The sequence below is a fragment of the Periophthalmus magnuspinnatus genome, chromosome 15 (assembly GCF_009829125.3).
Source record: "Periophthalmus magnuspinnatus isolate fPerMag1 chromosome 15, fPerMag1.2.pri, whole genome shotgun sequence".
NCBI lineage: Eukaryota > Metazoa > Chordata > Actinopteri > Gobiiformes > Gobiidae > Periophthalmus > Periophthalmus magnuspinnatus.
Genome location: NC_047140.1, coordinates 20627820 through 20749715, shown reverse-complemented (window position 1 = coordinate 20749715; position 121896 = coordinate 20627820). Strand labels below are relative to the sequence as shown.

The 121896-nt window shown below is 38.5% G+C and overlaps 4 protein-coding genes across 6 annotated transcripts; 3 read left to right on the top strand and 1 right to left on the bottom strand.

Annotated features, from left to right (window-relative positions):
* The first annotated feature begins 213 nt into the window (after positions 1–213).
* Positions 214–6443, top strand: LOC117382196 (hyaluronan-binding protein 2-like). The gene is made up of 13 exons (XM_033979290.2): positions 214–320; positions 592–697; positions 783–878; positions 1298–1414; positions 1495–1611; positions 1772–1882; positions 2333–2504; positions 2898–2995; positions 3187–3613; positions 3809–3951; positions 4061–4195; positions 4662–4804; positions 5110–6443. The coding sequence occupies exons 1-13, from the start codon at positions 261–263 to the stop codon at positions 5275–5277; spliced, it is 1893 nt and encodes a 630-aa protein (XP_033835181.1). The 5' UTR covers positions 214–260; the 3' UTR covers positions 5278–6443.
* Positions 6444–6714: 271 nt separating this feature from the next.
* On the bottom strand, positions 6715–12142 carry LOC117382195 (E3 ubiquitin-protein ligase Midline-1-like). Its single transcript, XM_055227490.1, has 7 exons — positions 12102–12142; positions 9758–10379; positions 9314–9453; positions 8346–8598; positions 7628–7650; positions 7421–7554; positions 6715–7340 (listed from the first exon to the last, which is right to left on the bottom strand). Exons 1-7 carry the CDS (start codon positions 12140–12142, stop codon positions 6715–6717), a joined length of 1839 nt encoding a protein of 612 aa, XP_055083465.1.
* LOC117382808 (delta-1-pyrroline-5-carboxylate synthase-like) lies at positions 11237–19218 on the top strand. Of its 2 annotated transcripts, none has more exons than XM_033980041.2 (17): positions 11237–11362; positions 12130–12234; positions 12299–12450; positions 12869–13018; positions 13107–13211; positions 13647–13805; positions 14682–14772; positions 15019–15143; positions 15339–15557; positions 16035–16134; positions 16222–16442; positions 16759–16896; positions 16977–17172; positions 17252–17373; positions 17855–18041; positions 18108–18203; positions 18549–19218. In XM_033980041.2, the coding sequence occupies exons 2-17, from the start codon at positions 12141–12143 to the stop codon at positions 18728–18730; spliced, it is 2337 nt and encodes a 778-aa protein (XP_033835932.1). In that variant the 5' UTR covers positions 11237–11362; positions 12130–12140; the 3' UTR covers positions 18731–19218. The 2 variants fall into 2 exon arrangements, with proteins under 2 accessions (XP_033835932.1, XP_055083476.1); XM_055227501.1 differs by having other exon boundaries at positions 11248–11362; positions 13647–13799.
* Positions 19219–19631: 413 nt separating this feature from the next.
* On the top strand, positions 19632–100781 carry LOC117382687 (arginyl-tRNA--protein transferase 1). 2 transcript variants are annotated; one of them, XM_055227502.1, is made up of 12 exons: positions 19632–19799; positions 22360–22423; positions 22515–22577; positions 22668–22774; positions 23049–23258; positions 28102–28321; positions 31417–31540; positions 44951–44983; positions 54296–54477; positions 60311–60410; positions 85633–85753; positions 98876–100781. In XM_055227502.1, the coding sequence occupies exons 1-12, from the start codon at positions 19700–19702 to the stop codon at positions 99052–99054; spliced, it is 1503 nt and encodes a 500-aa protein (XP_055083477.1). In that variant the 5' UTR covers positions 19632–19699; the 3' UTR covers positions 99055–100781. The 2 variants fall into 2 exon arrangements, with proteins under 2 accessions (XP_055083477.1, XP_055083478.1); XM_055227503.1 differs by lacking the exon at positions 31417–31540 and adding an exon at positions 35618–35735 and having other exon boundaries at positions 19638–19799; positions 98876–99703.
* The last annotated feature ends 21115 nt before the right edge of the window (positions 100782–121896 follow it).

Genomic DNA, 121896 nt, shown 5'->3' with positions numbered 1-121896 from the left:
ACTAAAAAAACTTATTTTTTGTTCCTAAATGTGAATTATTAAACTTGTAATGCTTTTAATAATGTTGTACATTAATAAAATATATTTACTAGTAATAAAAAACATTATACATAAAACATTAAAAACATTAGGATCAATAGTGCAGAGTCAGCCCACAGACAGAGAGGGGCAAAGGTCAGTGTACTCAGGTCTCTGTTAAAGAGTGTATCTCTGCGCGGGATGTCCCAGTCGTGGCTCTGGGCTGCTCCTGTCCCATCATCATGAAGCTGAGACTCCTGCTGCTGTGTGTACTACTGGCGTTGCTCTTTGTCTCATGTGAGGTGAGGGAATACATTAACATTTAGCATAAACCAGTGCATTGTAGATTTGACAGTTTGTTTTTTGTTACATGCTTTACTCTTGAGTTTACAAAAGCAGGCCAACAGATTTTCCAAAAAAAGAATAAAAAATATTGTAGTGTGCTGCTGAGTGAATTATGCCACAATGCAAATCAGGGCAATACCAATGTTTTCCCTATACAGTGCTGGTATTTGTCATAGTTGAGTAGCAGATTTTGTTGCTGTTTAATCCCGTGAATCTTTTTTCTAACAGATGAAGAAGAAAAAAAAAGACAAAAAGAACGGTCACGGTCACGCTCATGGGCATCATCATCATCGTGGAAGACACGGCAAAGGACGGTTTGAGGCGATCACAAATGGTAATAAAGGGCTGACATGCATTTGTACTTACTGTAATATACACAGAGAGAGGTCATGTGATCTAACTGAAATGTGCTGTCCCAGATGAATTCTTCAAGGTAACAGGTGACGCTGAAGGCGATGATGACGATGATGAAGACCACAGCAGCGACTGGCTTTATGACCTCCAGGAACCAGAAGGTAAAACAACAAAAAAACCCCAATGCATCAGCTACATAGAATCATGGGTAGGCATAGATGATAAATTATAAAATTTATCATCTATGCCTGCAATTTCTTTACATAAAACTCTTTACCACATCTGCATAAAACAATTGGTCCCAACAGGTGTTAATGGCCTTGCATCAACTGGCAGTGTCTTGCCCAATTACATTATAATCTTCTGTTTGTGTAGCTGTAATTTAACTGCCAACTTTCTCTACAATGAATTGAAAATGATAAAGTGATAAATATTTTTAGCACCAAGTTTAGATAATGACTGTATGTTATAATGAGGATTTGAGTGAATGGTGCGTGTTCAAATTTTCACAAAGATAAAACTGAAAATGTGGTGGAAGGTTTCACGAAAATTCTTCATAGAGATTGTGTTTTTGTCCCAGGTCTCTGCGACTCCAACCCTTGTCGTAACAATGGAGTTTGTGAAGAAAAAGAGAAAGGCAAGAGGAAGTTCAAATGTACCTGCCCAAAACCGTTTAAGGGCAAGATATGTGAAAGAGGTTGGACATAAATACCATTATCAAAACAAAGTGGTTGGTGTTTTAGCAGCATTGGATACATTGGTTTTACTTGTTTCCAGGTCCAAAACGCTGTAAAAAAGGCAGATGTGGCCGTGGAGAGTGTGTGGTGACCTCTACACCTCCATATTTTGAGTGCAAATGCAAAGAGCCTTTCAAGCCTCCAAACTGTGTCCAGTGTAAGACAACATTTTATTATATTCATAGATTTTTTTTTTTTTGGTTTTGGTTTTTTAACGTGCTATTAAAAAAAAAAAAAAAAAATCACATTTACATACACTTACACATTTTACACATTGCATTCCTGTTTTTTTTGTTTGAGAGATGGTCTGTTTTCAGATTCTGTTTGCGACCCTAACCCGTGCAAAAATGAAGGGAAGTGTGTCAGAGATGGCAATGACTTCGAGTGCATCTGTGCCAAAGGGTTCCGTGGACAATACTGCGAAGTCGGTAAATATTACAGCAATCCTCAGTCACTCAGGTCAAACTTTAGCCTGTTGTCAAGCTCTAAATCTGGATTATACTAGATCTAAACTATGTCTGGAATAAGACTAAATCGCTGCTACAGGAAACCAGGAAAAAGTTTATAAAATTGACTATAAATTAAGCAACTCCATCATATAGCATTAAACTGATCTATCTATTACAGTTGCTTATTAAAAATACCTTGAAAAACATACATTCTTACTGTGAGTGGACTCACCTCTTCATAGATCTGACCTGTAACTTGCCTTAACTTGAAATGACTTGCTTGTCTCCATGGAGCTGTAACAGTTTAATACCATACTGTCACTCATGGCAAACAAATAACACCAGAAAAGTTACATAGAGTGCCTTTAAGGACCACAGTTATAGACTAATGTAAAATCCTGTAAATAATTCACTGTCATCTCCCCCCAGGTCCAGATGACTGCTACACTGGGGATGGGGAGTCCTACAGGGGGAATGTGAGTGAGACGGACGACGGTCACGAGTGTCTATACTGGAACTCTCACTTCCTCCTGGACTCTGGCACCGACCCCTTCAACTCCAATGAGGACGAGAATGGACTGGGCCCCCACAATTTCTGCAGGTCAAAGCCAATTTGACATATGCAAAAAGATACAAGACACATTTTCTATCCATAGGTTTCAGAATGATGAGAAATTAGGACTGTTGCAGAGTGATTAAGAACTTAAAAACAGCTATTATGCATTCTGTGCCTTACAAAGTCTGTGTTTGAGCAGACAGCTAAAATCTACTGACAAGCATTGGATCACAATATGACCATATCGCTAAAAACAGTATGTTGTCACAGTTGTTGTCAGTCATCATATTGCCCTGTCCTAATAGCCAATATTTTTATCCAGCTGGCCTCACTCACGATATCTCTTTGTTTTATTATTGTCTATATCTAATATGAAACATAAAAACAGATTCTGTTCTAATTTTGAAATAAAATGTATTTTATTAATAATTTTTACAGAAATCCAGATGGTTCTCAGATGCCATGGTGCTTCTACCGGAAAGGTCACAAACTGTTGTGGGACTACTGTGACGTGAGACACTGTGACGACCCAACAGGTTATACTCCAAACAACTGTTTCATTTTCTCACTTTATGCCATAGTTGAACTTGTTAGTTGTTTTGTTAAAGTGTAAGATAAGATATCACTTTATTAATCTCAAAGGAAATTCTTGTGCCAAAGAAGCTATCAAAAGTCATCAAAATATATGTATTGCATAACATAACAATAATCTTGTTTGTTTTATTAGACGAACCACCTACGTCTAAACCCACAGACCAGCCTGATCCGACCCAGCCCGCCCCTCCCTCCCCTAAGCCAACAGAACCAGTGCCCCCCCCTCCAGGTCCCACTGAGCCTGGGCCACCTGCCCTCACCACCACCCCCGATGACGACCTTACTGTGGCCCCTGCCACTACCCCTGCCACTGCCCCTGCCACTACCCCTGCCCCCACTAATGCCACCAACACCACTGACGCACAGTTCAAGACATGCGGACAGGCACAGCCCAAAAAACCCATCACTCGTATTTATGCGGGTCTTAAAGTTGCTCCTGGTGCCCTGCCCTGGCAAGTGTCGATACAAGTAAGGCCACAGAACTCCAACTTGTCCTTCAGACACCTCTGCGGAGGAATCCTCATCGATAGCTGCTGGGTGCTGACCGCTGGACACTGTATGTAAGTGAAGACTAGAACACTGGATTCATACAAAGTTATTTGGACTTAACAGGACCATTGTACATAATTGTATGTTTTGGCTACTTTACAATTTTGCTATAATTTAAAATAAGAATTTACAAATGTACTTATTTAAGTTTTATTTTTTTAAATGAATTCTACTAAAATACTTTAAAACTGTGTGTGTTACAACAGTCACCAAAATCGGGATATGCAGGTGGTTTTGGGAACCCAGGATCTTGCCTCAGAAGAACCCAATGAACAGGTGATAGCTGTGGAGGAGGCCATTCGGCATGAAAACTACAATGAGAAACCATATGCTGTTTACAATGACATAGGCAAGCAATTTACTAAGTATTTTAAAACAAACTGCAGCATAATATGACTGATTTTAATACACACAAGGCATATTAATCATTATTATTAAAAGTACTTATGTTTTGATAGGTCTGCTGCGCCTGAGAGGTCAAAATGGACACTGTGCTAAAGAGTCTCAGTTTGTGAGGACGGCCTGTATCCCAGACGCCCCACTGCCTGATGGGACAGAGTGCACAATTTCAGGATGGGGGGCCACTGAGAACTGTAAGGACACTGGACAAATTCAATATTCCAATACAACTACAAGCAAGAACCTTCATCACAAGACATTTGCATCACAAATTTCATAATATTTTTGCTCAGGCTACATGAAATTGATTGGTAATTTGGAAAAGACATCCGTTTCAATTGATAGTGGTAAAATCGGTGTCAAGTATAGTGACGGAAAACCAGGAGGTAGTTTAAAATGTTCAATAGTGGAGTCATGCAGTGGAGCCATACACTGTTTTAATAATATTTTTCCACACAACAATTCACTTTGATTTAGCAGTATTTTACATAGCTACACAATTCTCACCACCTGTTTAGGTGCTGTTAATAAGTCTACATGGACGTGATGCCAGCAATTTGTATAATGCATACTTTAGCATTTGAGACCGCCTTGTGCATTGTTAAGCATATCAAACAGCTGTACTGATATAAACATGCCTATGCCTGTTTCTATTTATAGCCACAGGCTCAGAGCACCTGCTCGAGGCCCAAGTGCTGCTGATCAACCAAGAAAAATGCTCCAAACCTACCGTCTATGGCAACGTCCTGGACGAGGGCATGCTGTGTGCGGGACACCTGCAGGGAGGGGTGGACTCTTGCCAGGTCAGTGAGGCATCTGTGGTTTTAGGTCCATACTGTGGTCTGTACTGTGTATAGCACGTCTTGTCAATGGTCCAGAATGATGTAAATTTAGGACTGTTGGCATTGTGATTGACAAAATAATATATTGTTTGAATGGGAGCACTCAAAATGTTGTATATAACAGGAAGCTGAAACCCTTGAATAGACAGAAGTATACAAAATTTATATTTTTATTCAAATTTAACTTTTGTAAATGAAGTAGTAGAGAAAACTGTTAACACATTTTTATTGGTTCCTGCTATTACCTTGTTTATTGTGTATTTCAGGGTGACTCTGGTGGTCCTTTGACCTGTGTAGAGAACAACGCTCATGTGGTTTATGGGGTGGTCTCCTGGGGCGACCAATGTGGCAAGAAGAACAAGCCTGGGGTCTACACTCGTGTCTCACACTATAAGGACTGGATAAATTCTAAGATTTCTCCTCCACCAAAATAAGTCTAATAGGGTCAAGTTTAAGCCGAGGTATCAACGTGAGCTGTTAATATGAATGTGTGAGCCTTTTGAATCAAGATCATTTGGATTCAGTGCATCTCAACCTGCCATTTTGTTTTTCACTGGGCCTTTCCAATAAATTCCTATAAAACCAGACTGTTTTCTAATTCCATTTCACAAAAAACACTAGCTATATTTACATTCACCAAAACATCTGAGTATTACTAGATTTCTGGTGTTGTAAATCACAAAATCCATGATCCAAATCCAAAACCATGATCAGAAATAAATCAGATTATTCTCATCAGAATGTGTTGTTTAAATGTCATTTTAATAATCGGACAACTCCAGCAGTAACCTGATAATAATCAGATTTTGAGTGCACATGTAATGGCACACACTGATAGTTCTAAATAACTTTCTAATGAGCCAGAATATAAAACTGCATTATGAGCCAGTAGCAAAAGGATCTGGTATGAACGCAAACAACAATGGATGAAAATAATTCTTGTCAGAGATATATATTCAAAGAAAATCAGACTGAAATAGTACATTTAAAAAAAAATAATATATGGATTTCTCTTAATGAAAATATGAATGTAGCACTAGCTTAGGCTCTGAAGATCCGCTTTAGTAGGTGGACCTAGCGTGGACCTAGAAGTAAAGGCACCAATGTCCTCTTTGGTCAACTGAGCAGAGCCAAACAGTTCACTCATGGGTCATTTATTTTCTGATTCAAATCATGTCAGTCATGCAGAACACGGCCATAAATACAGTAAAAACAATATTATCTTCCAACTCCAGACCACAGCATAGGTAAGGTGTGTCTAGTCTTTCATGTATTTTTATAATGTCCTAAAACAATTAAAATGGTTGATTCATTCAGTGTCTATGAATATTTTTGAATGAAATGGAAAAAAACACTGGACGAGTGTCTGGGGTGAGGGAAGCCTGTGTATGTTCAGTTATACTACTACCGTCTTGAACAGGCATTGATTTTTGGATGGACTCATGCAAAGCCTAATATCCAACAGTGTCAGATTCAACAAAACACACTATTTACTTTTCTGATGTAGAGCCCACCACCTGCTTATCTCCATGGATACATTTCTGCTTTCCCTTGTATGTTCCATAGTATGGCATTAAACAAATCTCTCTGGCATTTGTTCAATTACATGTGTTTTTATTGCTTAGAATTCTCTTTAAAACATGCGTTTTACTGTGAGCAGGTTACTCCAGTCTCCAGAATTGACCTGTAACTTGAACTAGTGGTGTCCCTTGCTTCTTTCCACTGGATGGATAAGTTTAATCCCATACTGTGGAACATTCCAGACATAACAATACCTTTTCTGTAGGACAGATGACGGACCCTTCACTAGAAAAGCTGCACAGTGCACATTTAAAAGTAATGCTCATTTTCACCTTGCAAAACATAAAAAATCATTCAATAATTTCTTTGTTAATGTCATTTTCTATATTCTCCTCTGTGTTTTCATACCAGTCCCATGGCTCTTTGATCCAGAACAGTGTCAGCGGTTGCTTGTTGACCCCATTCACGTCTATGCACGGGTTAAACATGGGATACATGGGCTCTTTGCACAGCACTGTGAATGAGTGAATCAAGGACATTGTGTCTGCGTCGTAGAACAAGAGCTCCCCACTGTGGAGATTTGCAAAAATGCCCAACTTTTTCACCCTCTTCTCCACAGACAGGGGCTTCTCTTCTGTGTCATGGCAGGCTAAATATTGACCATTGGCGTGATAGATGCACCAGGATGACTTGTCCAAACCAATATTATAATTAGTTGTAAATCCATTATTTTTTGGCGTGAGCTCAGTTGTAACCCCAATCAGCCAATAAGGTTTATCTTGTACAATGACTTCCCAATAATGCCGTCCTTTAGTAAAACTTTCTTCAGCCAAAACACTATACTGAGAATCATAAGGCCTACTACTATTTATAATGACACTTGTGGGTTGCTCTCTCCAACAAACTTGCCTTTTGTCCTGAGATATTTCTAGTTTGGGATGGGCGGTTTTAAAGTCCAAAGCTGGGGAACTTAGATCTGTAAATATAAAGAAATCCACATTATTTACACAGCAGATGTTTATTTTAGATAGCAGAGTATTTGTATGATGCACTAACACGACCACGTTCTTGGAAAGTATTGGGACAGTGACACAGAGAGGTCATCCACCATTCGCTCCACTGTCCTCAGCTTCTCGGGCTCACACAAAGACTGGTCCACAGTCTGGAGAGGGGGGAGGTCCAGGGGGTCACTGTAATTAGATAAATATTTAGTAAAGGCAAACGCATAGAGTAAGACAATACACAGTAAATGAAAGAACTTACCACAGATTTTGAGAGGTAATTTGCTGTAAAAGTAAATAATTTGTAGTTAGTGCAGCAATTTATAAAGTGCATATTTTACTTAATGTGCAGTTTTGTAATGATAATTGTATGTTAAGATCTGTCAAGTGCTTTCTAAATGATCTTGCCAATACTTTGTTTATCTGTGTATTCAATATTGTACCATAAAGTCAAGTCAAAGTATTTTTATGTTCAATGACGACTTGATTAAGAGGCGACACGTCAGTCAGTTATATAAAAAATAAGGTATTTGTATGATAAGCTCTGTATTTATATTGTATGTATGGTCAGTTGTGGTCAGCTGAAGTGCTATTTGGCTTGTCAATGATCCAACAAGATAAGTCAATATATTTAAAACAACACAATACAAAGTACAGAATAAGATTTGTATTTTGTTGATTCAGGCTGATCCGCAAAAGGGAAATGAGTTGATTCCACTACTGTACCAAGAACACTTCAAACTCAGTTCAGTCTTTGTTATCTGGCCTCTATAATCAGCAGTTATACTACTCCCCACAACATAAGCACAGTGAGGCTTGAATGGACAATACCACAATGTGTTGAAGGTTCATGTCTGCGGACCCTTATTATTGGTAAATAAACATGTGCTGTGTCAAGTTACTTCAATTAATTCTACAACAGCAGTGAGCTCTAAACTGTCCATTACACGTGCATTCAAAATCCTACTTGTCTGAAATACCTGGAGGAACCTGAGGTGGTTGTCCTCATGCAGTAGTGCTTTGGTTGAAGCTCTGACTCGGTCTATGTCCTGTATCTCCAGCTCCATCATCTCCCTCTGAACGTCCAACCACTCGGTCACACAGGCCTCCTCTGCATCCACAATCTGCTTCATCAAACGCTCATCACCATCCAAAACCACGTGCAGACGGCTGTACTTGTCTGATATACACTCCCGCAGGTCTGCAGCTGACTTCTGGGAATGAGGAGATTTACTATCAGCATTTTAAAGTTGCATCCACACTTAATTCTAAATTGATCCTGGTTTGATTCTGTAGTTCAGGTTTAGTTACAGGTTTAGTCCCAGTTTTTAATGTGGTGTGTGTTAGTGTGAACTAGGTGTAGGTGAAATTGACAAAAATGAATATCTTTATTTTTTTATTTTTTGATTGATTGAGTATTCTGATAACAGTATTTAGACAATATTATGTCAATACCAACATAAATGTGTTAAAACATGTCCATAATATGTAGCTGAGTAGTAATGGAGTTGAGGTTCAAGTGTCAGACAAATGTAAAACAACTGTATAATTACCCACAAAAGTGCATAAATATCATTTTATACTCTTGTTTGGAAGTTCACAACAGTTTTTTCCATTTTCATTTTAATCTGCTCTTTTTGTGGCATTTTTCCTATAAACAATAGACTTGATTTTCAAAATTTTCTTGTCTTTAAAACAATTTTCACAATATTTTGATCATTTGCCCATTTCTAGCCAGAATATAGCTTAAATCATGCAAACAACTACCCTACGTAGCATTGTCTCTCATCAATGCAAGTGTCAAATGGACCAGTTTAGCACTTCGTAACAACATCTCACCAGGATAACACAGATCTCCACACTCATAAATGTGTGAAATTAATGTGACACAACAGCTGTAGATGTTACATTGCAGTGAAAAGTGACAATTTTTTTTTTTCATATAAACAAGATATATATAAACAATGTGTACTGCCATATGTGAAGTCCTACCACTGTTTGTCTATAGAGGGACTCCAACTCCTTGATTGTATTTTCAGCATCATTTTTCCTCTTCAGAAGCTGATTCATAGAACTCTCCAGCATAGTCTACAGACAGGCACAAAACATCAATCTTACAACTGTAAAAATATGAAATCATAATAACCATAACAGAATTACATTAACATGTTCAATAACTGGTCCTCTATTACTATATTCCCAAGTGTTTCTTCAGTCTTCCTCTGCTCTGGGACATCTTGTGTAAATGTACAAAATCTCATGGTGGATATTCATTCCTACAAGCCCATCAAACCTATCTCTCTAATGCATTAATTAATAACATTAATTAAATTAATTAATTAAAAATGCGTATTAAATATTTAAATTACCCCTTATCATAACTGCTCTTTACCTTGAAATCATCACAAGCTTCATGTAGCTGTGGTGCCTTATGGTTCTTGTGCGTTCCCACCAGTACACACAAGCAGCAGACCGGCACTCTATCCTGTGAACAGAATAACTTCAGCTCGTCCCTGTGCTCCCGACATTTCAGAGACAGGGGGTCCCGGGTCACCTCCACCAACGTGTGCTGCTTTAAGGCTGACCTCTGCTCATGGAGGAGAGAATGAGCCTGGCAAAGCGATGCATCACAGGTCAGACATGTCCTGACTGCCACAGATGGAGACTCGATACAGTGGTCGCAGTAAATCGCTGGAGAACCAGTCCTTCTTTCCTCTGAATTTGAATTTGCGAAATCCTTAACTTTGTCTCGAAGATTGGCGTTGATTTCCAAATTAGGTTTTGAAGGAAGTAGGATCTGGCATTCAGGACAAAAATAAGGTCCTGCCTCTGAACCTTCATTCTCCCAAACAGTGTTGATACAGCTAAGACAGAAGTTATGCCCACAATCTAGAGAAACCGGGTCAGTAAACAAATCTTGGCAGACGGGACACTTAAAAATCTCCTCCATGGCTTCTCTAGCAGCTGGTGTAGAGGCGTTTAGTGAGAGCGAGTTTGGATGTAGGGTTCTCCTTCTTCATGAAAGTTTGATGGGGCACTGGCCTAAACATGAGTGTCCCACAGAGTCAAGTTACTAAAGATGAGTAGATATCCCGCTCCAAAACACAAGCACCTGCAATAGGAGAGTGAACATACAACAATCAGGTTCAGGGGGATTGAGTTTCTAATTTGCTTTAATAAATGCAACCCAATAATGACATGCAAGCAGCTTCAGTAAGAGATATAAATAAGCTACACATGAAAAGATGTCACAGGACTAAGTGTGCTGTGGCCTAGATAACAAAAAGCATCATTGTAATATGAAACTGTGGAAAAGTACATTTTGTGTTGATATAAAATGTAATTTCCAACAACACAAGGCAAGGACTATTACTGTATGGGGTTTTAATTTTAGATTAAAACCCCATACAGTAACTAAAACATAACTGTTTTACTAGGTCAGACATTTAGCAAAATCATATACATAAAAATATTGGAAATTAAATCATTCTTTACATGGTGTTACTTATTTTGCAATTGTTAAAAGAAACATTGCGGGTCTGTGGAGCTGGAGAAGTTAATACAATCTGTGTCAAAATATTTGTAGAAGTCAAATATCTAGCAAAACTGGTTTCCTGTTTTTTTTTTTTTTGTTTTTTTTTTGTTTTTTTTTTTAAGGGAGCGGTATACTCTTTCTCACTTTTATAACACAGGCACATTATTATTATATTTTGCAACTTCAAGCCTTACGTGTCAGGTGAAACCGCAAGAATCAAGCAAAATTTATCAACAAAACCCACCCAGTAATGAGACATGGTTTATCTGTATTTTGTCTCTACACCTCCGCGTCTACAGGGGGCAGTATCGTGTATTAAAACAGCCGCACATCTTTCGTCAGAAACAGGACCCAACGTGGGCTGTGGATGTGGCAGCCCTCCTGTCCTGCCTGTCCTGAAGACGTGTCCCTGCTCTCCTCCCGAACGTTTGTTAGCGGATTCCTCCCTCCTCAAAACCACAGGTAAGAGATATATATGTTTTGATGCCTGCAAACTCAAAACACTGTAAGTATGGCTCTATATTTAGCGCAATGTAGCACATGAGCTAATGCTAACTAGCACCACCTGTATGTTTTGGTTTGTGTGGCCATGACTTTAACCCAGCTTTGATATAAACTAGCAATTTTGGACTAGACAGATATATTTCAGTATTATGCTTACTGTGCACAGAGACTATCTGCAGATTACATTTAAAAACATTACTCATGCAATTGTGGACGTGAATGAGAACACAATGTATCTTAAAGTGGGTGCAGTAACACTTATAAGACAAGATTAAATGAATCGGATCTAATTAAATTACTATAATTAAATTGTAGTGTGTTATTGAATGATACAAAGAAAGGCCTAAGAACGCAGAATATCTCCAGAAAACAAGAATCAAGCATTTCTTATGCACACCTGGGATACTGTTTGTGGTTTGTATAAATTATTCTGTTTAGCTAAAACGCCAAATATTACATTCAGACTCATTCCCTCAATTTGCCTCACTCAATTTTGATGACCATTTTTAATACTATTTTTGGTTCAAAATCCATTGTTGTTGTAAGGATAATAATCAATAATATTGTTATCTAGGTCAGTGGGTCAAGTTTATCAGCTTAGATTAATGTGGATAGAAAAGGCAAATGAAAAAAAAAGCATCATCTTAAGGGTGATCACATCAAGTTTTTGACTCTGCTTACTACATTCTTACAATACCTCACATGTTGTTTATTATTGTCCACAGATCTTGGTGCCATGTTTGCTCGACTAGGCTTGTGCTCCCAGCTGCCATCCAGAGCTCGGAAACATGTGTGTCCAGTACCAATCAGAGCGTTTTCCCAAACTAAATGTAAGTAACACATGAATTACATTATTATTTGTCCTTTTTAAAAAATGTTCTTCTGTTTCTTTAGTTCCCCTCCCTCGCCCTCATGGGAAGTCCTTTGCCCACCGCAGTGAGCTGAAGCAGGCTAAGCGTATTGTGGTGAAGCTGGGCAGCGCTGTGGTCACTCGAGGAGATGAGTGTGGGCTGGCGTTGGGAAGACTGGCCTCTATTGTAGAACAGGTAAAATAAATTATTATAACATATATTATATTACAACACTGTGAGTGATTTGCTTATTGTAAATGTAAACAACACATAAGCTGGAATAAAATGTATTTTTGTGTACTACTATTAAGTACCATAGTCATGTAGAAGTAGTGATATGCCTTTATCCTTAAAATGCATTATAATACCAAGCTGGTGGTTGGTTGTAGGCATCGTCGTTATTTTTGATACGAGTATTTGTTCATCTATTAATTAAGTAATGATGTCAGTATAAGATTTGTTGTGACTTGGGGTGCATTCTCCCTTGTTCTGATTTGGCCCTGGTTTAGTCCTAGTATTGTCCAGTTGTATTTCCATGTTTAGTCCTAGTTGGTCCCATTTTTGGTGTGCTTAAGTCTGCAAATGTAATACAGTCATCTTGTGTTACATTTAGGTGGCCATGCTGCAGAATCAGGGCAGGGAGATGATGATCGTCACAAGTGGAGCTGTGGCTTTTGGAAGACAGAGACTGAGGCATGAAATTCTGTTGTCTCAAAGTGTCAGACAAGCCTTACATTCAGGGCAGAATCAACTCAAAGAAATGGTAAGTTTTAACCACTTTTAGTTTTATTAGTCAATAATCATGCTATTATCATTTGTATTTGATCAGTTTTGGGTTTGTCTTGTTCCAGTCACTGCCAGTGCTGGAGGCAAGGGCGTGTGCAGCTGCCGGACAGAGCGGTTTGATGGCTTTATATGAAGCCATGTTCACACAGTACAGCATCTGCACTGCACAAGTAAGTAATGATCTTAATTACTAACACAAATACTATAACAGACATAAATAGTAAATTGTTTTTGTGCTATTATTCTTACCCAAAAATACCCTGGTAATTAATTAAATAAAATGACTAATAATAAAATAAAAATAACTGATCATTACTATCTTAAATATTTTTGTTCAAATGTAAGATAAACCGCTGGTTGGACGTTATCTATGTTGTACTAAACTGTATCATATTGGGCTCATAAAATGGTCCAAATCCAAAAGGCACATCCTAATAGTTATTATAAATACAACAAATAAGAATCTATTGGAAAATGTTTAGCAATGACTCAGCATTTGCTAATAATTCTATAAAAACATTAGCTTAAAAAAATAAAAAGAAATTATATTTTAGATTTGTAGCCTCTCAAATAAAAAAAAAAAATCCCGATCTATCCTTTGTCAGATTTTGGTGACAAACCTGGACTTCCACGATGAACAGAAAAGGCGCAACCTTAACAGCACCCTCCAGGAGCTGCTGCGGATGAACATTGTCCCAATCATCAACACCAATGACGCGGTGGTGCCACCCCCTGTGCCCAACAGTGACCTGCAGGGGGTAAATGTGGGTACTGTGTGAAGGGCATGGTGGGAATGCTGTATGTGCGCCACTGTGGTGTCTTGGTAACAGATTGCATGGTTTTTATGTCACACACTTTTGGTACTCTGGTTTCTGTGAAGTTTTTCTTTGTATTGAGATCAAGACACACCTCAAATTAGGGCTGCACAATATATGATAATTCAATTAAAATGCCAATTTTCAAATAGCAGGCTGTAACTATAGTCAAAATAATCACAATGCACCCCATTATTCACTGATAATTTGGCCCAGTGATTAGGTCTTTGGTTCTGTCTATCTCAGCACTTTAAATAGTTTAGGTACATTTCTCAAAAAGAGTAGTATTAAGTTGTTTTATTCCCAGTTGAAACAAATTTATTAACAAAAAATGTTTGGCATTTCATGGAAAGAGAGTATTCATTTTAACTTTACACTATTAATCTCTTTAGGTTCTGCGCTCCAATGTTTCTGGCACTGTATGTATACCTACGTGTGGAAGGGTGTCGAAGTTTTTAACGCATGTGTACTTTTTGTGCTTCAACCCTTTGTTACTTGTCTAATGTTTGTGGATTGTTCTTTTCCTTGCCAGGGGACTGCAGATGTAATTTAGCACAAGGCTAACTGGTGCAGTGAATCAAATGGCAACATTTATATTCTAATTGTACATGGTTGGGTTATTTATTTATTAATAAAATAGAATATTATTATTATTACTTTATGAGCAGCATTGTAGTTAAGTACAATATGCATGTGTTTATCTTTGTCAGTCTAACATGCAAGCGGGCTTTGTTTCCTGTGTTTTCACGTGTTGGAAATGGGTGAACATTCTCATTGGCACGAAGTAAAGAGGTCTTTTGAGTCGACTTCCTGTTTGTGTTTCAGGTCATAAGCATCAAAGATAATGACAGTCTGGCCGCACGCTTAGCTGTAGAGATGAAAGTGGACCTGCTGGTGGCTCTGTCTGATGTAGAAGGTAAAATGGAGATAAATGATTTGTTTGCAGCTAAATAACTGTTGAGTTTAATGAATTCTTTAAATATTATTTTGAAATTAACAACTGGATGAATAAATGTGGCATATTTTATACTCAGCAACAGTTTAGACTGCTTATAATTTTGTATTTACTCAGAATATTAATATACCATTCATCTTCAAGGGATATAATTTGGATTAGATTTGAATATTTGTGTAATTTAATAACCTTTTTTTTTTTCTCCAGGTTTGTATGACAGACCTCCTGGCATTGATGACGCCAAACTTCTAGATATATTTTACCCTGGAGATCAGCAGTCCATTACATATGGCAATAAGTCCAGAGTGGGGATTGGTGGCATGGAAGCAAAGGTTAGTTAAATGTTTGAAATGGCTAGACTCCTATTGTAAACTAAATGTTGTCTATTTTTCTATTAAATTATAGATCCTGCTATTTTCTTCTCTATTGCCACGTATTTTGTAAATGTAATATTTGCCAACCACTTGCATATGTACTATATAAATACATTTGGCTTGCCGTAATACCTTTGCTTTTCTGTGAGCCAGGTGAAAGCGGCTCTGTGGGCACTGCAGGGTGGTACATCAGTCGTCATTGCCAATGGGACAGATCCTAAAGTCACGGGTCATGTGATCACAGACATCGTGGAGGGAAAGAAAGTGGGCACATTCTTTTCTGAAGTGAAACCTGCAGGTCCCACTGTGGAGCAGCAGACGGAGATGGCCCGACATGCAGGGAGGGCACTGGCCTCTCTCGATCCAGAACAGGTCTGTAAACTCATTTATTTGCCTTCAGGTCAAAATGTAGAAATTGTGGTGTAATGGTTGGTTTACTTGCTAACAAATGGGATATATATGAACTGCAATTTTTTTGTAATAAAATGCTTTGGTTATTCTCAAAATAAAAGAAATAACTAAGCATCGGCATGCTTCAGATCTCTTCTTTTTTCACCTAGTAAATTTGCTCAGTCGATCTCTCAAGAGGACCTGATTTGTTTTACCTTTTTACCTAATCTAGCGAGCTTCCCTACACATATTTACATTAAAATATATTCAGTTAAAGAAACAATAATGCATTGCACTTAAAGCCTTGCTTCATAACTTTTTAGCCAAAACGTGGCGTACTTTGTTTTGTTTTATTGCACTGGAAAACATAAAAGAACATGCATCCTTACTGTGAGTAGGCTTGCCTCTCTACAAAACTGAATTTATTTCACTAATTTTACCTTTATCTGTGACTTTCAGAGAGCAGAGATAATTTGCTGTCTTGCTGAGCTGCTCACAGAAAAGAAGGAAGAAATTCTCAGTGCTAACAAGAGAGACATGGAATTAGCCATAACATCAGGTAAAATTCTAGTAAAATGTAATGTAACTGTAGTGACACGAGTGATTTTTACATTTGCTGATTGCATTAATATTTGTGTTATTCCAGGTCGTTTCTCCCAGGCCCTGATAAACCGCCTAAGTCTGTCCACAGCTAAGTTGAACAGTTTAGCAATCGGGCTGCGTCAGTTGGCGGTGTCGTCCCGGGACAGTGTGGGACGTGTGTTGAGGAGAACCAGAGTCGCCAACAATCTGGAGCTGGAGCAGATCACTGTCCCCATTGGAGTCCTGTTAGTCATCTTTGAATCACGCCCCGACTGTCTACCACAGGTCAGTATTTTTATACTCTAAAACATTAAAGGTGCCGAATTTGTATGTCTTAAAAACTTAAACAACAAACTTTCAGAGAGAAAAGTGGAGTTGCCATCATGTTGTTTTTTTTTTGTTTTGGGTTTTTTTTCCCCCTCCCAATAATGTGTCACCGATTCTCCCAACACATCACAAAAGGCCTTAATCCTGCCTGTAAATGTATTGGTTAAAGGTTCAAGTTTTGGGAAAGACTGAAGGTTTACACCGGTTAACAGTTTTAGCCATTATATTATTAACAGTATTCTTTATTGTAATAAATTATACTTGTATTTTTTAGGTATCGGCTCTTGCAATTTCCAGTGGAAACGCCTTGCTACTTAAAGGGGGTAAAGAAGCGTCCAACACAAACAAAATACTGCATCAACTTGTGCAAGAAGCATTGTCCATTCATGGAGTAACAGATGCTATACAACTGGTAAGATTTAACAATATACTACACTATTCTTTTTCATATTTGTATTTCTGGTATGTTTAAGTTATCTAATGGTCATTCAGGTAAGCACTCGTGAAGAAGTTGAAGACCTTTGCAGACTGGACAAAATGATTGATCTGATTATTCCAAGAGGCTCATCTCAACTGGTGCGTGATATCCAAAGAGCAGCGAAAGGAATTCCTGTCCTGGGCCACAGTGAGGGAGTCTGCCATGTTTATATAGACTCAGAAGCTAGCCTGGACAAAGCTATTGATGTTGGTATGTAAAACTCAATAGAAAAGTATTTATTGGACAGACTTTGGTATAATAGTTATGACAATTGTGTCTTGATTTTTAGTGCGAGACTCCAAATGTGACTACCCTGCTGCCTGCAACGCCATGGAGACACTCCTCATTCATAGAGATCTGCTTCGTACTCCAATGTTTGACCAGATTATTGATATGCTGCGAACAGAAGAGGTGAGGGAAGCTCATAAAAAAATAAACAAAAAACAAACTAGTACTGAAGTATCCTCTACAATATATATGATAAGCATCCACAATGTCAAAAGTTGGTAAATTAATCCCTTATTAGCATGTCCTTAGGCAAGACACTATGAATATTAATTTTTTTTCTTTTTTTTTTACACAACTGTTACTATTAATCCCAGTATTATATCCAATTTTAGTTCAACAATGTTATTTTGAAGCAACCCTGAGAATTTCAGAAGTGAACTTTTCTAGGTCCATTCCACCACTCCTTTTCATGTAAATAATGGTTTTTACTCTAAATATACATAACCCAATTAAATCACAAAGTCAAAAGTTGCTAATTTTATTCCTTTATTAACATGTTTTTCACCCAGACACCAATTAATACTTACCTACAGAATGAAGGTCAAAATAAACTTAAAATATATAATATTATAAAATGTTAACTGTTTTACTATTGACCCTGTAGGTGAAGATCCACGCTGGTCCCAGATTTGCTTCATATTTGACCTTTAGCCCTTCAGAGGTCAAGTCTCTCAGGACAGAGTATGGAGAACTGGAGTGCTGCATCGAGGTGGTGGACAGTATGCAAGAGGCCATAGACCACATTCACAAATATGGCAGCTCACACACAGATGTCATTGTTACTGAAAATGGTGAGTAGTAATAATGCAGATCTGTATTGATTTTCCTTTTGTTAAATTGCATTTTGTGTTTTGCAGAGGAGACAGCTGAACAGTTCTTGCAGCAGGTGGACAGTGCTTGTGTGTTCTGGAATGCAAGCTCACGTTTTGCTGATGGATACCGGTTTGGACTTGGTACGTTCAAATTAGTTTGAACAGTGATTGGTCTTTGTGGTTATCTGTACCTGTAAATACCTGTTCATCCTGAAAAGATTGCCATTATACACAAACTCTTGCATCCATTCAGAATGAGCAATTTAAAGTAACCATTAGGGACAACATGTACTAAAATGTTAAGTTATTGTCATCAACTTGATAGTTTGTAAAACTGTTTGTATGACCATTTCCTTGGTTCTGTTATATGCAATATCACTATAGCAACAGTCAAAATTCTCATTTTTCTAAAACACATGGATAGATTTTAAAAAGAGAATGACTGATTATATTTTTTTCAACAAAACATTTGTTTCTTTTATACAGGAGCAGAGGTTGGCATCAGCACAGCGAGGATACATGCCCGAGGCCCTGTGGGACTTGAGGGACTTCTCACAACCAAGTGGGTCCTGAGAGGAGAAGGTCACACTGTGGCTGATTTCTCTGAACAGGGCAGTATGAAATATCTCCATGAGAACATCCCTGTCCCACAAGGAAGCTTCAACTAGAGATCAACACCTGAAAAACTCTTTAAGTACATTTGGTTTAATGTCTGTCCAAAAGGTTTGTTTCTATAGCACTTCAACAACAGCGGCAGTAATGTTTAGATGCAAGCATTTTATTCTCACTCAAAACAAATCATTTTACAGGGCAACATTTCTGTAAAAGTTTACCTCATATGTGAAGAGAACTATATGGTTTTGTTTCCAATAGACTTCAATTCCTCTCAAACATAACTGGTACAAATGCTTTGGTATTAAAGAATAGCAGGGAAAGCCTAATATATGAAGAGAACATACGCTGACTGAAGCGCTTCTGTAAGACAAAAGTTTTTTATACCAAAAGAAAATGCATTATTGGTCAACTGGTGATTTTTAACTTATTTTTCTATTACAGTTCTCCTTTTGTCAAATGTAGCTTCGGCAGTACCTTGTCCTATCTTATTGTTCATTCTACTTTGCACAAATGGTTAAATAAATATCATGTACAGTTGAAATGGAAGTTTTCTTATTTTTTGTTAAAGATTTTTTGTAAGTGGTAATTTTTTTGGTACTTTCCTAAAAAAGAGTACCTGAATGTTTTTTTTATTTATAAACCTTTTATAAATGCATTGCACTTGTCATTTCATTGTTAGGCTCATCTTTAATTATTTTACTGTACTTTTCTCCAGTAATACATTTACGTCTAGTTCAACAATTCCACTGCTTTTGTCAATTTACCTTACGCATAATAATAATAATTATTATTATTATTATTAACAATAGCAATAATAAATAATACACATTTACAATAAACAATAAAATTAAGAACAGGAAATCCAAAACTGTTTTTGACTTTAAGTACTTTACAATCAGCTGCACAGTGCTGCCACACTCGGCGACTGACGTAGGTCTCTGGGCGGGGCTACGTGTTCAGAGCTCTTGTGTCACTGCTCAGAGGAAACACCGGGATAATTCAGCTGTCATTTCACCGAAAACATGGCCGAAAACAAGTCTTATACCATTGTAGAGTATTTCGGAGGTGACAGTGGATACCAATGTGGCTACTGCAAAAATTCTGTGGGGAACTTTTCACATGGTAAGTGTCTGTTCAAAGAAAATAAACATTGCTGGGTGCTAGCTAGCTACAAAATGCTAATGCACAGCTAGCTCTAGTTTGGGATAGTAACTGTTCCACAAAGGTTTTGTCAGATTATGTGAAGCGATCAAAATATATATTTCTGTTTGACATATATATCACTGTGTTGATTGAACATGTTTGAATGATAAATTGTCTCGATTATCTTGATAAAATAGGCAAGCAGGCTAGCTAAGTATTTGCTATTTCGCATGCTTTGTATACTGCACTTTACTCACTCCCTGCAGACTACTTTGAATGGATAGTCAGACTAAAATCATGTCCATTTACAAATCAAACAAACAATGATGCAAAATCGCTTGTTATATGCTGTTGTGGTGGGATTTCCTGTCATTGTTAATGTAGGTGAAACCGAATATTGCCTGGTTCTTCAACTGTAACTGTACGAGTGGGATATTTTGGTAAAGTGGTCGTGTGGATCTGGTGCAACTGTAGACAGGTGCTTGGATAGCATAAATATGAGATGTTTCAACATGTGTTTACTGTAAGTCAGTGCCACATGTAGCAGTGGTTGCCTTATTGTAATGTAAACAAAACAGCATGAAGATAGACTAGTTTATACAAATGTAATGAATGTAAAACAAGAACAAGACAAACAAGTATGCATTTCAATTGAATAAATGCAAGATGGAGTTAAATGCCATACGGTGGAACACCTTAAGCAAACCAATAACATTTCTGTAAGAAAAAAAGTGTGGCGGACCCACACCTGAAAATATACATGGAATACCATTAAAGGAGCGCAAACTATTGGCATGGTTAGTGATTCAGGGACTTGCATGTTAAGTTTCAAAAGGAAACATTGATAAAAGTCATATTAAAGGTAGTGTCTTAAAATAAATTTCTAATGTTTTCAACTGCCATTGTTATTGGCCAGTACATGAGATTAGAATAACAATGATGTATTTTAAGGCAGTGTTTGCCACGTTCATCCTAGGCAACCAACCTAATGGCTGTAAAAACATGGTAACTCTTTTGACATATGGTTTTATATTTTAATGAATTTTGCCTGTTGTGGATTGGTTTGGTTTGGAATTGGTAGCAATATCTTGTATGGCATACTGTCTTTAGATTGTATCTTTAATTAGGTGCCTGGCATGTTGCAGTGAAGTGGAGTAGACTAGAGTAGTTGTCTAATTCTAAGAACAGAGAGGTAAGCTGCACATGTTATGTCACCCAGAGGAGGAAGTCTGCACTTGCTCACCTGCTGCCAACTCTGATTAAGAGGTTACACTTGTCCTTATTGGATCTGGGTAAAGTAAATGTTTCCTTGCCTGGCACACTCACTAATCAATGTAAACTTGAGATGGATGCTTTCTAGTTTTTATGGAGCAGTTGTACTGATATAACTTTGTAATACATTGTTTACTAATGTATGGAGGTATTGTATTGATATACCCAAATACAACAATTCAAATTCAATGTTTATGTAAATTTTACCTTTATTACTGTCATCTTTTCTGATTTAAAATTGACAGTATATGATTATACATTTATGATTATAAAATGGATATTGTAGAGGAGACTGGGGTTCAGTGTATTGGACTAGTAAAATGAAATATAATATGGTCATTAAATAGTTCTTCTACCAACCAATTAAACAATGCTAAAGAGAAAAGGAGCCCTCCCTCATGTCCCTTAAGCTGAACACAGTGTTATTGTGGTGCCCTGTTTGATTGAAGGCCACAGAGAGAATCAGGTGAGCTGTTTTATCTGATCTGCCATTATCACTGCAGCTGCTGTGGATCTGACGTCAGCACAGTCCTCTCAACCAGCTCTATTCTAATGAGTTATCGCTACGATCTTGATTTGTTTGCCGACATACTGTCTCATATTATCCATTACAGAATATTTAGGTAACACTTATTTTTTTAAATGTGTTTTTCTAGTGCATTCATCAGTTTATTGTTAATGCATTTTCCATTGATTGAAGTACATTAGAAGCGCAGTGCTGCTGCCCTAGGCCTGGTCAAATGACGCAATGGACTGAAAGATCAAAAAGTTTAATAGAGCCTGACAGTTCAAATGTTGCTTTATCATTAATGCTGGTATAATCTTTAACATCCTAAATTCACTTTATAAAATGACAAACATATATGTTGTATGATATGTCTGCTTTTGAAATGGACATTATTGATTATAGCTTTGGTAAAACCTTCTATCTGGTTGTCTGTCATATTTTTCTATGTTCCTTTCCTATAATGTATACTCAACTCAACAATGATGGAGACCTTATCAGAGCAGATTCTGTGTGTAAAAATATTTAACTTCATGATATGAGTTAATGAGCTTTTTCAGAGTTGTGGAAAATAACGTCTAAACATAAACATTACAGTGGGATGTGTTTTCACAGAGGCCTCTAAGTGTCGTGGGAACATGATCCATAGGGTGACATATTTTAAATATTCGGGGTTGTTATATTTTTATTTGCTTGCAAAAGTCCCACAAAAATGTTAATTACTTTACAAAATGTAGAAATAAATTCTGATTTTACTTACAGGTATGTGGTCGCACACAATGACAGTGCAGGATTATCAAGACCTTATAGACCGAGGATGGAGAAGGTGACTCTTGGTTTATTCTTTGTGAAAATATCAAACAATTACTTAAAATAATCACCCTTTTTTTTTTTTTTTTTTTTTTTTTTTTTTACAGAAGTGGGAAATATGTCTACAAGCCTATATTGAACAAGACATGCTGTCCACAATATACTATTAGGTAATCTGTATTTTTAGAAAAGATTTTAAAAATACCATCTAAATTTGGTTACAGCAGTTTCTTTGCTAATGTTTCTTTTTCTATGTCCAGATGTCATGCACTTAAATTCCAGCCTTCCAAATCCCATAAGAAAATCCTTAAAAAGATGAGCAAATTTCTTTCAAAAGGAGACTTACCGAAAGGAGAAGGTGAAGAGGGTAAGAAGTTTTGATACAATTGATTTAAATGTATTCTTATTTTATACTACAAATAAATGTGTCATAATTGTTTATAATTTCTGGGTAATAATGATCCATAGAGTGAGATTTATTATAATATATATTTCCTGGTTTGGTGTATGGTTTGTTGTTCTTTCTCTTTGACTATCTCAAACTATGCCAATGGAGATTATAGTTCATATGTTTCATATCATAAAAAAGCATACATCAACAACAGAATGGGCAAAAAATAAACTTGTAACTGTGTTTTCAGGGGAGTCAATGGTGTGTGATGTAGCAGGTCCACGGGAACCAAGTATCTTATGTCCGTCTGAAGCCAAGTGCCCATCAATATCAGACGTCCAGAATGAGGACTGTCCCACTGCAGCTCAGAGACAGGAGGAGCAGGACGTGCCCGCAGCACCCACAGAGGCATCCCCGAATGATACGTCTGTGCCACCAACAACTTCTGCTCCTAAACCAGGTAAAGTGACTGGGGTTTCACAAAGCTACTCAAATGTGTATCCATAACCATACCCATACCATATTCTGTACCAACCACATTAACAATATTCTTGAAATGGCTGTTAGCTATGACATTTTAAAATGGTATGCACTTAATCTTTAGTTTGACAATCTTATCTGTTTTTATAGATCTGGTAAACAGCATTATATTCATCATAAGATATTACAAAAAGGTGGAGCAATGAATTTAGTCACAGTCTTTGGTTCTTAAAATGTAGTTTTTGTGACGTGTCCAGAAAATCACAAACTGAGAAATTAAACATTTCCAAAAAAGGTATAAAAATATATCAGTTTTGTGTGGATGGGAGACCAAGACGTTTTCAATGCTCAGGATCCAAATAAGATCAGGCCAAATAACAGAACATAAGTACTTTGTATTGTTTTAGATCACTTACGACCTGAAAATCTTAAAACAATGTTACTAATTGCCAGTAGATGTCGCTCTTTACCCTCTTTTATTAGGTTCTGCACTGCAAAGGCTGCCCTTTAACACAGGTTTTGGCTTGACTGTATTTCCCCACTTCTGTCACTATAACAACATTTTCAGCCAGTTCTCTGTTTGTCTTAATTAGACTGGTGCAAATGGATTATAATAAGTCAACCCTGCAGCACTGGTTGCCCTTTAACCCCTTTTTGAATGTGTTAAATGGGGGCAGGTGGGTGGGGAACAGTCCAAATGAGTGTCCGACACATTAAAACCTGATGTCGGACACTATTCCCAGATGCAGACATAAACATTAGGTGGAAAATGTGAGCGGTGCCAGTGGATCTGTATCACTCGCACATGTATCCACATCATATTCCCTTCTGTGCTGAAATAAGAGGCTTTTTCAGGAGACTCGAAAGAGGAAGCGGGAGGATTTACTGTGTAGAGCCGCTGGTTATCCGTTCCTCCCTTGTTCACGTCCAACACAAACCACCTGGACGAATCTTCTCTGGGTTTATGACTGCCGCGCTTTATGGCTTTGGGCGCAATCCAGAGGTAGCTTGAGAAAACACTGCTCTCCATCTGCTGCAGAGCCCACATAATGCAGAGCCAGATGTAAACATAGTCAGGAAGATGTAATATGCATTGTTTAGGTCTGAAAACAGGCTGTAACCAAATGTCAAATCAGTGTACTATAACTGTACTGGGATGTTAGCTATGGCCCCTGAACCCTGTTTTTAGTAAAATACAAGCAGAATTACTTTTCTTTGAAACCTTTCAAATGTCCTTTCTGGGTATTGTATACATCATACATATACTGTATATATACATATACTGTGTATGTATATTTGTGTGTATGTATATGTATGTGTGTGTATATGTATGTGTGTGTATATGTATGTGTGTGTATATGTATGTGTGTGTAGGGGTGTGTGTGTGTGTGTGGGTGTGTGTGTGTGTGTGTGTGTATATATATATATATATATATCTTCAGTATTTTCTCCTAAGTCCTACGCCAACCTTAATCCTTTACCCAGAGCACCTTTGTGGGAGACAGTCTAATAGTAGCACAAGGCTTGGCTGCCACAAGCACTTTCTTTTGTGTTGATCACCTGCCAGAGTCAGAGTGGAAGTCTGTCCACAACCTGTTTGTTGATAAAGCTCAGGAGACCTGTGTGTTTAGCCTCGTTTCAGTAACGTGAGCTTTGGTGAATCAGAGCCAGTGTTTTGTCTCTTCACGTGTGCGTTCTGGTGCAGTGGGCCAACATAATGCCTCTCTCCTGTACAGTTTATACCCAGGACACCGCTCAGATGTGAGTGAGAGCTCTGGGACCTGGGAGGAGAAAGTTGTCACACTTTTATGGAGTGCTAACGGCAGCAGAGGGGAACCCAACACAGGAACTATTCTGTCAGGTTTTATCTCCAGGCTGTACTTCAGAACCTGTGAGGCTGTTTATGTGAGTTGGATAGGTGGGTAGGTAGCAGAGCCAAAATGTACTTGACTAAGTTACCAGATAGAACAGATACAAAAACAAAAATAAGTAATTAGTTATTATTAATAACAACAATAATAATAATAATAATAATAATAATAATAATAATAATAATAATAATAATAATAATAATAATAATAATAATAAAATACTGTATATTATTTTTTTGACGGAACACATAGTTGTTATAGCATTACTGTAAACATAATTATGTGCAGATTTTGGTAATTCCATAATTAGAATAAACCATGGAAACTGACAAATAAATACCATACTACAAAGTATGAATAAACCAAGGTCTTCTTATAAGATGACAATTTTGGTAAAATGTTATTACTTAATTAAGGTGTAAAATTTAATTTAAAAGTATAAATAAATGTACATTACCAAACACCACATCAGAATTTGCACAAAACCAAGAGTAAACCAGAACGTAAACCAGAATGTAAACAAGGACTAAACGAGGACTAAACGAGGACTAAACGAGGACTAAACGAGGACTAAACGAGGACTAAACGAGGACTAAACGAGGACTAAACGAGGACTAAACGAGGACTAAACGAGGACTAATCGAGGACTAAACCAGGGCTAAACCAGGGCTAAACCAGGATTAAACCAAGTGTACATCAGGAGGACTAAACTGGGTTTAAACCAGGACCAAACTGGAGACGGGGAGAGAGGGAGAAAGACTGAGAGAGGAAAAGATGGAGGGAAAGGAGAGGAGGAGAAAGAGGGCGAGAGGGGTAGGGAAAGAGTGGAGGAAATGGAGAGCAAGATAGTCGTGTGTAACTGGATGCAGAGAGGCACGTGGGCGATCGAGGGTAAGGACTTGAGTTGGACACAGACCAGATGCTGGTTCCTGTTGGTGCAGTAGGAGCAGTTCTGCCTTGACCCTGTGCTGTTTATTCAAACTGAAGAAAACTTTTTAGAGGGTCATTAGGAACGTTCTGGGGTTAGATTTAGTTGTATGTTAACAAATACCAATTCCAATAATGCAGATTTCGGTGTTAAAAAATATCTTTCAGTCACTATAATTGTGGTAAATATTTGCTGCTTTTCCTTTCAAGTATTTCTCATGGAAATCCTGTGCCATGTCCACTCCTCAATACAAAAACTTATTGTATATTGTACTGTGAAATACTAACATTTTAATAATGCATTCCTGCAAGCCAATGTGCTCTTTCTGCTGGTCCCAAGCACAGGAAAATTGAACAGGTTGAAGTCACATATCAAGTGTACAAGTGACTCATGAGGTGTCTAGATTCAATTGACTTTTTACTGTCACATTACTCAGCCTTAGTTTGTGTTTTTTCCTCATTAGTTCTCTCACTCTCTATTATGAGGGCATCCCTCCTTGTGACGTGGATGAAAGGGGAGTTTGTGAGTGTGTTGTGAATGGTGGTGGTTGGCAATTGGACAGGAAATCGCTGTAGTTTCCTTATTGCTCCAAACAGGATGTGGGCGTATAAACTGTTGATAGGAGATGCCTGAGAGCCAGAGAGGGCCCTGGCACTGTCCCAGGAGGAGGATGTGGAGCGGGACGATGAAGAAAGAAAAATGTTTAGGGAATTTAAGCCTTTTTGAATGGGACAAATATAAACAGTGTATTTCCTCTCAGTAGCAACAGTAACAGAGACCCCACATTATCTTCATCAGTGTCTCGCGGCTCGCCATCTGCTTTGATTTGAGCTTAACCACACAATGCTGTTACAATACGCATCACTTAAGCCAACATTGACTGCATCATTTTATAGCATCCTGAGGAATCATGTTTGCAGTATTTGTTCTGTTGGCATTTGAACCAGTAGTAAGATCTAAATTGGAATTAATCACAGATATTGATAAATTAAATTATGAACAGTGGTGACTTTGTATTTTTTTTGTTGCTGCGAATTTAATCACTAGCCAAGTTTTAATAATAATTTAAATTTAATTTAATAATAGTAATAATAATAATAATAATAATAATAATAATAATAATAATAATAATAATAATAATAATAATAATAATAATAATAATAATAATAATAATAATAATAATAAAAAATAATGCATTAGTCCTATATAGCACTTTTCATTTTGTGCCTTATTCATTTATTCCACACTTCAGCTTACAACAAGAGGCAGACTAATGAAAGCAAGGTTGCCAATCTGTGCCATCGGCCCATCTGACTCCCACCAACACTCTCACACACACACCACTTTCAAAGTGTTTTACAACATAAAAAGTACATTTTTATTATTATGAAAAAAAAAAACATATTCATGTTCATAGGTCTTGGCTTATTTGGCTAAACTTGATATGTTCAATTTGTACAAAAGAACAAAAATTTCTCCCCCTGAAAAAAAACCCCTAAAAACAAATACATTTCGGAAATTAAAGGATTTAAGGTTAAAGTACACTATATTGTCCCCTTAGTGAAATTTGTCATCTGCATTTGGCCCATCCTTCAATGCCTCAGGACCAGTGGGCACACAGTCCTGCATCCGGGGACCCATCGGCATGATCTTGTTTCTAGGCTTGGTCAGGATTATTTTAGCTGGAGGATTGTATCTAGGGTGCATGTTTTCCCAGTTGTAGCTACATTGTCATAATGTTTAATCTGTGTCCCGACCTCCAGTTTCTATTCTTTAGCGTTGGCTGATTTTAATTGCTTCTGTACTTAGCACTGGCCACATAAAGGTGACGTTATTCACCATTTCCAAAAGCCATAATTGAGTTATTACTGCGTCTCTTGCTTGTGTTTTCTCATCTGGAAATGCTTTACTCTGTCCTTCGCAGCTTCAGACTAAACACTGCCGTTTTTATTAAATCTAAAACCCAGATTCCTTTGAAAAGCTGCTTTGTTTTTGTAAATGTGCGTGTGTTTGTGTGTGCACAGGAACGGGAGCGGATCCCAACAAGCCGCCGTGTCGTAAGGCCAAAGACATCCGGAACGAACGGCGACTTCAGAAGGAGCAGAAGAGGCAGAACTCAGACGGAATTGCACCCACAACCAAGCCTCCCCCCTCGGGTCCCAGCCAAAGTAACCATCCCAAAAGCCTGGAGGACTTCATAGAGGAGTCCCTGTCCGACAGCACCGCTCATGGCCTTGAGGTGAGGTCGACCCCACAGCACAATACAGTCATCTGCAGGTCACTAACAGTCGATAAGCATTAGCCTGTTGCAAAAATTAAATGAGCAAATACAATTTTAGCCTGGTCAGCAACTGATTATTATTATTAAAGGTGCACTATGCCACTTTTCTGATTGGGGTCAGCCGCCTACTTGTCTCTGTGGAGATGGCATTGTATGAAATATTCTGCAGGTTGGCATTAAACTTATCTCTCTTGCATTTATTCAATTAGAGGTATTTTTGCTTTAAAAACACTTTATGCTTACAGTAAGATACTCACTGCACCAATGTGAGTCCCACCTTACATTCTAGCATATTTTTCATCTGTTGTAGTGGCACATTATGCCTGTCTCCAGACTTCAAACAAAGAAATGTACAAGTTTTTGTATAGGAAAATCAGATTGTTATAGCTTGGCTGACCAGGCCTCAGTATTGGATTCTGCTAAGCCTCAAATGTGCCCTTTACAATTTTGAGTGCTTTGCCCCAGTGACTTCACCATGTGTTTATAGAAGTGGAGAGAGGAGATCCGTCCAAAGCCCAATGGAAAAACCACTACATCCCGTTTTCAGTTCTACCAAAAGACCCGCGCACCACACAGTTCGACTCGAGTTTCCCCCAATGATGACATTCTAACCACAGCTAACCACCCAGTCGGAGTCGGAGCAGTGCTTGGCAAATTCTCTGGCAAAATAGAAAGATCTTTGGCAAAAAACACATGTTGAGGTCAGAGAAGTAACGTCAATGTTGCTCTGAACTAAGATTTGAACCAGATACACTGTAATCCAGGCACTTGGGATCTTGTTTGTGCTCCCATTCAAAATAAGCGACTGTCTTAAAGCTTATAGATGTACCAATTTCATTAACTGGGTAAATTATAGGTTAGGTACTTACATTTTTGCCTAAAAAGTTTAATGATATGTTTTATAAATGCAGTTTTCATCTAGTGGTTCAGAAAGCACAACTAACTAGACCACATTGTAGTTGTGGCTCTATTAAACTTTACTTTGGAGGAAATTGCTTTACCAGATCCTTTGTATTGGAATCTTACACAATTGTCTTAAATTAACATATTAATTAAGTAACCACCAAAAATTATATAGCAGTAATGTGTAAGATAATTGCATATTTTGCTCCCCTAATTAGTTATGAGGCCTGTGACACTGAATTATTTGTAAATGTCCTTAGGCCTGTAACTTCCCCCTTGGAGCAGTTATTAAAACTGAGGATATGTAGTTTCCTGAGTCACCACCAGAGGTCAGTGTGAGAACGTGAATGGGAGCTCTTGGGCACCCCAGGGACTTGTGGCACTGCGCACAACTGTCCTATTATTAAAGTTTGAAGCCACACCTGTATTTAATATATCTTATTAAGTATGTTTAAAATAAAGTATTTTTAATTTTTATTCGGGTTAGCTTGATTCAAACATTCATTTATTTTCTCAAAAGTTCAGAGCAGAGCCACAAGTATTGTATGTCTTTCAAGGAACATTCTTGGGTTGAAAATTTGACATATTATCCGAATTTCCATAAAATAGTTTTGACATTTTGGCATATTTCTGCTTCATTTGAACCCTCAGTCATTGATAAAAATGCATTTTTTACAAACCATGTCTCAGTACAGTGAATTAAATGCAGTTATTTTCAGACATTATTAGTATATCAGCTTTCTAGTTTTCTAAAGAATCTACATCCACAGAGCACATAGAGTGAGACTGTGCACATCCAAGTCAAATAAACACCAAGCTAAGTTCTCGACAGTTCAAGGCAATTTTATATCACAAGCTGGTGGCCAACACAAGCTCCCAAACGCTGAGGTAGTAATTAAATTTGGGCCGTAGGAAGTTAAAATTGAGTTCAATTTCAGTGACAACAACAACACAGCTACTTCTCATTCCAGTAGTGTGTCTGTCATGGGCTTTGGTAGATATTGAAATGGGAATGAGTGGGCTGCTTGGCTGAACATAGACTACTGTTCACCCTGTTTGACACCTCCTGTGGAAAACGAGTCATTAAAACTTCCAAATGAAAATTAAAAGCACATTGTTTCACATCATTTTTTAACAGTGAGGGAAAAAAGATCAAATTTCATAATTTATGGACCTGATCAGATTTATATCAGTCTTTAGCTTACACTGTATTTCATGTAGTACACAATTGAAATGTGATTATTTTGCTAGTCGAGTCAATAATTATAGTAAAAATGATAAAATGCTGTTATAAAAAACTTAAATTAAAACTATTTATTTCAAAGCATGGTGAAGTCACTAGTGGCAATGGGCTCATGCATAAAACAGGCAATCAATAGGCTAATGATTATTGTGCCCCTGAGACGAGGACTCTGCTACAAAACCTTCCTCCACAAACAACTGATCTTAACAGAGGGATAAAACACACTTTGAGAGACCTAAATAATTTGAATTAGAAAAAATTTAAATGTCTTGAGAAAATCCAGCGTTGTACCAATTTTGTGCAATTTTTCTATTGGATTTCCACTTAAAGATGCACTTTGTAACCTTTGGAGAGGATGGTACATGCAACCTGTTTATCTCCATGGAGATGATATTGCTTTATCTAAAATGTTCCACGATATGGCATTAAACTTATGCATTTTGCATTTATTCAACATGTCATTTATTGCTCAAAAATACCTTGCTTCCTATTGTGTATTGTCTCCATAGATCTAATCTGTAACTTGGTCTGGTGGCACTGCCTCCTTCTACATTGAACATCATACTAATTCAACCATTCCAGACTCTGGCAATGTTCACAAGTTGGTAGCACACCCACTTCTAGAAAAGTTACGTAGTGCACCTTTAATGCAGAGCCCAAAATAGGTCATACCTGTGAGAGAATTTGTATTTTTTTAAGTTTGTATTCTAAATAAAGAAAAACTATGAATAATAAAAAATTTAGTTGAATTATATTGAAACGTACAAAATATGTGTATCTGTGTATCTGTTCCCTTTGAGTGTGTTGTGTCCCTCTTTTTCTGTCTCCTTTCTTTTTATACTCTCCCTTATCTCACTATTTGCACTTGTTTCGTCTTAACCCTTTTGTGACCATGTTCTTTTTGAAGGTGAGGCTAGTGCGCTCCAATCCCCCCAGCCCGCAGTTCAAAGCCTCTTTCGACGCCTCCTACCAGGTGTACAAACTCTACCAGATGGCCATTCACAAGGACCCTCCCGAAAAACCGTCCGAGAGCCAGGTCAGATGGCAAGGGTCATAGGTCAACCTGCTCCAGCCACAGCTACAGGGAGGGAGGTTCAGAGACACCTTAAGTAGTGCTGAAAGGGTTATGATCGACTTTCAAATTAATGGAGATTAGTGTGTTAAGCTGTGGGGAATTGGGGCTTTTTGAGAATTATATTTTTCTTAAACGTTTTATACTAGGCACATCTCAAATAATAGGTATTAATCGTTATGTTATTTGAACTCCCAAGACTCTAGTAGTAGCAAGAATTGAAATAATGCAAATATATGACTAGTTAGAACAAACTGTTTGTGTAAAGGTAAAGTCTTGAATTGAGAAATACATGGACTATGCACTGGTGATTATTTGAAGTCACAGTATTGTTTTAAAGAACCAGCAATACTGATTTTAAAAGTTTTATATTGAGTATATAATATAGTACACAAAAAGTACTTTCTGTGTAACTGTGGTCTAGTGTAATCTACTTTATATTGAAATAATCATTAGCATCAGTGCTTAAGTTTCTATGAAATAGATGGTAATGACTAAATACTTTCCGAAAATGTCAAGCAAGATAAGTTTGTTTATAGAATGCAACTGGTTCACAAAGAAATTCAAAGTGCTTTATAGAACAAGACATAATTTAAACAAATATGTCAATAAAAATATAAAAAAATATATTTTCAAGTACATTTCAACAGTTTTTAGCCTAGAGGTGCAACACTTCTTAAAGCTGGTCAAGTGAATATTTATCCATGCAGTGGATCAGATCTAGACTCCCATAAACATAGCTTGAGCGTTTGAGAAACTAGACACCTCACTTCTCCATTTTGAAACCTACAGTAGACATTTTGTGCAGTTATGGGGGGAAAGAGGCCAAAATGTCTGTCTGAATTAAAAGCTGTGAATGGGGCGTCACATCGTGGGGCTGCACATGTAAAGGAGCCGGCCTCAAAGGCTGCGGAAATGGACTGAAATGTTTCCATACGCCAGTGTTTCTCCAGGTGTGTGAGTGGCCAGAGGCGACGCAGTGATGATGAGGTTCTTTTACACTTTTGTGGGGGGCACTTTGTCAGCTGACCTTCACGCCTTCTCCCCAGTCCCCTGTCTGCCCCCCGTCACACTACACCGTAATGTCTGAAAGGAAAACTAGGACGGCTTTAAATGAGTTTATATGTCATTGTCCCATTCTGTTTGATGGTGGTAATTGTTTTTGAGTTGGTTGGATGTTGTTTTATGGCAAACAAGGGTCAAATAGCTTGAATAGATGGCCTGTACAATTTTTGCAAAATATTAAATTGCAATTGTGATGACAGATATTGATTACACTTTCTTTTCAAGTTTGGATGGCATTGTCCCATTCAGTTTGATGTTTTTGAGTTGGTTGGATGTTATTTTATGGCAACCCAGCTGTGCCATGTGATGTCAAATAGACTGGATAGTTTGTTTAAACAATTTGGGCAAAATGTCAACTTGCGATTACATTTGCAATTTATGTTTTAATATTAAAGGTTTGGAGGTCATTGTCTATGAATTCAGTTTGGTGGTGGTAATTGTTTTTGAGTTGGTTGGATGTTGTTTAATGGCAAACCTCTGTGTCAAGAAGAGTCACATAGATAGATAGTTTGGCTGTAAAAAGTAAGCAAAATATCAAACCGCGCTTTGCAATTTAGGTGTAATTGTTGATTTCTTTTCAAATTCACATTATTTTAAACTTGTAAAAACATTAAGATAAAAGAGAGCACTGCATATGAACAGCTAAACAAATACAAGGTTTAGAACATGTTTGTAGAGGTCTAAACAACAGGTTGGCAGGTTAGATATTTTGTGTTTGCAGAGGAAACTATATTACTCATCCATACTGCACCGTAATGTCTGCAAGAAAACTGGAAGTCTAGGGTGACTTCAAAGGAGTTTAGTTGTCATTGTGTCATATAATTTAATGGTGGTAATTGTTTTTGAGTTGGTTAGATGTTGTAATAGATTGGATAGTTGGACTGAAAGATTTTAGCAAAGCATTGAATTGCGATTACATTTGCAGTTTATGTTTAGTTGTGGAATTCTTTCTTTTCAAGTTTGGATGGCATTGTCTCATTCTATTTAACGGCAGTAACTACTTTTGAGTTGGTTTGATGAAGGTTTCACATAGATTTGGACAGTTGGCAAAATATAATGAATGGTGATTACAATTGATATTTAATAGTAGAATTCTACGCTTGTCATGATTACTATATTGACTTATTGTTCAATATATGAAAGCTGGAACAATATATTTTGGGGCTGAATATTTATCGTGTGTACAGTTTCTTTGTAAAAATGGGGAGATTTGAGGTCTTTTGTTGCAATACGGTAATAAGATTTGAGCTGTAGAAGATTGAATAAATAACTTCTATGTCTCATTATTAGTTAATATTGGAGCTCAAGACTTTTGAATGATACTGTGTATTTAAAAATGGTTTACTGGGATTATCTTGCGTTGTTATTGTTGTGTCATTGGCATAAAGTAGTTTCAGTATTGTTAATCTGCTTCAAAATTTGTTATCATAACAGGCCTACTTGCAGCCATATTGAACTTGATTTAAGAATAGCAACTTAACCACTCATTAAAACAGCAGTAATAATATAACATGCAATATCAATATCATCATGTTGTTATAGTAGAGAAATGGAAGTATTTCATTTTGGATGTATGTTGATGCCAAGTTGCTAAGCTCCTAAAAAGCTGTGTTTTGGTATTAAGAAATGATTCAAATGTAATATTGTTTGGCTTTATAATATACTCATTAACAAAAACACAACACAAAAACACTCAAAAATACTTATTTATCTTACTAGAAATTGCTTGTATACATATATTGCCATTATTGGTCATTGGGGATCATCAGCAGTATTCTCTGGTAAAGGCTGGGCAGTGCACTAGCCTCATCTTCTAAAAACTTCTTCCTGCATTCTGGTCTGTCTCCTCAGTCTCCTTGAACTCCATGTTTATGTTTTGGGAATGATTAAGTCAATGTTTCCTTTCTGAGCAACAATCTGATACAATTATGGGATCAGGTGTGTCAAATTCAAACCAGGCCTTTCGTGCAGCCTCTTGCCTTGAGCATGGGGAGACTGAGGTGAACCCAGAGAAGCCAGAATCACTTGTATAACACTGTTCTGCCCTTGCTACCAAATCTTCCCCTGTCTTTCCCTGCCTCTCTCCTGCTTTAAATCAAACAAGGGCTGCACAAGTGTAGAAATATTGTACACTGCAATATTTCAAGAAGAAATTGGGCAGTATAGAGAGTTAACATTTTCTTTCAAAACAAAATAATAATTTAGACTATAGCTACAGCAATTAATGGTACAATGAAGTTCATTTGTTCTAAGCTTTAATGACATTCTGGTATCCAAGGCCCTTATATATTCTGATATCTACATTCTGTATTTAAAGGTACACTCTGTAACTTTTCTGGTGGAGGGTTTGCTCCCTGCTGGTCCCCATGGAGACGTTATTGCTCTGCTTTAAATGATCCATGGTATGGCATTAAACTTGTCTATTTGCCATTCAGTTCATAGACTGTATAAAGAAGTGGACTAAGTGAGTGTGACGTCACCCATAGCGTTTGGCTCCAGCGAAATGAAGCTCATCGAGGCTAGAGCAGTTACAGGGGCAAATTTGAAGCAGAGTTCCGAGAGTGAGTATCATAGCAACCAAAGTACCAATCCGGAGCCAGGCTGTTGAAGGTAATGCCCCTTCCCTCTCGCACCACTGGTTTAGCAGGGAGCAGGTGATTAGCAACTACTTGGCCTGGTGGCATCCCTTTCTTGCCTCCATTAGGATACATTTCATGCCATACTGTTTAACATTCAAGACAAAGCATCAAAGGATTTTTTTCAGACAGCTTGAAGCAACATTTAGACAATATTTTGACATGGACTAAATCAGTCATTTTAGAATGATAAAAAAAAATATCGCAACAAAAATAAATGTATTGAGCCCTATGCTATTGTGCAGCCCTAGTTCCCACCATTTGTACATTCAAGTGTTGTATGAATTGACCAGCCTGCTCCACCTGTTTGCCCCCCTCCCTCCCTCATGCTGAAGGTGAGGCTAGTGCCGGTGAACTTTGATGACCCCCAGTTCAGTGCATCGTATGAGCGGTCTGCGGCTCTGTATGCGCGATACCAGACCACCATTCACAACGATGAGGAGTGTAATGAGAGCGAGGTACTGCATGTTTTTTATTCTACACTTAATAGGCCTGACACAGTAATACATTTTAAGAGTGGTAAAAATATTTCAATAAAAGCTAACACTGAGACTATTTTGTGCTACTGATATAATAACAGCATCACTAAACTCTTTGTGGACCTTACTGTAAATAAGACGTGAAGTGCTTTTACAAATATAGCACAGTGAAACACTTTACAGAATAGTTGTCCTCAATGAGTCATAACTATGTTAAATATGTAACTCTCCTCAGCACAAATCTTAAACTACTACTACTACTACTACTACTACTACTACTACTACTACTACTACTACTACTACTACTACTACTACTACTACTACTACTACTACTACTACTACTACTACTACTACTACAAAAAGTGTTTTGAGAGGCTTGTCAATCTTGTACAGTGCAATTCATAAGACATTCTTATTGAAAAGTTCCCCAACAGTGAAAATTAAATATGGTATAAATATGAAATATGAGCAAAATGATTTTAGTTACATATCTTTAATGCTAAATTATAGTATTAATTATTGTGACAGACTATGCACTTAGTTATCTGAAGCCTGGCGCCACTTCACAGCCAACTGACTTCTGCTTTTTGCTGTTTAATAGTGTTCAAATATTTTTATTCAAGACTTTAATTTAAATTTTACCCTTCAGTTAATTGAAAACGGGGGCTTCAAACCCATTTAAGCAAAACATATTAATATGTCAGAAATACCAAGCCAGGTAAAATGTAATTACGGATGCTTATAAGAAACGCAGCATGGGTGCTGTGACAGAAGACAAGCCAATATATGGCTTACTATATAAATTATTTAGTATTTTCACAAGTAGCATCACACATGCCCACTTTTTCCATTTATTTCAATGAAAGACCTAATTAAAAACATTAAATTAGCTTGGCCCCAATAGAAATCAGCATCAGTTTGTTGGCTGCTGTGTTGATCATAAACAGATGTGGCAGGAATGCTAAAAAGCTAAAGCCCTCAAGCTATACATGTTACCTAATGTGTGCAATGTCTGTAATGTATACAATGTACATGTAACTTTACTGGTGGAAGGTCCGTCATCTGCTTGTCTCCGTGGAGATGTTACTGTTTTGCCTAGAATGTTCCACAGTACAGAATTAAAGTTATCCATCTATGGGAGACTGACTTAAAACATGTATAGAGGGGGGACAGTGAACAGAAGGATGTTTAGAGGTTAAAGCTGTCACATAGGAGGCCTAGAGGAAGAGCTAAGAGGAGATGGATGGATGCAGTAAAAGTGGACACGATGCTAGTTGTTGAGAAGAGGATGCAGAGGATAGGGGGAGTGGAGGCAAAAGATTTAGTCCTTGGTTTTTGGGGTTTTTTTGCTCCCTGAATGGAAAGAATCTGGCATATCCAACAGTGGTCTTGGTACGTTACTTGAAATTGATACCCCAGTTTTGAGTATTAAGCCTTTTCTGCTGTATCAAAATTGACTTCAATTGAATTGAAATTAGACTGAACACATTCATCTTTGTATACACCCCAGTGTTGTTGGTAAACAGTTAAACATCCATGTACACCTTGAACTTACCTAAAAATAAATCCATGTGGACAGAGTCTAGTCAGGAAGGATGCAGAGCTCCAGAGCTGCACTAACCTGAGAGAGCCTTTTGTCCCTCAGGGGTGGAAAAACAACCTCCTGCTCCCTCCTTCTGCCAAGCAAGCCTTGCTAAATTACTCAATCCTCCAGCTTGTAAAAAGTAAGGTAATTAATAAATAATAAAAACTGTCAGATTGGGCAGACTGTAGCAGATTCTTTCCTACTGCCATAACACAACCCCTGTTAATGGGCAAGGAGCGTTTGTGAGCTTACGGGCTTTTACTACCTTAAGATCGAATGGGTTCACCGGCAAGAAAAATAACATCTCCATATCATTTATATATACAGTCGAGCCCCGGTTGGGTTGCCAGATTGAGTTGGGAATTTCCACATTTTTGATTGGCATGCTTTGATTTACAGTTATGCTAATTGCGTCGAGCATTTAGCTCTTTTATTGTTCACATTATTGTTCGTTATATATAGGTTTGGCAATTGAAAACGCTTTACAGTTTTAACAGTTTTAGCTGTGGTATACGCCTCATATGCATTTATATAACATTTAGTTGGCATATACAAGTGTTTTTTTCATTGCTTCACTTTAGTCAATGTCTTTAAAATCAGCTTTTATTGTTCCACCTCAAACTAATTGGGCTGTATTGTTGTCCCTTTACCTTGACTCATTTTGACAACTCATGAGGCTGCAAGGAAGCACAATTTATTTTAAGTATTCCCAGAAATATGCCTCCACTGTTTGGCACCAACTATATTTACTACTGGTTGGGTGTTTAGGTGTAATTTAGTTGATGTAAGTATGCATGCAATTAAGCAATCACATATATTTAAAGCTAAGGATTCAGTTGTCCTAAATGAGTCCTCAAATGAGCTCAAATTTTAGGTGTATAATAATTCCTGCTTTTGCTAATTACTGCTATGTTAAGAATAGGACAGAGTTTTGCTTGTCAGGCTATATAAAATAAAGTATACGTTGAAAATGCATAGTTTGGTACCGATGTCCTTAACCACATTTTTAAAGGTTTACATACTAGTTGATGATTCCAACTTCAAGTATGCTGTCTCTTTTTTTACTTAATATGGAAAAATGTTTGGCTGCTAAACTATAAACCACAACAAGCCAGTCTTGTTTTCGCCCAGAGATGCTTTTTTTCTTTCTCCAAACATCATTTAGAACAATAGCAGCAATAACAAACTGGGTTGCAAGTTCAACAGTTTTTTAAATGTATTAAAATGCAGTTGAACTGGATTCAGTCTGCCTGGCCCCTAGTCAACCACCAATAGACTTGCCTGAACTGCTCTATCACCAGACTGTATGTTGTCCCCAGTGGAATAGCTTTGTTTGTTTTAAGAATGTATGCACTTCCTATTCAGACCATTACTGGACCTCTGCCAGCCATTATTACCTTCATTTCCACTCTGTAGTATGCACTGAGGGGGCCCATATACTACATACATGCAGTTATTTAGACACACACACATGCATTCACTCACACTTAGCAGGCTTAACTGTTGTGCCGAGCCATGACGCAGAGAGTTCCTGCACATGTGGCATTCATTTTGGGGAAAACAAATTCTACTCAATTGTTATTTACTCTTCCCGATGGCCACAATTTCAACAAAGACACACGGGGGAATAGGGTTAGGTAGATTGAGGAGGTCAAAGTTCACGATCAAGATACACCAGTCATTTCTTGCTATGTAATTTTTCTGCTGAAGAGTCTGCCATTTGCTTGTCTCCATGGATATGTTATTGCTTTGCCCGGATTGGTTCGGCAGCAAGGCATTAAACTTGTATATCTTCATGGAGACAAGCAAGGGACACCACTAAGACAAGTTACAGGTCTGATCTGTGGAGAGGTGGCATTGTCCTCAGAGAGAATGCATGTTTTTTAAGGCATTTTGGAGCAATGTAAGACACATGCAGTTGAATAAATGCAAGATAGATTAGGTAAATGCCATACGATCAAACATTAAAGGCAAAGCTGTATTATCTCCATGGACACAAGCTGGTGACTCACACCTGCCAGAAAAGTTATGTAATGCACCTTTAAAGGGCCCATATTACAGTATTTTCTGATAATGTTGTTTCCTTATCAAAAACATACCTGGAGTTGTGTTTTATTCCACTCACCCATATTTAACACACTAATCCTGAGTTCTTCTCTCAAACAGAAAAGACTCTGTTCCACCTTCAATTCAATTTATTTTTGAACCCAAAATCACAACAGCAGTTGCCTCTGAGGGCTGAACATGAGAATTGATTTAACCAACAGAAAGTTAGAAAATCAACAATGAAAGAGAAACAGTCAAGCAATTTAATCAACAGAAAACAAGCAAATCGATATCTGTCCCAGAACATCCCCTGTCCTTAAACCCTCCTTCTTGGCAAGGAAAAACTAAAAGAAAAAACACCTTGTGATGTCAGGTGGTGATACAGAAAGTGCACCACTGTGTTTTTAACCTCCATACACCTTCACTAGAATAATTTAGATAAGTCCAGCCCTGGAATTGCCAATCTCTACTAAACTAAAGGTAAAAGTAGCTGTAAACTCGAAAACTACCACTACATGGCATTACAAGGTGGAACAGAACATTTTGAGCTTTGGAGACATAGACAGATTAATAAACTAGGATTACTTAAACATGTGTGAATGAAACAAACCACAACTCTAGGTATGTTTCAATGTTAACATACTTGTATTGATATTGAGTATCTAGATTTCTTTTAGGTCTATTTCTTTAAATAGAACTGTTAAGCTACCTTATAGGGACAGTGAGCACAATGTGGGGTCTGGGGGGAAAATGGCTGACTGAGTTTTATTGTTTTTTAATGTAGGGGACTAAATAGACACCTCGTCCCTCAAATAAATAGCACAATTTCTGCTAGTAAAAAGTCAATGGCTGAACGTCTAAGTAGCAATTAGGCAGATGTGCGTAAGTGTTTTGTATGTGAGGCTGCTCCTAATTGTGCACAGATGACTGTTTACCAGAGAAAGAGAGAGTTACTGAGATGGACTCCATGTGTAGGACTCTGTCTGTAGGAGATGGCGCTTAGCTGGGTCACTTAGGGTTTGATACATTGGCTTCCTGTTCCTGAAGAGCTTGTATTTTACATTAGTGTTGTCTATCTCTTGGAGTGTCTTTGACCGATTGTATAGTTTCTGCTTGTGTCAGCTCGACCGCGGCTGTTGTTTGTCAGCTTGTGGAGATGGAACAGCGCTGCCAGACCCCAAGAGAAGAAGTCCAGCAAACTTGACACAGAGTTTGAGAGCAGTTTTACACTATATGCATTTCTCAAGCATCTGGTATACAAGAAAGATATAAGAAGACAATGGAGGCTGTTATGTTAAATATAGACACATTTAAGTAGTGATGACCACCTTGACTTGAGTTAGAAACTGTAAATGTAATTCTATTGTTATTTGTTTTTGACATAAATATCATCTTTCTGTACATAATTATAGGACCTGCCCACTATTGTATGCACACAAGTGTTGGATTGACTGGTGAGTTAAACCAGAGAAATGCAATGCCCATTCTGGGTTCAAAAATGGAAATTGTTGTCCGAGGATACAAAAATGATTTTAAAGTGGTACATTAATCTATCTCATGTGCTCATCTATAAACCAGACAGAGTGGAATCATTCTCTACCAAATTCATTGCTCCAAACAAATCCTGCTTCCAAAAAGAAAGGTGGGGCTGCCTTCAGTGACCCCAGAAAATGATTTATAGCTTCATAGCCTAACGCAGTATGTTAATAAAAAAAAAAAATCTAATATGATATTAACTATATCTATTACCTCCATTGTGGCTTTTTACAAATTTATTATCACATCTTACAAATTCAGATGTTTCTCGACTTTCAAACCATCTAGTTTTCTGTGAATAAAACATAAAAGTTTTATTCGAGCCCCTAAGCGCTGTATTGGCCATTATGAGTTTTTGCTGTTGGTAATTTGGGCTCTCACAAAGCAGTAGTCACTGTGGAGCTAGCAGTGGAAAATTACACTTTACTGGCTCGGTTTCACAGGTGGGGAACCTGATAAGCATTTTTTCGCATGAGCAAAGATCATTGTCGGCGAAACAGATGTAGCAGCAACTGTGATGCAATGGAAACTTTTTCAATAATCCAAATGAAAGCAACAAAGAGCTGCTTCTTGTTTTCTACCTCGAAGTGTTAAGTGATCTTTTCTGGAAGCTGGGACATGTTTGCTGGTTATGCGGGTCTTATAGTTCTCTAGAGTTTTACAACTTAGGTTCCCATTTTGATACATTTAGAGCAGTGGGTCTCAAACTTTTCACATGAAGTACCACCTCATAAAATGTTCGGATTTACAATACCACCAGGAAAAGACCAAGGCTTAAATCCAAACTGAACAAGGTCTATAACAGGACTAAGACTGACTTAAATCCAAAACTAAAATTCTGACTTAATTAGGTGTTAACCAGAAACACTTAGATTTTATGGACAAATCATACATACATTCACATCTAATCAAAGGTGCACTTTGTAAATTTTCTGGTCCATGTATTTTCATTTTCATTTATTAGATTACAGTTGTTTTTATTTTTCAAAAACTGAGTCGGTTCGCCTCACCACAGATCTGACCTGTGGAGTCTGCTGCTTGTTTCCATTAATTTGTATAGTTCAGGGTACCATTTTATTTCTTTTGTCATTGTGAAGTTCTTTTTCACTTAGGATTTCTACAGCTTAACTTTTTGATATGTCCTGGGTAGGAACTGTGGTGCTGGTTCAGTCCTGGTTCATTCCTGATTCAGTCTTGGTTTAGTCCTGGTTTTGCCCTAGTTTTTCCCTGGTTTGGTTGTGCTTATTTTGCCTGTATTACTGCTGTGTCATTGAGGTTGAATTGAGTGTTTCTGTACACCGCAGGGAGCACCAGTTGAGTGGGTTTATAGCTCAGAATGCAGCAGGTCTGAGAAAAAACACTATGCTTCGGTGTATGCCATGCATTTCTTATGGGTCAGTCTATGTGTACTCATTTCTAATTCCATCTCCAGTGCAGTAGAAATATAATCTGTATACTTACTTTGCTCATTAAGTGATGATAGTACGCCATTATTACAGTAGTAGATAGAGGAAAGTATGTAAGTCAGTCTATTTTATTATTTAACATTTCAGGTGGAGTGTCTGCCACCTCTTGCAATTACTCAGTTCAGCTCAGAAATACATTGAAACATGCATTACCACTGGACTTGTCTCCGCAGGGAAAGATAGGTTTAATGCCATACAGTGGAACATCTCCATGGATACATTTTTTTGTTTGTTATTATTTACATTTTTTAATTGCAGTATACTTTTTGCTGTTTTGATAACAGACTAAAAACAGCAGCCATTAAATGCAAGCAAAATTCTGTGTTGTGCTTAATGATACCTCACAGAGCACTGATACACATAGACTCCTCTTTGTCAAAATTTCCCCAGTATATAAACCATTGCTTTTATGTTAGCAGTTGCTGTTACTACCGGTTTCTCATTGAACACACACACAGTCAAATAATCTGTGGTGCTCATAGCAATTTCCAGCAACCATTAGATCATCTTGTTAATAATAAGCAGAGGGAAGACAGATGTTACTCCCTTAGAGAAAGACTGCACTGCTGCGTCAACAGTAAAAACAGGGATTCCTCACTTTGAGACAATGGCTGCATGTGGGATTCGCTCAGAGGCAGATGTAGTTAGTAACCATTAACAATGTACACCAATTTGTAGGTAGAATTTGCAGATTTAAAAGCACTAAACTGAAAAAACATTGCATTTGTGGGAAGTCATTGTCTTTTTTTTTTAGTTATTCAGTCTAAATACATTGTACAGAATGTATTTTGTGCATGTATTGTAGTCTAAATACCATGTAAATATGTTATTTAGTTGTCAAATGAGTTTTGATTGTATTTTTTTTTTTTTTTTTCAATTTTCTGTTTATGTTTCTACCAAAGCTTGCATTGTTATTTGTTTCAAATTTTAAAAACGCCCCTACAGCCCCAAGTGACATCTGCAAACATTACGTTATAAAAATATTAACCTTGTATTGAAATTATATATAAAATGTCTGGATCCAATGAAACTAGATACTAATTTGAAGAAGTATCAATACTGAGAATATCACAGAAATAGAACAAAACTGATTGTCTGGTAAATCCAGAATGATATCTCTTTGAATTTTTTATATACATCGTCTCGCAATCAGATCTTTTTTTTTTTTTCAGTGACACATGTGAAATGAAGGAGCTCACTGGTCGTCAATGATTTACAAATAAAATCTAATTGATCTCACCTCAGATTAACATAGTTTTGGCCATTGATTCTGCAGAAATCCAAAATGTTTTTAAGTCCCCTGTGATATCTTTTTCTTAATTTTTTCTGATATGGACGGACCATGCGTGTCCCTGATTTGCCAATCCACTTGTCAATTACGGCCATTTGAAAACAGAGAGATTCATTGATGCCCAGACTTCTTCCTAAAGTTTTGATGAAGTGTGTATTCTGGATCCCAGGCAACAAAACTGGGCCTTCTCTTGAAATTTTTCTGTAAAGATAACACTATAATAAGCTATTCATTTAACAACTTAATTCTTAACTCATTATGGCTGCCAAACTATATGTTATATGTTGTATTATTGTATTATTATAGTAGTATTTAGCTCAACAACTTGACTTCAACCAATCTGTCCGTAGAAAATTTTGTGTAAAATCAGAGGTTGCTGTCAGCACATTTTATGAAGTTCCTTTGCATTTAGTGTCTACAGTATGTTGGCTTAAAAAAAGCGGAAAATGGGGAGGAACTGTGAATCCTCATAAAACCAGTGGTTGCTTGTTGCAGCTGATCATGCACAGTGCCCGTATTTCACAGTTTAAAAATGTTGATATCAGTTTACATCATTTAGTCTCTGTTGGACTCTCGGTTTCCTGTGTTTACGAGGCTTTGCACAACACTCTACGCGCACTGAACCATTCCCACCAACAATACGCAAAATCGGCTTTGTAGCTTTCCTGGAGAAACATAAATTCAAATTGTGGCTCAGAGTTCGTGATATATCAGACCCAGAATGAGTAAACCCAACAACTGTCAATCATCTCTTTTACTGTAGCCCCCCTGGTTCCTTTTATAAAAGGTTTTGGCCCCTAAACTTGGACATACACTGCATTTTGGCCTTTAATCCCTGACAATTCACTGCTCTCAAATCGCAGTAAAAGACAAAGCACGATAGAGAGAAAAACAAGAATTTCCACGGACATAAAGTTCTCTCGTAATTGAAATCTGGTGTGCGTTTTTGTAAATGTGTTTGGCAGTAAAGCTATTTTAACATTGGCAACACTTGCTTATTTGAGCTGTCAGGGCGGCCTCCCCGGACTGTAAGCCTGCAGACTAGTTGATGGCCTAAATGTTTTCGCTTGTATAAATACCACTCTTCCTTTTCGTGCCCCTTTTGTCAGTGAGGGGCTGCGTTCGACATGTGACACCTGAGTTAGGAGAATAGCGGGAGGGATAGACCAAATTGGAAAGCTACAGACGCGTGTATGGTTTTCATTTGGGCCTTTTCAAAGAAGTTGGTGACCCGGAGAGCTAACTGTTTTTCTCTCTCCTCTTTCCACAGTTCCGGAGATTTCTATGTGATTCACCACTAGAGGTATGTATATCCTGTTGACAGTCTAATAAACCTTTTAAAGTCTCTTTTCAGCCATGGGTGTTGCCTGTAATGACATGCCCTGGCCCAGAAAGGGTCTTCCTGCCATAATTACTGTCATTGATGTAATAAAGGAAAGTAAATCTTCTTTTCCTGTTAAACACACTCGCACTATTCCTATGTGTTGTCAGGCGCCCACAAAAGAAGATTAATGTATGTTCCAGTGGTGCTTTAAATGTGGTACGGGTAGCGTCTATGGTTTAATGGCAATCTATAATGCAGTGGATTATAGTGGAGTCAGTGGAATTATATCGCACAATACTGAATATATGAGAAAAACATGCTAAAGTCTCAAATGTTGTCTAAAATCCATTTGTTTTGAATGCCCTGACTTAAAAGAAAGCACATGGCTAATTGGAATATGTCAACAACTTCACAAATATTGCACTACTATTTCAGGACTATTCAGAATTTAGACTGTATCAACTATTGACACAACACTATATTCCTTAAAGAAGATGTATGCTATTCCGGTACTTCAAATTAAACATTAAACATTATAACATACATAAATCCTTATTTTACATTTTGTAAATCGCAATAATTATTTGAAGTTTTCTAATAATTCCAAGGAAGTATAGAAAAGTGGGTGGGGATAGGGGGTAGGTGAAAACCGACATTTTCAGAGCATATCAAGGGCAATACTTTTGGGGAATGCAATTAAGTTCTTCTATTGTATACTGTATATTGTTTTCATTGCCCATAACCTGTCAATCTTGTACTTTGGCAATTTATCAAGCTATATTCTTGATATAAGCTATATTCCCCGCGCACACCCACACCCACCCACCCACACACACACACACCCACCCACCCACACACACACACACCCACCCACACACACACACACTTCACTATTTGTCAAAGTGCCAAGTCTTTTTTCCCCCATTCATTTTGAGTTATCTGTAGCTCCCTGATGTGAGGGGAGGAGGTACGGGTGATGGAGCAGAGCAGTGAAATGTGGTGTCCAGATTGTGCTGTGTCTGTGTTGACTTTCCTCTGGCCTTGACTGCAGTGGGACATACGGCTCCTCACTTTGGGTGGTGTGCTACAAATTAAAGGCTGATTAGGCAGCTCTGCGGGTAGCACTCAGGGACCAAGCAGATGGTTCTTGTGGCTATAGTTAATACTGTACATTCAAGCATCAAGCCACGCGGCACAAAATACATATGCTCAAGTCAAAGGTGGGATGTGGTGCCAATTTATGTGAGCAGTCCAAATGTATAACTGAAAAAAAATGTGGCGCATACAGATATCCTCTTTCTGAGTCAGTTTGGCGGTCCATCCAACGATTTTATTTGGCTAGTATCTCGTATTATAAAATATGCAATTTCACGCTTTTTCCCCCCACATATTGACTGATTGCAATTTTCAGTTCAATTTAACTTTTTATTCTTTTTGGCTTTCTGTTTTAATTTCAACATAAACAAGACACACCATTTATCAACGCCATTTATTCTTCCCAAGTCTGAACTCTGCTCCAAACTTTTCGGTGATTAAAAGGACCCAAGCTGATCATTGACAATTATAAATTAGTTAATTCATTTCATAATAATTAGACAGCCCTAACCAACTCATTACATCAACTTTTTGTTTTACATGTGTACTTTAAAGTCATAAAGTCATAAATAGCAGGCCTTAAAAATAGGTGAGCAAGATACATAGGTTACATTAGTAAAAACTGGTTGTGCAGTAGTCATTGTTAGCAAATGAACTCAAAACAGCCAGAGCTTGATTCATGAGTAACCATGGCAACATTGTTTTGCAAAGTGACATTTTCAACCTCGGTAATCACATTGCTAAAATGAAAGCTTTTTGGTCATCATAGCATAAACACACTTTTATTTGCCTACCTCATCAAAATATGGGATACTTACAGGATTAGTGGTTAAACTGTGGTTCGTATGTGGTGAGATGCATAGTGAGATAGAGGTCAGTGCTCAACTTAGTGCCCTGTTGAGAGCCAATCATATGTAACCCCATGCATATTCGACTCAGGAAAATTACACTACCAGTTAGACCTAGGGCATGAGCAAATTTAAACAGTCGATTTAACCGGAGTGGGACTGACAGCAGCTCTGTCACCGTGTGGGACCCTGCTTCTGGCCCCTCCGGTCTTTTCTAATGAACGCCATTAGTGTTTATAGGAAACAAGCTTTTATCACCTCGTGAAGGCTGGCGACCAGGCACTCCAACTCACACAGATTTGGTCTCATACACTGATGCGAAACTTTCCTTAAACAGTGAATATTAGATCTTTCAGACAACTACTACCACAGAGATATTGCCTAAAAGATGAAAAACCTTGCAACAAGTAGAGGTTTATTTCAAGTGATTAAAATACAAAACTAATTATCAGGTAAGACAAAAAAAAACAAAACAGAACTTAACTACATAAACCACATCTAAACTAGGTTAAGTGGAAAACACCCAGCACCAAAGCAGTTCTATAGGACTATACGCAATCTGAACCATCTAAACCTGCCTTAATTAAAACATACCTACCTCTATTAGCTAAACCTGGAGAGCACCAATACTGAATAAGGTCTGCCAGTTGTTTTGCAGTCCACCAGGTGACACCCACACCATATCTTGAGAACCACTATCTCAAACTCACTATCAGTGTTTCTTGTTTGGCCCATTTGTAATCCCTTCTGTTTTTATTTCCTCTCCTGTACCATGAAATTTATCAATATTATTACACATTCTGGCTGCGTCTGCGTGTAGCTTGCATCTGTCTTCTATCAGCGTGCCATTAAAATACACAGACACTCAGCACATGGACCTGCATAATGTGAGGTTCTTCATCTCTCATGTAAAGCCCTATTTGTCCTAATGTATGTAAACAGCGCTTTTCCAAATTCAACGACCAGCTTGCCTCATTGTTTGTTTGGGAAGCCGTTCCATTGCGCTGAAATTGCAGACGATTCGTGCAGAAAGCCGGATGCAATTAACATCATCTCCCACCTCATTCATCCATTTATACTCACAAAGACAGACACTATTAGGATCCCCATTTGGACTTTTGAGCCTGTTTAGTCCTGTGCAGGTGCGTGGGACTGCGCTTGGTATTAATGGAATGTTAATGGTGGGAGCAGAAAACATAAGAGTATAATGTTATAATGGAATCCTATTGGTAAACATCAAACCACTATCACTCAAGGAAAAGTTTTTTGAAAAGCCCCCTTTAAGAATTGTTCAAGTAAAAAACTATATCTGTGTGATCTCAAGTCTTTGGAGTAACTTTGAATGTAACATCTGGCTTGTGTTTCAGGCATTTTATGAACTGACAAAACCTATAATTTAATGTACAAACTTAAACAATAAGGAATTTATAAGTAAGTTATCTCTGAGTATTCAATATTATGGCTTTATGGCTGTTATGGATCTAGCATTTATTTTATTTAATTACCGTTTGTATTTGCTTTTATGGAGATAGATAACTTTAAAGCCATACTGTAAAACATTCTAAGCAAAGCAATTAGGGTCAGATCAGTATGTTGACCCAGTATCAGTATTGGTAGATACTCACGTGATTGGGCGATATTGGTATCATCCAAAAGCGATACCAGTTGGTTGATGTTGTGCTTCGGTAGTGAAAGGGTTAACCCTGCCATCCATTTGCAGATGCAGGAGGAAAACGGCAGACAGAGCATAGATCTGGGATAGAGACATGCTGCTGTGTTATTCCAACAGAGCAGGCTGTAAACTATTATCTTGTCTTTATTCCAAGTCAAAAGATCCAGAAAGGACAAAGTTGTGGTCTTTTAAAGGCTCTAGAAAAGTTTTAGGCAATACGTCTGATTAAATAAATGAGCAACTATTCACTTGCGAGCCACAGCAAAAGCAATGTTTGTTTTCAGACTTTATTTGATAAGTTTTCCTAAATGATTTGTTTAGACATATTTACCGCCTCCAAGTTTTAGTTGTAAATGAAGAAGAAGAGAGTGCAGGTCCTGTTCACAGAGCACAGTGAACTGAGGAGGAGAGACTGGACTATTGCTGCTGCTGCTACAGGGGAAGGCAGAGCAACACGATGATACAGGAACTGGAGAGACTTTACTAAATAAAATAAGAAATTGGAAAGGTAAAGTTAGTTATATAAGCCTATAGCTTATTGGCGTATCTCTAAACATAGTGATTAATAATAGGCCTAACAGACTTTGTATTGTTTTTATAGAAAAGTTATTGGTCTAATATCAGTTATTGGCCCCCCAAATATCAATGTCAGTATCAGCCTAAAATTCCCATATCGTTGCACCTGTAAAAGCAATACTACGTACAACTTAATCTTACTACTTCCTTCCCTAACCCAGTTTTGTGTACCAATATGTGTTTTATGGACTGAGCCAAGTTCATGCACCATCCTGCTTGTATTTACTCTGTTTATGGCCTCCGTATGTGTCTTACCAAAGGGCAAACTCTCATTAACAGGGTGTAGGCCAATTAGTCCCTGTGTTTTTATGGTCCCAGATCCTCGGCCACACCAGAAAACACTCAACCATTTCTGGACTTTCTTTAAAGACATATGCATCCTGAGGTTTGGCAATTTATCCAAATAATTGTCAACTTTGTAATCTAGATCATAAGACTAGATCTGTAATGAGACTATCCATAGCAACCAAATATTCCTCAAATAATCTTTAACCCAGTTTGAACCCATCTTTAGAGCCAAATTAATTGCTGTTAATTACCACAAAACCCAACCATCCTTTCATGTTGGGCTGTATTTAGACTCTCGAGTCATGGCTACAATTATATAACGTATCACCACATGCTGGTTTGGGATATGATGAAACAATCCCCACACCACCCAGAATTTCTCTACTAATCGTTATAAAATATTCTATCCTTTAGACATTAAACACACTGTGTAACTTTTCTGGTGGAGGGTCTGGTCTTAAAGGTCCCATATTACAGTATTTTCTGATCTATGTTATAATGTTTCCTCATCACAAACATACCTGAAGTTGTGTTTTGTTTCATTCACACATGTTTAACACACAAACCCTGTATATTTAGGATGAGTTCTTCTCTTAAACAGAAAGCCCTCTGTTTCAGCTTGTGATGTCATAAAACAGGAAGTACTCCACTGTGTTTTTAAACTCCATATATCTTCACTAGAATTACTTGGATGATTTCACCCCTGGAATTGTCAATCTTTACTGACCTAAATTTTAAAGGTAGCCGTTAACATGAAAACTACATTTTTAATTTTGGAGATGTAGACAGACTAATAATCTGGGATTACTCAAACATGTGTAAAGCAAAACACAACTCCTGGTGTGTTTTTGAGAAAGTAACAATATTATAACATGGCCAAAAGCTCACTAGAGTCCATTTTGTGTAATTTAAGACCTTTAATTGCTTCATTGCGTTGTCTGGAATGTTCCACAGTAGTCGTATAACTCTTTTATCTTGCATTATTATCAGTATTGTCATAATTTTTAAAAAATACCTTATGAAAGATGTGGTCTTTCTGTTGGTGGGCTCGCCTCTCCTTTGATCTAACCTGTAAATTGTGGCGTCACTAGCTTGTCTCGATGAAGACAGATTGAATGCCTTATTGAGGAACATTGTAAGCAATGCATCCTTCACCAGAAGAGTTCTATAGCAGACCTTTAATAGTGCGTGTTAAATGATATCTTAATTTAAATTCAACTTGTAATGTTTTGTACTGTTCATTCCCCATGCTCAACTCATGAATTCCACTGAAAACTGCCGCATATCTTTCAGCTACTAAACAACATCATGAAAGTTGTGTTCAGTCCAGTTTAAAAATATAAGATTTGTCATTATAGTCAATTTTTGCCTTTTCCCCAAATCACTAGCTCTTTGTTGTTTTTTGTTTCAACAAAATGTTCCGCATGCTAACACACTCTGCTTGTGGTTGAGTGGCATGTGAAATGACTGGCATCTTGAGCAAATATACTCTCTCTTTCTTTCTCTTTCTCTGTACCTACTTGAAAGCTTCACAGGAAACTCTCTGCTTGACACGTCTTCACAGTATGGTCACTGTGTTTCGGATAAAACAAACTAACAGAACAGGCTTTACCTATTTTCACAGTAGATAAGGCGCTGCTGTGATGGTGTGCTGAGTGCCATGCCATATGTGAGTCATTTGGGGCTATACGGGGGAGACTGGGTGGTTGAAAATGTTTAGATTGTTGTCACGGTGGCAAGGACACAACCATTAGGCTTTCGTTGAGGTGAGGTCCCGGTCAGTCACACGAGCTCGGCCTTTAAAATGGTTTGAAGTTACAAATATACAATCTAGGGCAGCTGTTAACTCCCCTACCTCCTCAAACCATTCACATTTTAGTCTAAATATGTAGAAAGTGCAGGTAAAAAAAATTACACATGCCTCTTTTGACAGAAGTAAAAGCCCACACTCTTAGTACTTAAACGGCGCAGAGGGGCCGCTGACAAAGCCCGCACTGTTGTATTTGGGGGAAGAATAACAGGCGCTGGGCTTTCAGAGCAGGTCCCTTACTAGAACCATGAGTCTAACTGCTGCAGATGTGAGACAATCAATGCCCACACATTCATTCATGATAGGGAGGAATTATTATGAAAAAAGATCAGTTCTGACAAGCAGTACAATCTGGATTAAATTTGCAGTCCATAAAAACAACTTTTGAGTTCACAGTGCACTTTATAGATCAGTCTAGGAGCGCTGGCATTTGAAATGTGAACTTTTAAACTAATACAAGAATCTATTTCAAGTGATATTATTTGGAGAGGTCCAACGTTTTATACATTACATGAATATTTGCTGCTTGCAGTAGACATTTTAGTACCCAAAATAATTTGGGTACTAAAATGTCTAATGCTATTTAATTAAGATGCAGATTGCAATCACATAATTCGATTGAAGAGGGGCAGCAACATAAATTCAAGAGAAATACATATCTGCAAGGAATCTATAGTAATTTTGTATAGGTTTCATGCTGAATTCGACTAACAAAAATCTTAAAACAGCCATATGAACCTTATTGTAAAAGATATATTGTGCAATTTCTAAGCCTGACTACAAGTGCCAATTGAATGCATTCTGTCTCTTAAATATCCCTGAAGGTGCTGCTTATTAATGTACAAAACGTATGCTTGCCATATATGAAACAAAAGACGCATTGAAAAGCAGTATCTCACCAGCCCCATAGACTGCACCATAATCTTGTCATCACCTCAGCGGACAGCATAAAGACCCATGTATTTGTATAGCTGCAGGTAGAGAGTGAGGCTATGTTTAGTCAGGTTTAATTCATTCTGAGTTTAGACTCAGTGGTGCAGTGGATTACCTCGTGCTCTCTCTCTGTTGTGATAACTAGCAGCGTCTGTGCGTTGTAACTAGGTCCATATGAACGCAAGGATCCTGTTACCCCAGCTATGAAGAAAGGCGCAAACATAGAGCAATACCTGGGCATGATGTGACCTTCAACCTCTAGCCCTCCTGTGTAAGCCCCCGATAAAAGCAGGTCTTGTGAGTTGATTGGAAAAACACAGCAGGCGGATCCCGACGCAAAATGAAAAGTGTGTCAAGCATTTTAATGGTTTTATTAATGGAGTATGGGCTCAAGCACATTCTGGTGTACCACGTAGAGAGACATGCACTGTAAAACAAAAAGATATAAGTTAGGCATACATATTCTCATAAATTGTACCTTCTCTTGTTTATTCCAGTTTCAAAATTGATTACAAACTATTTTATCATGTTTAAGTTCATATATCTTTTAAATGATTAAAGGTGCACTATGAAACTTTTCTGGAGGAGGGTACATCACATGCTTGTCCCTGTGGGCATTGTTCCACAGTATGGCATATTTTCTCCCTTATAGAGAGGCTGGTGACATTACCAAGCCAAATTTCAGGTCAAATCTGTGGAAAGGCCACTCCGCTCCCTTTTAAGAATGCAGGTTTTTCTGTGAATGTTTGCCATTCATTGCATCACAGGTGTTTTTATTGCTCAAATAGATTAGCTAATTTAGCCAACTGTGTCCTGTTCCTATGGATTTTTTTGGCTTGGTTTTACAGTGTATAGGAAAGCTCTTGGCGTACCTCCAGTAGCGCCGCACGATAAAATGTCTTGTGCTCATGCCGGGTCCTTTATTAAAAACTCCTCTCCTGGCGTGTTTCTGTGGTCAGTCACCCCCCTACCCTACCGCCCCCTCTGCCTCTGCTCTCCCCACATTTGGGAGCCATTAGTGGACAGAAAGTGAGGCTACTGTACACCCCCACTGCCATAATGCGTGAGGCCTGACAGGGGAAGAAACCGGCATATAATACTCCATAATCATACAGGTGTGGCAGATCTGCTCCACAAACTCAAATGGTCCCATAAAACTGTGTGTTTCGCTCCTCTGTGATTCATATACTTAATGACCTCGATCTACAGCTCACAAGAGTGCTGCTATTGTACTGAACAGTGACTAGTGTTCCTTTAAGACAAAGTTATCTGTTGGTGTATTAGGCCGGGTCCAATAGTGACTTTATCACATTGATTACATAATATTTTACTGTAATAATAAATGACAGTATAATTTTGCAGTTCCCGGTGCCTGAGTGGTTAGCATTTCTTCCTCACAACAAGGTCCCAGTTAAATTCCTGCACTCCCTGTATTTGAACAGCAAAAATGCAATATCGACTTTTTAGAACTTTTATCCATGTTATAGTTGTTTCCTCTTCTCATTTACCCCCTCTAAGTTGTATTTAGTGTGATTCATGCATGCTTGAGTAATCTTTGTACTCATGTAGTCAAGACATAATTGTTCCGATCAACCCCCATTTTCACCACCACCGACTGCTCTGTACTTACTTAGTTTTCCAATTTTAATGTCTTAATCAGTAATACTTGTAAGATTCGAAAGCATTGTGTAGCCATTTAAAATGCCAAAAGAAAAATAATCTGCTGCTCGTTGGCGTGAACTTTAGCTAGTGATGTTGTGATGTTTACAGTGACGGCAACTCCAACACAGTTTTCAAACACGGAAGTCAGTGGATTTGTTTGTGAAGCTGTTTCAGATCAATATTGCAATTTAAAATGTCCAAACTATAACCTAATGCTCCACAGGTGTCATAGGTTATAACTATATAGCAGAATCAAGTACGATATGTCTTCTATAAATCAGTGTTCTTGTGTGATGCTGCCAAAGTAAATTGCCCATGGAGGGATAAATAAAGTTGTCTGAGCCTGAATATCGTTAGAAGTATTTCTATTGACTTGAAAAGTGATCAATGTTCCTTCTCTCTCTCAGGCTGAATATTCGGACGAGGGGCCGGAGGTGGGCTATGGCTCCTTCCATCAGCAGTACTGGTTGGATGGACGTATCGTAGCAGTGGGTGTGATAGACATCCTGCCCTCCTGTGTATCCTCTGTGTACTTGTACTACGACCCAGACTTCGCCTCACTGTCTCTGGGCTCCTACTCTGCTCTCAGGTGGGTCCCTACAACTTGAACGGAAACTGATTTAGGACAAAAAAAATTGTTATTCCAAATAGATTTTTGTTTGTTTATTGTAAACTGCGTCCAATGTCTCACAGTGAAAGTGAAAAAAATGGTAACTTTCGTTTAGCTGTTCCCTTATTCTGTGAATTTTGGAAACAAGAAGATTTACAGCCAAATAGTCTGGAAATGTTGGTTTAAAGATACAGTCTTGTGTAGAATAAAGGATCAAATGAAATCCATAAAAATGTTGTTTCTAGCTATTCTCAGACTTTAATAACATATTTGAACTGACCATAAAGTACGCTCAACAGCTGGTAGCTTATTTAATGTAGCAGATTTAACCAGTTTTATTGGGCCCCACATCTGTCATCAGCTTCAGTGTTGAGTCTGTCCTTGTTTCTAGTTTTGTTTTAAAAAATGAATGATGATGTCTGCCTTTTAGCAATGAATCTCCAATGAGCTCCTAAGTCCTGCAGTCTGAAGCTTATAAAACAAATGCCTAATTGCCTCCAACCAGTATTTTAGCTAAGTGCAAACGTAAAAATTGTTGTAAAAAGCTATATTTCTTCTTATGGTCTGAAATCCTCCCCCTTTTTGCCCATACGCCAGCCTTTTCAAACATTTACTCCATCCTTTGATCTTCCCATCCCCTTAAATTCTTGCTTTGTACAACTGTATACTATAAACGCTGTGCAGCTTCCAAAGAAGTGCCCAGATTGTTTCAGGCAGGACGCGTTTTGTGGTTCAGCTGACGGCAGAGCCAAAATGAAACAGGAGAGGGTACACATGCATGCTACAGGACACATACCCAACTTTTCCTGTAAAATGTAACTCAATAATGTGCAAGGGGCTTTTGAAACATGTCTGTACAGATGTAGAGCAGTGAAGGGATTCTGGCTTCAAAGATTGACACATGGCCCCTGTGATCAAAAACTTCACATAATAAGGTTTAATTGTAATGATAAATAATGTGAAATCTGCGTATTGATCTGTAAATGCTGGACTAGGGGTGGATAATATGGCAAAAAAAAATGTCGGGACCAAGGGACCAAAGCTGCACCACATGCAGTCTGAGCTCAGAGTTAGGGGTGTGCTAAAGTAAAATATTCATATATTGTGATACTACATTTGGTGATACCGTATCGATATCGTGGGCTGCTGATCTTTCTTTCCTTTCGCCAAGAGTATTATTTGGTACATTTTACTAATTATTTTGTGACTTTACCACAATTTTGCTGCTAGTTTTTGAGAAAACTTGTTTATGCAATATACTTGACATATTCACTGTTTTGATAAAAAATAGTTAAAGTGTATTTGGTTCTTAAAAAATAGTGATATATTACAGAATAACATGTGAAATATATCAATTATCACATGTATTGCAAAATCATAAGATTATCATATTGTGATTCTTGTAACGCATTGAGAGACCCTGTGATTACCAGCAGTAATGTTTTGCCTGATAGACCCTTAGTATCTTTATATATCTATATATTATATGTGTTAAAGAGGTAACTAAAGCTGTCTGCTTCTTATTAGAGTTGATATTTCAGGGTATATTGTGTATTACGCTGCCATCCATCCATCCATTTTCTTCTGCTTATCCGGGGCCGGGTCACGGGGGCAGCAGTCTAAGCAGAAATTCCCAGACTTCCCTCATCCCAGACACATCCTCCATCTCCTCTGGTGGAACCCCAAGGCGTTCTCAGGCCAGCCGAGAGACATTTGTATGGGTGACCCTACCAGGGGCATGAAACTCCCATCAACATATCTCCCAGAGTCATTCGGTTGCTCAAACCCCTCTACTCCATGTTAAGGTGGTGGTACAAGGATGGGAGTTGTATTATTCATAAATGAGAAATTGCATTGGCCCACACAGGTTTGAGTAAATTAGAGCCTAGCATTTACAGCACTTATTTTGCCCCTAGGACCTATTGCTTTCACAACGATCAGTGCATGGGCTTCACCTCTCAGTCGCTCTCAGCATTAACAGTAGTGTGAGTGTGTCTCTAACTGCAGCCAATTATAATTATAATAATTATATAGGCCTACATGTTTAAATATCTACTCATTCAGACAAAGCTGACATATAACCAAATTAAGTTTCATGTATACATGTATCCAGGGTTGACTGGGTTTTTTAATGTTTTTTGTATCGCTTTTGGACCAAAGCCTGGAGGATGGGATTGTGCTGCTGGACGCTGGTGGTCCTGCTCTCAATCCCTAGACAGTTCAGTGCAGGCCTGCAGAACATGTTATTTTTGAGATTGGCACCTTCACAAAGTGTCAAGCGAGCCATCCCAGATGTGATCTCCTCCATCATCTCTACCATGTAGTTTTTCACAAGCTTGGCAGGTGGGACAGAGGCTGGCACTGCACTGGGAGTCCTCCTGTTTACACCACTCCTCACTGATGGTTTAGAGTAGGGTTTTGGATACAACTCCCTCTGATCTCTCCACTGCTGCGCTGACGGCATCTTGTTTATGTGGTCCATCGTATCTAGTTTCTGTTCTATCTGTTGAGTCTGAGCTCTGAAATGTGTGGAGATCTCTCTCAAGTGTTTGTGTGAATTGAAGGTATTGCCAGTCTGTCTCACACATAGAGAACCAGTTCTTGTACATAACATGACCTTTTACAGAACTGTGAGGTCACTGCGATATATATACAATATACAATATATACACACTGGCTGCAGTTACAAGCTCACCAAAACCTAAATAATATCAAATTTCTAGATCTTTTAACACATTCATTTGTATGAAGTGCTGAAAATAAAATTGTAAAATGTTGATGCATGAAAGTGCCAATGTTATCCTAATGGGAGTGATTCCAAAATTTCCTGTTATTGAGAAAAATATTAGTATCTTGGAATAATACGGGTGCCAAAGATGTATTTTGCACAGTGTTGCTATGGAGATGCTTGAAAACACTCATGTTATTCCATAATAGTGCATCAGCACTTCTACTCTGTCTTTAGTGACAAATACAGCCCAAAGTTGGAGTAACACACAGACAAGTGGCACGCCGGTGCCATCCTTAGGGAATGCTGGGTTGGCTGAGAAAGGGCCAACCACAAGGGCCATTCGATTCCGCTTGCGACTTTAATTTAGTTTTGATTTCCTTGGTTTAGTTTAGTGTAATTCACTCTTATTAGACAACTTTTATCAAGAATATTTTGAGTCGAAATTTGTATTTAGACATCGTGCTTGCAGATTTTTCCTTGTCCTTGGCCTGGCTTTCTGGAGGGAAACCGCTTGGTCATCAATCCCACAATCCTTTGCGGTTTTCACTTTGAGAGTCCAGGTGCGACTGTCACTCACTGAGGCCTTGGAAAAGTGACTACAATCCTCCTGTTTGTTGATTCTTCCATCCAGTCTGGAAACTCCCGAGACGCTTTGCCAAGATCCACCAAATCTGTGCCCAGTGTTTTTGAATGCACAAATTGTCAACATCATGTTTTCCTGAAAACAACTACAAAACACAGTTTAAAAGCAGTTTCAACAGGTGATGGTTCAGCAGGGATCAAAGTGTGGAGTTGATTTTGGCCTAAGAAGTCGATTTTAATTGCATATAAATCAGTTTGCATAAAGATGTTGAAACAGGTGACTGCAGACTTGTTTGCAGAACTAAATCCGGTTGACATGAAAATTTGGAGCACATCAAATACCTATATGAACAATGTGTCATTAAGACCCTCTGTAATTTGTGTACCAATTGTGGGATGTATTGTATTTGATTATCTTTAATATGTTTAATATGTATAGTGTTTAACAAATTCCACATCTGTATTACTAATCCAAAGCTTTAGCTACTCCTATTGATTGTCCCGTCTGATTTATCGTCATTCACACATGCATTTCACCTGAAGAAACAGAAGAGGGAGATGTTGAGAGAATTCTTAGAAAACCACAGCTTTTTCCACATAAGCACAGAGGACATAACAGAAATGAGAGAGAGCGAATAGGAGGAGGAAGAGGGAGGAGAGAGAGGCTGAGCAAGAGGAGGAGAGAGAGTGACATAAAGAGGAGCCTGAGGCAGTATGCAGGGTCCCACACTGGATCACTTTCACTGGGATGTCCCCTCATGTGTCTCGCTGTGGTCTGAACTCCAAGATCTAACTGATTTAAAAATTTCTTTGCTCACTTCAGACTGATCTTAACTTTGATTTTACATAGCTCAAAAATGTAGTCCTTGAGGCTTTCATTATCAAACGCATTCCTATCTTATTTGATTCTTTAACTCCTTTTTCTCAAGTCCAATCTTCAGTTCATGCCTTTTGTTTTATTTCCATCACAATATAATCATACTGTCATCTCCGGTTGTGTTTGTAATGAAATATTTCCTCTGCAGTGAGTAGCTCCTGGTATGCACTACTATAGCCCTCTTGTGTGCATATGGGTGTGAGGGGGAGCTGTCCGGAGCAGGGGCCTTGATAATTGGCTTGTGCTGGAGTGTCAGATGGCTGAAGAGGGGATAATGGTGGACTCAAGCTGCTGCTGTGGGGGTGTCGGGCGGGGGCAGTCTTTTTTGTGAATGAGCCCCTCTCCTCACTGGGACCCCCTCTAGTCCATTCAGGCCCCTTTGTGGTGGCGGGATGGGAACCCAGGAACCTGGCAGCAAGTGGGTGACCTTCTAGCACCTCGCTCTAGCTGCCTCTTCTCTCCCTGCTTTATATTCTGTCCCTCTTTCCCCCCCTCGTCCCAAGTAAGCTTTGTCCCATGTCTTATTTTTCAGTATTTTATTTTAAGGCCGCTTTCTACCCCCAAGCTCTTAAGTGTGCTAAGAAAAGGGGAATTGAGCGGTTTTGGGGTTGGAAGGAGAAGTGGGACAAAAAGAGGAAAAGAAAGACCACTGGAATTTGGTTGTGGAAATGTGAAGGAAAAGAGGCTTTCAGTAAAAGGATGCAATTAAGAGGGAGACTATTGGAGGCAGGACATTTACTGTATTTGAAGAAGCGGCGTAAATCTCCCACCTTCTAAATCTTTATTTTAAAAGATTTAGCTGCTTTCACAACTCTCTTTCTGTTCCTTGTGGATGGAGGGAAGCAGTTGTTTTTGTGTAATGGAATCAAATGGAAAAAAGGATGTTTACTTCCTCAGACCAGAGTTAAATCTTCTTTTGCTAATTTATATTGTTTTAGTCTACTTATTTACATAGCTACTGCATCCTTATTTTTGCATTAACATTGGACTACAAAATACACTTTTTTCTAATAGATGTAGAGCTTTACATTTTTGTTTTAACCTGTTTTAATTCGGTTGGCGAGCTGATGCTGGTACATCATTTCAAAACAGAACTATGACATCATTTAGTGTTACACCTATAAGACAAGCCTATCTGAACTCTTTTCTGAAGTATCTGAATTTTTTTTTTTTGGCAAAGTCCCATTTTTTATTTTAATATAAGAGGGATCTCTGCAGCAGTTCTTGGCTTGTGTCAGGAAGGACGTCTGGTGTAAAACCTGTCAAATTACTGTTTGATTTCAAGTCAATGTTTGGCTCCGTATGGTTTATATGCACTTGATCAGTCATTCCATTATGAACTTGGAACATTTTTTAATTTACTCTAGCTTTAGATTTCATCAGGTGCTTATAATTATAGAATAGATTTAACAATTGTGAAAATGTACTAAATTCTTGGTAACCAGACCATCCAGCAGACCTGCAGACTGTAGCTCAAATCTCTGCAATGCAGTGAACTGCTTCCATCAGCTCGGACACTGGAAGTTCAGGACTCAGGAGGGCTCTTTTTACACAAATATAAAATGTAGAAAACTGAAAACTGCTTCTCTGAAAGTGTGTTTTATATCTGTATTTTGCTGCAGGGAGATTGCCTTCACCAGACAGCTGCAGAAACAGTCCCCGAAGCTCAGCTACTACTACCTGGGCTTCTACATTCACTCCTGCCCCAAGATGCGCTACAAGGTATGAATTTAACCCTCCATAAAAAGGTATACTGAGTTTAAATATCAAAACCAAAAAGTAGCTATTCACCCACACTGATAATGAGGTGTAGGGTAGGACTCATTTACTATTTCTGGGTAATTGGAGAAGAAAAACAGCACTATTTTTCCTTGACCCCATATTGACGTTGTCTAAAACATATACCAGCCATTTCACTGCTCTTGCTTTGGTCACTGTAACTGTCACTTTGTATTTTGAAGACAATAGTGCAAATTAGTGTCATGACTTAAAAAGGAGTCCGAAATGAAAAATTGTTAGTCTATATTTTGCCCCAAACCCAGACTGTGACATAATGAGAGTGAGAAGAGAAACAGGAGACGAGGCTGCAGAAGACATTAGAGGTTGAGAGAGAGGTCACTTCACTGACAGCCGCTGTAACTCACAAATACAACCAGCTTAGTGTGAATGTGCTACATGGACAGCACAGAGCTAAAGTGTTGGGAATAAAGGTTTAAATAAAGATTAGGAGAACTAAAGGTGCATGAAAGGAAAAACTTTAACGTTCAAAAAGTATAGACTGCCAAGGCACTGGTTTGGTCTTGCCATAGTGAAAATATTGGATCAGAACCTGAATTCAAGGCAAATTTTCACAGCAGCCCCTTTGCTAGATGTAAAAAGGCAACCCTCTGGCATGCCATAGTGCCTGAATGGTTAGCACTCTCACCTCACAGCAAAAAGGCTCCAGGTTTGACTCCTGGGCCAACTGAGCCTTTCTGTTTGGAGTTTGCATGTTTATCCCGGTGTCTGCGTGGGTTTTCCTGGTTTCAACCCAAAATATGCACTGTAGATAAAATCCTTCAGCTAAGGTAGTCCTGACCAAGCCTAGCACAAGATCTGTAGATGCAATCTACCTTAACCTTTACATTTAAACCTTAAAATGAACATGCGCATATGAATGGCATACAAATCCACGGCTCCGCTAAACTTTTTGTGTCATTTGATTATTAGTTTAATCCACAACAAAACAATTAATTTTGCATCTATCCTGACCTTTCCTGAAATTTTCACAACAAAAATGCAAAAAAATACTTTCTGTATTAATCAAAACGACATCTATTCATTTGCAGCTTTGATTTACAAACACTAGAGCTGCTCTTCAAAGCCCATTAGTTTAGCAGAGAACCCTCTTTCATCTCCTCTTTGTCTTAATCATGTATTAATCCCTCTTTTTCTGTGTTAAATAAAATGTTCCCATCGATTGCCTGCAGTTGTGGGGACTTCTTGTTGGGGCTTATGGCTGCGTGCCACATCTCTTCATCCCTTTACATCTTGTTTCAGTGAAGCTTTTGCATTGTTCCTCTGCCCAGTTTCTGCATATGGGCCTGCTTATGCCTGCGTGTTTTTGAATTTGGATCTCACTGTTTGTCTGGGAGCTCTGTTACCCCAGCTCCTGCCCCCCACGTGATGGCATGCACCCCCCCTGCACTCCCATATCTCTACCCCTCATGTGTACGTCTTTTCTCCTTTCCTCTCTTCAGTTTTATACTTGTGGAGCAGCTCTGAACAAGGGTGAGGAGGTTGCCCGGTTCCCACCTTTCGCATGCTGCCGAGAGCATTCAGTGTCTTCTTACATTTGCATATTAAGTTGTAGAGTTCATTAATGCGCGGGCGTACTGTGTTATTGTGGTGTGCCTCTCAGCCACTCCGTGAAGCTGGTATTGTACAGGCCTGAACCACCTTCTGGAGCTGAGGTCTAAGGCGTGTTTTTGTGGAGATCTAAACAGCAGCTTTTTACACTCTCGGCTGGACTCCACTCTGACACCAGTCCTCTCAGCACCCCATTGCTCAGGACTGATCCTGTACACAACAACATATGGGCAGTTGGACTGCTGATGTAGGGCTGATATTGCCAAAAAAAAACCAAACAAAAAACACAATCAGAGGTAGGCATATTATCCAAATATTGCTAATTTGAATGTGGAATGTTGTTTATGATAAAAATGCAGCAAAAATAGCTGATTAAAAGTGAAATAATTATATGTAAACTTTCAAATAAGGTTATATAGTAATATTTATGCCATTAAATAAGTAAATAAATAAATGCACTGTGACCAGTTTTACGTGTTTTAGCACATTTCTGTTGAATAGACATAATATCTGAATATCATCATCAGAGTAATCCCAAAAATATTAAGAGAATATTTACCGTCTATATTGCCTATTCTGAATCACATTCCTTTTCTTGTATTGATTTTTGATTCAATTAATCTTATTTATTTTATCAACATAGAGACTTTTTTTTTTGCCATTTCATGCAAAAAAAAAAAAAAGAAAACAATTTCTTCCTCCACTAACTCTGAACTCAACTTCAAACCACATGCTTTCACTGACTGAAGATTGGCTGTGGATCTCTTAGTTAAAAAGTCTTACGTTTATCATTGACGATTTGAAACGATTGGATCTCAATTTGATTAAACCATAACCCATAAAAGACTGTTAACTTAGATATAATACATAATTAAAATAAAAATGATTCATGTTTTTCTTTCTTGAGATGTTTTGCCAACTCACAGCTCTGTATTCACCCAGCATTGTAGAATCAAACCTCTAACTGTTCAGAAGAAGTTTGACATCTCTGACAATATATATGAAAGATGTGTATAGTTTATTGTTGTCCATTTGACAGCCCTTCTGCTTGCATGGGCCTGGAATTGTTGGTGTTTAGCAAAATGAAAATTTGCTTTGACGAGTTTCCTCTCTGGAATTTCAGCCCATTGTCCGTACAGTAGTCTCTTATCCTGAGGAGCAATACTGGTGCATTGTTTGTGTAACAGACACCAGGTGCATTGTGGGGCGTTTTCTGCTGACTGGATACTGTTTATGGACAAACTGGATTTTTTTTTAAAAAGAAGTTGTAAGATTAGACTTTCTTGAGCCTCCACCTGAGACGTCCCATTGTCTGTTTAGCCTCTTAAAGGTTGTTTAGATTCATCTTTTGCAGCTAGTAGTGTTTGTATAAGTACTTTTTGTCATGCAATGTATTCAAGCTACAGACACACGTCACATAAATAAAATATAATTGAAAAATGATGTAAGGCAGTGACGGAATTAAATGTATAAGCTAAATTTAAAACACATCAGCAGCATACATAAAGTGAGATATTTGAAATCTTTTTTATTTTCAAAATGTAGTTTACCCTATCCTGTAGTTTAGGCCGACAGTAGTTCAGTTGGTAGAGTATTCCTCCTTCCGAAATCATTGGTTGAGTCGTCAGATCCACTAACCCACAGGTTGGCAGTGCGATTCCAGCTCCCACAGATGTATGCTGTGTGTCCTTGGGCAAGACACTAAACCCACCTCGCCCTCAGGGTCTGTGTACACTGGTGTATGTGTGTGTAAATGGGTGAGTGGTTCCTTGATGTAAAGCGCTTTGAGTGCCTTGAAGTTGGAAAAGCGCTAAATAAAAATGTGACCATTTACCATAACCATTTACCATCCTTTGTGCCGATGCCGGTATTGAAAAAATGAAGAGAAATCTATTGGGGAGACCATCTGGTATAAAATTTTAATTAGATCAGTATGAAAATCTCTGCACGTTACTACACAGCCTTATGATTTGTTGGCTCAGATGGCATTAGAAAGGTGATATATTGCATTAACATTCACCATAAATATATGATTTCACAAATTGACCCGAGAACAAATGGTTTGTTTCATTATAATCCAATTTACTGACATGCCACTTACTCACCCCATGTGCCAGTGCTTTTAAAGTGCTATTAAGAGCTCGGTCAGTCTTGTTGAGTGTGCAAAACATCTTTAAATGCCCCAGAAAACTTGGAGTCCATCCAGGATCAGAGGGTTTTGGCCTGGTCCGACCCTGTCCTTTGTCCTCCAGGCAGGACGTCCCACAGAGCCGCAGTGGTTTGGCTGGTGGGATGGTGGGCAGAGGGGCAGAAGGGCGAGACGTGACATCCTGCCCCGGCCTCTCTTGGCTGTGGTCTCATCTGCCCCGCTCTGTTTTGGCTTGGGTCTTGTGGATCTGGCGGAGTTTGATGCTGAGGTGCAGAAGGAGCAGAAGGTGAAGCTAAATGAGCCCAAAGGTCTCTGAACTCTGTCCCCCAGCTCTCAGCTCCTTTCACCCCATCAGTCCCCTTGTCACTCCCTGTCACCCCCTGTCACCCCCCTGGCTGTGGCTCTGATCTGTGGATTAAAACTGGATCTGTAAGCGTTTAAATTATACAGCAACAAAGAGTCACCAAAAACTTAAAGGGCCAATATTATGCTGTTTTCTGTTACGCTGTTGTTATAATGTTGTTTCCTTTTCAAAAACATACCTGTATCATTCACAGATGTTTAACACGCAAACCCTGCACATTTAGTTCTTCTCTCAAACAGAAAACATTCAGTCTTGTTCCACTTTGTGATACCATGTGGCAATACAGGAAGCGCTCCACTGTGTTTTTAAACTCCATACATATTTGGATAATGTCAGTCCTTGAATTGCCTATCTCGACTGGACAAAAGGTAAAAGGTAGCTGTTAACAAGAAAACTACAGCTTCATGACATCACAAGGTGGAATAGAGCATTTCAAGCTAATAATAAAAGGTTACTCAAACATGAAGCGTGAATGAAATAAAACACAACATTGTAACATGGCTAAAAGCTCACAAAAGTCAATTTTAGTCATATTTAAGACTTATATCTTAAATATGTCCTACATTGTGATATGTTTAGATTTCTTTAAAAAAAATATTTCATGATGAATAGAGATATTAATTGTAAATCAGATTAAACATTCACATTTTGACTTTTTGAATGCTGAGATGAAGACAAAATATTGGTGCAAATGTCTGCATAAAGTTGCTTCTGGCCACAGTCTTTTAATAATAGGCCTGTCACGATAAATACTATTTCAGCTTATTGTCCAATACATAACAGATGTCACAATAATTTATGGGGTCAGTATTTATAGTGGGACTTTTCTTTGTAATAGTGGTACATTTTTGGTTAATTTTCTGTGGGGGAAAGAGATTTGAGCTGTGGAATGTCAAATTACTACTTGAGTGTTGCATTTTTATTTATTTGTTCATTGGTTCATATTTTTTAACAATTGTACATTTAGAATTCTTTTTTGGGAATAATTCTGCTTTATTGTTTGGTTTCCGTAATATTGTTTATCAGCTATATATCGCACTTCAAAATTTGTTATCATGACAGGCCTTTTTAATACTATGCCTTTTTATATAATTATCTAGCTGTAGCCGTTCACTGCCACTTGCTTTTAGTCAGTCAATGGTTAATCAGTCAGTCCCAATTTATTTTTGAGTGACATTCATTGACTGTCATGAATTTTTGATCCAAGTGAGAAGAAGCTCAGATTTGTGCTTGCTGATTCGATAATAAATAAACATATGTATTTGTGGGATTTATCCCTGTTTGTTGCTCAACTGTGTGAGTGGGCCACAGTTAAAAACTGTGCTGCGGTGTAATTTGGCCTATATAAACGGTCATGTCGCTACATGTGAAACTTCACAGGTCGTTCTGTGCTTAATGTTAATTGTTAAAGAGCCTAGAGTCACAAATTCATATTTTATGGTCCATAAGAAATCAAGTTGTTACAAGTGAAACTGCAGGTGCAAAGTTCTCTCATCAAGCAAAAATGTCCTCTAAAATTACGCTTTTAGCTCAAAAGAAATGGAATGAATGTGATCAAACTCTAGTGATTAATGGGGCCTCAGTGTCATTTACGTCATAGTATATTTTATATCTTAAAAAGTATTAAATATTGTATCCTTAGAGGATCAAACTTCTTGGTAGTAAAATATAGTGTCACTGGATTATCCATTATTTTTTATCTTCTATGAAATATTGTCGTGAAACAGGTTATTTTCCATGGGTTTCAGAGTGATGAAAAAATTGCATAATTGCGATAGCAAGTGACAATTCAAAATAAGATATTGCATCTTTTGAATGGCTAATGTCCTTACAATGTTGCCTATAAACGTGAAATTGAAACTCTTAGATAAAGTTCCCTCCCAAGTTGACAATTCTGACAGTTTGGAGCTGTCATCAACGTTCCCCTGAGGATGTGAAGCTAACTGGAGGCACTGCTCTGTCTGAAGCTCTGTTATCAAGTTACACTTTAAGATGAGCTTTGTTTTAACACAATCTGACCATAAAGACTTAAACTTAGCTGGGACTACAACAGCTGAGCTGATTTGTGCTTTTAAGAAAATCACTCACACATACAGTTACAGTCAGAAGCTAGCTAGCATTAGCCAACAGTTTTTTAGTTAGTCACTCTCACATTTTTTGGTGAAAATCAAATATCTACATGAGACCATGAACGCTTGTATTGATCACAGGCTCCTGCACATGTGTTGTTTAAATCCATTTTGTATTTTTCTGTAGTTTTTACATAATATCAAAACTTTTTTTTAACAATGGTTGCTAACATTAGTAAAAACTACCAAAAAAAGTGCCTTTTGTCACCATGGTAACTGCTGAACATTCCACCACACACATACATCTACAGCCCCCCCAGCATGATGTCACTGCAAAGTGTCAATATCTTGTATTCTAAATCTAATATTACAGCAGTGTGTTTCAATCAGCCTCTTTATTAAAGCAATAGTAACAAAAAAAGAACATAATCTCTTATGTTAATGCCATATTTGCGTACATTTGTTCAGTCTGCAGTGCTGCTTTATGTTGAATTCCCCCCCTGTGCACCAACCTGTCTCTAACCAATCAAGTGCCTTTCAAGTGTTCCCCGTAGACACAAACAGCCAGCCTGGTGCAGCGCTGGCCATAGCAATGAGAGGGTCACATGAAGTGGTCCTTACTGTTGTTATTATTGTGAAAGAATGTCTCACTCTGAGCTCAGGAAACCATTAAAATTTCCAACAGGACGGAGCAAAGGAACAGAGCAGAATACAGAGACAGATGGGGAGAAATGGGAGTGACAAAGTGTGTGCCAAATGAGAAAAGGAGGGAAGATGAAAAGGATTATTCCGTTTTTCTTTTGGTACTTTAGTGACTTTTAAAGCACGATTTAGAGGCAGCTGCACCTCCGCTTGCTTTCATCCCGGCTCCTCCCACTTTTCAAACCGCAAACAGTGTCGCAGAGGCTCATCCTGTGCCCGGCCTTTTTACACATGAGCAGAGGGACTCAATCAGATTAAACCATCAGGTGTCAGTAAAGGGAGCTATGCAAGCTTAAAGCAAATTGGATAGCACATAGTGAAATGTCTAATGTAGATTACTATTTGTAAAAATGGAACGGCCCACATTCAAGGCTGGTTCAAGGTTCAACAGTTTGGATTTGGAGTCTCCCATAAAGTTATATAGGTCCCTACTTTATTGTTTATTATTTATTTATTTATTTAGATGCCCATTAACAGCACATTGAACATAAGCAAATGTTGACTTAATTAAAATAAAAATAGTTAGGTCTTTTAGACTAATACAAGCTTGGTACTTGCTTTCATGTTGAATCCATCGGTGTACTGTAGTGACTTAGACAAATATTCTTGATTCCTAAGTGTTATCTCTTCTTACTTCATGAAATCGATGATTATAGTGTATTTCAGGTCAAATGTATAGACCCAGATTGACCCAAAGGTGTGCAATAAACATTGCGTAATTATTTTGTTTATGATTTAGCAAACCGTTCGAATCTCAAAATTTGACAACTTAATTAGCGGTGTCCCTCAGGCTCCTGTCACCTTTTCTGTTTCTGACTTTAATCAGACGTGACAAAGCACCCTCCCCGGGCGTGTACCAAACCTACGCACACCTGCACAATGGGACCTTTGTGAAAACCAAACTTATCCATTTGATTTCATAAGCAAACTGACTATCTCATCTTTTTGAATCATTGCTTTGTCAAAAAACATGTAATAATAGATATGGTTTTTCAGGTTGGGACATGCAGAAGACCCTTCAGGGCAATCAGCAGTGCAGTGCAAGTATTTTATTTGCGCCTCAGGGCTCCCTTCAACCTGTCCCGTGTACGTGCTACCTCACATTCGCTGTTACTACAAGTGTGTATGCGGGTCATCAGCAGAGATTGTACCAAAGCATGAGGCACCTGCATAACAAACAGGTGGAACTAAATAGATGCTCTTTAGTTTACTTAAAGCAGACATGTTATGTAAAATCAACTTTTCAAAGCTTTTAACAATGTTATAGTTGGTCCTCCTTCTCATTTACCCTCTCAGAGTTGTTTTTGGAGGGATTTGTGCTTGTTTGACCATCTTTAATGACGTATTTTCAAGATGCCATATTGCCAATCAATCCCTTTTTTCACTGCCACCGGCATACGCCCGCTGATCTGTACTTACTTTGTTCTTAATCAATGATATGTCTAGGATTTGACAGTGTTGCGCAGTCATTTTGGTATAAATGAAAAAAAAAAAATCCACTACTCACTAGTGTGATGTGCAGCTATCCATAGGAGGGGCCGACAGCTACACACTGTTTGTGACGACGTTTACAGTGTTGTCAGTTACACTAATTACATATAGTCCACTTTTTATGTAGTTTTAATAGTAGCAGTGTAATGGTGTGTAACACTTATACGACTCACCATTGTTTACATTTATTCAGGTTTTCATTGTTTTAGTACTTGTATTTATGTCATATTTTAAAGTAACAAAGCTTTATTATTCAGAGTTGCCTTTTGGTTTTCATTTCATGCGTTGTTCAGCTAACCCATAGGCCATTGTCTTCTTTTCATGCTATTATATTCCAGAATGAAGTTACAGTTGGACCTATAGACCCATTGTTCCAGTTGTATTGTAACAGTAAAACCCAACAATTGTGGGCTTTACTTCATAAATCGCACAAGTCCAGGCAACATTTAGCCCAGCCCATTTTTTTTTTTCTATAAGCTTTTTGTTTACCATTCTCCTTTCACCGTCTATGGAATGGCCCCACCACCATGCAGGCTCAGATGAAAGATGGATTGGGAAAGAATGCACAAACTTTGGGGTTGATTTGATCCAGTTGTTAAACAGAGTCAGACATTTTGTTCGGTGAGGGGGATGATGTTATGGGTCTGTAGAGTTTGTGGATATGTATTTGTGCAGTGGCTGTTGCAGTATCACATTTCTCTCAATTGTCCCATTGCTATGCTCAGATGCACCAAGATGCACAAGTCTGTTTAGCTTAAATAGGCGAGTGTTAAGTTACCCTGCAGTCTTCCATGTTAAATGCACGTGTTTACAGACCTACTTCTTCTGCCAAACTCTTCATTTTAATCTACTTATTTTCTCTAATCAAATTATAATCATATCACTGGTAAAAGTACTCTTTTTCTGACGATGCTGTATGTTCTGCAACTGCAATTTTCCAATAATATACACATCAATACTCCATTAAGATTAAGATCATTGAGAAAGCTGGTGAATGTATACTGTACTGGCAGGCCGCTCCATATACTACAATGTAAAAGCTGCACTTTGTGACAAAATCAGGCTCCCCTGCACTGTCTGCATCAAATTATTTTGTATTTTATCAAACGCAAAACTGGAGCTAAATGTTGAGAATGGTTTGGCTGTGTTTTGCCGGTCCATTCTTGCTTCACGTCAGACTCGAAATACTTTTCTCTAGCTGTGCATGTGCCCAAAATGCAGATAGATAGATTCAAATACCTACTTCATCCATAATGACCAATATCTCACCAAAATGTATAAAATGCACTTTGTTGCCTCGTCACAACAAATACATTAAAGGCCTTGTAGTGATGATATTTTCCCATGTATTTGAGCAAAATTTGTCCCCAATCCAGATATATTGTATAAGCAGCTCTTGAGGTCAAAATAATTCTACTACGTGCTGTCCATATCTAATTATGAAGGCTTTCACTGATTAGTACTGTTTTACTAATCAAGAAGTAGAAGTTAGAATGCTAGTTCTTGTTAGAGATCGAGCGATATGTTTTTTTCATGGCCAATGCAAATACCAATTGTTAAGAATCCAGAGAAACCGATGATGCTGATAAACTCTGCCGATATTTTTGAACCAATTATGTAGGGCTGATTTTGGTCATTTTCTTCAAACGATCTCATTTGACTTTAGTAGAAAGTGATCCACAACCTAGTTTTACTACAAACTGGATAAGAGAGCAGTGTATTCACATTTTTGCAGTACCATCTTTGGACTCAAGTTGTTTGTATATATTCTTTATGCATATTTAGGCAGCTGGTTGGGCCAAACAAAAGGTGTGAGAGGACAGCAATTTCATATGTGCTATATATCTTGTATGTATATGCACATGTGACAATAAAGAGAAATTGAATTGAATTGAATTGAAAATATCAGCCACTGCTGGAGATTTAAGGCTGATACACTCAAAAGTCCAAATATATATATACCAATATACGGGTCTATCTCTAGTTGTTGCTGGCAAAATTCTACACTGGTCTATGATTGTTGTGAGAAAAACAAAAACATTGCGGTGAATAATTAGAATGCTCTGAATGCATAAGGTAAGTGAGGAATAACTTTGACTACAACAAGCTGTTCTAATTCTGTTTTTCACATTAAAGTAAAATCAGATATAGCACCTTTTAATATATCATGTAAACAATATTTTAAGACAACTATCTTGACTAATATACAATTTATTCTGTTTTTATATATTTTTATCATTTGATCCTGTTTTAGTCTTAATCTGGATTATTTGATTTAAGTATTTTTCTTTCCCAATCCTCCTTTCAAAGTTAGAAAGGCAGTGCCCATCCTAATAAGATCAAACTCAACAGGGCGTGTTTTCACTCCCTCTGTGAAATATATAAGTTGGAGAATACCCTTCCCTCCAAACCGGCTCCTCTCTCCTCCCCCGCTCTTAAATACAAATCTTTCAGACAGAAATGCTCTTGTTTGATTTCATCCAATGCAGACCACCAACAGCGCACCTCTCAGCAGAAACATTTGTCTAACGTTTTTCATAATTTTTCTCTTTTTTCATGCCACATCATCCCCCCTGTCCCGACCCGCTTGTGTTTCTAACAAATCATCAACAGGCTGCCACTTATTGGAGCACAGATCGGCGCCCCCTAGGAGGAGTGCTGACAAGATGGGCGTACCGGAGGAGCAGAGTTCAAAGGGTCGGGCGATGCTAGAGAGAGGGAAGGAGAGAAAGATGGAGAGATGGAGAGAGAGAGAGGAGGGGGCGAGCTGGGCGTGAAGGTCAAAAGGCTGAAAATGAGAGTTTAGACTTTGGTGTCACGCTGAGCAGAGCCAGAGGTGGAGAAGATGAAGCAGAAATTTGGCAAACATTAGTGCTGCAAAATATTAGTGAAAATAGAATTGCATTGAAAAGGCATTGTAATAGTATTCACAGTAAGGGAAATACATAAATACTTGGTATTACCTGGTATTTTACTGAGTTAAGATTATTTTTTACCATAGAATAAATAAAAGTAGAGGAGGTACAGGATAAACTTGAAATTGAAAACATTTTAAAGCAAGAAAAGCATACAACAGGCAACTCTTCTTGAATCTAATCCTCAATCCCAGTATAGTTAAAGCATCTGAAATTGTTACTTTCTATTGATAACTAAAAGTAAACTATATATTGTAATGAAACTCAGAGAAGTACAAGTACATAGTTTATTCAGTAGATTCACTTCTTTCAGTTTGTGTACTCCAGACTAAATGGGGCGGGGGTACAGAGGTCAAATGAAAGTTTAGATTTGGGTGTCAGACTGAGCGTATCCAGAGCCCTCTAGCTGCCAGCGTGAGGTGTTTGCATTGCCATTACCTTCTCACTATTTATTTTCAAACCTGCCCCAGCTGCGCCGCACTGTCTTTGGTGCAGGAAATGTGTTCAGATAAGTGCGTACAAGCAAACAGCCTCATACTGAGAGGGTTATTCAAAGTGAAAGTTGTCAGGTTAGAAGCACCTTGATACATGTGAGATTTAAATGGGCCTCGCTATCACACTTTGAAAGGCTTTAAAACGAGAATCCATGCACAACCATTACCGGCAGAGCTCATCTAACTTTGCTTTGTAGATGGATGCTGTAGAATTGATTTCGTATGATGCATAAATCCCAACGTCTTCATGGCTTTTACTTTTCAGTGCTACTATTGCAAATAATTTGTAGCTACCGTCATGTTGTGTTTTGCAAATTGATTTGACTTTTTATGCCAGATGCCCTTCCAGACCCAACCTTAAAATATCAATAAACGATAGACTGTATGAAGGAGTGGACTAAGTGAGTGAGAGCATGAGTATCATAGCAACTAAAGAGCCAATCCAGAGCACGGCTGTTGAAGGTAACGCCCCTTCTGCACCTGTGGTTTGGCAGGAAGCGGGCACTTAGCAACGCCTTTCAATCAAACCTGTTGCTAACGTGACCTCAGGGACAGAAGGCGCCTGATTTGTCTGTTATTGATGTTCATAACTTGATTCACGCACAAAATAGCGAAATAAAAACACCAGAATGATGTAGAGCATCTTGATATGAACACTTTAAGACCAAAATGTCAAGGCTTACTTCAACTGCTACAGCGAGAGGAGTGACAATTTTTCAATTCTTGGAATGCGGCGGCTAGCAGGTTAGCTATGTCCTTTTATTTATACAATCTATGCATTAATGCCAACCAGTATTGGCATTTAAGTTTTGTCAAATTTGCAAATGATATAGAAATGGGCATAAATTTAGCACTTTGTAACTTTTCTGGTGAAGAGTCCTCCCCGTTTCTCTCCATGGAGATGTTGTTGCATTGTCCCAAAGGTTCCACAGTAAGGCGTTAACGTATTCTGTTACAGGTGTTTTTATTGTTAAGAAATACCAGGGGAATTTTTCCACAGATCTGATCAGTAGCTTGGCTTAGCAGCGTCACCTGCTTGTTTCCATGGGGATAGAAAAGTTACAAAAGTACATTATTTTCTTCAACTTTTATAACAAAAACTGTTTTTTTTACCATCTCTTTGCTAATGTGACTATACTTCATTTCATCAAAACACATTTTTCTCCAGATCTCTTTTATATTAAATAAAAACACAACTCTAGCTCTGATCCTTGAAGCTTAAGGTGGGATTATAAACAGATTCAGACCTCAGATTTGGGCCTTACTTGGCAGATATGACTGGGTTAGCTGTGGTCTGTATAGTTGAACAGGCGTATCGGTCGTGCTAGCCCCATAAACCCAGATTGAGAGATAAAAGTGGCCAGTCTGTGCGCTCTGTGGATGCCCATAAAAGTGCTGCCACTGCCTCTCAGACCGCCGACGAAACGCGATCCTGTAAAAATATTTTCTTCTCATTAACCTGTCATCCGTGGAGCCGTGACGCAGTGAGGAGAGTAGGAGGAGGAGGGAGTAAAAAGGAGGGTGTCATCTGGGGCCCAAAGGGGAGAGTTAGTCGTCTTTATTTGCAGCACACCCTGGTAATGTGCGGAGTGGGGTGAAAGGCTAAGGCTGAAATCTTTAAATATCAGTGTAAATCTCCACATGCTAAGACAGCATGCTGGTATCTACGCACATGCTTCTGTGTAGATACCAAAACGTTGCCTGTAACTTTTGCGTACCTTTTAGTAAACAACGTGAAGCAGAACTGTGGAAAGGGCTGAACTAAGTATCTCATTGCAAGTTTTTGACATGAATTGCAGTTACGATTCAGATCACAATTGATGTCTTTATTGGGTTATAAGGTTAGCATCTTTTCTTTTAACATAATAAGACCGAATATGCGTTGTTAGCAATGGAAATTAGGTTAGCTTAATAATAGCAGTCATCCATCATTTGCCTCATATCCTACTTCAGTAACAACAAGCAACAATATAAAGCCTAGTATGTGGTATTTATTTTTATATTACTTGCTTATAAGGTGCTGGCAGACCCTCCTTCTCTTGTCACCATAGGCCCCATTGTCCTCTGTTTTAATACTCTGTGGTTTACACTTGTCTTTCACTCACACTGACCATATTTGGCTGTGGGTCGTATTTGCCCAGTCGCATGTGTGTTTGTTCGGGTCGTCCTGTTTACGCCCGTCCTTCAGCACCCTTGGGGCCCCCCTCACGCTTCTTTCGTCTGGGCAGGGTGTGTTTCAACAGACAGGGGAAGGTGGTGGGGAGTGGTGCATTGTGAGTTGGTTGTTGGGACAGGCTGCAGATGTAGGGATCAGACTTGTGTTTATTGGTGTTTGGCCTCCATTGGCTGGTCTGCCCCGGGGGTCAGGGTGCTAACCTGGGTCGACCGGGTTAGGTTTGCTTGGGTCTGGGTCACACTAGGCCTCTTTGTGCACCCCTCCAGTTTGGGATGGTCGTAGATTAAACTCACTGAATAATATACTGCAGACAGGGACAAACGTGACCGCGGCTGTGTCTCCGGGTCAGATGTCCATGTGTTCTGTCTAAAGTGCTTCTTGGTGAATGTGCAGTATTTATGTGTTGTGGGGTCCAGAAAGTAGTTTATGTAGCAGTACCAACAGCTATCTATTGGTTTCAGTGTGATGAAAAATAAATACTGTTGCCATAGCAATAGACAATTCCAAACAATCTTTTAAATAGTAAAAAATATTAAAAATGTCACCTATAAACAGGGCGCTGAAACCTGTGAATTTGATGCATTTTTAACCCTTTTATGAAATTACATTATATTTAACAACTGACTGCTTATGAATGAAATACTTGTTGTTTTAACCTTCCATAAGTTAAAGCAATGTAATATTAAATTTTTTTCCCAGCACAAATTCTTTGAGAGGTGGAGGTGGGTCGAGTATTGAGTACAAAAAATGTACTCAAGTAAGAATAGCGTTTGTGACCATGGGAAGAGTAAGCAAAACCTTTATTCAAGCAGAATTTTAATTATGTAACTGGTAACGAGACAGAACTGCGGCTGTCTTCTTGTACACTTTTCATGGCTTGAGTACTGTGGGTCCAGATCCAGCTACACCTTTGTATATAAACCCCCTCTGCTTTGCTTTGAATGGGACAGTAGGATGTTTGAATTCTCCACAACAGCACCCCTTTGTTTTTTTGAGTTATAGTTGGATAATTTATCTTCATCACCAGACAAACATAGCCTGGTCTCACATAGCAGTGAACTCATGCAGGCTTACATCAGCGTCGGAGCTGAGTGGTCTCTTAGTGAAGGAGGTAACCATTCCACTCATGTACAACTCTGCTTTACACATATGTAACTGTACTGATACTGGTGTCGACACAATAGAACTGTATAAAGAAGTGGACTAAGTGAGTGTGATGTCACCCATAGTGTTTGGCTCCAGTCAAATTAAGCTCATTGAGGCTAGCAGTTACAGGGGCACATTTGGAACCAAGTTCCAACTGAGAGTATCATACCAACCAAAGAACCAATCTGGAATGAGGGTGTTGAAGGCAGTGCCTCCTCCCGCCCACACCGCTGGTATAGCAGGAAGTGGGCTGTCAATCAACCTTGTTGCTAATGCTAGTGGACCTTGGGGAAAAGAAGGTGCCTGATTTGTCTGTTATTAATGTTCATATCATGAATTATGGACAAACGGCAAAATTAAAATACCAGTAAAATATCAGTATCGAATGAGTTATTACGAACATTTTAAGACCAAAATGATGAGGCTGGTGGTGTTGGTGGTGTTGGTGGTAGTAGTGCTAGTAGGAGTAGTAGTAGAAGTAGTGGTAGTGTCATTATTTGTACTTGTATTGTGACAGAGGCATTAGCTCAAGAGTAGTACTTGGTAGTAGTACTTTTGACTGCACACACTCCACAGACACTGCACAGACTCCAGTAGTGCAGATGAAAACTCAACGGGACATACAGGCAGGAAATCAGGAACACATGTCACTATAAAACTGTGCTCGAACCTAGGACACAGACACCCACCCCACATCTCCCCAAAAGTCCTCCGTCCTGGCCCTCTGCACCAGCTCTGAAAGACGATCCATTTGAACCATGACATTACAATGTGGTTTTAAAACAACATCTGATCTAAGCTCCAAAACCTCCTCTCAATGCAAGCTGTGGTTAAAAGAAAAAAAATGTAAGCTCCCTCAGTTATGTTGTGTACTGGGACATTTTGGACGTAGTTATATGAGTCTATAGGGGTGTTTTACAGCAGTGGTCGGTAGTAATAATAAAAACATTAAATTCTGGAGTTGTTTTCAGAAATACAGAGGCTAGGGATTAAGCCAGTCTAATAAACAGTGAGAGTGCAAAGATGTTATGATGTTGCAGAGTATCCTGATAATGAGCTTGTTTGTTCCTTTTGGCAACAATATACCCATTCAAATCTTCAAATCAGCACTCACAATATTATCCGTAGTTAGATTATTCAAATATTTGATTTTATAATAAATGAAAGGATTGTCAAAACAACTTTCAAATTTGCATACCTAAATTTCAAAAGTGAAAATTAACATCGATTTGTCATTTAGACATGAAATGAAAGAAGAAAAAGCTACTGTAACTTTTAGTGTAATCTGAACATTTTGAATGATTGTGATGTAAACAATAGAATGTGTAAACCAGGGGTGTCCAAACGTTTTTCATGAAGGGCCGCATATAAAATCACAGACAAAGCCGAGGGCCGACTGAGGGCCATAGACTGGTCGCCAATACAGTGAATACTTCAAATGTGTGTTATTATTACAAGTTAGACTGAACCGCTAGACCTTTATTCATGCTTACATCCTCAATGGGACACATTAAATATTTGATAAGGGCTTGTTAAAGCAGATTTTCAGAAATATACAGTAAAAAGTACTGTTTAAAGAAATACAGGCTAATTCACCTGGAAGCTTGAGGGCCAAGAAAAATTGGTCTGAGGGCCGTATTTGGCCCCCGGGCCGCAGTTTGGACATGCCTGGTGTAAACCATTCCTCTCATATTTAGTCCGCTTTGTTTACTGTAATGTAGGTCGCTTGTTTGTGCGCCTTGGGGAAAGGTGGTAAAAATATCTTCTGCCAAAAATGAATTATGGACTTGTAAAGATGTCCGAGAATTGTAAAACAGTCCATAAAAGATGATATATGTACAATCTTGTAACAAACAGCAACAGTAATGCAGGTTGAAATAATGATAACGGTAAAGGTTAGTGCATTACTCTGCCATACAAGTTCATGCAGTCCTCAAATTGAGACTTACACCTCATAATAACTGATTTTTTAAATGTATGTATTTATTAAGTAAACTATATGCAGACAAATAACTATGTTTATGTCAATCCCAGTTTAAAACATTTGCGGGAGACCGGGGACAGATGACCTATCTTTCGGAGCCAAGTGGTCTCAATGTACAACTCTTGTACACCTCTGCTTTACACATGTGGCTGTACCGATAATGTCTAACATTTTACATGCAAACACTTATATTTCTTGTAATTAGTTAGCAATTAGCAGTTAGCTGTACTGTATTATTGGCACGTTGTTGTCACTTGTTGTTGCAGTTTCTGATATGTATCTCCATCATGATTTCGATAGATTTAGACCTCAAAAGAACAAAAACAAAGGTTCCTACTATGATTTTTTTAATTTTTGGATGATGCCTGTTGAAAATGTACGCAATGTAAATCCTTTTTGTCCAAGTCTAAGATCTGAAAAAAGTGTAGTGTTCATATGGTTGTTACAGAGGTCCTGAGGATTTCAGATTGGATGACTAAGAGTATCTTCATACTTATCTTGGTTTGGTCCTAGACTATGTTACTTATTTATTTATTTTTATTTTATTTTACTTTATTTAACCAGGAAGTCCCATTGAAATTCCAAAACTGTTACAAGAGAGACCTGGCCAAAGTAGCAGCCAACACAATCAAAACACTACAGAGAAATCACAAAATATTACATTATAAAAGCTATTGTATCCCTCATAAAAGCCATAAACATTTGTCAGTTCCCATCCTATTTTATAACTCATCATTTGACACCTCATATTCCAATTTCCGTTTTCCTTTGGTTAATTGTCCAGCCAAGTTAAGTCCTTATGTAGGCTTGGTCCTTTTGTAGCTCTGGTTTAGTTCTGGCTGATTCCAGGTTTAGTTCTTGTTTTCTCCTAGTTTATTTTAGTTTTGATGTGTGTGTAACAAGTGTGAACGCACCTTAAAATTTCGCTTATTGGATTTTCAAGTGAACCCAAGACTATTTTTATGGCCATTCCTTCTGATTACATCTTTGCTCAGCACATACCTGAGTCTGTACTTTCTGATCCATGAGAGACAAGAGGCTTTGGAGGTGTAGGTTTTCACAAGGATTCCTGTGCTGCTGAGTTAATATGAATGAAGAATTGCTTTTCATATAAATCACCGGTTTAAGCCGTGGGCAACGCTCCTGTCTGTAATATCTGTGTGAGAAACCGGACCGGAGCAGAAGGGCCAGAACATAATGAAAGTGAAGAACAGGGTGACAGTTATATGTTTGAGATGAGCAGTGTGCAGTGAGTTTACAATAGAGTTTGACAGATGGGCACCTGCTCTCTGTATCTGAAACTCTGTGTGGGCCAAAGGAGAGAGGGACTGTCTGTATGTAGTTTGGGAGGCGCTATAGAGCACCACTGGCAACAAAGTCTATTTTCAAAAAAGAAATTGTCCCCTGTTGTGCTGTTTTTATGTGGTGGTGAGACAGATGAATTTCTACCTAAAGATTCAGTTCTGTTAATAATTGTTTGATTTGTATAATCAGTTTAATTTTCTAAGTAGTAGAATAAATCTATTCTTAGAACTAGGAACTAGAACTACAACTACTTTTGAATGAAGGTTGAGTAGGTAGTAATGTAGCTGGAGTGAGCCGCTATATGTATGAAGACCTTGAGTACCAGTAGTTATGTGTATCCATAGTTATATTTGGAGATCGACTGATATGGATTTTTCATGACCAGTGCTGATACCGATTATTTAGAATACAAAGCAACCGATGGCCGATATAAGCTCTGACAATATTTTAGGGGCAATATATCTAGGGCCGATTTTGATTATTTTTGCCAAAATATGTAATATAAATTCACTACAAACTCCGCCCAAGCCCTTTTTTTTTACCACAAAACTATAAGAGAACTGTATAGTCATGTTTTGTGAAGCTATCTCTTTGTATTAGAGTGTTAGTATAAAGCTTTGTGTGTATTTTCGAGGCAGCACATTGACCAAAACAAAATATCGGCTGATGCTGGAGATTTAAGGCTGATATGCTAAAAAGTCCAAATAATGGCCTGTTATATCATCCAAGGGATATATTGAACTATCTCTTATTATATTATAATTATATACAATATTATAATAACTTCTATTAAGTGAAGATTGAGTCAGAGGCATGGTCAAATCTTTTAAAGTTTAAGAGCTTGTGACATTCCCCTTTTAATTGTCTAATTGATGTGCAGGGCATGTATTGGATGTAGTACTTGAAATAGTACCCATAGCCATATAGTAGTAGCAGCAGCAGCTTTAACAACAGCCACAACAGTATTCAAGTAGTAGCAGTAACATTAGGAGCACTTGTAGTATCATTAATGGCATGATCAGTACTGTACGTGGAGTTAGCAGCACGTCTCCTGTGTGGCCTGGGAGCAGACACATGTGGCCTGCAGGGCTCATAGATCTGTGAGGCTGCAGCTCCTGTCAAACACACAGAGACGTGTTTATCTTTAAGCCTCATTATGGAGATGCTGTCATTGTTTACAGCCTTTAGTCAAACGAGGTAATAACCACGGTTTCTTTTCACACTGTAGAGATAAGGGCAATAAAGCCTTATTGTCCTGGTGGTCACTGTTCACTAATGTGGTTCATACTGGCATGAATGAAAAAATCAGGTTTGTTTTTGTTATTATAAAAAGCAACAAGCATGGTAAAACGTTATATTTCAGTGTTAAAATAGTGGTCAAAGTGGAGTGATGACATGTAGCCTATTTTTCTGTCATACACCTTTTATTCCAAGTAATCCAGCTCCCGTTCACTGTTCAATGACATACTATGAATGGTCCAATGTGCCTTTTTTTGTCTTTTAGCCATTGTCAATATATACACTACCGGTCAAAAGTTTGGGCATACCTTCTCATTTAGTGTTTTCGTTCAATTCAATTACTTTACTACTTTATACGTTTTAGATACAAGTTATTTACCACTTTTTATTTGCTACATAATTCTATATATCTTACTAGAGATAGCCAACCGATATTTTGTCTTTTTAGCATATTAGCTATCTACCTTAAATCTCCAGCATAGGTCGATATTTTCTATTGCCTAGAAAATACAAACCTTTATATTAGCACTTTAATATGAAGAGAGAGCTGCACATAATATGACTACACAGCTTAAAGGTTTATGGTCAAAAAAGGGCTTGGGGCGAGTTTGTAGTGAATTTAAGGTCCATGATTTGGTGAAAATAATGAAAATTGGTCCTACATATCGGCCCAAAAATATTGGTAATTGGTATTGTTGACTGGTAGTGTGTGTGTGTATATATATATATATATATATATATATATATATATATATATATATATATATATATATATATATATATATATATATATATATATATATATATATATATATATATATATATATATAATCTTTTGCTATGGTGGCCCCCCAAAAAACTATTTGCCGATATCATTAAATTCACCAATTCACTTTTCATATATGTATAGTTGTACTTTTTATCATGACTATTTAGATACAGCCATCACTTTAGCTTTACCGCTCTTTTATTTCTATATACCTTTACATGAAAATGCACCAATACCATCTGATGCCTGCATGACTACTTATCCTCTAGTTGATGCCACTCACCCAAGCAGAATGATCACAAGATGACTGCAATGTATTTGTTTGCACCTTATATTTTATAGCAAGTGAAAGTCAATAAATAAAACTTCTCTTCTCCACTATAACAACACTGCTTTTTAAAACATATTTTACATGCTTTGTTTGTTCAGTCATGTAGCAGGCCAGCAGATAAGAGCGCACTTTACAAACACTCCTTCTTGTATTAATCCCCTGTCTTTTTAGTGACTTCCTCTATTCTCTGTTTCCTCTTGTTCAAAGTCTCCCACACACAAACATCCATCACCATCCCTGTCTCCTTTACTTCTGCTGTTCGGGACGATACGGACCTGGTGCCGATGACTGACAGAGAGAGAGGGAGAGAGAGGGGGAATGAGAGAGGGAGTGAGAGAAATAGAGAGGGGGAGAGAGGGTGAAATGGAGAGAAAGACAGAGAAAGAATGAGAGAGAGACAGATGGAGGGAGAGAGAGAATAAAACATGTTCAAACTGTTATGGGTGTGCGAGAGGGAGGGTACAAAATGAGGTGCAGATGAGTAGCACAACAGTATTTAACATTGAGGTGGGCCAAAGGGAGTTGATGGAGGTGAAGGGAGCTGTCTGCTTACTAGAACAGACGAGACTGGATCAATAGTCTTGATACTTTTGGGGTCTTTATAAAATATATTTAATGTCCATAATTTTATAATTCGCACTGAGGATGCACCGATCCATCTTTTTCAGTTCCGATACCGATTCACATACTTCAATTATCTGGCGATTCCAGAGCAGAGACTGAAAACTGCATTTATTTACTAAACAAAAATATGACAGAACTGAGGCAAAATGTGTTATGTAGCTGTTATTTATCCTTCAAATAACTATAGAACAACTTTGTATAAATAAAAATTCAAATATTATGAGACTTTCAGGGCCAACTATGATCAGTAAATAGTCAGTAAATAGTCAGTTTATAGGCCCGACCAGGATATCGACTGAACTGGTATTTGTAATTCTATATACGATCCAGCAAATTTTTCAGTATAAGCGCTGATTTCTGATACCACTATTGGATCGGTGCATCCCAAATGTGCACATAAAATATCACATACAATTAAATTTACAATTGGTTTATTTCTGATTCTATAATTTGATAATGTGACAATGTTAAATAGGCTGTAGGGGACAGTAATGATGTTTGAAATATATGGTATTTTCAGGAAATGACTAAAAAGTAATTTCATATATGTAAAGGTGGTCTCAACTGCAATTTTACCCATCCTCCATTTTAGTCATATACTACATACTCATAGAATGTAGAATCAGTTCATTACATTTGACAAGGAATCTATAGCATATACATCACTATATGCTCTTACTTTATCCCATCTGTTCTTTGTTTGAAATACGTCTTTCCTTCATTACTGCTGATTCAAAGTATTTCATTGACAGTAGCAGAATTATAAGTGAGCTAAGTCAGGAACCCACAAAACACAAGAAGTGCATTGTGGAAGTGGAGAAAGTTCAGTGAATTGAAACCAACCTGAGCCGAGTGAATAAAGTATAGTCTAAAGTATAGAAGTCAGCAGACATCGGGACGCTCCATTCTCACTTTCACTAAAGCGTGTATCCTCTGCCTCCTCTGTCCAGACCCCAGACCGCTAACAACTACCTACCTTTGTAATCTTCATTTTTCTCATGCGCCTTTTATTCTTTTCAGGCTGAGGATTGAGGAAATGTGCCATGAGCTGGGGTTTTCTGCTCACTGTGTGTTTAAACCTGCACACTCGAAGTCTGGATGTGTCATTGTGGATTTTAGATGCAAAATTAAGAATCCACAAAGAAGACTCAAAGGCCAAAACATATGATTTTCTGGCTTCTCTAGTAACTTTAGTCTCCCCACATCAGGCATAGCAGTCTGGCAAAAGATGAAACTGTAAGAGTGCAAATTAGGGCTGGGCGATATGGACGATTTTCGATTTTCAATATTATTTTTGCTTTAAAGGACTCATATTATGTTAGTTTATTATCTATGTTATAATGTTGTTTCCTCATCATAAACATACCTGGAGTAAACACTCTTTTCCACTTTGTGATGTCAAGAGGTAATACATGAAATCCTCCACTGTGTACCAACGTACCAAAATACTGACCATGTTGCTGCTTTTAATTGATTGATTAAATTTTAAATTTAGAGACAAGAAACAAACGCTTTACAAGAAAAGACTGAGGAATTACGCTGATTTAATTCAATTCATTCATCAATGCTCTTACAACTTCACCTATTCTTTCCCAGGAGATTAAAAACTGCTCCATCATTTGCACCACTCTGCCACAATATAAGGAGGTACATTGCCAGGAAGCCGTATGAAAAGTCCAGTTTTCACCTTTAGTTTACCTTTTGAACAGGTGTGCGCTGCATATACACACAGCTCAGACTTGCTGCAGTGTTGAAGGAGCCCATACAGGTGAGGCGGAGTGTGAGAGTGTGAATCCCAGTGCGCTGACAGTCAGAGGGGGCAGAGGTTTGTCGAGACGTCCCTCCTCTGGATCCAAACGCTCTCAGACGCATGCACGACATTCCTGCCTCTCATATCTGTTAGCAGCAGCACTCAGAACATGTCACTATCCTCCGATTCTCCATGGATTTCCTCTTCCCCTCCAACGATTTGTGCAGCCAATTTTCCGTCATGCATGGAGGGAGTTCTATAGTCTCCATTTTAAATACATTTTTTAGGAGCTTGTGAGTTCATTTGAAAGGTGTCCTCTAACTATATCTAAAAACAGGGAGAATATTTTCCATAATGGTATTGGCAGATGATAGATCCTGGTCATTTTGTTTGTTAGCAAGATAACACAGAAAGTAACTGGGTGAAAATTAGATTGCTTTATTGTTTACTTTTTTGTTAGCTAATTCATTATAATAAACATTTGTATACCTAGTACCTTTGTTCACCACAATTTGCCAAAAATCAACAGTTTTGGTGTGACTGGAGAACACTAATACAGTGTTAAATGTTTAGTGTTAAGGTACACTTTATTGTCCCAGTGGTCCTCTGCATTTGACCCGTCCTTCATTGCTGCTGGGGCAGCCTGTCAACAGTAGCATGCGTTGTAGTGCAGCACCCGGGGACCCACCTCCAGATTTTGAGCTAGTCGGATTACCTTAGTTTAACATGCAAACTCCATATGACAGCCCCAGGCGACCCAGGAGTCGAACCCGGAACCTTCTTTGTCTGAAGCGAGAAGGCTAAACACTCTCACCCACCGTGTGCATTAACTAACTAGTGCAACTAACAATTTGCATTTTCTGAACCCAAAATACTTTTTACTAAGATCCCTTTTCCTCCATTGTTTTATAAGAGTAATACTGAAGGAAAAAGTTCTTTGGACAAATCAGTTAATCCTGAACTGTGACCCAGTTCCAGTCCATGTGTGGGCCCTACACTTATAGCTGTGTTCTCAAAAATACTTATAGTCTTTGTGTTATCACACAGCACTTTTGACCCGGGCTTGTTTGTGAATTGATCTCTCATCCCGTAGTTTAATGTCATGAACAATCCAAATATTATTGTGTGTTGAAACTTTGCAGCAGGCCCATAGCAGGCGCCTTTTTGTTTATTAAGCCACCGACAGAGTGTTTGTTTAGAGCGGGTGATAGAGCACAGTCGTAGATAATGCAGTTCTGTCCCTTTCTACTACCAGACCTTTCTCATTTGCAGATGTTTTGGTACAGCTTGGTTTGCTCTGCATGCGAAATGTTGGGTCAAACTCGAGGCATTGTACAAGGGGTTGGTACACTGTGCAAGAGTGTTTACATTTTCTATTCATTTTAGTGGCTGGAAGCCAATTTATCTAATCTATATTCAAACAAAGAACTTAAACAGAGAGAGAAGTGGACTTAACCCCAGTTGCGCATAGGTCACTAGTAGCATGCTACCGCTAACTGTTTACAGCTGCAGGCATCATTTTGAACAGTTGTGTACCACACCACTGCTATTTAAAAATAGAAAATCAGAAAAATACTGGATTTGTTATTACACAAATTTAACTTTATTGACTAACTTTACAAAGATTGAAACCATGTGTGAATTGGATTGTGTGTTTTTCTATCCTTGGGTTTCAGAGTGATGAAATATTGTCCCTGTCGTCATAGCAATTGAAAATTGAAAACAAAATACTCTTTTGAATGGTGAAAAGTCCTCAAAATGGCACCTATTCATGGGTCTCAGACAAACAATTCCTTCCTCATTTTACAGATTTTGTGAGGACCATGATTTTAATTGCATTATTACTATAACAAACCCATGCCAAATCCTTCAATTCAGGAAGGAATCCTTATGCCTGAAAACCATGAATAAATAGGAAGCTCAAACCCTTAAAACACCCAAATTACCTGACGAAAGACTGATTAAATTAAACATCTTTTATTATATTGTCAGTGAAAAAACTGTTGCCCAAATTAGCTATATATTTCCCTCTGTTGTAGTTTTGTCTGATTTTTCTAATATCCTTGTTTCTGTTTTTTGTGTGTTCAGGGGCAGTACCGGCCTTCAGACCTCTTGTGCCCTGAGACCTTCACCTGGGTGTCCATAGAGAGATGTGTCCCTAAAATGGACCAGAGCCGCTACTCGCGCTTCAACCAGGATCCCGATGCAGGTACAACCCACAAGTCTATATCAAATGTGTATTGCCTTGATTATGCAAGACAAATTTACTCTCAAAAAGTAACTTGTACAGTATAAAACAATAATATGTGCAAGATTTTACTACCCTAAACTGTATTAGAGTCCAGGACTATGGCCAAGGGGATTACTTGCAGAATTTATGCACTGCTCTGATAATTTGACGATCTCCATTTCATACTTATTGTCTTACAATCCTATCAAACTATATAAATGAAAAAAACATGTTTCAATCAGATGTCAGTGGAGTGGCCAAATATATACTTAACCTAGACCATTGTTTCTTTAAAGCCACAGTATGTAATCTTTTGCCAAAAATAGACTATGAATGAAAGCTGTTTTTATTGCACTGAAAACAGAAAAACATGCATCTACACTGTGAGCGGGCTTGTATCTCCACAAACTTGTCTCTCTGGCCTCGAGGAGTGTCTTTTTATGCTTGTTTCCATAGACATTTTGTTCCTTTTGCTATAATCTTCCACAGTATGACATGGAGAATGTTCTGAAGTATGCTTTTAACTTTCTATTTCCATGGAGTCATGCAGGTACAGAAAGTACACATACTGTACCTTTAAGTATCCATTTTCACTTTTATGTGCACTGTTTTGTCGTGCATGCAATCATAATTATTTCACACTTAATTATTTTGTGAACATTCTTTTACGGCCCCTAAGGTTCTAGCTAAGAGAATTCACAGCCTCCCTGCTCCATAAGGCCGTTACATTATAATGGTGATAATCAGAGTAATAAAGCGGTCGCAGGAGGTAGACTCCGAGACGCCTCGCTGGGCCTGATTGGTTGATGTGGGGCCTTTAAATGTGTTAAGGGCACATAACTGAGGGTGTCTGTGTGGATACGATTTGTTTTGGTAGTTGGCATAATAATTATTCTAAATGACTGCATACTAAAATTTAATTGGTTCTCTTAGGGCCACCAAAGTTTGATAAAATCACCCAGTCCACATTGAGTTTAATCTTATAAAAACACTGTCTGAAGCTGTAACAGTGACTATGAGACAAACGCCATGATATCAACAATATGATCATTTCCCTTTATCTGTCTTTCTTTATTTATCAGGGACCATGTACAAATTAATGAAAAGATGATTTCCACCAGATTTAGCTACTGCTACTTTCCATCTGCACTCCCTTGGCACATGAACACATGTTAAAAATTCATATTTCATGAACAACATCATTAACATTAGCAATAAAATACAATAAAATGTCACCATGTCTAATACATCATGTTACAGTTCATACAGATATTAAAAATCATTATGTGCAAGTTTTTACAGCAAATGCAGAACACTACAAATTAACTAGACTGATGTTGATGCACTTGATTATCTAAAATGTGCTTTTTCAAATTTCTAGTAAAATTATTCAAATCCACAGACAACTTCAGTCTGTCTGGAAGCTGATTCTACTGATGGTTTGAAAAGAAAAGGCAGACTGCGCCAAGGCCGAGGATTTTTTTAGAACTATGCAATTCGGGTTCACAGAGAACCGAGTGGATCGAGTACTTTGTTCAGAAGTTTAGTACATTTTTTCAATGGGGGTGGAGCTGCACTATTAACAATTTTGAATAGGTTTCTTAGATTTGAATACAAAATTAAGTTATCCAAACTGAGCATTTTGTACTTACTTAAGATATTACAGTAGTGATAGAGCAGCCTCAAAAGATGGAAAACTCTGGTACACCTTTCTTTATAACCTTACTGTCAATAACAATATCACAATTAATGGTTTTGCTTTATTTAAACTACTTCACTGGTTCATTGGTTGAGCAGTCAAACCCACTGACCCATGAGTTGGCAGTAAGGTTCAAGCGACCACAGATGAAAGCTATCATTATGTCCTTGGGCAAGACGCTTTACCCATGTCCACCCTAGTGTGTGTGCGTACATTGATGTATGAATGTGTGTGTGAGTGGGTGAGTGATTCTTGATGTTAAGCGCTTTGAGTGCCTAATTGTAACGGCCTGCTCACTGGCCTCTCCAATCGAGAGTTCAGACAGCTGTAGACTTTAAAGCAGCTCTGCTTGTGTACAGGTCTCTCCATGGCCTAACACCAAAGTACATCTCTGACATGTTAGTGTCATATGAACCGTCTCTCACGCTGGGGACTTCAGGGACAGGCCTCCTGCTGGTGCCCAGAGTCAGGACTAAACATGGAGAATCAGAGTTTCAGTTTTTTGCAGCTAAAACCTGGAACAATCTTTCAGAAGATGTGAGACAGGCCTCTATTTTTACAATTTTTAAATTAGGATTAAAACAGTTCTGTTTAGCTGTGCATGTGACTGAAAGGTTTTTATTCTGCACTCTTCTCTTTTAATGTTAATTTTATGATAATTATTTATTTTTTGATTTGCTGTATTGTGATTTTAATGTCTTTGTTATTCTGTAAAGCACTTTGAATTACTCTGTGTACGAATTGTGCTGTACAAATAAACTTGCCTTGCCCTGAAGGTGGAAAAGCACTATATTTTTATATAGTGTCCTTTACCATTTACCACATATGGGAACACTCCTGATGAACTGCAGTGTTGGAGATGCTCTGACGCAAACATCTACAGCTACTGTCATACTGACTCAAAACCCCTCTTCGTGCCTATAACTCATCCACTTCACAATAGCAGCAAAGTTTTAAATGTAACCTTATCTGTCCTCCCACTTAGACGTGCAAATTACAAATGGGATCTAATAGATGCAAGTATATTATCTGATCAATATTTAAATTCAGTTTGACAGCTTAATGGTATTACTTGGCATTGTAGCCTGCTATTGTACTTTTAAATGTCCCCTAACGTGTCTTGCTGAAAAGTCAATATATTCAGTGGAGGTTGCTGGATAAGAGCATAATATTCATGAGCCCGTAGAAAGTGTATATCAAAAGTGCTTCTATCCTGAGAGGTTTTTTAGCTGTTGTTTACTTCGCCCCATTCATCTGCATCAGCAAACAGCAAAACGCCAGGGATGGACACTAATATGAGATGCGCAATGACAGGTTAAAGATTGCCAAGTGCAGAGTATGTGATGTATGCTTGTTTTAAGGGGGTTTAAGATTCAATAGCAGGAGGATATTTTGTGAAGATGGCTTTAGATGCATGAGAAAAAAGGAGGGAGCGCTTGTGTCATGAATTAACACAAGAAGAGGCAGACAAGATGGAGGAGGAGATGTACATGGGGTAGTGAGGTCATCCTTGCTGTAACATTAATGCCGTCTACAATATAAAACCTAGCCTGTTGGTTGGGGCATTGAATCCATTATGTTCTCCTACTGTATATATTGTGCACGCTTTTCGCAACTGGAACTTATCTTATGGAGGGTCCACCACCTAGCTGTCTCGTTATTGCTTTGCCTGGAGTGCCTGGAGCCGAGGGGCTGCTAGTTCGGTGCGGCACAAACTAACGTGGCCATGCATCTGCAGTGGGGGGTTAATTAGGGAAGTCCTGGTGCTGGTTGGACAAAGAGAAGGTGCAGTGAGCAGTAAGAAGTAGTACTAGGAGGAGGTGATGAAGGCTGAGGAGCAGGTAAATGGGAGCGCAGTTAGGTCTTCCAGGCTGAATTACGCTAGGTCCATATGTTATAGTACTATATATATATAAAACACACATATAAATATCTTCTGATTATTTTCTAAAACCTAATCAAAAGAGATAATCAAACCAAATTTTCCTTTCACAACTTTACGTTACCTCTGTCCCATTTGTACCACTGCAAAACAAAATAAAATAAATCCAAGCTAAAATCCACATGCACATGTACCCATTGATCAGTGAACCCTCAGTCTTCACCTCACTTATTTCCAGTGATCCCTGTTTAAATAAATCTATGTGTAAAAGTGCTAATTTACAACACGATGATTACCAGCTTAACCAGCAATCTGCCTGACCTCACCTTGTCAATCATTGCTGTACTAAGGCACTAATTATAAAGCCCAGTCTGTGGCCTTAACCCTGGCATCTCCCACTCCGACCACAGCGTCTTATTGTGGCTCTGTTCCTGCGCGGACTGTTGCTTTTGGACTGGCACATATATTATTTGAGGCCCCAAAATGCATTACGAGCTGTCTTCAGGACCAGACCTCAAAAATGTAGCCAGGCTTGTGGGGTTGTAGGGTTGTTTAAAATGGCGTCTACAGCTCCGAGTTTGGCTTGTAAAGATTTCGCCAGCGGTCAGTCCGTCATTGTGTGCCCCGGTCAGCTTGTACCAATGTCAGAGTTGGTTTAGCGGAAAGGCGAAGTTTGAAGTTTCTGATCCAGGGCTAATTTGGAGTTTGAAATAATGTGGCTTGTCATTGGCCCAAATGCAAGAAATGGAAACCTCTAGTTGGCTGTAATGGTGTCGCAGTGGCCCACAGAGTATTATAATCATACCATGAAAAAATATATTTGTGTTCAGCGTTTCAAGTTTCCAAAAAGCAAAAGCCACAAAGGAACACAAACCATTGTCCCAGTCTCAATATCACAACACAATCACTGAAGTTTATGTATAAGTAAAAAAATGCAATAAAATACAATATTCCAACAAAGAAATAAGAAAATGGATAAAATTCCCAAAGCATTCTCAGTCTTTAAATCCTTGTTCTGAGTATATGCATGAACTTTAACTAGTTCAGGAAGGGCATCTGATAAATTCAATAAACTCAACGCCATATTTGCACTCCACTGCAGACTAGAATGCAGATTTGCTTTGATGAGTAGTTTTCCCAGTGTCACAGAGGTAAATAACCAATATATGATCCCCATGTATTTTATGTTAATATATTCCTGTGCCAGTGTTTTGGGCTTGTCCCCTCTGAACAGACATGTTCTCAGCTCTACTTGGTTTTCTCTTTTTATTATTATAAAACCGAAACTCTATATTCAAATGAATTATTCATAGAGAGGATGTCCAGCATATATAATGTTGTAAGTTTTTATAGTTATTAAAGTTGGCTATAACGCATTTCTGTCCGAGCACATTGTTTCTTATGGATGAGTCTTGCAGTTTGCTATAATAATAATAATCTGGACAATCAAGTTAAATGTTGGGTTAGTGCAAAAAACAATCAGGATCAAATTGACACTATTGTCTGTCAGTCAAAAAGTCTATACATTAACTGCTACATTGTTTTGTGATGCAGCCATTGGAGTTCACAAGCTAATAGTCAGTCTGGAGAAAACAGAGGATTGCAAAGTAAAGTTATCTGGCGTAAAATCAGATTTACCATTGAAACCCAGTAGTATATTTATTTATGTAATATTTACTTAATATTAAAAACCTCTACCTTATGCAGTACTCATGCACGCATCACCATAAGCACACATGTGTTCTGGTGTATGTGTGTGTAGTCCCTGTGTGTGTTTAGCCTGTAGGTGAATGGATGACTCTTGGTTGTAGGTTGTGTTGAGAGCGTCTTAATGAGGTGTGTAAAGACGTCCGATCTGAAGTTTACTCTGGCTCTGATTCGGGCTGATTACACGATGGCTGCTGACACACAAGGGGGCCCCTCTGTCACCTCTTTTTCCTCCTTTCTCTCCATTCTTTTCTCTTTCTCTTTTCCCCTCTCTCCTCTCTCTTGTCTTTTCCCCTCCGTCTCTCTCTTCGTGCTCTCTGTTCGTGCTCCTCTCTTTCTCTTTTCTCTCTTCCATCTCTCCTCTATTTTCGCTCTCTCTATTTTCCTTCTCTCCATTATCGCTCTCGCTTTTTTGTCTCTCCCCTCCCGATATATATGCTCTCTCTAATATCCCTTCTCCCCTATCCCTATCCCCTCTTGACTCTCTCCTCTCTTATCTTATCTCCCGTCTCTCTGCCTTCCCCTTCTCGTCTCCCTTTCTCCTCTTTTTCTACTCTTTCCTTTCTTGCATCCTCTCCTTTTTCTCTCCCCTCTCTACCTATTACCCCTCTCTCTTCTCCTCCCACCTTCTCTCAATTCTTGCTTCTTTCTGTTTTCCCTTCTCCTTTCTTTTCCCATGTTTCATGTCTCCCTTCTTCTCCCCTCTCTTTCTTTATCTACCCATCACCCCTCTTTCTTCTACTTTTTCTCTCTTCTCTATCTCTCCTCTGTCTCTTTGGTCTTTCCTTCCCACCCTGCTCTCTCTCTGACCCCCCCTTCCCTCTCTTTCCCCCCGTCTCTATTCTTCTGATCTATTTCTCTTCCTTTATCTCCCTTCTATCTCTTCTCTCCTCTCTCTCTTCTCCCCCTGCCTTCTCTCCATTCTTGCTTCTCTCTATTTCCTTTCTTTTCTCATGTTTCTCCCTTCTTCTCTCTCTCTACCCCCTCTCTATTCTACCCCCCCTCATTCCCTCTCTCTTCTCCTCCCTCTCCCCTGTGTACACCACATTCGCACCATCTTTCACATGTTAATAATCTATGTTTGTCTTATATGCTGCAGGAAGTAGGAGCCGAAAGCTAAACACTGGAACAATGAGTGACATTGCGGTGGGCCAACGAACTCTTAAGTGTCGACCGGGCGCCAGTACAGCCTCGCCAAATTACAGCCTATTTAACCAATCAGTCTACAGTATGTGTGCAAATATATAGTCTCTCCCAAACACTCACTCCGCACAATCCAAGGCTCATGGCTCCGGGCACCAACACTAATAGTCTGTGATTACTCCCAACAACAATGATTTGTATTTAATCTTTCTATTCATGCAGAAGAAAGACGGTTTACCATTCATCAAAATGCACGGTTGTTTTAAAGATCCATGCCAAAACCACTTTTCCAGGCCCGCTGCTCTTAAGACTGGCGATCACAATGGTGTATGTTTTGAAAGATCTCTCAAGAGCTGGCACGAACCATCTATTCCCACTTGATATTGACAATGTCCAGCTTGAATTACAAGCTAAGAGAACTTGGTGTAACTTGGTACAAAACAAAAAAGTAGGTTCATACATCAATATTTTCATCACCAGTCAAGTAATTTTACATTTTTGTTGTACATTTTTGCTTACTTTTTCAGAAGAATTATAGTATTTCATTTGTACTCTATATAAAATTTGACTTCATGATTCATTTACATACATGTTTGTTAAGGTACATTTTTTAAACATATTAAAGGGGCAATGTGTACTTTTTCAGGTGAAAGATCAGAATCCTTCTTTTCTCCATGGCGATAAGCTTGAAATATTCTACAGAAACCCCTATAACTTTGCAGTCTCCATGGATACAAGCAGGTTACTCCACCAAACCAACAAAAGTATTTTCTGCCAGTGACGATGCCTGTAATTTAATAAATGAAAGGTAGACAGCGCCTGTACTTGAAAAGTTAATATAAGTTAACGTCTTACTCTAGAACACTGAAAGCAAAGGAACATTTTCATGAAACAAGCAGGTGACCAACTCCCCATGGAAAAAACGACTTACCGGTAGTTCACTATTTAACGTTAAGTATATGCTACTTCTTTCAAACAGTTTATTAATATGTAAATAAATGCAGCCTATTAGGAGACAAGACTTTCTTCACTCAAAGCTTCTGCCTAGTAGCGGAAATACCTTTTGCATTCACTCTTTTATAAACCGTTTTCCTCATTTAAACAATAATACTCATAGTTATGGTCGTTAATCTTTCCAGGGAGATTTTGTCTATAGTTGCAGGAGGTCAAAATGCATCAGCAGAGGTCCAACTTGGCTTTCACTTCACCCGGATGCTCTCTGACACCAGGGTCTCTACGCCACAAAGCGCTCTCCGTATATACAACGCCATTTTGCCCTCGTTTTTCACACTTTCGCCCTCATATGAATCCAGCTACATCAGGTCATAAGAAGACGACGCTTAAATAATACACCAGTGCATCCCCTTTGACCAGTATCCGGTGTTTAGCAAGTCTTGTGAAACTTTTGAGATGGATGGATTCTGAAGGGGCACATGGCGAAATGTCGGGGCCCGTAGTGACCCCTGTAAGCTTCCCCAAACACTCCTCTCCGCCCCGACCCTTGAACTATGAACCCGCGTGTCACTGCTCCTACGGATATCCTGACAGCCAAGTCTGGATCTACTCAAGACTCAGAGTAGAGGAGCAGAGGAGGGAAAGTTGTTTATGAGACCTAAAGGATGTTTGGATATTCTGACACCGTTTGAGAGATAGGGAGAGTCGTGGAGCCTCCGTGGGCGATCAAGATGTTAATAAATGCTCCTACGGTCATCTTATGGAGGATTTCAGTGACACAATGGACAGTATAACACAGCAGGACATGGTTTCTCAATTGAAAAATAATGATTTAATAGCTGTTTCATGTTCATTTTTTCACAAAAAATCCAAAGAAATTCTGTCTAAAAGGTTATAATCGCTTACCGTCAGCATCATTAGCTTACTCAAGAGTTGTATTTTGAGTGATTAATGCGTGTTTGAGCGATGCTGTATTGAAAAAAAATCTGTTTTCACCTCAACTACCCTTGCCAAGTACACCCACACTCATAAACTTGCTTGTGATTATTTTAAAAAATCCGATTCCAGGTCAAGCTAAAATGTTCCGTTGCTATTTTTAAAAAGTAAAGACACCGTTAATGAAAATGTACTGCTTGTTGAGATGAAATGCCACCATGAATAGGTAGGCGAGTTTTTTCTTGAGTTTTAAATCTTAAAACTCTTTTGACAGTGTTTGCTAATGTGTGCACCTTAGTAACTGCTAACATTCCACCAAAGAGATACATGTAGAGCACCCCCAGTATGATATCACTGCAGAATATGAATTAATTGAGTTCTTATATTTGTGTCTTTACGTGTGTCGTCCCGGTTTGGTCCTGGTTCAGATCTAGTTCTGTTCTGGTAAAGTTCTGACAATGTTTACCCTTTTAGCTGACGTCAGTGTTTCTCTGAGTAAGAACATTTTAGCCGAGATTGTATTTTTGAAGTGGTACTTGGTGAGCAAAGAAAAGTGGAGTTCTGTTGACGTAACAGGCAACGTTTCTTCCATTTCTGCTGAACAGTCTTGTGTATCCGGATGTAATTGGGTTGTCAAAATGATAAAGAACTTGAAGGAACGCATTGTTCTTGGAGAGACAACCTTGACAGCTGTAAAATTATTCAAAAATGAAATAATCCTCTCTCTCCTGGGCATAATAATTCTTCGCAATGCCCAAAACTCCATTAATTGAAATTGCATATCTTGTTTACAACCACTTCAACTCCACTTTTCTTTATTGAGAAAAAGTTTAAAAGAAGCTTTCCAACACTGTGTGACTCAGCATTTTAAAGATGCAGGGAGACTGTAGTGGTGGTTAGGGCAAAGCAGTTCTGAGGGACTGAGACTAATGAATTAAACATGACTCTACACTGAAAATTTAAAATCTTTTCATTGGGGAGTTGGGGAGGTAAGGAGCACCTCAGGGTCTTGTATGATACATCTAACTTTTCACTTCACTCTTCAGCTTTTGAGGAAATACCCAAGTACTGCTTTAGTTATGAGTTATAATACTTGATTGCATTTGTTTAATAGTTTCAAAAGTGCAATATATTCACCTGTATTTTCAGATACTGTGGCATAATTTGATGAAAAGCTCTATGCAAGATGGTAACATTGTCGTTAGTTAAGTTAGTAGTTAGCAGCAGTCCAAGTAAGCAAATAGTCATATAAACATGTTTAAATGGAGGTATAAAATGAATTTACTCTTTCACTGCCTTAAAATATGAAACACCGTGTACTCTATTGCAGGGCCTTTGAAAAGAGTCTAAATTAGTTGGCAAACTTCAAGTGGGTGCTATCCTGTTGTCCTTTTGCAACAGTTTGATACTAAAAACGACCAAGGTTAAGTGAGTCTTCAATTGGGTTTTTATACTGTAAAAATCAATACATGCTGCTGTTCAAAAAATGATTTGGGACTGATTTGTACTGGAGTCTTCCCTTGTTCCTGAGAAGTTGAGAACAAGATGAGGTGGATCAATACATGTGTAAAAATAAGCTGTAACAGTTCTATACCAATAATAGGACCTTAAAAACCCAAATCAGTAACAAAAAGAAATAACGTTTGTAGTTGGAAATCCTTCTTCATGTTCTTATTTCTGGCGTTTGTCCATATATCACAATGTACCAATGAAGTGACGCACACAAGTTGATATTTTAAACATTGTTGAATACATGCTTACATTACTGGGCACCATCCAAAGCCCAGTCCTATTAATATAAATGTAATCCAGTGTGAGGGATGTGTCTCCATTGGTCTGGTTCACTACATTGGCCTTAAATAGATTTTCATGTGCTCCTCCACAGCAGACAGACCAGAGCTGCTCCAGCAGACTGACTAATTGAATGAGAGATTATGTGCAGTCGGCTAAAGGAATGGCTGGTCATGGTGACACTGTATAAATCAGAGGCTTTGGCTTTGTACACTCAAATAATGCAGAGACAAGACTATAAAAGTTTATATTAAAAGTCTTATTGGTGCTGTTGGGAGTTCCCTGTTTGGAGTTTCTCAGGCTGTATTTCACTGGGCTTTGTTTTATATCTGTTTTAATTAAAGGAATCTAAGCAACATTAGTATATATAAAACCTTTTCATGTATTCCATCTTCCTGTTATATGCAACATTTTGAAGACTTTTCCCCATTTAAAGATTTTTAAATTGTTAATCACTATGGCAACGGTCCTACTTTTCTTCATTCTGAAATGCAGTTGTTGCTAGAGATCGACCAATATGGGTTTATTTTTGTTTTGTTTTGTTTTTTTTGATGGCCGATGCAGATACCAATTGTCCAAATCCTTTAAAAAAATTGTTTAAAGTTGTGATATTTTGTTTGCCATTGTTAATCACTATGGCAACAGTCCTACTTTTCATCATTCTGAAATACAGTTGTTGCTAGAGATGGATTGATATGTTTTATTGTTGTTTTTTTTCATGGCCAATATGTTAACAATTGTTTAAAGTCCAAATCCTAAAAAACATCCTAAAAAGTCCAAATATCGGCCCTAGCCTCCAGAACAATACTGATTTCCCCGTGTAGACATAGACAGAGACATCCGGAAAAAGTTAAGCAAGGTCCAAAAACCAAAATTGTAGAAAAGACACTGCTAGATCCACACCACAGTTCTTTTGGAGCTCCCTTTTTTTTCTTTTTTTTTTTTTATAGCACCACAATTTGAGATTTCAGGGTCAAGCCCTTCTTCAGACATGCCTACAATATTGATTTCCCACCTTTAAATATTTATAACTGTAAAAAGGACCTTTCTGATAAATGCAGTAATGATGCAAATAAAGAACGTGGAGGAAGATAAAACCAAGAACATGTACACAAAAAATGAAGAATTGTATGCTTCCATATACTGTTTGAAACGACAACTTCTATAAATCTAAAGCTCTACACTGTTTTCAATTCCTAAATAAGAGTAAACGGGATACAGAAGCTTGATTGGTCAGTGCTTCTGAAGTGGATGCGAGGCTCTTTGTAGTGAATGTTAATGTGAATGAATGGAACCGGATTTCATTTTTGAAAAGAGTTGAATCTTTTTCTTGCTAGTTATTAGGCATTTTTACACTGACTAACGCTGAACCAACACAAGAATCAGCGCAGAAGCAGTGCAGGCGAAAACTTTGTGCACAAAAAAACAGATTTGGCAGTTGGTTTGCAGTTAAATGAGTTCTCACATTGGCATCTGTCATATAAATAAATATTAAAAAATCCAGTCTTTTGGCGGGGTTTCATGGAACTTTGCATTTTAGGTCTCAGAAACGCAGTGCCAGAGAATACAGTTTTATATAGGCTAATGAAACAAAAACACATGTATAATGAGGCTTTATAATGGCCAAAAGCTCAAAAAGTTGCATTAGCAGAACCTGTAACTCTTTAAGCTAAAGGCACTGTACCTTATTTTGTTATGTAAATGTACAAAAACTAGACCAAGTTTATTGTAAATAGTTTGTAGCGGTCCAAAAACATTCCTAGCTTTGTAAGTATTCCCTGCGATGAATATGCGCTTTTTATAACTTTCAGAGGCCAGAGAGGAGTTTTGCCATCGATAATAGCATGCTACCAGCACACCAGCCTTACTTCCTCGTTTGCGGAGACTAAAAATGCTTCATAATTGGATATAGAGAGCACATAGCGGTCTCATTTAGATCCTAAGAGCTGCTTTTACAATATATCTGCACATGGCCAAGACAAATGTTATTTCATAGCAAAAAAATGAGTTAATATTTACTCATTTGGAATCGATTGCATGCCCATACTATGCAGTGGTTGGAAGCTCTCCCTGCTCTTTCTCTCCCTCTCTTGTACTTTGTGGTTTATACATAGATGCAATTTTAGGTCATCTCTTTTGCCCCCCTTTTTCCCCTTTTCCACTCCCCTCTCCAGAGATGGCTGTGGTGAGATTAGCCTTCAATGGTCTGATGGGGGTTGGCAGTGTGCGACACGAGCCCCAACACGAGGCTGGTCCTGGCAGAGCAGACAGGAGCAGGACCTGTAAACAAACCCAAATAATCAGCCCCATCTCACACCACTGTGGCTCCACACTCCGGCAAAGATGGAGAGTTTCTTTGAGGGAAAATTATTCTGTTCCTCCAGCGATTTCTTGGAATAATGGATTCTCGCTGCCAACATATTCAGAGGTTTTAGCAAGAAAAAAAGTTAATGAAGCTGCAAAAATGTTGTATCTTATTTCGTAATTATAGGTTGTAAAAAAGTATGGGAATGGTTGTTGAAGTCGGCACAGAGCGTAGCATTATGTCCTGTGACCTATCCCCTGCTTTGGCCATATAGTGCAGGACACTAGATTTCATCACAAATAATAACAATGCTAGTTAAAAGAACACAGTGTAACTTTTCTGGTTGTGTGGGATAAGTGCCCTGCTTGTTTATATGGGCATGTTATCGCATTGTCTGGAAAGTTCAACAGTATGGCATTCATGTTTGTTGCAAAAAATATCTTGAAAAACATGTATTATTACTGTGAGCGAAGTTGCCTCTCCACAAATCTGATCTGCAACATGGCAAAGCGGCGTCACCTTTCTGTTTCCATAGAGATAGATACATACTGTGGAACATCCCAGGCAAAGCAGTAACCTCTTCATGGAGACAAGGAGATGACAAGTTGCACATTCTACATTTTGATTCTTCACCTTAACCGCATATCCACATTATAATGTCCCCTTTTCTTTCTGTCCCTGTAGAAGACGCCTCTAAGCTGAAGGACGTGGGGCGAGCTTTGGTCCTGTACAAGCGCACCGCGATGCCGTACGCCGTTTACAGTCACAAACGAAAAGGCTCCAGCGATGAGGCGGAAGTGAAGCAGTACGCCTCTCTGGTGGGACAGGACTGTGCCCAACGCATCCTCCTCTACAGATCCTGAACAGCGCCCCCTACTGTCTGTCTGTGGTCTATGTGTCTGTCTGTCACTCTGTGTTAAAGTGCTTTCCGCTTCTTCCTTAAATACCGACTAGTTATATAAATTACATGATAACTTCAAACCACGCAATGCAGGAACCATATGACGCACATTGACAAATTTTATGTCACAAACTTTTATCAGAGGCTTTTCAATAAATTGGAATATTGTGGGAAAAAAGAATATAATCATGCATCTGTCTTATAGAATTGTTAATGAATATAAATTGCTTTACGTTACATTGCTCAAGACACTAATTATACACTCTCACACCACATTCATGGTAAATAAAGTGGCTATAGTGTCTTGCTGAAAAGCACAACGGCACTACGCACTGGTTGGAGCTGTGTTCAAACTACCAACATTAAGTACCCAACATTTGAATGGTAAATTGAGTGAATTTGTAGTTGAAATCTAGTAACTTTTCCACAATAGGCTTTGTGCACAACACCGTCCGGCAACCTCACTGTTAGTATCACTACTTCCTGTCCAAATGTATCTCTGAGTCACACGAATATTAATAAATATTTAAAGATAAGCTGCAGGTTACGACGGAGTATAAGGGTCACTCAAATAAAAAAAATTACGTGGGCGCTACGAGAATAAAGTCGAAGCATTTCGACATTAAAGTCGTAATTTTACAAGAATAAAGTCGAAGCCAGAAAAAGTCGTAATATTACGAGAAAAAAGTAATAGTATTATGAGAATAAAGTCATATTTTTATGAGAGTATAGGCTGCTGTGCGTGAATGAGTGACCAGTGTCACTGGAGCATTTTGTTCAGATATAGGAATTTTTTCCAAATCTGTTTGGTTCCTCTGACTAAACAAACTCAAATGCTCAGTTGCTGTTGTGTCCCTTCAAAGTACTTGTACTGATGACAGTGTGGTGATGGTGGGCTAAAAGACACAGTATTTCATCATGTGTAAACCCCAGTTCAAAATTTATCTGAACAAAATGCTCCAAATTCTCCATAACGCATAACGCATTGGTCACTCATTCACGCACAGCAGCCTATACTCTCAGAAAAATACGACTTTATTCTCGTAATATTACGACTTTTTTCTCATAATATTATGACTTTTTTCTCGTAGCGCCCTCACAATTTTTGTTATTTAAGTGACCCTTATACTCCGTCGTAGCAGGTAGATGTCACTTACAACAAATAAAATGAATGCTTCAACCCAGGATACTTCTGTGTTTAGAAAGAGAGACACTTGTGTCTCAATGCTAATGCTAATGCTAATTCATTTGAGTTTTAATAGGTTGTTTATTTTGTTTTCTGATTTTGTGTCTCTTACCTTTGAGACACAGTGAGTTAGCTAACATGCTACTGTGCACAGAGCCTATATTCAAGTTATTTGAGACGCCACTGTGTAATGCTGTTTTATCTAAATGTATCTGATTATTTTAATTAGTTCTTTACTCTCACTGTTTTTAATTTTGTCACCAGCACCACCTTATAAAGACTCTAATGATTTACACAACAAACCTTTCAGTATTAATTGTCTTAAATTGAATTGGACTTAGCTTATTTCCTGCTCTTCTGAATGTATACAGTGGGACTTATTGGCTGCAGTGAAGGGAAAACATTACATTTTTCTTTGATATATTTATAGCGTTCTTTGCTTTTCTTTAAATATTGACACTGTTATTTTGGGTAAACCAAGTAATAAATATATTCCCTACACAGACTACAGCCCAGTTTTATTTTTGCAAGTAAATTATACAAAACAAACACAAAAGGTTTCCAGTGGGACATGGGAAAGTTGTTCAAAGATTAAAATTTCTTCAATAATATGTTTAGCCGCTAACCCTCGCAAGAAACTACATAAGAATAGTTCATGTTGGGTGATAATGTAGTTAAGATGTGTGGGTTTAAGTCAAGATTTATTGCAGATAATTTGCTGAGTGTCTTTCCTTCTCTTAATTATAACCCAAAACCCATTCTCTAGTCTAAACCTAATTAAGTCTTTAGAAAAATCTTCAGAACTCTGCATTTAGTCATAGAAATTACATTAAAGCTGCTCTTCTTAGAGATGTCATTGTTTTGCCTGTAATGTTCCAAAGTATGACATTAAATTGATCTGATCTGTAACTTGGCCTGATGACGTCATATGCTTGTCTCCATGGAGATAAATAAGTTTAATGCCAAACTGGAACCTTCCAGGCAAAGCATCTTGGACACAAAGAAAAATACAAAGATGACTTGGATTTTTTTATGCTTTTGAAAATCTTGATTATTTAATATTTCAAATTGATAGTGTATTTGTTTTCACAGTAATTCAACAATACATTCAAGTTACATAAACACAAACGGTCGGACTTAAAGCTGTACCTAAATCTTTTGAAGCTGACGTAACATTGACCTGACATCGACATTCAAAACCTGTCATGTGGTCCCTGTGCCTACAATGCCCAAGTCTGTTTAAACTTGTACTTTTTGCCAAAGTATTTGTCATCCCAAATATTATTATTATGGGTCATTAGCCTCACTGGAGACAGTTCTGCTCAGAACAGCCTGACCTAACTCTCTCAGCCAATCATTTTTCTTCTGCAAAAACAATTACGAAACCCAAAATTCTCTCTGGATTTAAAAGTTGTCCTTGAAAATTAGGGACACATTGACAGGCTAATTTGCCGCGAAAAGAGCAGTGACGCTAGACGGCAGCCATTTTGAATTTGTGTTTCTCTCCCACATTAGGCATGCTTCTCTTTGGTCTTACACACTCCTCTGGCGCTGTCACAGAGAGTTAGTCTTGGTGGACACTGTACAGAGCATAGTGCCAGTGTTGATCGAATCTTTCAATGAAAACGTTGGATTTTTGTAACATTTCGTCTCTACTTTTTTATTATTATTATTAACGAGGCTGTACCCAGATTTTGCCCTTGTAGTTGAGCCAAATTTGTGTTACCCTAGTACAGATATATTGCAGAAGAATAAGCAGCTTTTTAGGTTAAATAAGACAACTATCTGCTTATAATTATAAAGCATTTCATTCTCCAAGAACCAGGAAATGTGCTGTTAGCATTCTAGTTGTAGTTGGCTTTACTTTGATGACAAAACGCCTCTCTGAAACTTGAGAATAGAATTTATAAGACAATCACGGTGAATAATTAGGATCACCGTTCCCTGTAAGCTGCGCGCGTGCGCAATTGCGCACTGCTGACACGGTCTCCGCGCACAGAAAATCTGTGCTGCGCACAAAAAAATCGAACCGGAATTGAAAATAAAATAAACACACAACAATTCATTCTGCGCTATTTTTCAATGTGAGTCAGTGAGTGTGACCGAGGACGAGCTGCTCCAGCCAATTATGTGATTCACATACGTATTTGCGCAGTTTATCCACGTCATTGACAGGCGTCCTCATGCGCCGCTAGAGTTTTAGCCGATGTGGACTGAAGACTCGCTAATGATGCTAAGGATGCTAATGATGCTAATGATGCTAATGATGCTAATAATGCTAAGTGTTTAACCTCTTAACGTTCTGACGGCCCGCCCTCGGGCGCACTGTTACGCGCTGTTTTGTAGCAGTTTTGCGTTTTAAACATGATGAAACGGACAAAACAAAGGAAGTACGCGACCGAGGACACTGGATGTTTGTACAAGTTAAACTAGAGGCATCTCGGACCTGGAGCGGTTCGTGGAACCGAGTGAAGATCTCATGATGGACTCAGGAGTAGAGGACCTTATGTGCTGATGGACTGGATGCTGTTCCTGATCGGTAAGCGTGGTTTATTCTGCTATTCACTTAATTGTGGGTCAAATATATCATGCGTAATCATTAGCGTTAGCTAATGCCAATCTGCAATATACATTTTATATTGTGTTTTGATATGATATATACATGTACAGTAATAGAGCAGCTGTGCAGATACAGATTCCTCTCAGTGTGTATTGGTCATTGACTGTCACTAGTTTATGAGTTGTAAAAATCAAATGATCGTGTCATATACTGAAAAAGAGTTACCGGACTGTCTCCCAGACACAGTAGGACAATCTCACTCAGTCACAGCAAAAGCTTCACACAATGGCTTATACTCATAATACAAGCCAGAGCTTTATCATAAAAATGTTAAGCGTGTTTTCAAGTGTGTTGGAGTTTACAGTTGTCTTGGTTTGGTTGGAAGCTCATGTTTTGCTATAGTTAAAATGAAATATTTATACTTCCAATAGCATTAACATACTACACAGGTCATGAGCAAGATTTTTGTCATTTTCATTGTATAAGTGGCTAAAGCACTTAATTAAAAGTCTTATAACAGAAATGTAAATGCGGTAATCTGATTCTTTTAATAAACCATTTAACTTGGATGGATGCGATGCAGCATGACCTCAGTGCGCACGTCTGGTGTCGCTCACAGTGATCCATGGGACCGCTCAGGGAGTTTGTGTGTTTGCTCAGACTCGTGAAAAATTAGAGGGAACATTGATTAGGATGCATGGGATGTATTCAGAAAGTGAGGAGCAATTTGCAAAGCGTTTAAAATGAGTTCTGTTTTTCACGTTTTTAAAATGGTAAAAAAAAACAACAAAACAAAACAGGTACCAGCGGCTTTAACTGCTGCGATGACCAACCCTTACTACTGCTTAGCCAAAGTTCAAAAGTCAAAGCCTGCTGTGGATCATAGATAATGCCCCATGAGTCTGTGCACTATTTTGGGTTTGAGACTTGGTGCCAGCAGGGTGGGGTCAGACACAATACCAATTTGTTTTGTTTTGTTTTTGTTTGTACTATATTTTAAAAGGGCAGTAATGAAAAATAGTCTGGTACTCTCATTGGGCCTCTCCCTGTGTAAATATAGATACATGAAAAATGAAACATGCCAGGTTATAATGATCATATAGATTTACAGGGATTGCTGAGTATCTGGTAAATGTGTTATGCATTTCAGGATGGATTTATTTTGATTTTGGGTCACTAAAGAGGAATATCAGTTTGGAAAGTGTATTTTAGTTTTTCGCTGCCAACAAATCTGTTCAAATTGAATCAGAAATATTACAGCATAGTGGCTTTATATATAGTTGTATATGTCCTTAAAATGACTATTACAGATGCCAACAACGTCAGTGTGGAGTTTTCTATTTGACCCTATATTCCACTTTATCCCGCCCAAGTTTAATCCCTCTAAACTTGAGTTGATGAGGCCCATGTGTCCAGGGAGAGACAAATAACCAGAATATGTTAGATAAATGATTACTATAGTTCAAAAATACTGAGAAGTTACAGGTGTACTATGCGTACTACATCTGCTAGTTTTGATCATTTTGATTTGCCTGTACTATTCCACAGTACGCAATGCCATTTAACATATCTTTAATGCATTTATCCAATTACAGGTGTTTTAATTGCTAAAGAAATACTTGAAAAACATGCATTCTTACTGTTGCTTGATTGCTTCTCCACAGAGCTGACCTGTAACTTGGCCTAGTGCCGTCACCTTCTCGTATCCATGGAGATGTACAAGTTTACTGCTATAGTGTGGAATATTCCAGACAAAGCAATATACTGCATCTCAATGAAGACAAACAGGTACCAGACCCGGCACCAGAAATGTTACACAAGTGCACCTTTAATTTGATATAAAATATGAATAAATGAACAAACGCTGGAATTAGATATAGATAAGCAACCAGACTGATGACATATAGATTAGACAGGAGGTTTTAGTGGAAGAACATTTCTGAATATAGTGAAATTAATTGGTTTAAGTGGAGAGGATAAAAAGGGTAATGGATGATTTGTTTACCATATCTGCCTGCTTTTATAGTCACCATTACAGTTGAACATTTCCTCCCTTAAAGTCCCAAACTTCCTTTTCGTTGGTGTAATGTGGGGACGTAAAAGTAGCAGGGCACCACAAAGGCAAAAAAGGTCCCAAAAACAAGCACATTCCTGAGGTTTCCCAATTTTCCAAACAGTGCACTCACATACGGGCGTGGATTCGAAACAGAAATATAACATCTTTTGGGCTTTTACATGTGCAAATGATAGAGATGCACGATGTACTGGAGCTTTTCTGATGGAGGGGCAGCCACGCACTTGTTTCCATTGTTTCCTTTTTCTGAAATGTTTCACAGTACAGCATTAAAAACCCTGACACGATGACAAATTTTGAAGCATGATCTATTGGTACAGAGAAATACAGTGATAAACAATAATATTGAAACTAATTTTACCCCTGACACTGCAGCTCAATTCAATTTTTATGGACAGTATCATGAAAAGGCATAAGCTGCAGCAAATAAATAACAGAATGAAGCAATAATTGGCCATAGACATCACTTATTCAACCCTCTACTGGGCAAATCTTACCATATTATAACGAAAATAACAAACATCTCCCCATTATGACAAAGAAAATTTACTCATGATGAAATATTGAGCGCAAAAAATAAGATAAGTCAATATAGTAATTATCATGACAGACCTAACCACCAGGCTATGTTACAGGTTAGATCTGAGGAGAGGCAAGCCCTTTTACATTAAGGAGGCTTTTTTCAATACACCTAATTGAATACAAGCAAAGTAGATTACGTGCCAGATATGCTACACTGTGGAACATTTCGGACTATGGAACAGCCTCCCTCTGCCTGTCAGATCCTTTAAATCTGTTTAAAAACTGAGAAAAACTGGCATTTAACACTAGCTACACAGGCTATCTCAGTGTTTTATTGTTCTTTCACCGTGTTTTGAATTATCAGTTTGTTTTTTGTTGTGTTTTTATGTGAATCACGTTGGGTAAATTGGATTATATATAACCTGGGACGATTTTTCAGTAATCCAGGTTCTCTTGAAATATTTCATTCCAGTTTATCCCAATGACGCGCAGATTAAGTCATGACTTTTACTCGTGCACAAACATAAGCCAAACTTGTCATTACTCTCCACTATCTTGATACATCCTGTCATCTCTTGTTACACTGCCAAAACCTCCATCCCCTATCTCTATCTCGTCCACAAATAAGATCGTAACTCAACACCACACGTCTAACAGTACACGAGTGACTTCCTGTTTAGTAATAATATCCATATCTGTAGGCAGTGGCAGCTTTTGTGTTGTGGAGTTTGGGCTTGAATGTAAACAGTTCGTGCCCACATGTTTAGTATGGAGGACATGAGAGCGCTGTTGTCCCAGGCCTGTGTTGGCGTAGGCAGCTTTATTTAGCTTGGCTTCCCCCATTCACAAAAAAGACAGCCCGGATTTACTAGTTTGTTTTTCAGCGCTGCCCTGCTCACTTTGTCCATGTTACTGCTGCTGTTGGTTAAGCAAGAGGATAAACCCCAGTGTTAAAGATGGTGGAGTATGGATTAAATTTCAGTAAAAAATGTATCTGTTGTGACTTTATAACACTATAGTATTCTCATTGTGCCAGTCTGAAGCATGAATAACTGCAAAATGTATCTGTATTGTGACAAATATATGCATCTGGTTTATACTTTGCTGTGGTGACTGAAATAGAAGTATCACAGAAGAATTCACTCATTTTAAATTGGCTGTGTGCACAATGACAGCTGACTAGTTTCAATGCTAATGCCAACTTTTATTAAATTTGTTGTAAGAACAACCCAATTATTTTTAGGTGTACATTGTTTCAGTCAGTAGACACGCAAAGACGCACCTTTGCAAACACAGAACCGTCCCCCGGTGAAGTTTTCCTCGCATTTCTAAAGTATTTAACAGTTCAGTTATTCAGTTAGTGACGTCCGCCCGCAGCTCCCTGTCCACTGCCAGATCTGTCAGGATTTATTGATTTTAGCGTGATTTGGCAAAAGTCTCATAGACATTACATTACCCTGGAAATGGTTGAGCTGACTGTCCTTCTGATTGGAAGTGGCGTTGTGCACAGAGCCAATTGTATGACTACAAGGCATCGAAAATTTGAGATAATGGAAGTTTATGCCTTCAACTTTTTTGCTCCCAATTAGGTGCTTTTTGCAAACACGTTTCCATTACATTACCACAATGGAATACATAATAATAATAATAATAATTTAAATAAAATAAATAGGTTCACTACATGTTAGATTGGAGCATTTATTCCTGTTCTGATTAAGACCTTGTTTACTTCCTTTCTCATCCTTTAGCATTCCATTTAAACTAGACCCAAGCTCTAGGTATAAACCAGGATTAATCATGTTTTAGGTTTCCTTCGGTCCATTAAAGTTGTAAACCAACTCTTGTCTGATGTGGTACCCAGCCTGTGTAATTTTCCTTGTACATACAGTACAGTTTGTGACTGTGGATCTAGCTCTTGTTTAAACTTGCAGCTCCCCTGGACCAGCGGAAGCTCCCAGGCCAGAGGAAGTCCTGGGTCCATTGTTGCCTGGCTCTGTGGGATTATCTCTACCTAAACGCTGCTCCTTTCTCTGGGGATTATCAGGGGGACAGGGGGGCGGCCCACACCCTCTGGGGCCCTGTCATCCAAATTCAACACAGCAGCGTCCCAGGCCTGCTCTGGGATACAGCACAGACACTGTACCAACCAGACAATAGGACAGGGACAGGAAGGTGAGGAGAAAATGTACACACTGAGGTTAGGAGTGCAACACAGATTTAAGATTGTGAAGTTTTTTGGGGCTATATTACGGTGATACAAACATTAATTCAGTCATATTACTTTGTCAAATTGTATGAATAACCCAAGTGCTTTATGATTTGGTTCAATTAATATTATGCTAAGACAAAAGAATGTTAATTAATAGTGAAATCATGCTGGGGGTGTTCTGCGTGTGTGCCTATGGTGGAATGTTCAGCACTTATTATGGTGACACTATGCACATGTTATCAAACTTTGCCAAAAAGGTTTTTCAGATGGTCTCAAAACTCAAAAAAACATACAAAATGGATTTAAACAGCATATTTTCAGAAGTCTGTGATCAATAAAACCATTCATAGTCCCATTTATGTGTTTGATTTAAAAAAAAAAAAGGTGAGCGTGACTAACTGAAAAACTGTTGGCTAATACTAGCTTGTGTAATTTAATGTGAGAGGTACCTGTTTAGTGCAGCACGAAATCACCTCATCTTGTTGTAGTTCCAGTTAAATCAGTTCTTCATTGTTAGACTGTTAAAACAAAGCTCTGATTAAAGTAACAGAGCTTCAGACAGAGCAGTGCCTCTAGTTAGCGTCACACCCGCAGAGAATGTTAATGGAATCAGCTGCAAAATATCAATAGCTTTTGGAGTTTAGTGACAAAATGACTGAGAAAGTGATCAGAAAATGTAAAAAGACAAAAACTGTAATTTAGAGGTGCTATGTAAATCTAAGGTGAATTCATCAAAATGGGGGGAAAAAAATGAAAATGAGACAGTTCTCCAGCTCAGTGTGAAGAGAGTGAACCTTGAATAAAGAGTGCAATGTTAGTGGAAGGTGTGAAAAACATCTGCACAGCTGTTGGTGCCAAAAACAACTTAGTCCACCTCTAAAGCATGATTAAGCTCTTCTTAGTAAACGCTGGCAGCAACTCGTGTGCAATTCTCAAACCATTACCGTGGGTGATGATGGGTCTAAGGCAGAGCACTTAAGACCTGAACTGGAACTCCACTCAATGCCACGTTTGTGCTTAGACTTTAGAACGGCTAATGCTAAAACCAACTGCAAACAGCCAATCACGCTTTGGCTGTTCTGACCTGTTAAACCACAAACTGTAGGATGGTCAGAAATAGTTGCCAAAATTGTACTTAAGTAATATTGTACATCAATTGCTGGGTTTCAGATGACATCATAACACTCTATAGGCCAATACTGTTTAATACGACTTAAAGAGTGAAAAGGATTTGTGGATGACCCTGCTAGTATTCACTTACCGAGTTACAGTACTGACTATTGTTTGAACCAGTAGTAAAGTACTGCATTTAAGTAAAGTGCAGATAGCTAAAGGTGATTTTCATATGATTTAAGGGGTTATTTTTACTATGTTTGTGGTAACATCCTGACTAAGGTTTTCGAGTTCAAGTTTTGGCTTTGAGCAAACAAAAATAAATGCACAAAATTAATGAGTACCAATACAAAAAAGTAATCTTGATTTTTCTGTTTACTAAAATGTGTTTTATTTACAATTTAACAACACTGGTGTGAAATACTTTTACTTTTTAGTCTTAAGTACATTTTTAAGTGGGTACTTAAATGCTTTTACATAAATAGATTTTTCCATGCGATACTTTTACTTTTACTTGAGTCACTTTTTACCTCTGTATCTGTACTTTTACTTTTTACTTTTATTTTTAAGTAACAAAACTGAGTACTTCATCCACCACTTATATATTATTTACAGTGATTGCTTCAAAAACGCAGAAACTTTAATAATTTCAGTCAAAACGTTTTTAAAAATTGGTTAAAGTAAATTATATCTGCAAGAAAGTTTAAATCATTTGTACCATAAAACCTTTGTCATTCAGACTTATTCCACTGAGAATTGGAAATAAAAAGGATACTCCCAGTGGAAAGAATATAACTTACTTCAGAAAGCTATTACTCATGTACAATCCAATTACTTCAACATCCAATTACTACAAGTTACTCAAGTAAATGTAGTAACTTCCCAGCTCTGAGCATGGGCATGGTGACAGGACCATTATAGTGGGAGGTAAATGTCGTCATATAAAATGGTGACTTCATGCTTCTCCCTCCCCAGACGACTCCCCCTCTGTCACAGTAATGCCTCAGTGTTTACCTCAGACCCCTCATTCCCCCTCCCTGGTGTAAAAGTGCCTAATATATATTCACTGTGTAGGATACTAGTGTGTGCGAGTGAATGCAGAGGAGGGAGCAGCGGGACGTCCTCTCAATATGGCTGCTGTCTCTTTTATAGGAGGCTAAATCTTCTCTCACTCTAAAGTTGTGAGTGAAAAAACCCTCATTTTAAAGCTCCTGTGGACAGAAAAACTACTACTACACTACACTACTACTACTACTGCTACTATACTACTACTACTGCACTAGTTTCTACTGTAATTACTATCCAATTATGTTTAGTTACATTCTTACTTGTCAATTTGCCATTTAAACCAGTTTCTGCTGCAAACAAATAAAAATAAATAAATAATAGGATATAATATCTTTTTGACAGGCCATGAGGAGCATCCAACCAACAGATATCCAAAATTTACAAACAATTGTTACTATGTCATTGTGGCTCTAGTAAATGCAGCTTGTGAACGAGTCACACATTATTTCATAACTAAATTGGAGGTAACGCTGCAAAGGCACAGCAAGTGACCAATTCACAACAAGCTGCTATTTGTGCAGTGCAAATAAACTAAATGCATAAACTGCAGGGCATCCACCAAAACATACCACCATAAGTAGCTGCACATATTCAATGACTGGCTTATATCAATATTAGCATGTTAAATATAAGACAGACACATTACACCTTTATTTCGCTTCTCATCAGAAAAAAAAACATCTGTGGGTCCCTTCTTATACCCAGCTCTTTTTTACTTACTTTTTTACTGTTTACTGTTTACTCTTGTCCGACTCCTGCACAGATCAGACTCTAATTTTGCCCTTTTGGTTGCACTAAATAAAGCCTTTCTTTTCTTGATTTTAGTCTCTGATGGTGTTTTTGAAGCACTGGAGGACAGTCTCTTACTTGATGAGTCCATTTTCCAATTCTGCTATGATCGTCAAAAACCCCTCTGTTTAGTTATGGCTGCGTATCAGGAAATCAGATCCAATGAACCAAGGACGCTCATTGCATCAGTTCAGTTGAGACAGCGCGGGTTTTTCGAACTCCAATTGCTCTCATATAATTGATTGCGTGAGCTCATAGAGTCAGCTGTGGAGGAAACAGAAAAACTCATTCTGCACAGCAAGCAATTATCGGAGTGAAATATAGTCCTTTTGAGCACCTTTACATTTAATACATTTAATAAGATACACTTTATTGCCCCCGTAGGGAAATGTGTCCTCTGCATTTGACCCATCCTTCAGTGCCCTTGTGGCGACCTGTCAGCAGCAGTGGGACCCGTCTCCACATCTTGAACTCGGCTCGGTTCTTTCAGATCTACAGTAAATTGAGAATTTGACTTTATTATTTTTCACTACTTTCTCAGACTCAGGCCCTTCTCACAGCTTCTTTCTCAGCTCACAATAAAAAAATATATTTCCCGGCTCCTCAGGTTAAGTTACTCACTGGCTCTTTTTTTATATTCACTCTCTCACCTCTAAATCTCGGTGCTGAATGCTGCTGTTGTGCTTGAGCGGAGGATGTTGGCTCAGCCCTGGCCCCCCTCTGAGATGGAGCAGTGCTGGCCTCAGTATAATTACCTTTATAAAAAACCTGAATAAAAGGCTTGTATAAATGCTCATATTTACTGCCCCAGCCTTGGAGAAAGAGACGAGTCAAGGCCCCACTGTTTTCCTTAGCTTGTCATTAGCGCTAACGTTTAGACACCGGGATTATAGTTTATGAGACTCCCTGTAAACTCCCTGTAGACTCGCTGCAACACAATTTCATTTTGATTTTATGAAACTGGCGATTATAACCGTGTATTTGGATTTTGGAATAAAAGTTTTACAGCGGTTCCACTATAAAATGGCATTTGTTCATTGTTTACTGCAGACGTCAGTTGGTCAATAGAAAATTGCAGATAATGAACCAAAGGCTTTTACGACAATTAGGCTTGTTTTATTATGGGCCTATTTGAATCTTTTTGATCTTATTTTGATACTTGTTGCTGCTGAAACACTGCCATTTCCCTAGTGCCTATTCCCTATTCATCTGATTTGAAATGATACTGAATTAAAAGTATTGGTTGGTTACAAAATAAAAAAGAAAACTAGTCTCTTGTAGTCTCAAATATGTAGATGTACTGTTTATTTAAAGAGCGCATATTAAGCTATTTTCTGATCGGTGTTATAATGTCGTTTCCTCATTAAAAACATACGTTAACACACAAGCCCTGCATATTTGGACTGAGTTCTTGTCTCAAACAGAAAACACCCCACCTTGTTCTACCTTGTGATGTCATGAGGTAATACAGGAAGTGCTCCACTGTGTTTTTAAACTCCACACACCTTCATTAGAATCATTTGAATGATTTTAGCCCTGGAAGTGTCAATATCTACTGAACAAAACGTAAAAGGTAACTTGAAAACTATCGGTTCATGACATCACAAGGTGGAACAGAGCATTTTGAGCTTTAGAGATGTAGACAGACAACATTATAACATGCCTTAAAGCTCACAAGAGTCAATTTTTGTGAAATATAGGGCCCTAATGTAAGTGTGTATATTGTAAATGCCTATTCTTTTCTTTATGCTGCATTTGAATTCTCTAACAAGAGCCAAAATACAGAAAAATACATTCTTTTGTAAATAAACAGGTTGCAGGCCATATAAAGGTTGCTCATGGATATATTTGCATTTTGCCCATATCTAAAGAATATAATATGTAAGAGCCGTACATACATACATCTCTGCTGCCTGCTCCTGTCTGCCTCCTGTAGATAAAGCTTCTCACACAGAACCTTCATTCCTGATTAGCCACACATTTGAGAAATGTCAGATATGTTTGAAGTGTCCGAAGTGAGAGAAGCAGGAAAAGGAGGAGGAGAAAAAGGACCAAAGCTGAGCTGGAGCAGAGACTGAGGCTGGTACAGACCACAGCCTCAGGAGTGAAGGGTCCAAAGGGGGACGGAGGAACCACAGGGAGGAGAGTGGATGTTGGTGGAGGCATGTGACACTTTATTATAAGTTAATTGGAGAAAACAAATGGACAAATAGCTTTTTTCTGGTCTTTAGTAATTCATAGATCATTAGTTGACATTTTAATCATTTTAAACTTTGTGGTCTTGCTCTAAAATGGCTTATTTATAGAAACAGGTCCAATATTTTCTTGCTAAAAACTGCAGGACTGATATGCCCGACCAACTCATGGATTTGTGACCCTACATATAGGACGCATAGTCAGCAATTTTTGAATAATCCTGCTAAATCTTCTCTTGCATGTGAGAAAAACCCTGATATTAAAGATCCCGTGGAACTACTACTACTACTACTACTACTACGGAACTAGTTTACTTGTTTTTATTGTTGAAAAATGGCTTTGCGACTCTGCATATATAACCCATAATCTGAAGTTTTTGAATAATCCCTTAAGTGCAGAGAAGTGGAAGGAGCTAGGGATAGATATAGAAATATGGGATAGAATAGAAATATATAAATGCACTCTCTCTCCCCTCCATCACCGTGTACTTTCAGCTTCAGATCACTGTTATCCAAGTTCTCATCTCCACTGTTGCAGCAAAACCATCTTCAGCCTCTCCATCTCTTCCTCTTCATCACCATTGTCCTCGTGTGACATATTTTCCTTATATTTCAGAATGATGAAAAGTTACGACTGTTGCCATAGCAGTTAACAGTTCAAAACAAAATACTATATCTTTTGAATGGTCTACGGTTTTCAAAATGGCACTATTGAGGAAAAAAGCTGAAACCCATATATAGTGTCGAAGCAGCAGAAGTTTAACTCGGTGCCCCTAACTCATTTTGAAATGCAACACGGGCTTTGCTCCAGGTATTTCACATAAAGATCAGTGTTCAGTTCGTATTTTTCTTTGGTTACTTCTTTATGTTCAAGCCAAACTGCTTTTTACTGTGAAAAGTCATATATTTCACAATGTATTATAACAAGTAAAGTGATATGGTGCTGCACACTTCTCTATAAATCTTAAGCCATATTCCGAGGCCTGAGGACACATAATCTATTTAACAGCGTTTTCAAAATACCGCACGATTTGACACCAAAATTATGACTCAGATCTGAACCGGACAATCTGTCAGAAATAATTGTAACGCGAGCTGCTCCTGAACGCCACATTTGTGAAGCGGTCTATAAATATTTGTATTTTTGGCAAACAGAGCAGTGGGCATAGACTATGGGAGGATGAGGATCGAATGTGACCACGACCCAAACAACAGGGAAATAATTCATTTTCGTTCGTTACTAGTGTCTTCTATGTTGCTGTTCCTCTTGTTTGTGATCAGGTTTGTGATTTCATACTTTCTGAATGATAACAAAGGCACATTTTCCCTTCTACTCTTCCTATTGGTCAGCCTCAGGGATGCACTGAGTGATTGACAGGTGGATTCAACCAACTGCAATGAAGTGTGAACTTTCAGAAGAGGCAAAGCAATATAAAGATACTAAACTTACGTGAACTGTCATAAAGTCAAAACTGTGGTCTCCAAGAAAAATTTGATATTTTGACATACTGCACACCCCTGCTGCTACTACTACAACTACTACTACTACCACTAGCTACTCAATTTTTATTTCATAGCTTTGTATTCCTTCAGTTACTTATGGTTGGGGTTAGGTTAGTCAGAACTTAAGCATGTTGTTAAGAAAGGAAAAAACGTGGAAAATGAGTTAACTATAATTCTATCTGATTCATTTTATTCTACGATAAAATCAAGCCAAGTCCACAGAGTGTCGCAAGTGTCACAAAAGTGCAAAAAGGCAAAATGAGGATTCTGGTAAAATCTCCGCCTCTGTTTACCGAGGTACCAGTCCAGCTCTGACCAGTGTTGTGCTGAGTGAGCGAGAACATGGAGACACAGAGCTGTGGAGGTGCGTGCAAATGAAACTCAGCTCCAGACTGTGAGTTCAGACCAGGAAAAACCTTTGATGAAAAATGTGGAGGAGAAATAAACACGGTTAGGCCTCATGTTTCGTTTGGCTGTTTGTTCCATTCAACGGTCCAGTCATTACTAAAGAATCTGCACAAGATCTGGTCTTTCCTCATTTTATTGTAACTCAGCGTTTGATACAGAGCTGCTGCTTCTATATGGAGGATGAAGGTTGTGAAAAGCACTTATAAACTCATCGCTGTGAATAATTAGGATGCTCGGAACACATAAGGTTAGTGAGGAATAACTCTGGGCCACTGCAACTAGTTCTGTTTTTCACATTATTTATTAGTAAAAATCAAGTAGAAGAAACACTTTTAAAGATTTTTTTTTCAGATGCAAGATCTGGCACCTGCTTATATCCATGACGATGTTAATACTTTGCCAGGAATGTTTCACAGTACCACATTAAATATACTGTATCTATTCCCACGGAGAAGTGTCAATAACACCACTAGGCCAAGTTACAGGTCAGATCTGTGGAAAGGTGACCCCGCTCGAAGTAAGAATGCACATTTTTCTAGGTATTTTTAAGCAACGAAAACACAGATAGTTGAATAAATGCAAGATGTTACATAGTACACCTTTAATGGAAACGTTCGCACGCTGCATTTGCCTTGTCCTTTAATGCCGCTGGAGTAAAGCTGTCAATCAAATCTTCGTTTAAAATTGTAAGGACCACGAAATTCCATTCTCATGAAGTGTTTAATGGATTTTGTAACATTTCAAGATAGAGCCAAAGACACAAAATCCATGTATAGGATTATAGTTGAAATAGTATTTGCCCCACAAAGAGGAAGATGCAAATTATAGTATAAGCTCTAAGTATATCACTGCTCTATATGTTTAGAGCCTTGGCGGAGGTCTCAAGTGCATTAGATGAGTTGAGAGCACCACTTCTGAGTCCCAGTACATTTTTTTATTCTGATGTTTACATTGCTTTCTGACAGTCCTCAAGTGTAACATGAATAATATTAAAACAAAAACCCTATATCCAGCTCTGAGAGGGAGGAAGCCCAAAGCCACTTTTATAATATCATTTTTCTCAAGAATTTTCCATTTCGGTTTGAACAGTGAAGCCCAGTCTCTCTGAGGTTTTACTGCTTTATAAACATTGGTAGAATATAAAGACGATTCGAGCCACACATGTCGAGAACCGCGAGAATCGAAAACGTCTGGACAGGAAAGCAGCAGGAACACGGAGCCAGATTCACTGAAGCCACAGGATACAAAGAGAAGGACCCGAGCCAATACCAAACTATTTCACAGTAGCGAGTTCATAGTGAATTTATTAACCTAAAAACATGAACTACTGGCTAATCCTATGGTGAGCTCTGGTGAGACCTTTGGGGATAGTATAATTTTGGATTTTGGAGTTATTTTTTCTCGTATTTTCCTGAGAAGATGTCAGCGCGTCCTTGCAGGGACTCATCTGCCAATAGTCCCTGAATATGTGTCTTAAAAACTAAAGAAACTGCAGGTCCAGTGGGAGGTGCTAAAACAATGAACTTGAGGTAAAGTGGGACTAAACACATAAACTCCGCCCACAATCACATTTCAAATAAACCTGCTAAACTAGGCAGTACCTGTGGACTAAAGAAGAGGGTTAGAGTGGACAAGGGGAGTAGTCTGGAGTGTGACTGGTCCAAACTCCAAAACTTGTAATCACAAATGCCTGGATGTAATCAGGGTAGTCCTATGTAATGTCACCATCTACTTGGTGACAAATGGCAGTGGCAACTGGAGGCGGCACGCAATCTGTGTTGAGTTTATTTTAAAACTGAAAAATGCAAATTTACCTAGAAGAAGGAGGAAGAAGAGGAAGAAGAAGAAAAGGAAGAAGAAGAAGACGACGAAGAAGACAAGGAAGAAAGAGAAGAAGCAGGAGGAGGAAGAAGAGAAAGAAGACAAAGAAGAAGAAGAGAAGGAAGAAGCAGATGAAGATGAGGAGGAGAAGAAAGAGGAGGAGGAGGAAGAAGAAAAACATGAACAAGAAAAAAAGCTAATTTTATAATGATTAGAAAACTGTGAGAGAGCGCCTCCAAAACTCCAGCTCCTGAGAGGTGTTCCTGGTCTGGTGTGGTCACTATCCCAGGTTGGTGAGAGAGAGACAGGTAATGCACATATTTATGTACAAACTGCTGGATGTATAGTTTTAAGTGGCTCTTTATATCAGCCAGGTGCTCGTCGTGTTATGCTTTGTTGGAAACTCTACCTCAGGCCTATCACTGAAAGCTGGTGATCCTTGTTGTGATTGGTCGATGGGACAGATGGAGCAGCACTCGGAGACAAAGGCAGGGACAGTGGAGCGTATCCGGCTTTCTCCCAAACCAGTGCCCCAGAACAGCCTCCACGTCCCGGGACATTACCATCACAAGCTCCTGTCGCTCACAAGACATATTCATTATCCTTATACCTTTAAGATCTTCTCATGGACACGTTTTCAACATTTTCTCAACCAAATTTAACCATTTGATTATGCCATCTTTCTGACAGAAATCCACTCAGTCCACTCCACCCACCTCTTAATTCATCCAATCATTAACATGTCTGGTTTACCAACAGCTCGACATTGGATGGTGGTTGGAGATAGATTCCTCAAAGCTTAAGCCTGTATCTCTTGCAAATATCAGCTTTCATACCAGGAATGCAAGGATGACACACTGCGAAATGAATTTAAATAAACTGCATAAATAATAATAGGAAAAATGTGCTGGTCACACTTCATGCATGGCCTCTCAAGCATTTGTCTTCAGGAAAGATCTGAAGCATAACGCAGCCTTAAGGTTTACACATGAACGAGCCTGAAGATTTCGGTCACATTTTTAAACAATAAAAGTTTCCAAAATCCAGAAAACAATGCACAAATAGGGGTCAAACTGATGCAAATCTGAGCAATTGGAAAGAATGTCTTGTCTCTTTCTACTTTAACTTTTCTAATATATCAGCTTGAAGTTGTAAAAAACACATTATTCCCTTAACGTGGGAAAGAATTTAAATTTTTCTCCTTCTTAGTGGATTCATTAAATGTATAAAGTAGACATGCATGTTTTTTCCAGGTTGAACATTTTCTTGTAATATCATTTATATCATGAATCCAAATGGTTACATGTCAGTGTGTTTTGGTAGATATTTTTTCATATTTTTATTGAAGTACCACAGTGTTTTTTGTGTGTTATAAGCTTGTAGTGGCCCACAATTATTCTTCTGCTTTTGATTCCTCCTTAAATATCTCTGAAGTCCTATCATAACTCCGGGGTGAAAGTGGCTCAGTGGTTAGAGCGGTGGTGGGACACTTCATCAGTTGGCAGTGGCTCAGTTGGTAGAGTGCTTGTGCTCTGATCCTAAGTACATCATAAACACCCATAAACATCATCGGTTTAGCAGCCAGATCCACTGACCCACAAGTTGGCGATGTGATTCCAGCTCCCGCAGATGAATAGTGTCACTGTGTCCTTGGGCAAGAAACTCGCCTCCAGTCTGCGTACACTGCTGTATGAATGTGTGTGCACAAACTGGGAGCCAGATGGGTTGAGTGTCTCGCCCGAGGACACAACGACAGCATTCATCTGTGGGAGCTGGAATTGCATCGCTCAACCAATGATGTTTATATTGAGAGTGGGAATTGAACCACTAACCTTCACATCAGTGGACAAAAATGAGCTACTGTCACCACTACATGCGCTACTGGACAATTTTGGAACAAGTCTTTTCAATTTCCAGGCATGTGCGAATAATAAATTGACCAGGAAAGTTACATAATGCACCTTTAAAGCTTTCAGATGCAAACCCAATGTCCTACTAAATTAGCCTGACAATAGAACGTTCTATATCCATTTTAAACCAGTGGCACAGTAACCGTCATATTGTTTTACAGACAAACAGAGGATCCAGTGTCACCTCACCTCAACAACACACAGACAAAGACACACAACTTATACAACTTATTTGGGATAAAACTCCTATCACTTACATGGGCAGTTAGAGCAGTGATAGTGTAAGGGTGGTGGTGCTGCTGAGTGACGGGCGAGTACAGCCTTACAGGGCAAATTCAGGGAGCAAAAGTTTGTAATAAAAGTCAGTTGACCCTTCAGCGAATGCATGAAACCCAAACTGATTTTAGTCAGCAGAAAGTTTTGGTGGGACAAGGGAGGAACCTGCTCTAAATCTCAAGTTTGCACCCTCAAGACATCAACAACGGGACAAGAACTTAAACTTATGTATGTCAAACAGGAGGAGTTACATTATATTAAAGGTGCAGTGTAACCGTTCCAGAAGAGCGTCCCCATCCCGCTTGTATCCATCGAGATATTATTGCTTCACTTGAAATATTCTACAGAATGGCATTAAATTTGAAAGTCATGCCGCACAGCCAAGTTACTTAATTTTCAGCCTCAAAGACATGATTCTTGTAAACTGAAAGGACTTTAAGCCGTAAGTTGAATATGCCAAGTTTGAAGTCAAGTACTAAAAAAATAATGATATGGTTCAAAAATTTTCTTTTTAGGCCAAATTTGTTTCAACTTAATTTAAGTCTTTTGAAAGTAACAATACTCTCACTGCCAAGGCTAGAGAGCTCCACACTGTACATCTATAGAAATAGCGTGGGATATTTTGGGTCTATGTCACTGTCTCGCATCCCGGCTGCCACCCACAGGAGGGTCTTTGCTGCAGATTTAGCACGGTGCATTCCTGCTTTTCAAACACATACTGCTCATGAGGAGACGAGGTGGAGCTGCTGGCACTGTGCCCACCCTGAGCCCCACCCCTCGGGACGCCAGGCTCATATGGGCCATGGACATGCTAAAGAAACAAGACTGAGAGATAGTTATGTCTAGATTAAAAGATGCAATATGGCTGTATTTGTGCACAGTAAAAAAAAAAAAAAAACTTGAACTGGACAAAACCAAAGTATTTTCATAATCAATATAAGGCTATAGCAGCTTTTTGGAGTTAAAGTCTACCTGCAAATGCTACAACTTCTTTGGTGGATGGTCTGCCACCTGCTTGTCTACGATTTCATTGCTTAACCTTGAATGTTCCACATTATGGCATTAAACTACCGGTAATCTATTTCTATTGGAGAGGTGGCACCAGCCTGCCAAGTACGGGGACAAATCTGTGGAGAGAAGTGAGCCTCAAGTATGAACACATGTTTTCAATGTATTTTTGAGCAATGAAAACACATGCAATCGAGTAAATACAAGCTATAAGTTTAATGCTATACTGTGGAACATTCCAGGCAAAGCGTCCCCTCCACTAGAGAAGTCGCACAGTACGCCTTAAAATCATCATACAACTCTCTAGCCTGATTTCAATTCGTCAGATATGAATGAGTGGAGTGTGGTGGGTCGTGTGTTGTGTCAGCACCTGTCAATCAGCGCCTGACAGACAGGGCGACTGTGGGAACACGGGACAGGGCCATCCGGGGTCTCCATGGACTAACTCGGGGGTCCTTTATGGGCTCATCAGTCCAGAGCTGCCCCCTCACAGGGAGCGCCGGGGCAGACTGGCACATGAATGGAGAGATCATGTCAGAGCAGGAGATGGGCCCGGGACAAAAGACGAGAGGGATGGGTGGAGAAGCAGAGGGGGGAGAGAGATAGGGAGGGGAGCGAAAGAGAGGCAGATAAGGGAGAGAGATAGAGAGGCAGAGGGGAAAAAAGATAGATAGATAGATAGATAGACAGATAATGGAGAGATAGAGAGATAAAGAGAGAGTTGGGAGAGAGAGGCAGTGGAGCAAGTAGGGTGGGGTTGGGGTAGAATGAACTTGCTACTGATTTCACACTTTCTATAGAAGTAATGATAAATTAAAGCTGCACTATGTAACTTTTCTGCAAGAGTATGCCATCATTTTATCTCAATTGATGTGATCCAAAGTATTCCACTAAATATATCTCCATGGAGACAAGCAGGTAACACTCCCAGGGCAAGTTACAGGTTAGAAAGAGAGAGACAACCGCGCTCACAGTGAGAATGCGTGCTTTTCCAGTTATGATGACACGTTTAATGCCATACTGTGGAACATACTTAGCAAGGCAATATCATCTCCATGGACAAGCAGATGGTCGACACACATGAAGTACATCCCACTAGAAAAAGTTGCAAAACTGATGAAGATACAATGAAATAACAAAACAGATTTGGCGTAACGTGGACCCGTTAACTATGTTCCAAGTGCAATGAATTATCCACTGGTTAATTTGGGCTGGAAAAGACACAAAATTATGCATATGCCAGAAGCACTGGGTAATTATGCTTTTGAACATCCTTGGTTTATTTCAAACGTCTAATTTGAATAGTGAATAGTTTAATGTGAGTTTTTCTGTTAATGTGGAAATTGTTATAGCCCCAGAGTGTACCATCACCAGTCATCTTTTAGGGCAACCCACAGCTAGCAGCACATGTTTCATATAAATACATTGCACTCACCAATGTAAGGCTACAACAGGTTTAATTACGTGTTGCATGACTCCTCCTTAAGTTTCAGAGCTGCAGGTGAAGTGTGCTCCTATAAAACAGCCCATTGTGGTGAGCTGTGCCGTAGCCGCTAGCTAGTTCAGCACAGTATTGGTAAACAGATCAGGTAGCATTGCAGCAGCGGTGTCAGGGCATGCACACAGATAGGGCAGACATACAGGCGGATGCTACAAGTTAGAGCAGGGAGGGGGAGTCGATAACAATTTACAATCCCATCGGTTTTTAGAAGCTACGCAAGGCACTGCCCGGTTCATATTCGGATGGGAGACCGCTGGGAATAACAGGTGCCACACTGGGGCAGTTGCGACTTTCATGGAAAAAGGTTGATGTGTCCTTAGGCAAGACACTTCACCCACCTTGCCTGGTATAAATGTTGTGTGTAAGTTTTGGTGGTAGTTGGAGATGCCAATGGTGCAGATTGGCAGCATCACTTCTGTCAGTTTGCCCCACTCTAAATAAATCCAGTGCATTATTATTATTATTATTATTATTATTGTTGTTGTTGTTGTTGTTACCATGACAATATGGTGCTGACAAATGATACTGTTCTCTCTGCATCTAGTGACCTTTTTGTGATGGATTCTGCAAAATTCTCCAAAAACCCCCCAAATGTAAACACCCAAAATCAAACTTTTGTGAAAAATAGCTCAAGTGTGTTTTCAAAAATTAGGACACACCA

What these genes read in the sequence shown, in the direction of transcription:
- LOC117382687 (XM_055227502.1), top strand. Translation starts at nt 19,700, where the DNA reads ATGGCCGAAAACAAGTCTTATACCATTGTAGAGTATTTCGGAGGTGAC. An exon ending in AAAAACCGTCCGAGAGCCAG is followed by an intron (nt 31,541 to 44,950) that starts GTCAGATGGCAA and finishes CTCTTTCCACAG; the next exon opens with TTCCGGAGATTTCTATGTGA. An exon ending in GGCTCCTACTCTGCTCTCAG is followed by an intron (nt 54,478 to 60,310) that starts GTGGGTCCCTAC and finishes ATTTTGCTGCAG; the next exon opens with GGAGATTGCCTTCACCAGAC.
- LOC117382808 (XM_033980041.2), top strand. Translation starts at nt 12,141, where the DNA reads ATGTTTGCTCGACTAGGCTTGTGCTCCCAGCTGCCATCCAGAGCTCGG. An exon ending in TGGCCTCTATTGTAGAACAG is followed by an intron (nt 12,451 to 12,868) that starts GTAAAATAAATT and finishes TGTTACATTTAG; the next exon opens with GTGGCCATGCTGCAGAATCA. An exon ending in TTGGTGGCATGGAAGCAAAG is followed by an intron (nt 15,144 to 15,338) that starts GTTAGTTAAATG and finishes TCTGTGAGCCAG; the next exon opens with GTGAAAGCGGCTCTGTGGGC.
- LOC117382196 (XM_033979290.2), top strand. Translation starts at nt 261, where the DNA reads ATGAAGCTGAGACTCCTGCTGCTGTGTGTACTACTGGCGTTGCTCTTT. An exon ending in TGCTCTTTGTCTCATGTGAG is followed by an intron (nt 321 to 591) that starts GTGAGGGAATAC and finishes TTTTTCTAACAG; the next exon opens with ATGAAGAAGAAAAAAAAAGA. An exon ending in GGGCAAGATATGTGAAAGAG is followed by an intron (nt 1,415 to 1,494) that starts GTTGGACATAAA and finishes ACTTGTTTCCAG; the next exon opens with GTCCAAAACGCTGTAAAAAA.
- LOC117382195 (XM_055227490.1), bottom strand. Translation starts at nt 12,142, where the DNA reads ATGGCACCAAGATCTGTGGACAATAATAAACAACATGTGAG. An exon ending in AAGCTTGTGATGATTTCAAG is followed by an intron (nt 9,454 to 9,757) that starts GTAAAGAGCAGT and finishes GCCTGTCTGTAG; the next exon opens with ACTATGCTGGAGAGTTCTAT. An exon ending in ACCACCTCAGGTTCCTCCAG is followed by an intron (nt 7,651 to 8,345) that starts GTATTTCAGACA and finishes TTACTTTTACAG; the next exon opens with CAAATTACCTCTCAAAATCT.